We start from the raw sequence: 121,896 nt of genomic DNA, 5'->3' as shown, positions 1-121,896 counted from the left end.
CGCTCAACCGTCCACACCAGGAAGCCATTTAATTCGAACTAGAGGGCTCTTTAGTTCGAATTTGGTACTCCACCCCGACAGGTGGAGTAGCGCTAAATTCGACATGGCTAGCTTGAATTAGGCTAGGTGTGGATGCTAATCGAACTTAGTAGCTCCGGGAGCTATCCCACACTGCACCACTCTGTTGACGCTCTGGACAGCAGTCCGAGCTTGGATGCTCTGACCAGCCACACAGGAAACGACCTGGGAAAATTTGAATTCCTTTTCCTGTCTGGGCACTTTGAATCTGACGTCCTGGTTGGACATCGGGGCGAGCTTCGCAGCACCTGCAACGATGCAGAGCTCTCCAGCAGAGGAGTCCGGGCAATCCAAGAATAGAAAGAGGTCCCCAGCATGGACTGACCGGGAAGTCATGGATCTGATCGCTGTGTGGGGCGAGGAGTCTGTGCTCTCGGAGCTGCGCTCCAACAAGCGGAATGCAAAGACCTTCGAGAAGGTCTCCAAAGCCATGATAGACAAAGGATACAGCCGGGATGCGATGCAGTGCCGCGTGAAAGTCAAGGACCTGAGACAAGGTTACCAAAAAGTCAGAGCGGCAAACGGACGCTCCGGAGCACAGCCCCAGACATGCCGCTTCTACGAGGCACTGCATGCCATTCTCGGTGGGTCTGCCACCACTGCCCCACCAGTGACCGTGGACTCTGAGGATGGCATAGTGTACCTGGACAGTTCCTCGGCGATGTTCGCCGATGGGGAAGATGAGGAAGGGTTTGTGGAGGACGGCGCAGGCGACAGCGAACACAATACCGCTTGCCCTGACAGCCAGGATCTCTTCATCACCCTCACAGAGATCCCTTACCAACCGTCCCCGCCCGTTAACCCGGACTCAGAATCAGGGTAAGGATCAGGCGGTAAGTGCTATAAACATGGAAACATTTATTTTTTAAAAAACAGGTATAGAAAAAATAGAAATACTATATAAAAATTGTAAATGTCAAACTATATAAATAGTAGGTCCACACATATAGGGATTGAACAATAATCCTCTTGGGACAGTTCAACAAAGCTCTCAGAGAGCTGCTCGAAAAGCCTCCGCAGGAGGTTCCTGGGGAGAGGTGCCTTATTGGGTGCTCCGTGGAAGCACACTCTTCCGCGCCAGGACATCCTAATGTAGAGAGGAATCATCGCCTCCACCAGCATTGCTGCATATGGTCCTGGTCTGTGCAGGGCTTCCCTTAGCATCCGCTCTCTCTGACTCCGAGTGACCCGCCTCAGGGTGATGTCGTTCTGGACAGGCTGCATCTAAGTAGGGCAATTAGTGTATTGTTACTATTGTTAATGGTTTTAAATTAGGTTGCATAACAACGACCCTCGCTTAACAGCCACGTGCTGGAGGCCACAGAGAACAAGCATACATTGATCGTTCCCGTGCACTGGCGGGAGGGGCTGGAAAAGGCTCAGCCTTTCTGCTTTCCAGATTGCCTTTAGCAGGAGAGCACAGCTATCCACTAACTGATAAGCATTATCTACTTTAAGGATTACCAGGACTGTCTGCAAGACGGATTCAGCTGTCTCTCCCCGCTTGTCCGCTCTCCTGTGCAATGGCGCCGCCAATGAGAGCGTATTCCGAAATCTCGAACTTGTCCTGAGATCTCGTGGAACTTGGTGCCCTGTATGGTCTTGTTCAGAGAAACTGACTACACTGTGTTCACTGTTCGCAAACATGTATCTGTTCAAGGAAATCACTTACTGTTTCCCATCACACAGCTTCTGCTCTTTCCCGGACTGCCCGGCATCCCCTCGCAGAGGCTGGCTCAGATTAGGCGGCGAAAGAGAAAGACTAGGACGAGATGTTCAAGGAACTGATGGCCTGCTCCAGAGCCGAGGCGGCCCAGCAGAGCCAGTGGAGGGAGACCCTCTCTCAGCAGCAGCGCTCACAGCGAACGGGAGGACAGGTGGCGGCAGGAAGACCAGCAGGCGACTCAAACGCTGCTTGGGCTAATGAGGAGCAAACGGACACGCTCCGGCGCCTTGTTGATGTTCTGCAGGACCGCAGGCAGGAGGAGAGAGCCCCCCTGCACTGTATCTGCAACCACCCTCCAACACCAAGAAGTCCTGTCCCCCCCTCACCAAAAATTACAAGACGGAGGGGCGGTAGGGGCCGTGAGAACTGTCACTGCACCACAGCTGAGCGCTAATGTACCACACACCTCTGACGCTATAACTGTGTAGAAGCGCTTCCCTTACAGGATCACCCAGTCCCAAATCCAAGTTTCATCACCCCACTATGTAGTAGATTAATAAAAGCTGTTTACTGTTGTTCACTCTTTCCGTCACGTCTTTCGTGTCAGAAGACTGTGTATGTGGGGGGGTGGCAGGGGATTTATAATTGCACGGGATAGCCTACATTAGCAGGGTACAGACTATCGGGGGCAGGATCAACTGCAGGGCACACACAGACTGCAGTCAGTAGTCACCAGGGTCACTCTGTGTGGTGTATGCTGCCCCGGGTCATTCTGTGATGTGTACGCTTGTCCACGGTCCTAGCGCCTGCCACCCCCTAATGTTAAGGCATGCTGCCCTTACCATGCACTTCCACCGTAGGCGCGATCCTCTCCGCTGCCCTGAGCCCCAACAAGAGCCCTCATCCACGGACAGATACTCACCCTTCCCCCACACCCCTCACCCCTTCCTACGCCCAAACCCACAGCCCAGAGCCTGCATCCAAATCCCTATCCAAAGACGGCACCACTCGCCCCTTCCTGCAAACCCACCCCTACATGCACAACCACTTGAAACCGTCCCCCACCCCAGAGACCTATGTAGGAGCAGGAGGCTGTCCGTCCTGTATTGTACAAGCGGTCTGTACATCAGTGCACACCGTTCCCAGCACAGTATGCGTCCATGTTTCAAACCCTGAACAGAAATGCAAAGTAAAAGAAAGATTTATTAACAATAACTGTTCCGTTTAATTTGTTTTAAAACGTGTTTTGGAAGTGGGGGAAACTTGGAGAACGGGGTATGTAACCGCAGATCTCACTCAACACATAGAGACACAGGCCCAGGATCAGCTTCTCTTAAAATCAAGTGGAGAGTCATAGGTTACCCTGCTCTCCGAGGAAACTTGCTTTCAAAGCCTCCCGGATACACAGCGCTTCCCGCTGGGATATTTTTTCAGCACGGGTGTCTGGCTGAGCGTAAACAGCAGCCAGGCGATTTGCCTCAACCTCCCATCCGGCCAAAAAGGTCTCGCCCTTGCTCTCACAGACATTGTGGAGCACACAGCAAGCAGCAATAACTACAGGGATATTCTTTTCGCTGATGTCCGAGCGAGTCAGTAAGTTCCGCCACCTCCCCTTAAGACGTCCGAAAGCACACTCCACGACCATTCTGCACTTGCTCAGCCGGTAGTTGAAGAGTTCCTTCTCACTGTCCAAGGCGCCTGTATAGGGCTTCATGAGCCAGGGCATTAGCGGGTAAGCTGGGTCCCCGAGGATCACTGTAGGCATCTGCACATCCCCAACCGTTATTTTGTGGTCCGGGAAGAAAGTTCCTGCCTGGAGGCGTCTAAACAGACCAGAGTTCCTGAACACACGCGCGTCATGAACCTTGCCCGCCCACCCGACGAAGATGTTGGTAAAACGTCCCCTATGGTCCACCAGTGCTTGCAGCACCATTGAAAAGTAGCCCTTTCGGTTAATATACTGGCTGGCCTGGTGGGCTGGTGCCAGGATAGGGATGTGAGTCCCATCTATAGCCCCACCGCAGTTTGGGAATCCCATCGCGGCGAAGCCATCGATGACGACCTGGACGTTTCCTAGAGTCACTACCTTTGAGAGCAGTTGCTCAACGATTGCGTGGGCTACTTGAATCACAGCAACCCCCATGGTAGATTTGCCCACGCCAAAGTGGTTCGCTACTGACCGGTAGCTGTCTGGCGTTGCAAGTTTCCAGAGGGCTATGGCCACTCGCTTCTGCACACTCAGGGCTGCTCGCATCCGTGTGTCCTGGTGCTTCAGGGCAGGGGCCAGCAAGTCACAGAGTTCAAGGAAAGTGCCCTTACGCATCCTGAAGTTTCGCAGCCACTCTGTTTCATCCCAGACCTGCAGCACTATGCGGTCCCACCAGTCCGTGCTTGTTTCCCGGGCCCAGAATCACCGTTCCAGAGCATGAACGTGACCCATTGCCACCATGATCTCCACTGCCCGGCGTACCCTGCTTTCTGAGAGGTCTGCGCCACTCTCCTCACCGCGCTGCCGGAGCCTCCTCGCCCGATTTCTCAGCAGCTGACTGTGGAAGAGGTGAACGATAAGGTGCGAGGAGTTGACAACGGCCATAAGTGCAGCGATGATCGCAGCGGGCTCCATGCTCGCAGTGCTGTGGCGTCCGCGCTGTAACCGACCAGAAAAGTGCGCGAACAGATTTCCCGTCGGCGCTTTCATGGAGGGAGGGCGTGATTGACGGTTCGATGACGACAGTTACCCAAAACCACCCTCGACACATTTTTTCCCCCAGCAGGCATTGGGAGCTCTACCCAGCATTCCAATGGGCAGCGGGGACTGCGGGAACTGTGGGATAGTTTCCCACAGTGCACCGCTTCGAAAGTCGATGCCGGCCCTGTTAATGTGGACTCAGAAATTCGAATTAGTGTATTTACTGTGGATACACAAATTCGACTTCATAAGGTCGAATCCACAAATTCGACTTAAGTAGATTCGAAATAGTCTTGTAGTGTAGACAAGGCCTCAGAGTAGTCTGTGTGTCTGTCTGTCTGTTTAGCTGTGTGTGTGTCTCTCACTGCAGTTGTGTGTCTAATTGTGTATCTGTGTATCTCAGTGTGTCTGTCTCTCTCAGAGAAGGGGTGATTGTCTCTCTGGTTGTGTGTCTGTCTGTCTCAGGGTAGTTGTATGGGTGTCTGTCTAGTTGTGTGTGTTTGTCTCAGGGTAGGTGTGTTCGCCATATTTTCCCCAAGAATTGAAATTAGAGGGGTGTTTGAATTTACAAAGGGCACTGGGGGATGGACAATGACATCACATGTAACTAGTTGACCACTGACGGGAGCGGAGAAGAAGGGTATGGGGGAGTTCAGGGTGTACGTGGTTGGTCTTTTTTGTTTTTTCATCTGTCTCCATGTAGCTGTGTGTGTGTCTGACTAGTTGGGTGTCTCAGTGTTCTTGACTTTTTCTTTTCTCCATTCTGCTCCCTCCCTATAACACCCTGAGTCCCCGCCTCCACCCCCACCAGTGTTTCTTTCTTTTCAAGTTATCACTTCTCTTTCCTCTGCACTCAGCTGCCTCCTCTCCAGGCAGCGTCCTTGAACCTCTCACTCCCTGCTCCCCACACACCCCTCACTCAGCACAGGATGGACCCCCTGCCTCTGCTCCTCTACCTGTGCGCAGGTAAGTGCCAGCCAGAGGGACTGGGAAACGCTGGGCTCCTCCACATGGGTGCCCAGCGAGTACCCCTCTGGCAGGGGAATGGGAGCAGCTGGATGGTCGGGACTCCTGGGTCCAATCCCTGGTTCGCTCTGGGGTGGGGGGAGTGGGGTCTAGTGGGTTACAGCAGGGGACCTCTCCATCAGGAGTCCTAGATTCTCTCCCCAGATTTGGGAGGGGAATGGGGCTCTAGGGGCTTAGACAAGGGATGGGGGCATAGGCGGCAGGTTATATCTGTGTGCGGTGCCCGGGCTCCAGGAATATTCAGGGCTGGGTGCCCTGTTCCAGCAATAGTTGGAGCTGGGTCTCTCCCCCGGCCCTGCCTGGATCGGGCCCCGGCCCCGCAGGTCTCCTCTCGCCGCGACCCTGCCTGAGAGAAAGCAGCGCGGGCCTCTCCCCTGGCTGCTCTGTGCTGCTGCAGGGCTCCCAGCAGAACTGCTGTCTGCTGCCGCAGGGTCCTAGTGCCTGCCACTCAATATTGGCAAGGCAGGCTGCCCTTACCCTGAGCCTCTCCAATGCCCCAAACCCTCATCCCCAGCCAGAGCCCTCATCCCCCTGCACCCTAATCCTCAGCCCCAGCCCTGAGCGCCCCCACATCATGAACCCTTCATCCCCCAGCCCGAGCCAGAGCCCTCATCCCCCTGCACCCTAATCCTCAGCCCCAGCCCTGAGCGCCCCCACATCATGAACCCCTCATCCCCCAGCCCGAGCCAGAGCCCTCATCCCCTCGCACCTTAATCCTCTGCCCCAGCACTGAGCCCCCCCACACAGCATGAACCCCTCATCCCCCTGCGCCCTAATCCTCAGCACCAGCCCTGAGCCCCCCCCCCGCATCATGAACCCTTCATCCCGCAGCCCCAGCCAGAACCCTCATCCCCTCGCACCTTAATCCTCTGCCCCCACAGCATGAACCCCTCATCCCTCTGCACCCTAATCCTCAGCCCCAGCCAGAGCCCTCATCCCCCCACACCCTAATCCTCAGCCCCAGCCCGGAGCGCCCCACATCATGAACCCCTCATCCCCTGTGCCCTAATCCTCAGCCCCAGCCCTGAGCCCCTGCTGCATGAACCCCTCATCCTCAGCCCCAACCCGCAGCCCGCTGCACCCTAATCCTCTGCCCCAGCCCTGAGCCCCACATCATGAACCCCTCATCCCCAGCCCCACAGCCCTCACCCTACATCCCAACCCTCTGCCCTAGCTCTGAGCCCCTGCATCATGAACCCCTCATCCACAGCCCCACAGCCCTCACCCCACAGCCCAACCTCTTCCATAGCCCTGAGCACCCCTGTACCATGAACCCCTCATCCACAGCCGTCACCCCAAGGCCAACCCTCTTCCCTAGCCCTGAGCCCCCCCCGCATCATGAACCCCTCCATTCTCAGCCCCACAGCCCTCACCCTGCACTCCATCCTATCCCCAAACTTCCTCTCCAGAAGGTGCACCCCCTCCCCCTTCCCACACACCCCTTCCCAACCCCAAACTCCATCCCAAAGCCTGCACCCTTCACCCCCTCCTGCACACCCACCCCCTGCCCCATCCCAGAGCCTGCACCCAGCACCCAAACTCCATCCCAAAGCCTGCACCCTGCACCTCTCCTGCACCCTAATCCCCTGCCCAGGATCTGCACCCCAGACCTCCCCCGCCGAGCCCCCTCCCAGAGCCTTAGGCAGGTGGGGGCGGAGTTGGGGGGCGGGTTCTGGGCACCACCAAAATTTTTACAAACTTGCCACCCATCACCGGGGGGCTGATAATCAGGACTCCTGGGTTCAGTTCCCTCTGTGTTCTATTCCCCCAGGCTCTCTGGGATGGGAGTGGGTCACAGGTGCGACTCTCCTTCTCTGTGGGACGTGTGTCCTCATTGTGAAGGGGGAGGGAAGGTCCGACAGGTGTGAAGTGGATGTAGTGTTTGCAACTCTGCAATCCTGCTGTAAAACCACAGCCGCTTCAACATCACGTCTCTTTTGTCTGTGAGGCCTGGACCCATCAGGGAATGGAGGGGGGCCGACTTTGGGGTGGCTGAGAGTGAGGGAGATGGGCTGGGAATGGGGGACAGACTGGAAGATGGGATCTGAAAAGAGATGAAGGGAAGAATGGAAGAGGCCACCTCAGCTCCTCCCCCAACCTCAGCTCCTTCATCCACAGGAACCACCCACCCAGCTCCACAATTCTGCACCCTGCTTTGCCCCATATTTGCTCCTCCTACAGCTCTGGGGCGGGGGGTATTTACTACCTCCCAGGCCTGGAGGGGGCAGCTCCCAGGGGATTCTTGGGGAGAGATGGCCACGGTGTGTGTCAGGGATTCACTGTTACCACTGATGGGCTATTTGGTATTTCTTGTGTGACATGGGTTTTGTGGGTCTCAGCTCTTGCTCCCCCGGCACAAGCTTACCAGGCGACCCTGCATTGACTGATAGACTCGGCAGAGAGACCGAGAACTGCCTGGGCCAAGGAGCTCCCAGTGAGATGCTGCGGCCAACCCTTGGATGCATAAAAAGGGTGAACTTGAGTAGGATCAGAGAGGTTATTTTACCTCTGTATTTGCCAGTGGTGCGAGAGCTGCTGGACTCCTGGGGCCAGTTCTGGTGCCCACAGTTGAAGAAGGAGGTTGATAAATTGGAGAGGGCTCGGAGAACAGCCATGGGAATGATCAAAGCATTAGAAAACCTGCCTGATAGATTGAGCTCCTTGAATCTATCACTATTTAGATTCACGAAGTGAAGGCCAAGGGGTGATGATCTCAGTCTATAAGTACCTGCGCGGGGAACAAATATTTAATAGTGGGCTCTTCAGTCTAGCAGAGGGAGGTCTAACAGGATCCAATGACTGGAAGCTGAAACTAGGCACATTCAGACGGGAAATGAGGTGTAACATTTCTAACAGTGACAGTAATTAACCACTGGAACAATTTACCAGGGGTCACGGTAGATTCCCCGTCACTGGCAATTTTACATCAAGATTGGATCTTTTTCTAAATGTTCCAGTCTAGTTCAAACAGAGATTACTTCAGAGAAGCTCTCTGGCTCGTGTTACACAGGAAGTCAGGCTAGATGAACACAGCAGTTCCTTCTGGCATTCTATTCTGTCATTCAGTGAAGGCTGATCTGCCCCTGTGACCCAACACAAGGTCCCTCTCCCCACATGAATCCCGGTCAGCAAGAGAGAAATCAAGGGCTTCATTCACCAGTGCTAAATGCACTCATTATATTTATTCTTCATGTGGAAATTTCTGCTCCTATGCAAATGAATGCATGGAATGATTTGTATAAAATGGTCATCCAGGGCTAGATACAAGGGAAACTTGAATGAGCTGTTGGGGAGGGGCTGGGAGTCAGGACTCCTGGGTTCTATCCCCAGCTTTGGGAAGGGAGTGGGGTCTGGTGCTCAGTCTCAGAAAGGTTTTGAACATAAGAACATAAGAACGGCCATACTGGGTCACACCAAAGGTCCATCCAGCCCAGTATCCTGTCTGCCGACAGTGGCCAATGCCAGATGCCCCAGAGGTAGTGAACCTAACAAGTAATGATTAAGTGATCTCTCTCCTGCCATCCATCTCCACCCTCTCACAAACAGAGGCTAGGAACACCATTCCTTACCCATCCTGGCTAATAGCCATTCATGGACTTAACCTTCATGAATTTACCCAGTTCTCTTTTAAACCCTGTGATAGTCCCAACCTTCACAACCTCCTCAGGCAAGGAGTTCCACAGGTTAACTGTGCGCTGAGTGAAGAAGAACTTCCTTTTATTTGTTTTAAATCTGCTGCCGATTATTTTCATTTGGTGGCCCCTAGTTTTTATATTATGGGAACAAGTAAATAACTTTTCCTTATTCACTTTCTCCACACCACTCATGATTTTATAGACCTCTATCATATCCCCCTTTGGCCTGGTCTACACCTAAGATACGCAACTTCAGCTATGAGAATAGCATAGCTGAAGTCGATGTATCTTAGTTCAACTTACCTCACGTCCTCATGGTGCGGGGTCGATTGCCGCGGCTCCCCCGTCGACTTTGCTTCAACGTCTCACCGAGCTGGAGTTCAGCAGTCAACAGGAGAGCGATCGTGGATCGATTTATCATGTCTACACTACACGCAATAAATCGATCACCGAGAGATCAATCACTACCTGCTGATCCTGCGGGTAGTGTTGACATACCCTTAGTCTCCTCTTTTCCAAGCTGAAAAGTCCTAGCCTCTTTAATCTCTCCTCATATGGGACCCGTTCCAAACCCCTAATCATTTTAGTTGTCCTTTTCTGAACCTTTTCTAATGCCAGTATATCTTTTTGGAGATGAGGAGAACACATCTGTATGCAGTATTCAAGATGTGGGTGTACCATGGGTTTATATAAGGGCAATAAGATATTCTCTGTCTTATTCTCTATCCCTTTTTGGATGATTCCTAACATCCTGTTTGCTTTTTTGACCGCCTCTGCACACTGCGTGGATGTCTTCAGAGAACTATCCACGATGACTCCAAGATCTCTTTCTTGATTAGTTGCAATGAACTTGCTCAGACTAAAGCTAATGATGAGACTTTACGGAGGGTAATTAAGGCTATTACTGTTGGGTTGTCATAGAATCATAGAATATTAGGGTTGGAAGGGACCTCAGGAGGTCATCTAGTCCAATCCCCTGCTCAAAGCAGGACCTAATCCGCAACTAAATCATCCCAGCCAGGGCTTTGTCAAGCCTGACCTTAAAAACCTCTAAGGAAGGAGATTCCACCACCTCCCTAGGTAACCCATTCCAGTGCTTCACCATCCTCCTTGTGAAAAAGTTGTTCCTAATATCCAACCTAAACCTCCCCCACTGTAACTTGAGACCATTACTCCTTGTTCTATCATCTGGTACCACTGAGAACAGCCTAGCTCCATCCTCTTTGGAGCCCCACTTCAGGTAGTTGAAAGCAGCTATCAAATAGCCCCTCATTTTTCTCTTCTGCAGACTAAACAATTCCAGTTCCCTCAGCCTCTCCTCATAAGTCATGTGCTCCAGCCCCCTAATAATTTCTGCTGCCCTCCGCTGGACTCTTTCCAATTTTTCCACATCCTCATTGTAGTGTTGAGCGCAAAACTGGGCACAGTACTCCAGATGAGGCCTCACCAATGCTGAATAGAGGGGAATGATCACGTCCCTCAATCTGCTGGCAATGCTCCTACTTATATAGCCCAAAATGCCATTAGCCTTCTCAGCAACAAAGGCACACTGTTGACTCATATCCAGCTTCTCTTCCACCATAACTGCTAGGCAGGGCCGGCGCTTCCATTAGGTGACCCTAGGCGGTCACCTAGGGCTCCAGGATTCAGGGGGCAGCATTTTGTGCGCTCCCCATGGGGCACACGGGAGCTTCCGATTCCGCGCCCGTCACGCCGCTAAAGAAGGACCTTCTGCCGAAAACAGCAGCAGGCAATTGAGCAGCTTAATGACTGCTGCTGTCGCCTGCGCAATTTCGGCAGAGGGTCCTTCTTCGGCGGCGCGATGGGAGTGGAACAGGAAGCTCCTGCGCGCCCCATGGGGAGCGCACAAAATGCCACCCCCTGAATTCTGCCTAGGGCACCAGAAACCCTGGTGTTGCTCCTGACCCAGGTCCTTTTCTACAGAACTGCTGCCTAGTCATTCGGTCCCTAGTCTGTAGCAGTGCATGGGATTCTTCCGTCCTAAGTGCAGGACTCTGCACTTGTCCTTGTTGAACCTCATCAGGTTTCTTTTGGCCCAGTCCTCTAATTTTTCTAGGTCCCTCTATATCCCTCTATATCCTATCTCTACCACTCCTCCCAGTTTAGTGTCATCTGCAAACTTGCTGAGAGTGCAGTCCACGCCAACCTCCAGATCATTAATGAAGATATTGAACAAAACCATCCCCAGGACCGACCCTTGGGGCACTCCACTTGATACTGGCTGCCAACTAGCCATGGAGCCATTGATCATTACCCATTGAGCCCGATGATTTAGCCAGCTTTCTATCCACCTGTAGCAGGGTGAACCCCTGCTCCAGCCCTGGGAAGGGGCCGAGGCTGGAAGACAGCCTTTAGGCTGGGCTGATTGGGAAGTGGCTGCAGGTGAGGCCACGCCCCAAGCTGAGCCACAGGGCCTTATAAGAAGGCCAGGGAAGCAGACAGTCTCTCTCTGCCTTCAGAGAGAGAAGGGCCTGGCTGCAGGGAGCTTGAGACTGGATACCTGAGTGAAGCAGGCCTGGGGAAAGGCTGAGGAGCTGGGGAGCTCCAGCCTGGAAAGCCCCAGGCTGCGGCCTAGCGTTGGGCTAACAGGTACTGGGGGTTGCAGAGGGCAGCCCAGGGGTAGGCCAAGGCAGCAGGTCCAAACCCCTTTGCCTGTGATGAGTAGGCTGATACTGCAGTCTGCCCCAGAGTGTGGGGCTAGACAATGACTGGCAGTAGCCAATACTGAGGCAAGGTGGGGCTAGAGGGTAGGAGTTCCCCAAGGAGGGGAGACCCAGAGAGAAAGGGGTTACTGCCAGGGGCAGCACCCCATGTGAAAGGGCACCGGGTCCAGGGAGGGACACGGGGGCCAGAGGACAGGTGGATCACCGGCCTGCAGAGGGCGCTCCTGCGCTGGACAGAGCTGATTCCCCAGAGTCACCAGCAGGAGGCGCCGCAGGGGTGAGTCAACCCGTCTACACCACCTTATAGTCCAATCTTCCAGCCCATACTTCTTTAACTTGCTGGCAAGAATACAGTGGGAGACCATATCAAAAGCTTTGCTAAAGTCAAGGAATAACACGGCCACTGCTTTTTCCTCATTCACAGAGCCAGTTATCTCATCATAGAAGTCAATTAGGTTAGTCAGGCATGCCTTGCACTTGGTGAATCCATGCTGACTGTTCCTGATCACTTTCCTCTCCTCTAAGTGCTTCAAAATTGATTCCTTGAGGACCTGCTCCATGATTTTTCCAGGGACTGAGGTGAGGCTGACTGGCCTGTAGTTCCCCAGATCCTCTTCCTTCCCTTTTTTAAAGATGGGCACAACATTAGCCTTTTTCCAGTCATCCGGGACCGTGCCAGGTCGCCATGAGTTTTCAAAGATAATGGCCAATTGCTCTGCAATCACATCCGCCAGCTCCTTTAGCACCCTCAGATGCAGCACATCCGGCCCCATGGACTTGTGCTCGTCCAGCTTTTCTAAATAGTCCTGAACCACTTCTTTCTCCACAGAGGGATGGTCACCTCCTCCCCATACTGTGCTGCCCAGTGCAGCAGTCTGGGAGCTGATCTTGTTCATGAAGACAGAGACGAACAAACATTGAGTACATTAGCTTTTTCCACACCCTCTGTCACTGGGTTGCCTCCCCCATTCAGTAAGGGGCCCACACTTTCCCTGACCTTCTTGTTGTTAACATACCTGTAGAAACCCTTCTTGATACTCTTAACATCCCTTGCTAGCTGCAACTCCAAGTGTGATTTGGCCTTCCTGATTTCACTCCTGCATGCCTGAGCAATATTTGTATACTCCTCCCTGGTCATTTGTCCAAGCTTCCATTTCTTGTAAGCTGCTTTTTTGTGTTTAAGATCAGCAAGGATTTCACTGTTAAGCCAAGCTGGTCGCCTGCCCTATTTACTATTCTTTCTACACCTTGGAATGGTTTGTTCCTGCAACCTCAACAAGGATTCTTTAAAATACAGCCAGTTCTCCTGGACTCCTTTCCCCTTCATGTTATTCTCCCAGGAGATCCTGCCCATCAGTTCCCCGAGGGAGCCAAAGTCTGCTTTTCTTAAGTCCATGGTCTGTATTCTGCTGCTCTCCTTTCTTCCTTGTGTCAGGATCCTGAACTCAACCATCTCATGGTCACTGCCTCCCAGGTTCCCATCCACTTTTGCTTCCCCTTTAAATTCTTCCCTGTTTGTGAGCAACAGGTCGAGAACAGCTCTGCTTGGTTGGTTCCTTCAGCACTTACACCAGGAAATTGTCCCCTACATTTTCCAAAAACTTCCTGGATTGTCTGTGCACTTCTGTATTGCTCTCCCAGCAGATATCAGGGTGATTGAAGTCCCCCATGAGAACCAGGGCCTGTGATCTAGTAACTTCTGTTAGTTGCCTGAAGAAAGCCTCATCCACCTCATCCTCCTGGTCTGGTGGTCTATAGCAGATTCCCACCACATCAGCACCTTTGTTGCTCACACTTCTAAACTTAATCCAGAGACTCTCAGGTTTTTCTGTAGTTTCATACCAGAGCTCTGAGCAGTCATACTGCTCTCTTACATACAATGCAACTCCCCCACCTTCTATGCCCTGCCTGTCCTTCCTGAACAGTTTATATCCATCCATGACAGTACTCCAGTCATGTGAGTTATCCCACCAAGTCTCTGTTATTCCAATCACACCATAGTTCCTTGACTGTATGAGGACTTCCAGTTCTCCCTGCTTGTTTCCCAGGCTTCTTGCATTTGTGTATAGGCACTTAAGATAACTCGCTGATTGTCCTACTTTCTCAGTATGAGGCAGGAGTCCTTCCCTCTTGCGCTCTTCTGCTCGTGCCTCCTCCTGGTATCCCACTTCCCCACTTGCCTCAGGGCTTTGGTCTCCTTCCCCCAGTGAACCTAGTTTAAAGCCCTCCTCACTAGGTTAGCCAGCCTGCTTGCGAAGATGCTCTTCCCTCTCTTTGTTAGGTGAAGCCCATCTCTGCCTAGCAATGGTCAGGACATACCAGATCAACTCCATATTTTCAGTTCAAAGCAGAACTGTCTGTTAGTGATGGTGTATTGTTTAGAGGAAATAGAACAGTAGCGCCGAAGATGTTACAAGCTGACATGCTCACAGGGGGACATGAAGGGCGCTTGGACCTGGAGAAATGTCATTGCAGAGCCAGAGAGAGACTGTAGTAGCCACAAATGAGCAATGAGATAGCAAAATTGTTAAAATGTGTGAAACAGGCTCCCAGTGCCAACCTGAACAGAGTAAAAGAGGCTGTTAGTCAGCAATGAACAGTTAAGGGCATGATCTAAAGTTGGTGTGGATCTATTTGCATACACAGGTGAGGGCTCGGTTTTTACACTGGATTATAATTATCATTCTCTGGATGTTGTTTTATTTGAAAATACCACACCAAAAACATGGTATAATGCCCATGAAATCCATATTTTGCAGGCATGGAATCCCTGAAGTTATTTGCCCAGCGCTGAGATGCAGCCACCTATGGGATGGGGCCTGGGGGCTGTTTGTACAGAGATTCACTCACCCGGCACTGAGATGTGGCCACTTGTTGGGTGTCTCAGGGAAGGGATGGGGGGGAGGTGTGATTCTCCCTCTCCATGGGGCTTGGTAAGATGTGGGCTCGGGCTGCGGTTGGTGGGCAGGAAGTGGACATGGTTGGCATGGCCCTGCTGTAAAGCCGCCACAGCTTCTTCCTGATTCAAAATCACATCTCCGCTGCCTGTGAAGCCGGGACCTCTCAGGGCACGGGGGGAGGTCACATGTTGTCATGGCTGAGAATGAGGATGACAGACTTGAGTCTGGGACTGGGGAGTTTGAGGCATATTGGGAGACGGGTCCTAAAAAGGGATGAAGGGAAGATCGGGGGAGCCTGCCCCTGCCCTCTCATCACCCCCTTTGTCCAGCCAACCCACAATTTTCCAACCTCACCCCCCAACCCCACAATTCTACACCCCATCTTGCCCCACACCTGCTCCTCCTGCAAATCTGGAGGGTCTTTACCTCCTCCCAGCCTGGAGGGGGCCGCTCCAAGGGGACTCTCCATCCCAGGTCTGGGCTTGCAGGGATGGAGAGGGCAGAAGGGCTGAGGGAGAGGAGAGCAGAGCCACCCTGAGAGGTTATTACACTCCCTACTGCTCTCCCACAATTCCTCTCAGCCCTGCTTGCCTCCTGCGGCGGCCCTGATTGGCTACCCTTCCCCAGGAGGTTAAAGATCAGCCAATTAGAGAGGGGTTTCCCCACTCACTCACTTCCCAGCCACTCCCACGGGCGGAGGTGGGGAGTTAGTTAGCTACCCAATGCATTAGGGATTCAGTGTTGCCATCCACTGCCTGTTTCTTGTGTGACATGAGTTTAGGGAATCTCGAGCAGGAATCGCGAGGTTACAGTTGAACCTCAGAGTTATGAACTGACCAGTTAACTACACACCTCATTGAAACCGGAAGTACGCACCCAGGCAGCAGCAGAGACCGAAAGAAAAAAAAAGCAACTATTGTACAGTGCTGTGTTAAAAGTAAACTACTAAACATATAAAGGGGAAGCTGCATTTTTCTTCTGCACAGTGTAACAGATGCAGACCAGTGGGGTACAGGAGTCTGGTAGAGGGCAAATATACTGGTCACTGGATGAGTAGTTTTCTGTTCCCTGAGTGACCAGAGCAAGGGATGCGCTAGAGCAATCAGGAACCTGCTTGAACCAATTAAGACAGGCAGGCTAATTAAGACACCTGGAGCCAATTAAGAACATACTAGAATCAATTATGGCAGGCAGGCTAATCAGGACACCCAGTTTAAAAAGGACCTCCCCTCAGTTAGTGGAGAGTGTGCAAGGAGCAGGGAGTGAGGTGATGTGCTGCTGGAGGACTAAGGAGTATAAGCGTGATCAGGCTTCAGGAGGAAGGTCCTGAGGTGAGGATAAAGAAGGTGTTTGGAGGAGGCCATGGGGAAGTAGCCCAGGGAGGTGTAGCTGTCACACAGCTGATACAGGAGACATTGTAGACAGCTGCTATCCACAGGGCCCTGGGCTGGAACCTGGTGTAGAGGGCGGGTCCGGGTTCCCCACATCCTCCCAACTCCCTATCTGACACAAGAAAAGTTGACCTGATCTGTGAGACACACCAGAGGGGAAGGTCTAATTTGGAAAGTGATCTGGCCTGTCCCCAGCCCACTAGGTGGGACAACAGAGACTGCGGAGATTGTTCTCCATTTCCCCCATGCTGGCCAGTGCCGAGGTTAGCTGAGTGAACGGCAGGTTTGAGCCTCTAGCAGAACTGGCCAAACTGAGGGCTGCCATCAACCTATGAGGCGAGCAAATCCGCTAAAAAGCACAGGACCCACCAAGGCAGAGGAGGAACTTTGTCACAATAGTAAAGTTTCAAAGCTGGATTATGTCAATGTTCAGTTGTAAATGTTTGAAAGAACAACTATGATGTTTTGTTTGAGTTACGAACATTTCAGAGTTACGAACAACCTCCATTCCCGGGGTGTTGATAACTCTGAGGTTCTATTGCATTTTACCTCTGTATTTGGCCCTGGTGCGACCCCTGCTGCAATAGTGAGTCCAGTTCTGGTGCCCACAATTCATGAAGGATGTTGATAAATTGGAGAGGGGTCAGAGAAGAGCCATGAGACGAATGAAAGGATTGGAAAACCTGCCTCATAGTGATAGACTCAAGGAGATCAATCTAATTAAGGGAAGGTTAAGGGGTGACTTGACCCCAGTCTATGAGTACCTATGAGGAGGACAAATATTTAATAATGGTCTCTTCAATCTAGCAGATAAAGGGCTAACACGATGCAATGGCTGAAAGTTGATGATAGACAAACAAAGGCCGTGTCTACACTAGGGAGCGTACAGCGGCACAGCTTTACCGATGCAGCTGCACCAATGTAAGATCAGTCGTGTAGCTACTCTATGCTGACAGGGAAGAGCTCTCCAGGCAACGTAATTAAACAACCTCAATGAGTGGTGGTAGCTCTGTCAGTGGAAGAAGCTCTTCTGCCACCATCGCGTTCTGCACACTACCACTCATGCTAGCAAAACTTATGTCGCTCAGGGGGGTGGTTTTTTCACACCCCTGAATGACATACGTTTTTCTGTCATAAGTGGTAGTGCAGACATGGCCTGTGACTGCAAATAAAGCTGACATTTTTAACAGGAAGCGTAATTCACCATTGGCACAGTTTGCCAAGAGTTGTGGTGGATTCTCCATCACTGGAATTTTTAAATCGTGATTGGACGTTTTTCTGAAAGCGCTGCCATAGTTCAATGAGGAATTAATGCAGGGAAGTTCTCTGGCCTGTGTTAACCAGGAGGTCAGACTAGATGATCACAATGATCCCTTCTGGCCTTGGAATCTATCAGTCTATGAAGTCTGATCTGCCCCTTCTACCCCTACAGGAAGTGCACCCGCTATGGATCAGCATCAGGAAAGCTGATGGAGATAAATCTAGCGATTTGTTCACCAGCGCTAGCTCCACTCATGATATTTATTTTTAAGTGGGAGTGTCTGGTGCTATGCAAATGAATGTGGGGAATGATTTGCATAATATAACCCTTGAGGGATAGGGAGCAGGTGGTGAGGAGCATGGAGGCAGGACACCTGGGTTCTATCCCTGGCTTTGGGAGAGGAGTGGGATTTGGTGGGTTAGAGTGGGGGGATGGAGGTGGAATTCAGTCCTATAGCCAGAAGGAGCTGGCCCCTCAGCCCCAATCACTGGCCCGTTCTCCATAGGGAAAGTTCTAACTGGTGACTATTTAACCCCTGCAGTGCTGGCACCAAGCCATGGATTCAGTGTGGATGTGGAGGGACCCATCACTTTCCAAGAGGCAGCAGCAGGGTTTGGGCAGAGCGTGGTGCAGTTCGGGAGAGCCAGCGCTGGGGGGTAAGGGCCAAATGTGGGCTCAGGGCCCCACATGACTCATGCCCAATGCTGAGGGGCTTGTCTGGCTGGGCTGCCCTCATGGGACCCACTGCACTGGGTGTAATGGGGCATCTCCTTAGCCTCCCTCTGTTCTCTCCCTGCAGGGTGATTGTCGGGGCCCCGCTGCAGATGGGAGGTGTGAATGAAACCGGCAAAGTCTACAAGTGCAACCCAAGCTCCAGACGCTGCCAGGAGATCCCCATCCAGAGTAGGGGCATCCTGTGGTGCGGGGTGCAGCAATAGGATTCGGGTGGGAGTCAGGACTCCTGGGATCTGTCCCCAGCTCTGGGAGGGAGTGGGGTGTGTTGTGTTGGGGTGGGGTCTAGTGGTTAGAGTTGGGAGTCAGAAATCCTCTGTTCTATCCTCCGCTCTGGGATGGGAGTGGAGTTTATTTTCTCACCCTGGTGTGCTTCTCTCCCCTGTCAGGGCCCCGCGATGCCATGAACATGTCCCTCGGTTTGTCTTTGGCTGCCCGAGGCTCCCAGTTCCTGGTAGGTACCACACCCAGGGGAAATGGGAGCTGGGACTGGGGTCTGACATTTGCTCCTTCATCATTCCAGGGGACAGCTCCCCCCACAAACCCCGCTACTCATTGATGGTAGTAACTGGGCAGTGTCAGTGTGACTGGAGCAATGGTTCAGAGATGACAATTGGGTGATGTCACTATGACTATAGGATAACTGTGTGAGGGCTGTTGGTGACTCCCGTAACTGGAGGGGGGGCACAAGGATGCAGTGGGGAATGGTGGTAGCCAGGTATCCTCACTTTGGCAACAGTGACCGTGAGAAGATGTTGTGAGGGATGAAGGCAACTGGCTGATGTTGCCATGGTGACAGTGACTGGAAGGAAGCAGGAAGCTGATCATTGTGACTGGGTTGTTGCCATGGTGAAAGTGACTGTGTGTGAACTTAGCAGGGAGCGTGGCAAAGGGTTAACATTGACATGGCATCATTGACTGGCTGCTGCCATAGCAGGGAGTGTGGGAACCACGTGATGCCCCCGTGGGGGTCCCTCTGCCCTAAGGGGGTCGCCTGCCCTGGCAGGGGCTTTCACTGCATATCCATGGCGGGGAGCAGACCAGGGCCGCCCAGAGGGGGGGGCAAGAGGGGCAATTTGCCCCAGGCCCCGCGTCCTGCAGGGGCCCCCAGGAGTGTTTTCTGGGGCCCCTGCGGTTCCGGTTGAGCTCCCGCAGGCATGACTGCGGCAGGTCAAGCGGAGCCCGGGACGAGTGGACCTGCTGCAGGCATGACTGCGGAGGGGGCGCTCGTCCCGCGGCTCGGCTGGACCTCCCGCAGCCATGACTGCGGCAGGTCAAGCGGAGCCGCGGGACCACGGCACCCGCCGCAGTCACTCGTCCCGGGCTCCGGTCAACCTGCCGCAGGCATGCCCCTGCGGGAGCTCAACCGGAGCCAAATGCCGCCCCCCAGGTCTTCGGCGCGCTGGGGCCTAGAGCCGCCCCTGAGCGGGGGCCCCCCGCCGCCAAAGACCCCGGGCCCCCGGAATTCTCTGGGCGGCCCTGGAGCAGACCCCTGGATCTATCCCCCACCCTCAGTGCTCTGTTCAGAGGGGCACCTACTGACCCCGTGCCTTCTCATGCCCCAGGTGTGCGGCCCCACGGTGCACCGGGCCTGTGGGGAGAACATGTATGTGAATGGCTACTGCTTCCTCCTGGACCAGCAGCTCCGGCACATCCCAGACACCCTGGCAGGTGAGGGGTGACACAGGGTTGGGGCGGGGGCTATACCATGGGGTCACTGGTGGGTATATGGGACATGGGTAGGTGGAGGGGAGATGGGTCTAGATGGGTCCATGGGTCTCATATGGGTTGGGATAGCAGGCTAGGTGGGTCCATTGGTTTGATTCAGGGTGTGAGTGGAAACTAGGTGCCAGGACTCCTGGGTTCTGTCCCAGCGCTGGGAGGGGGCTGGGGTGTATTTTTTTCATCCCAGTGCATGTCATGCTCTACGCTCAGGACCCCTCAATGGCAAGGATGGCATCATATTGCGACAGAGGGGCCCATTGTCCCGGGGTTGCAGGGAGGGGACATGATGTCAGGTTAGATGGACCCATTGGTCTGGTCTAGCAATTTTTACTGAGTTTTCTCCATGTTTGTGGAGTTGAGTCAGGAATCGGATGTATTTTTCCTGTCCCTGTCAGAGTGCCCCAAACATGTCACAGACATAGTGCTCCTCATAGACGGCTCGGGCAGCATCTCACCTGAGGACTTTGAAAAGATGAAGACGTTTCTCTCTGAGATCATGAAGCGTTTCCACAGCACTGACACACAGGTAACGGGCAGAGGCTGAAACCTGACTACTTACCCTGCCCCTCGCAGTCTGTGCTGGCCCCAGTGCCCTAGTGCAGCACTAGGGGGCGCTGTGCTGCATAGAGCAGCGATAGGTTTTGTATACAAAACCAGGAAAATATTCCCACAAAAAAAGCTACATCCCGACCGCCTACCCCAGCTGTTAACTGAGTCTGATTCCTGCTTTTCTGACCCTCCATTCCTGGGATTATTTTTTTCTCTTCTCCCCTGTCTCCTGCAGTTCGCCCTCATGCAGTATTCGCACATATTTAGAGACCACTTCGACTTCTCACAGTACAGGAGCAGTCGTGACCCTGATCAACTTCTCCAGAGGGTTAAGCAGCTTCAGGGATTGACATACACGGCCAGCGCCATCCAGAAAGTGGTGTAGGTATTGCCCTGCTCCCGGTACTGACGCCACAGGAAATGGGCTGCAAGGACATGGGAGCTAAGGGACAGGGGCTTGGGACTCCTGGGTTCTATCCCCAGCTGTGGGAGGGGAGTGGGGACTAGTAGGTTAAAGCGGGGTGGGGATGCTGTGAGCAAGGACTCCAGAGTTCTATTGCCAGCTCTGAGCCTCTGTTGTGTTGTGACTTTAAGCAAGTCACATCCCCACCCTGTGCCTCAGTTTCCCCTTCAGTAAAATGGGGACATGACAGTGGCCTCCTTTGTAAAGGACTTTGAGATCTGCAATGCCAAAGTAGTGGACGAGTCCTAGGTGTTATTACGTATCAATAACCCTCCCATGCATTCCCCACCCCCACTTTTCCAGGCAGGAGCTGTTCACCTCTGGGAGAGGCGCTCGGGATGAGGCCACCAAGGTTCTCATTGTGATCACAGATGGGGAGAAATACAAAGACCCGCTTTCTTATTCAGACGCCGTCCCCGAGGCTGAGAGAGCTGGAATTATCCGCTATGCCATTGGGGTGAGCCGCGGCTGTGCGGAGAACTAGTATGGATCTGAGCCCATGTCCAGGTTCCCATCCGATAAAGGAGAAGAACTGACCCTGGGCTGTAACTGGATCAATGCGTGACATTGTAGGAGAGCTGGAGCTCCTCTGGTTGTTCAGGTTGAGCAGAGCTTTCTAGTTAAAGGCTGGGTTTTCTGCCTACCCTACGGTCCACGTGCTGGCTCAGATTGCCATGTAATTTGGTATTCCTCATGGGAATGCAGGTTAGGATTAGTGGTCCAAATTTGGGATCAATTGAACAACGGGTCCTGAGAAACAGCCCCCCAGTTAAACAGCAAAATCACCTGGTTCTAATAAAGTTTTTGCTGCACACACCTGGGGCTCAAACAACGGCTCTGATCCTCCCCAAACTGATCTCAGTCACTTGACATTTATCTCCATGAAACTGCTGAGCCAAAGAGATTGAAATGAGCATCAGCAGCAACATAAAGGGCAAGTCTAGGTGACAAAATTAAGTTGGCTTAAGTTACATTGTCACACAGTCACTGCAGTAATTCAATCATTTTTTCATGTCCACACTATCCTCTTTCTGTCAGCAGTGCGAATCCTCACCAGGGGCGCTTGTACCAACTTAACTGTCAGTGTGGGGCATGGTGTGGCACCGACAGCTGAAGCCCCAAGGCTATATAAGCAACGCAGTGTCTATATGGACACTGCAGTGACCTGACCACATTGAGCTAAGCACATCGGCTCTGGCGGACGTGGAGTTATGAACTCGGTGTGGTGGACGAGTTACATGGGTAGGAGCTACATTTCAGCGAGGCAGCTTACAGAGTTAGGTCAACGTAAGCTGCCTTATAGCAACAAACTTGGGTTTAGAGTCATAGATTCCCAGGCCAGAAGGGACTTTTGCGATGATCTAGTCTGAGCTCCCATGCAGCACAGGACAGAGAACTGCCCCAAATAATCCCTGCTGGAACCAGAGAAAATATTTTAGAAAACCAGCCACTCTTGAGCTCAAAATTGCCAGGGATGGAGAATCCACCACGGCCCGTGGTGAGCTGCTCCAATGGTTAATTCCCCTCATGTTTAAACCTGACACCTTCTTTCCAATCTGAATGGGTGTAAATTCTGCTTCCAGCCATTGGACCTTGTTCGACCTTTGTCTGCCACTTCTGTCAGGTCCAGCGACCGGGAGGTGCCTGACTCCACTGCTGAGCCAACAGCACGCAACCCACCTGGACCAGCGCAGTGGTCCCAGCCCTTCACCCCTTGCCCTGAGGCGTCCCCCAGAGACATTGCAGCACTCACCCCTCACTATGCCCTGGATGAGTCATGCAGGGCCCCAGACTGCTGACAATCCCCATGGCAAGAAGCTCCCTGTGCCCCGCTCCTGATAAAACTGACACAACTTGGTGCTGAAATGAGGCAGGCTCCATAACTCCAGGCATGAGGACTCCTCTCCTCACATCACAGTGACACTTGTGCCAACCTGCTCCAGCAGCCCCCCCACCCCCACCCGCCACTCACCAGGGCAGGACATGGCGCTGGCTGAGCTGTGCCTCTCTAGGGCCCAGCAGGGTTCAGGGCAGGTAGGTATTTGTTCAGGGGTCTTGGCTGTGACTGACGCCGATGCCCTGGTCTCCCCTGTACCTCTCTCTACTCCGTGAAGGTCGGCAGGGCCTTCTCCAGCACTGCTGCCCAAGAGGAGCTTCAGGATATTGCCTCTAAGCCCACCAATGAGCACGTCTTCCGAGTGGACAATTTCGACGCCCTCCAGGGCATCCAGAACCAGCTGCAGGAGAAGATCTTCGCCATCGAAGGTACCAGAGCTGGGGGAGGGGCCGCACTGGCCCTGGGGCTCTAGAAATGGGTTTTCAAGGCCGAGATGGGACAGGGAGCAGCTGGGAATCCAGAGCTCAACTAGGCCCCAAATAGTCTCTCTTTCCCCATCCAACATCTCTCTACTGATCTATCTCCATAGATCCCCGTAATGCCTTTCTCATCCGGGGCCCCCAGGCAGGGGACTGGCTGGCTCAAGGGGTGGAGGAATGGGATACAGGGACTTCTCCCTAGGGGGCGCTGGATCCAATCCAGCCTCGAGGTGGGGAGAAGGGCTGGCTCAGGGAATGGGACATGGGGCCTTTACCGTCTGTGATGGTCTCTCCCGTGTCTGTCTGTCTGTCTCTCCCCGCAGGCACCCAGTCCCAGAGCGGCAGCTCCTTCCAGCTGGAGATGGCTCAGGAAGGATTCAGCTCCCTGCTGTCCCCTGTGAGTGACGCCTGGCCCCGGGGCATGTCCCACACTGCCCTGCGCTGGGGCCCTGACAGCGCTTTCAAGCTACACAGGAGCTGGTTGCCTTAGTGCAGTGGTTCCTAACCTTTTCGACGAAGGACCGTGGCGGCGATGGAGCACTCGCCGAAATGCCGCTGAATTTCCGCGGCATTTCAGTGGCGACGTCTCTCGATGCCTCTTGCCGCCGACAAGCGGCCTCATCGAGAGGCATCGCCGCCAAAATGCTGCAGAAATTTGGCGGCATTTCGGCGGATGCTCCACCAGGGGTCAGGACGCGGGCGCATTTAGATGCTCCCGCGGGCGCCATGGCACCCGTGGGCACCGCATTGGGGACTCCTGCCTTAGTGCTTGCAGGGGAGACAACCCTTTACTAGCCCAGACCGCTGCGGAAGCTCTGCAAAGGGCACCCTCCCTCCCACTCAGGGCAGTCAGTAGCAAGTGGTGTGGGGACCCAGTACGGGGTGCTCACTCCCCTGGCTGTCAGCACCGACCCCAGTGTCCCAGCACGTTGCTAGGGGGCGCTGTGCTGCAGGTTCTGGCCTTGTCTAGTAAATACATTCTGCGCTGTCTGTTTCCTGTAATCAATCCCCTTTGCTGTGAGTGTCGGTTTAGGACGGGCCTGTGCTGGGAGCGGTGGGAGCCTATGACTGGTCCGGTGGGATATACCTGTACGGGAGCAGTGGAAAGCCCAGGTTCATCAATGTATCCAAAACCTCCACTGACATGAATGATGCTTACCTCGGTAAGAACAAACCCACCGAGCTTCCCTTACCTATTTAAACAGCCCCCGCGCCCCACCCCAGAGGTGGCTGCATCTCAGTTCTGGACAAGTTCTGTGCAGCACTGTTGTACGGCTGTTTCCCATCTCACCTCCCGACGTCCCTTCTCCCTTTGAGGTTATTCGTCTCAGGTCATCACAGCCAATGGGCAGAGCAGCTACGTGGTTGGGGCCCCTCGCTACCAACACACCGGCAAAGTCTTCCTGTTCAGCCGAGATACCAAGGGCGGGGAATGGACACCCAGATCGGAGGTGTTGGGAAAGCAGGTATGGGGAGCGGTACAGGTAATGTGGAGTGTGGGTGTGTGAGAGAGAGAGAGAGAGGGATGGAGGAAGCCTGTAAGATTTTGACATCGTGTAATATTTGTGTTTGGCTTCAGCTTCAGGAACCATTCCATCAGAGAGCCTCAGGCAGGGGATAAACTTGACTGGTTTAGGGAATTGCACCGCAGCTGACACTCAGCATCTCTCCAATATCCCACTGCTGTTACCTTCACTTAGGGTCTAGACAGATCTCATGAGATGGATACAGACAGAAGCCCAGACCCACCAAGGGACTTAGGCGTTGTGATGCTGCAGGGAGGCACCTACCCCTGCCAGCGATCCATGAAGCAGGGGAAGACTGGTGCTCTTCCACCTAGCCCACATGTCGGGCCTCATCCAGTAGGTATGCTCAGAGCCACCAAGATCATCACAAACCAGATGGAGGAGATGAGGGAGAGCCTTGTTTGAGTCCCTGCTTTGCCTGATAAGGAAGAAAGCGTTAACCAGGGCTCTGCCATCTCTCAGGGAGTTTTCTGACCCCTGGGTTGTAGGGTGGTTGTGATTTGCACATATTAAAGTGGAACAACTTTAACTGCCGACTCCAGGCACCAGCCTACCAAGCACGTGCTTGGGGCAGCACCTTGGGAGGGGGCGGCGATCTGGGTTTGGTCTTCTTGTTTTTGGTTTGGGTGGCGTGCCGCGCCTCTCGGGGGGTGGGGGGACTAGGGCGGTGCTCCATGCTGCTCGGGGGCGGGGACTAGGAGGCGCTCCGCACCGCTCGGGGCGGGGACTTGGGCGGCGCTCTGCGCCACTCGGGGGCGGGACTTGGGCGGTGTGATGCGCTGCTCGGGGGGGGGGGGACTAGGGCTGCGGGCCGCGCCGCTTGGGGGTGTGGGGACTTGGGCGGTGTGATGTGCCGCTCGGGGGGGACAGGGACTTGGGTCGCGGGCCGCGCCGCTCGGGGGGGCGGGGCGGCGCTCTTCTTTTCTGCTTGGGGCAGCAGAAATGTTAGAGCCGGCCCTGAACAGGAGAGACTGAGGGAGCCCACAGCTGAGGGGTTAAGGCACTGACCTAAGAAATAGCAGCCCCCTGTTCAACTCCTTCTCCTCTGACCACACATACCAGATGGCGCCCTGCAGGTGGAGCAGCCCCCATCTTCCCCCAGTTTGTGGATCATGCTGGGGTGCGGTGTGAAATGGGCAACTGGCTGCTTAGAGTAAGACAGCAGTGCACATGCCCTGCCCTTGAGGCAGCAACATAAGGTGCTTCTGCTGCAAAAACTTAGGCACCAACTCAGATTAGGCACCTATAGGGGTCAGCAGCAGCCAGGCAGAGGTTTTGTGGATCACAGTGGCACCTAAGTCTGGGGGTTTGGCACATAAGTCCCTTTGTGGATCTGGGATAGAGAGACTCAGACAAGGAAAATAACATTGCTAGTGATATTAACAGTGTCTGGAAAGGATCACACTACACTAACAAAGTGAATTTCTCTAAGGGTACGTCTTCACTACCCGCCGATTCAGCGGGTAGCAATCGATTTCTCGGGGATCGATATATCGCGTCTCATCTAGACGCGATATATCGATCGCCGAACACACTCCTATCGACTCCGGAACACCACCAACCCGAACGGCGGTAGCGGAGTCGACATGGGGAGCTGCGGACATCGATCCCGCGCCATGAGGACGGTAGGTAATTCGATATAAGATACTTTGACTTCAGCTACGTTATTCACGTAGCTGAAGTTGTGTATCTTAGATCGATTTTGCCCCGTAGTGTAGACCAGCCCTAAGCTCCAACTGCCTATACATTCCAGCTGAACAGAACTTATAACAGTGGCTCGGTCAGTGAATAAACTTTACTTGTGCTAGCACAACCTCTAAAAAGAATTGCACCACAACTAGCATTCAGCATCTCTCCAAGATCTAACTGCCTATACATTCAAGAACACTTACAGTGGTAGCATCACCTGCTGTGCAGCAGGAGGGTGAGTCTAAGGATGGAATGAGCATTGGGACAGAATCCTTAGTCCCATAGGATGAGAAGGGTTCCAGTGGGAGAAGAAGCAAGCGGTGACTAAATTGAAGGGGTGACTTATCTGCCTCTCCAGATTGGCTCGTATTTCGGGGGTACACTGTGTGCTGTGGACCTCGACAGAGATGGGAACACGGACCTGGTTCTAATTGGAGCCCCCATGTACTATACACCTCTGAATGGAGGGCAGGTCTCTATCTGCCTGATTGACTGGTCGGTAAGAAAGAGGATGCAGCCAGGGGGAAGATGGATGGCCTGGGGTTCTTCTTGCCTGCACTGCCATGGGGTTGTGATACTGGGAAAATTAGCATGGCAGTAGCAGGTGTGGTGCTCCAGGGAGCAGGGTGGGGGGATCATTAGAGAACGCTCTTCCCTGCCAGTCAGTGATGGCCCCAATGCCCCAGAGTGGCACCAAGGGGCGCTGTGCTGCAGAGAGAGGGAAAAGGGGGTCAGTAGGGGGCACTCTCTGCTGGCTGTCAGTGTTGACCCTTTCCCCATGTGTCTCTTTGGATGGGGCCTGCAGAGGATGACACTGACCTGCAGGAAGACACTGCAAGGGCAGACGGAGCAGGCGTTTGGGCGCTTTGGGGCCAGCATGTCTGAAATCGGGGACATCAGTGGGGACGGACAGACGGACGTGGCCATTGGGGCCCCCCTGGAGAACGACAATCGTGGGGCCTTGTACATCTTCCATGGGGAAAAGGAAGGCCTCAGTCCCCAGTACAGACAGGTGAGCCCAGCTCCTGCATGGAGGGGTCACCATAGATCCTGAAAGAGACATCATGGGGCCCCACGGCCCCCTAGTGCCTATTAGCCTGTAGCAGCTGCTTTCCCATCCCTCACCCTCTGCTGCCCCCTGGTGCCCATTATACAGTACAGCCGCCCCTTCCCCACCCCTCACCCTCCGCTGCTCCCTAGTGCCCATTATACAGCACAGCCGCCCCTTCCCCACCCCTCACCCTCTGCTGCCCCCTAGTGCCCATTATACAGCACAGCCGCCCCTTCCCCACCCCTCATCCTCCGCTGCACCCTAGTGCCCATTATACAGTACAGCCGCCCCTTCCCCACCCCTCACCCTCTGCTGCCCCCTAGTGCCCATTATACAGCACAGCCGCCCCTTCCCCACCCCTCATCCTCCGCTGCACCCTAGTGCCCATTATACAGTACAGCCGCTCCTTCCCCGCCCCTTACTGCTCTCTCTGCCCCACAGCGCATCGAGGGGTCACTGTTCTCCAGCAGGCTGCAGTACTTTGGCCAGGCCGTCAGTGGTGGGACAGACCTGACAGGGGACGGACTCCCAGACATCGCGGTGGGAGCACAAGGGCAGGTCCTGCTGCTGAGGTGAGTTACTCTGTTGTTGCACTGCTCCACATTACAGTCTCAGGCCTTGTCTACACTACAGAGTTGTTTTGATAGAAGTTATGTCAATGATCAAGAAGCGCTATAATTTCATCGCTATTCCATGTTCACACTATGCTCCTAGTGTCGGCAGAGCACCTCCACACTTGGTGCTCTAGGACTGAGAGTGAGAGCAGTGCACTGTGTGGGTATCTATTCAAGTATGTGACTCGCCACATACTGCAACTAGAAGTTATGGAAAGGTGGAGTGGATCACAGCACCTCATGTGTGCTAGCTCAATGTCCCATGATGCTTTATTTTCTGTCCCAGCATTCCATGGTCTTCTGACCACTTTTAGTGGCATTTTTAACACCCCTTGTTGATTGTGTGCCTGCCATCTCTGTGTGAAAGGATGGATCCTGCAATGCTCTCTACTGTTGTGGTCACTGTTGTGAACACATCGCGGCTGGTTGTGGAGTATATCATGGGCACCCAATCTGAACAGGAATCAGTGTTGCCTGACCTGCTGTGTGCCATGGAAAGAAGCAACACCAGGTTACTTTTGGCATTCATGGAGCAGCTGAACAAGGTGGACCATCACTTTGGGGCTCAGGAAAGAAGCACTGAGTGGTGGGATCACATCGTAATACAGATCTGGGTTGACAAGCAGTGGCTGCAGAACTTCCGGATGCAGAAAGCCGCCTTCTTGGAACTGTGCGCAGAGCTTGCCCAAGCACTGCGGTGCAAGGACACCAAACTGAGAGCAGCCCTCTCAGTGGAGAAGCGCGTGGCGATTGCTGTGTGGAAACTGACGACTCTAGGCTGCTACCAGTCACTCGCGAATCAGTATGGAGTCAGGAAGTCAGCCATGGGTGCTGTGTTAACACAAGAGTGCAGGGTCATTAATCGCATCCTGCTATGAAGGACCATCACTCTTGGCCACATGCGTGAAATAGTGGATGGCTTTGCGGATGTGGGATTCCCAAACTGCAGCGAGGTGCATATTCCAATTTTGGCCCCGGACCATCTTGCGATGGAGTACATCAATAGAAAAGGGTACTTCTCCGTAGTATTGCAGGCACTTGTTGATCACTGTAGACATTTCACTGACATAAGCACGGATGGTTCAGGAACGTGCATGATGCACGCATCTTGAAGAACACTCGCCTGTACAGAAAGCTGCAAGCAGGGACTTCCTTTCCACACCAGAAGATTCCAGTGGGGGATGTTGAAATGCCCATAGTGATCCTGGGAGACCCTGCTTACCCCTTACTCCCATGGCTCAGGAAGCCTTACTTGGGAAACCTGGACGGCAACAAGGAGTGCTTCAACAATAGGCTGAGTAGATGGAGAATGACCCTGGAATGTGCTTTGGCAGATTAAAAGCGTGCTGGCGATGCCTTTATGGCAGGTTAGATCTAAGTGATATGACCATTTCAATGGTCATAGCTGACTGCTGCACACTCCATAATCTTTGTGAGGCTAAGGGTGAAAAGATTCTCCTGGGGTGGAGTGCTGAAGCAGATCAGCTGGCTGCTGATTTTGAGCAGCCTGGTACCAGGGCTATTAGAGGGGCACTATGAGGTGAGGGGGGGGGGGCAATTTGAATCAGGGAGGCTTTGAAGCAAGATTTTGAGATTGCAAACCAGTAATGTATATTTCTATACAGCAAGATGCCATGCTTCATTTAACTCAGTTATCGTATTTGGCCTCGCACTTGTGATTCCTGACTGGGACTTGTAGTAAGCCAATGATTAGAATGCACCTATACATTACTAGCAGCAACAATCACTATGTGTAGGCATGGGCGGTTGGTGAACCGCAGGCTTGGGGAGGCTAGCCCCTGCCCAGTCTGCCCCATCTGCTCGGGCCCTACCCCTCCCATCTCCCACTTCCCCAACAGAGCCGCCCTCATCCCCTCAAGCCCTGGTCTTCCTGACTGTATCCAGTCCTGGAGCACCGGGTGGAGCCCCCACAACCTCAGAGCACTGGATGGGTGGGCAGTGCACCCCTTGGAGCGCTGGGCAGGTGGACAGCACATCCCTCCCCACTAGCCCAGGAGTGGCAGACGAGCAGTCAGCATGTCCTCTCCCCAGACCAGGAGTAATAGGCGAATGAGCACCCCCAGGCCTGGAGCAGCAGGTGAATGGGTAGAGAGCCCCCCTGGAGTGCCGTGTGGGCAGGCAGTGGGTTCCCCCCATCCCAGAGCACCTGGCAGGCAGTGCAGACCCCAGACCCTGAGCGCTGGGCGGGTGATATAAGCACCCGCTCCAGCTGCCTGGAGTCTCTGGCCGCAGGCTGGCCCCCACTTGCCCCAGCCCCAGGCTGGAACCGAGCCAAGGGGGAAGAGCCACAGCAGAGTGCGGCAGGAAGCAAGAGGGGACCTGGGGGTGAAGTGTGTGCAGGGCCATGCAGGGCAGCTTGGGGAGGCTCAGCCTTCCCTGGCCTTTGATACCTGCTGCCCATGCGTGTAGGACACAAAGAATGATTGTTTATCTTTCAGAGAGTTTGTTTTTATTAAATGTCAATTAACACACACAAAAGGAAGGGAGATAAGAGTGCAGGGCAGGGGAGGCTCTCATAGCTGTGCGTATGTCCAGCTATTAATTTGGAAGCTGTCTGAAGAGTTGGAGTGAATGGGATCCTGAGACATTCCGGGAAGTTGCAAGGAATGATTGGGAGGAATGTGGGGAGGGCATGGAAAGCAGTTTTCCCAAATTTCTATTTCCCTCAGCACCATGTGTTATTTTTTTTTCTGACTCAGAGGATTGGAGCACCTCTCTGAACATGTCCTCCTTGCTCCACCTTGGTTGCTTCCTTATCTGGCGTAGGTGCTCCGCTGGTGTGTAGTGGGGTCCCCAGAATGCCACAGCTGCAGATGCACAAGAAATAATGCACAGAAGCATGATTGTTAGTTCATGCACAGCATTGAATCATTACAGTAAAATACACCTCTTGTAACTTACCAATCACTTTCTCAATGTCCCTTGGCAAGCACACATCTCAACGAACACCCTAAACATGGTGAGTCTGGCCTAGGTGAGGGGTGGACATTCAAAATGGAGCAAAGGGTGTTGATGCTTTCAGAGGATCGGTGAAGGGGACTGGGGACAATATTGTGAGCCGTGCCACCATTTTGCACAGTCAGAGGTCATTGAAGCTGATATCTCACTCCTGAGAGGAAGCAAAGGTGCATCTACTGCCTGCATCTAGGTTCAGACCCTGTCCCTATGCTGCTCACCTGTGTGCCTCTTTGGTCCCTACACTAGTGATTGCCAAGTGTTGCAGGAAAGTTTCCTACAATGGGGAAGGGACAAAGCAGCTCAGCCAAGGAACCTTTGGCAGAGGATTGGCGAGTACCTCCAGGTAGTTTGCTAGAGATCTCTCTGGAGAATTCCCATGAAATCTGGGGGTGCATCAACACCCTGTTCTGCTGCACTGCTAAGCTGCACAGGGGAAAGCGCGGCACACAGGAACACAGCAAGTCTTGCACATTTCTATCTCTTTCTTCGCCCACTACTACAGTGTTCAGAGCAAAGGACAGCTGTCAGCCATGTAATCGAGCAGTATCTGCTCAAAAAGATCACTAACCAGGGGTCTCCTCTCCTACATTGTTCTCACCAGAGACGGACTGCTGGGACTGGTTACACCCCTCCAGAGTGGAAAAGAGCTCCTGACTCACTGTGATACCAGACGTAGGGTTCATAACGTCCTCCAACTTGACCTCCTCGTCCACGACTTCATCGTCAGGGTTAGGTCCACTTTCCATTCCCAGCAAAATGTCCAAGGGGCTCTTTGCAGTGCAGATGGGGTCATCACAGAGGATGGTGTCCAACTCCTTGTAGAAGCAGCAGCTCTTGGGCGCAACACTGGAGTGAGGGTTTGCCTCCCTTGCCTTCTGGTACACCTGCCTCAGCTCCTTTATCTTCACTCTGCACTGCACCATGTCCTGATTTGTAGCCCTTCTCACATAAGCCATGAGAAATCCACCTGTAAATCTTGAAGTTCCTATGGCTGGAGCGGAGCTAGGACGGGTCAGACTCCTCTCACAATATACTCAGCAGATCCAACAGCTCCACAGTGGCCCAAGCGGGAGAGCGTTTGCCGCATGGAGCCGCCATGGTCAGCTGGGGAGATGCCACGTGAGCTCACCACACTGAGCAAACAGGAAGTGGAACTTCAAAAATTCCTGGGCCTTTAAAGGAGGAGGGCGGATGCTTGTTTACATGGCTGCAGAGCAGCTGGGTTTGAACTGCTGATTAGAGCAGTCAGGACGTAGATTTACCAAATTTCTAGTCGCACAGAACCGAACACCTGCCCCTTCCCGGTGGCCCTGCCTCCGCTCACTACATTCCCCCTCCCTCGGTGTCTCACTCTCCTCCACCCTCACTGACTTTCACTGGGCTGGGGCAGAGGGTTGGGGTGCGGGAGGGGGTGAGGGCTCTTACTGGGAGTGCAAGCTCCAGAGTGGGGCCAGAAATGAGGGGTTCAGGATGCAGAAGGGGGCTCTGGGCTGAGCCAGGGCGTAGGGGTGCATGAGGGGGTGAGGGCTCTGGCTCAGGTATAGGCTCTGGGGTGGGGCTAAAGATGAGGAGTTTGGGGTGCAGGAAGGGGCTCCAGGCTGGGGGATGGGGTCGAGGGATTTGGAGTGAGTGAGGGAGCTGTGGGATGAGGCAGAGGGTTGGCATGCAGGACGGGATGAGGGCTCTGGACTGGGTTTGCTAGCTCTGGGGTGAGGCTGGGAATGAGGGGTCAGCACGTGGGAGGGAACTCTGGGCTGGGGCAGGGGGTTTGTTAGCTCTGGGGTTGAGCTGGGGATGAGGGGTTTGGGGTCCATGAGGTGGCTCCAGGTTTGGGGGGTGCCCAGGCTGGGGCATGGACTTACCTTGGGCATCTCCTGCTCAGAAGTAGGAAGCAGGTCCGGTTCCTAGGCGAAGGGGGCTAGCAGGCTCTCCGTGCCACTCTCACCCACAGGCACTGCCCCCTCAGCGGTGCTGGAGCTGGTGCTCAGGGAGGGGCATTGCGCAGAACCCCATGGCCCCCCCACCTAGGACAAGTAGGGACTAGCCTGCCTTAGAGCCGCTGCACTGCCGACCGACTTTTAACGGCCCGGTCAGCAGTGCTGACTGAAGCTGCCAGGGTCCCTTTTCCACCAGTTGTTCCAGTCAAAAACTGGACACCTGGTCACCCTGTCAGGAAGGGCATTGTGGGAAACCTCCTGGAGGCAAATTATAGCGACATAACCAAGCCCAGGCTTTAAACTGGCACTTTGTCAACAAAACTTTGTCGCGAAAAGCTCCATTCCTCTCATCGAGATGGTTTTACGTTGTTGGCAAAACAGGAGAGTTTTGTCGCCAAAAGTCGCATTGTCATGTGTAAACCTTCACTGTTTTGTGACCAAAAGCTGCCTTTTGTATAGTGTAGACAAGACCTGGCCGAGACCCTGAGAGGCCAGGGCTACAAAGTCCAGGTACACACCCTGATCGTGGGAGCCTTGGGCTCATGGGACCCCCGCAACGAGCCGGTTCTGAGAGCGTACGGGGTCAGTCGATGCTACGCTCGGCTCATGAGACAGCTCATGGTGTCCGACGCCATCAGATGGTCAAGAGACATTTATACCGAATGCATCACCGGACACCACCAATACCACACCAAGTAACCGAGACAGCCGACCAGGGAAATCACCCACTCCCTTCCCTGACGGACCAAGGGACGCACCCCACCCATGTACTTATCCGCTACACCAATACCGACTTGGACTCCTTATTCATTCCATGGGTGGCGTACCCGAGCCAACTTATCCACTGACACTTTAAAAACTCTTGCACCCCAATCTGGGTCTATGCCGGTTATGCGATATGTATGTATCTTTTCATCCTTGCAAACGATATCTGTAACCCCCCATAACCCAAGCCTGACTCCAGATGTACAGTACCTTCCTCTCAAGCTGTGTATATTTCATTTCAAAGATTCACTTTAATAAAATTTTTACTCTGTGTGTGTGTGTGTGTGTCTGTGTGTGTGTGTGTGTGAGAGAGACAGAGGGAGAGAGACTGCTGCCCCCTGCTGGAGAATGGCACAACGGCAGCTCTTCTGCTCCCTTCTCTGCCCCCCAGCGTCTTCTCTAGGAGAACTGTGTGTCCATAACTCATCTCCCTGGGGTGCTGTGAGCACATCTAGGCTGGGTGGGAGGCTCTGGGAAGGGACGGGGCCTGGCCCCATTGCAGGGAGCAGCTGGGTGATGGTTCTGTTCCCCCCATGGCAGGTCCCGGCCAGTGCTCAGAGTCAGGGTCTCCATCAGCTTCCAGCCCCCAACCATCCCCACCTCGGCCTTCGACTGCCAGGGGCAGGAGCAGCTCAACACGGAGGCCAGCAGGGCAGAGATCTGCTTCACCGTCACTAAGAGCACCATGGACAGCCTAGGTCAGACCAAACCCACCCCCGCTCCCCTCCCCACTGAGCCAGCCAGTCCCCTGCCCTGGGGTTGGATTGGAACCAGCACCCTCTGGGGGGAAAGGCCCCATGTCCCATTTCTCCTTGAGGTTTCCACTCTCTGGGTCTCTCTGTCCCTCGTTTTCTCCTCCCCCGTAGGCGACAGGATCTCCAGCACCATCCAGTACAGCCTGGCCCTGGACCCCGGACGGACGAAGATCCGAGCCGCCTTCGACTCCACTAGCCCCGTCTTGAGCAGGGAGCTGCGGCTCGGCATCGAGAAGAAATGTGAGGCGTACCGGATAAAGTTACCTGTGAGTGTGGGGGGTCCTAACACCTACCCCTCCCTCTGTGTCTGGTCCTCCAACCCTGCCCCAAATGACACAAAGAACAAACCTCTCTCTGGGTCCCACACAGCCCCCAGTTCCCCTTTTCCTTCAGGGGCCTGACGTGTCTCTCTGTCTCCCCAGCTCTGCCCAGAGGACACTGTGACCCCAATCACCCTGCGCCTCAACTACACCCTGACAGGGGAGCCCATCGCTGCTGCTGGTGGCCTCAGACCCATACTGAGCGAGGACTCCGTGCCAGTGTCTTCAGTCTCGGTAAGGTGCCAGATCCGGGCCCCATGGTGGGTCTGCTGCAGGGATCGAACCAGTGACATGGGGTTTGAAAGCAAGAGTCTGGAAAATTAAGAGGCAGCAGCAGCCTCCTAAACCTGTTTATACAGCGCAGCCACTAGAAGATGACAGAGATGGATGCTGAGTTTGCCTTGGTGACGGACCCATCTCCCCTCCGTGGGAACATTCCAACCTTTTGCTGCACAATTTTCAATATTTATTTTGGCCAGGGCCCCCTAGCGGGGAAAGGCCCCATGCCCTGTTCCCCATCCCCCTGAGCCAGCCAGTCCTCCAGCCGTAGAGCCACTAGAAGTGTGAAACTGCTGCTGGGCAGAGGATGAGGAGGAATGGTGGGGGGGGGGGGCGGAGCTGAGGATGGGTTTAGCTGTCCCCCTGTGCAGGGCACTGTGAGGTACTGGGGTAATGGGAGGGTCCCTGGGTCCCTGCAGTGTCGCTCTGGCAGATGGTGCTGCAGCCCCCTCCCCACCCACTCTGATCCTGCTCTCCTGGGTCTCCCCCCAGCTCCCGTTTCAGAAGGACTGTGGCCCGGATGGCCGCTGCGATGACCAGTTAGAAATCTCCTTCAATTTCTCTGGGTAAGTCACTGAATCCTCCCTCAAAACACCTACCTTGGTGGGATGCATCCGGCTTGATCACAACTTGGATTTTCAGCATCCAGCTGGAGATCTTGCCAGATTTTCAGGGCTGATGGATCCTGGGTGCTGGGTGTGAAGGGTTGTCCCCCGTGCTCTGGGCTGTCCCCTGATGTACTGGGGTACCACTGAGCCCACCGGTTCTACCAGCCTGGGCTTCCTTACACTGTTCTGCTGAGCCAGGCCCTCCAGCCTCCAGCACACACCCAGCTAGGGACACACCCAGCTGCAGAAAGACACAGACACAGACACTGAGATCGGCTCTGCATCGACTCAGCTCGGGAACTGCCCAGCACTCAAGTACCCTCAGGAGTGTAAACCCAAAATTGTATTGTCTTGAACTGCACAGAAAACTGTACAGCGTAAGCTCATGAAAATCGCCCCCTCCCTCAATGTGGAGGAAGATCTGCACAGCTTTTTGCCCCCCAGGTATGAATTGCACAAACTGGTTTAGAAAAAACAAGCACAATTTTAATAACTACAAAGGACAGATTTTAAGTGATTATAAGGGATAGCAAACAGATCAAAGCAGATTACTGAGCAAATAAAACAAACTCACAAACTAAGCTTAATACACAAAAGAAACTGGCTACAAGCAGTAATTTCTCACCCTAAACGTTGTTTTAAGCAGGTTGCAGAGTTTCCTGTAGACAAACTGCTCTTGCTTGTAGCTTAGAACCCCAGATATTCCTGTCACAGGCCAGACACCTTCTAGCCCGGGTCCAGTCCTTTCTTCCCCAGATCAGTCTTAGGTATTTTCATCTTGGGCAGGGATTCAGTGGAGATCCGGCCCTGATTAACTCACTTCCCTGCCTTATATAGGACTTACCTGTGGTGGGAATCCTTTGTTTCCCTGTTTGAACCCCATCCCCTATTTGTGGAAAAATACTAGCAGTCCAAGATAGAGTCCAGTACTAGGAGACATGATCACATGACCCTGCAGGGTCAAAGCAGCCATAAATCCTCCAGAAGACTTCACAGGAAGGTGGGAGATTAGCAACATCAGAGTCTGATTGCTCTCCCTAATGACAGATTGGCGAACCAGCCAGACTGATGGCATTTTCGCTGGTGGGCATTCCCCAGGTGCAAACCCACTTGTAATTGTTACATAGTCAATATTCCTAACTTCAGATACAGAAAGGACACACGCATACAAATAGGACAATCACATTCAGTAAATCATCACCTTTCCAATGATACTGCAGATGACCCATCTTGCATAAAATACAACTTAGTTTTGCCATATTCATATCACAACAACATCTCTATGAAGAATATGAGGCGTAGTGTCACAGGATGCACTGCTGTGGGGAAGATGCACTGCCGGAAGCTCACAGCACTGGGGTCCCTGGCTGGGCACTGCTAGAAGAAGTTCACAGAGAGGACAGGATGCTGCCTTGAGGAAGCTCACCCCTTTCTCCCCCCTTAGCTTGAGCACCCTGGTGGTGGGGGTCACCCCAGAACTCAACACCGCTGTCTCCATCCAGAACCGTGGGGAGAATTCCTACAGCACCACGGTGCAGTTCTTCTACCCGGCTGCGCTGTCCTACCGCCGCGTCCTGCTGCTCCAGGTACCCGAACGTACACCAGGCATGAGGGGCAGACTCTGCAGGAGGTGCTGTGCTATAGGGAGCGGGTAGGGGGCTCGTCAGGAGGGCTGATCTTTAGAGAGCGGGTGGAGGGCTTGGTGGGGGCGCCGAGCTGCAGAGAGCAGGTGGGGTGCTCGCCAGGGGTGCTGAGTTGCAGGGAGTGGGTGTGGGGGCTCAGCAGCGGTGCTGAGCTGCAGGGTGCAGGTGTGCTAAGCTGTGGTGAACGGATGTGAGGACTTGGCAGGGGTGCTGTGAGCTGCGTGTCTCACTAGCTGGTCCCCTGTACTCAGTCTAACAGGAGGGCCTTGGCCGTTAAGTGCAGCTCGGCCGTGGGCTCCGAGGAACAGACTCAAAGGAACAGCACCTGCCAGATCAACCATCCCATCTTCTGGAGTGGAGCTGAGGTAGGGACAGGCCCTGAACATCCTCCCACAACCCAAGACCATGCCCCAGCCCTGAGCCCCCTCCTCCCACACCCTGAACTCCTCTTTTCTGGCCCCATCCCAGAGCCCACATCCCCAGCTTGTATCCTCACCCAACCCCCTGCCCCAGCCCAGTGAAACTGAGTGAGGCTGGGGGAAAGTGAGTCACTGAGGGAGAGGGGATGGAGTGAGTGGCAGCGGGGCCTCAGAGAAGGGGCAGGATAGGGGAGGGGTCTCGGAGGTGGGGAGGGTCAAAGGTATTCGGTTTTGTGGAATTGGAAAGTTGGCAACCCTAGTGTGAGCCCAGCTGGGAGCAGAGAGGGGAAGTTCCCTGGGGTCAGCCCAGCCCGTGACAAGAGATGTGCTGGGGAAAGCGCCCCGGGGAGCCTGGTGAGTCAGTGCAAACAGAGCCCTGAGGTCACTCCGGGGCTGGAGTCAGGTCCTAAAAAGGATGGTTAATGGGGTGTTGGCATGGCACAGAGCGGGTTGAGGTCTCTGGATCCCAAACCGGATTAGCACTGTCTGTGGCCAGGGGCAGGGTCATGTTAACACCTTCGCCTCCCTGGATTCCATCTAAGTTCATACAACAGACCCCCTGATCCCCTGTGCCTGCTCCACCCCTGCAGTCTCTGGCAGTTCCCCAGGCCCTGACGCTCACCCCCCCCCACCCCCTGTGTTTTCCAGGCCGTCTTCATGGCTACCTTTGACGTCTCCTCTGAGGCCGATCTGGGGGACAGGCTGCAGATCACGGCCAAGGCCAGCAGGTGAGGGGGCTGGGCAGGGCCAGGGGGTGGGATGGGTAGGGGGTGGATTAGGGTTTTGTGGGGCCCCTGGGCCAGAGCAACTGGGGGCCACACCACACCTCTTCTGCCTGCATTCCCTCCCCCGCCCCCTGTTCTCCCGGCACTCCGCCCAGGGAGTGGGGTCGGGGTGCGTGGAGTGGCAGGAGTGCCGGGCAGGCAGAGCGGGTTGGGATGCAGGGGCTCCCATTTTTCTGGGGGCCCCCAATTGGCTGGGGCCTCTGGGCATGGGCCCCATTGGCTAATCCACCACAGGAGTGGAGAGCAGTGGGAGGGGGCCATGCACAGAGCAGGACAATGTAGTGGCCTGTGGTGCAGCCTCCCTGCACAGTTACCTGCCTGTGTCTCCTCACATCTCTCTCCTTTGCCCTCCCCTCCCCCCAGTGACAATGGCGTCCCCATCACCGAGCGCATGATTCACCGGGCGGAGCTGCCAGTCAAGTACGGCATCTTCATCATCCTCACCAGGTAGGTCAGTGCAGAGACAGAGGGGAGAGCGCCCCCTACTGGGCCCCCATCCCCACTCCTTGCACCACAATGCCCCCACCCACTGCCACTCTCCAGCCCCATCCATCACACTCCCGTCTCTCTCCTTCCTTCCATCCTTTTCCTTCCCCAGCCTCGAGGAGTCGACCAAGTACGTCAACTTCTCCGAGGAGGCAGGAACAAGTGTGCCAGTGACACATCAGTACGAGGTGAGGCCGGCAGTGCACAGTGTGTGTGGGGGGAGACGGGGCAAGGAGGGGTCTCAGAGCAGCTTCCAATGGGTCTCCCAGGTACAAGAGCCCCCTAGGATTGTCAATTTCTACTTGCACAAAAGTGAACACCTCTGCCCTGCCCCTGACCTGAGGTCCTGCCCTTACTCACTCCATCCCCTTTCCCTCCATCGCTCCCTCTCCCCGACCCTCACTCTCTTTCACTGGGCTGGGGCAGGGGGTTGGGGTGTGGGAGGGGGTGAGGGCTCCAGCTGGAGGGTGCAGGATCTGGGGTAGAGCTGGGGATGAGGTGTTTGGGATACTGGAGGGGGCTCAGGGATGGCGGAGAGGGTTGAGTTGTGTAGAGGGGTTCAGAATCCCAACGGCCTTCTCAGAAGCGGCCACCAGGTCCCTGCAGCCCCTAGATGAATGGGCAGCCAGGGAAACTCCATGTGCGGCCGTTGTGCCTACAGATGCCACCCCTGGAGCTCCCATTGGTCACAGTTCCCAGCCAATGGGAGCTCTGGAGCTGGATCTCGGTGCGGGGGCAATGCAGGGAGCCTCCCTGGCCACCCATGTGTCATGGGACTGTAGGGATCTGACGCGCGGAACTAGGGCAGGCAGCCAGGGAGCCTCCTTAGCCCCAGTCCCCTGCTGCACCGCCGAACCACCAGGGTCTCTTTTTGACTGGGTGTTTAAGCAAAAAAACGGAAGCCTGGCAACCCTAGAGCCACCCAACACCAGGCGAGATCCCTGTGTGTACATCACGAGAGCCTCTCCCCAGAGGCAGAACTTCCTGAATGGGATCTAGTGCGTTAGAGCACAGAGGGGTGGGGGAGGGCAGGGAGCCAGGACTCCTGGGTTCTATCCCCAGATCTAGCAGGGCAGTGGGGTCTGAGGGTTAGAGCGGGGACTGGGGATCAGAGCACCTGGATTCTCTTCCTGCAGTGCCCTATGGAGAGTCTGTTTCTTTCAGGTCAAGAACCTGCGGCAGCGAAGCATCCCCATCTCGGTCACGTTCCAGTTCCCTGTGGAGCTGAGCGGCGTCCGGGTGTGGGACGCCTCTGAGGTCGTCCCCTCCAAGGTACCTGCCTCTCCCTGCCCTTGTGTGTGTGTGTGAGATGGGCCCAGTGACGCCTGCTCTGCCCTACAGTGCCCCCTGCTGGGACAGGCTGCCTAGGGGGGGATAGGCCACATGTTCCCCCACCTCCCCACAGCCAGCCATGCCCCTGCCCTGGGGCTGGATTGTAGCTGGCGCCCCCTAGAGGGGAAAGTCCCCATGTCCCTTTCCCTCCCCTCTTAAAACCATGTCTCTCTCCCTCCCCAGCCACAGCTGGCTCAGTGCACCAGTGAGTCTGAAACGCCTGGTCCGAAGGACTTTGTGAAGCAGATGAACGAGCGCCCCGTGCTGGTGAGTACAGGCTGATGCGGGTCCCAGCAGCCCCTTCCCCTCTGCACTAACACAGACAGTGAGTGGGGGGCTGGGCTGGGGTCGGGACGCCTGCTATAGACAGACCCAGACCCTCCTAGAATATCAGGGCTGGAAGGGACCTCAGGAGGTTCTAGTCCAACCCCCTGCTCAAAGCAGGACCAATTCCCAACTAAATCATCCCAGCCAGGGCTTTGTCAAGCCTCATGGTCATGCTGAGACCCTGCACGCCCCCTGCCTCACATGGCGATATCCTTCCACCCCCAGGACTGCTCCGTGGCCACCTGTAAGAAGATCCGGTGCAGAATCACCTCCCTGGAAATGCAGCAGCCGCTGGAGTTCATGATCAAAGGGAATGTCAGCTTCCAGTGGGTCTCCCAGGTATGACAGAGCCCCCCATGTGAACTGCCCCCATGCCTCACCCCAGAGGTGGCTGCATCTCAGTGCTGGGCAAGGGATTGCCAATGTGTGAACAGCCTGTAAATTGCTCTGGGTCCCCCTGGGACGATGCTCTGGGCTGGTTTGTGTCATTTCTGGTCAGGGACGGTGAATTTCTGTGTTCCAGACTCAGCAGCAGAAAGTGAGTCTGGTGAGTGAGGCCCGGATTGAATACGAGGAGGAGAAATACACCCAGACGGAGGGATTCGTCCAGCGCCAGGTACCAGAGTGACTGTGCCCGGGATAGAGAGCATTGGCCAGTGGTTAGAGCTGGGAGCCAGGACGCCTGGGTCCTGTCCCTGCTCTGGGAGGAAGTGGAGTCTGGTGTGTTAGAGGAGGGGTGGGTGATGGTGCCAGGACTCCTGGGTCCCAATCTCACAGCCCCTCTCCCCCAGGTGCAGACGGTGGTGGAGCGCTCCGAGGTCTATAACTACCTGCCCATCGTTGTGGGCAGCAGCGTGGGGGGCCTGGTCCTGCTGGCTCTCATCACCGCAGCCCTCTACAAGGTGAGTGGGGCAGGGTAATGGACCCCTCCTCCACAACTTATCACCTTGGGGGTGGGGCCAGTGGCTCTCCCAGCTCATATGGGAGGAACCAGGGTTTTTCCTTCAGAGGTTCCCACAGCCCATCCCCTCCTGCTCCTCCATGAGCCTGTCTATGTCTGGATCTCACCATCTCGCCTCTCTGTCTCCTTCCAGTTTGGCTTCTTCAAGCGCCAGTACAAGCAGAGGATGGAGGATGCTGTGGAGGGCGAGGGTCCTGGCTCAACCCAGAGCACAACTGCTGGAAACCCCCCTGCTTCCGATGCCCCCAAACAATAGCCCCCCATGCACCAACGCCCCCAGCTTCACCTCCATCTGGGCAGCTTCACCCCCGTCATGTTGTCACCTCCAAGATGCATAAAAATTGATCACTGGCCACCCTCCCACCAACAAAATGCATCCTAGTGCCAACTAGAGCCAATCGTTACTCAAATTAGGCTTGGAAGAATTCTCTTGATATTTTTATAATTTTTATGGAAAACGAAGTTAATTTTAGGCATTTTTTTAAAGTTCCATTCGTTGGGATATGTTAGGGTTAACTAACAGACATGGGAAGCTGCTAATTTGCTGACATGGCATTAGGGGACAAAGGCATATGTAGGCTGTCGTTTTTTGTTTAATAAATAAGTCGTCATTTTTTTTTCCTGTTGCTGATAAGAATTTAGAAGAATGCAGCTGCATGAGAAATGTAGCTGTCGAATAATGCCCTTTGGGTAAAAGAAAGTAAAAGAAATGTTATTTCCCCGTCCCTTCCTTTTCCAGCTATATAAACCAGCCCTGGCTTATGGCCCCTTCCTCCCTCCCCTGAGAATTGCTGACCAGGGAGATTTGTGGCAACAAGTTGTTGCAAAGAAATGTATTTTCAAGGTAAAAATGTCTGTGTGATATGCGTAATGCTGTGCACAATAGATAGTGTGAGTTTACTAACAGAATGGGTGTTATTATTACGTAATAAGAGGTTTTGGGATGTTGTAACAGATGTAGGCGTGTACATACTCACTTAGACAAAAAGAATGTGTTGTAACTAATTCGGTGCTTACTCGACAATTGAATCGAGGGGAACAAGTATTGCAGTAAAGAAGCTCATACTCAAATCCGCCTTTCGGGTCAATCTGCTTTTTTCTCTTAACATCTGGCGTCACAAACAGGATCCCAGGGGAGAGATGTGCCTGATCACCACGTCTCGCCATGGATTCGATGAGTAAGTTGAACTTGAGCGGGCCCTTTACTGCAACCCTGGTTAAAAAGTTTATTAATAAACTGGTGGGGAGATGGAGGGTCCTCATGCGGCTCCCTCTGGGGATTGTCAGGATTGGCCAGTCATCCAGGGGTGGATGGAAGCTTCCCTGGTGTCCAAGTGCTCCCAGGATAAGAAAAAGGCTGTTTTGCTGCAGGCTCTGTGTGAGGGTCTGTCAGGTTTAGGGGAGGAGGTTACAAGTCTTAAAAGCAAAGTGGAAACTCTGCAGCAAATTGCTGAAGAGCAGAGCACAGGAAATCATCACAACGTGCTGGCAGTCAGAATGGCTGAAAAACTATGGACGATTTTAATTATCCTAAGTCAAAGAACCTGACCCTCAGGGGTCAAGTAGATGCCTTAAAGCAAACTTCTTGTTCCCTGGCCCACATTTCTCTCCCTCTCTGCCCCCACTCCTGCCCATCCCCTCTCTCACACTTTTGGTTTTCTGAAGTTTTAATGGATGGTACTTTGGATACTTAGTGAAAAGTTTGTTTGGACAAAGCATGACAGAAGTCTGCTGCATTTCATTAAAAAAATTAAGTAAAATGTCCGTGGGTGACCATAGAGACAAATGTTTTACTGCCTTTTTAAAGAATCCCAAGGTAAAGGAGGCACAAGGTAGGGCAGCTGTGTTGCACGGATTTACTAGGTGGCTATGTCATTACAGGCAAAATGTACCTCTTAAAGAATTGAATGCAGAAGTAAGTAATTTAAAGTGAATGAAGAGTTACAAGTAGCCTTTATAAAAATGAATACTATAAAGTTTGGAAGGAAGTAAATGGTTGGGAGTTGTAAAAATGCTAAAAGGTAACATTTGTTGTGTTATAAACGTGTAACCCCCATGGAAATTACCTAGATTGCTGGGGCTCTGTCTCCTGGCAGCTCAGGGAGGGGGAGCCAAGGCAACCAATAGGGAGTGAGATACTCCCTTCCAGGGAGCTCAGGAAAGGGGAGAAGCCATTTCAGAGAGGCTGGAGTCAGCCAGGGCAAGGGCAGGACTGGCTGTGTGGGGAGCTGGTGAGTCCCAGGCCTGCAGGCAGGGTCCCCCCTGGGAACTGGCCTCTAGAGACCTGACAGCAGATCCGTCAGCTGGGCTTTTCCCTCTCCACTGATGATTCCCAGTTTGTAGAGTTTTGCTGGGAAACTTCCCCAGCCAGGCTGAGTTCGGCCCCCAGCTCCCTCAGTGAGACCAGTCACCACATGGTCAGCTCTGCTCTGGCTGCTAGTCCAGGGCTGCTGCCTGCTGGGAGTATGTCTGGACACCGGGCTAGGAGATGACAATTTGGATTTTAGTGTAATTGTGTAACCTGCACCTTGAGCCCTGCACCCCTTTGGGGTGAGGGGAAATCCTGGGACTGACGCAGCCTGACGAGGATCCCGGCCCGCAGAAATCAGCCCCTCTGCAGTGACCCAGGAGTCCAGAGTCATCTCTGAACCTGAGGAGCATTGGTGGAGTTTGTGAGGGCACCATCTTTTAGTTAGTCAGGCAGGGAATTTGTTTTGGGGACCCCCTACTCCCTGAACTGTGTCCTCAAGCCAGGGAGAGAGGGTCTGGGGATTTTACAACCTGCTGCATATTAAACCTATGGAGGGATTTACCATCTTCTCCCACTTGTGAGTCCATTGGGCTGTAATAGGTAAGGGGATTCTGTACCTCTGGCCAGGAGAGATTATATGTTACTGCATACATAACGGCTGTTACCCTTCTCTTTATATTTATGACACCATATTTATAAATTCGGTGGCTAACCCATTTATGAACTGCCTTCTCTTTCTCCTCATAGCATGATCCATGGATCATGCTATCAGGCTAGCTGGAGCCAGGGCCTCCAGCCTGAATGCCTCTCCGTTCACTGTGCGAGAAGGAGGAGTGCCTGGGCCCTGCTTTGAAGAGAGTGGGGGAGTGTTGGTATATTTTAGGGTTAACAAACAGACATGGGAAGCTGCTAACGTTCTGACATGGCATTGGGGGACAAAGGCGTAAGAAGGCTGTAGTTCTTTGTTTAATAAATAAGTTGCCATATTTTCCCTTCCCCGTTGCTTGTACAAATGAATACAAATGCAGCTGCATGAGAAATGTAGCTGTCGAATAATTCCCTTCGTGTGAAAGAAGGTAAAAGAAATGTTATGTCCTTCTCCCTTCCTTTCCCACTTGCATAAACAAGCCCTGGCTTATGACCCCTTCCCCCCTCCCCTGAGAATTGCCGGGAGATTTGTCAGGGCTATTTGTGGCAACAGATTGTTGCAAAGAAATATATTTTCAAGGTCAAAATGTCTGTGTGATATGTGTAATGCTGTGCACAATAGATAGTGTGGGTTTACTAACAGAATGGACTGTTTTTATTACTTAATAAGGGTTTTTGGGGTGTTCTAACACATGTAGGTGTGTACATACTAATTTAAACAAAAAGAATGTGCTGTAACTAATTCAGTGCTTACTCGACAATTCAGTCGTTTATAATCTGGCCAGTAAAATGAGTACCACAATCACTGTTGATAGCAGGGGTGGAGTAGACAAACAGTTGAGTACATAGGCCCAGGCCCTTACGCCTGAGCACTGGGATGAGGGGGAGACTGACACCCGTGAGTGGGGTGGCAGGGGGGAGGCCGGGCCACCCACTCCACTGCGTCCCAGCCCGGGGCCCTAGCAGCGGCTATCACCGCTGCTCGGTCAGTGGGGGTCCTGACCGAAACACACTGACATAGGTTCGGGTATGTCTGCAGCCTGACTGGGGTTGGCTACCCCCGGTCTCCCCTTTAGGGCCTACCTGGTCCGTGGCGTCAGTTCCCGGCCAGTCCACCAGCATGGGCTCCTCTCGGCCAGGGCTTGGAGGCAGGTCCGGCAGTTCCTCGGGGAAGTCCCGCCAGGCGTGCTCCGGCAGCTCCTCTGGGTAGCAGCAGGGGCGAGGAGGCTCCGGTGGCTCCTCCAGATAGAAGGCACGGGGAAGCTCCAGGGGCTCCTCCAGGTAATGGGCGCGGGGAAGCTCCAGCCAGTCTGGGTGGCTGCCCTGGGTCCCGGAGGTTTCCCAGTCTCGAGCTCCCTGCGGCACGTCTGCTCCCTGCGGTGGCTGGCTCCTGACTGAGCTCTGGCGGCCGGCTTTTATATTTCCTGTCCCACCCCTTGACTTCCGGGGGGCGGAAACAGGCAGCGGTGGCTCCGCCCACTTTGGTGTCTGCAAGGGCACTCCCTCTGCTGGGCAGGTGGGGAGCCACACCGACTCACTACACACCACAAGGACACAGAACACAGTTTCTATTGTGCCAGTAAATGCATAGTATGTTGGATTGCTCTTCCGCTGGCATTAGCTTTCTCTAATTTTCTAAAAGACAAAAACATATTTCTACCCCTTCTGGGGCGATCGGTCCTTGTTTAAAATATTTCTTTCTTATACAAATATCCTTGCTGATTGCAGGCAAAACAGAGGTATTACCCGCATATTTTTCTGTGTTTGTTTCATAGGCAGGCCACGTTTCAGTGGCTTCTATCTTATCAATTAGGTAATTTGCATTAGCACACAGATGCTTTCTGGCTCGCTTTTAGATCCAGAGCCATTCACAGGTTAAAACCTTTTACTTAAAAGGGACACAATTAACTTTTACCAGAGTTCTGATTGCCTGTTACCTTTAACTCCTATTTTCAAAAACACACAGTAATCCAAAAAGGAAAACAGCATCTGTCATAGGTTTATTCCCCACTTTGAACCTTAGTGTCCACAAGATGGGGACCTGCATGGACTCCTCTAAACTAAAATCCTAGTTTAGATCTGGTTCGCTGCCACCAGCCAGGTTTCAGTGTCTGGCACACTCTCTGTTCCCCCAAACCTCTCCCTGGGGACACAGACCCAAACTTCCTTGGATCTTAACACAAAGGGAAATAATCCATTCCCCCCCACCTTCTTCCCCCTCCCCTAGTCCTTGGGAGAGATACCTTGATTCAAACTCCTTGAATCAAAACAACGAGGGATTCACTTTTCCCCCCTCCCCTTCCCCTGAAAATCCAAACAAGGGAAGAAATCAATCAGTTTCTAAAAAGAAAAGATTTTATTAAAAGAAAGAAAGAAAGTACACTATCTCTGTAACACCAGGATGAAAAATTTACAGGGTCTAGCTTATAAACCTGGAAAGGCTCCCCCTCCTTTCTCAGAATAATCAAAGTAACAGCAAACAGAAATAAAGATATTTCTCCAGCAAACACACAATTGTGCAGAAATTAATTATAAGACTAGGCCACCTTTCTAATACTCACTATACTGAATAGAAGAAAATACTTCAGCAAACTTGGAGAGCTTGAAATTACACCTGGCCTCTCTTAGATCCAAAAAGAGAACGGCAACCCAAACAAAGAACACAGACAAAGACTTCCCTCCACAGAGATTTGAAATTATCTTGTCCTTTGATTGGTCCTCTGGTCAGGTGTCCGTCAGGTTACTGAGCTTGTTAACCCTTTACAGGTAAAAGAGATCTTAACCCTTAACTATCTGTTTATGACACGCCCCCCAAATTGCAGACAGTGGGGGAATCACACTGGCGGTGATTTCTTCCTAGAACTTTAAAAATAAACAGATTAATAAAACACATGCACCGTTACATATACTACTAATTATGTAACCAACAAGATTTTTCACATTTTAAGAACACTGTTTAACCATTTGATTCTGGGAAACTTTCATGAGAGAGTGCATCAGCTACTTTGTTGGAAGCTCCTGAAATGTGTTGAATTTCAAAATCAGAATCTTGGAAAGCTAAACTCCATTGGAGAAGTTTTTTGTTGTTTCCCTTGGCAGTATGAAGCCACTTTAGCGCAGCATGGTCGGTTTGTAGCTGGAACCGCCGTCCCCAAACATATGGGCATAGCTTTTCCAGGGCATACACAATGGCATAGCATTCTTTTTCACTGATGGACCAGTGGCTTTCCCTCTCAGACAGCTTCTTGCTGAGAAACACGACAGGATGGAAGTTGTGATCCGGTCCTTCCTGCATTAGAACTGCTCCTACACCATGCTCAGATGCATCGGTGGTTACTAGGAAGGGTTTGTCAAAGTCCGGGGCCCTTAGCACAGGGTCAGACATGAGCGTCCCCTTAAGCTGGGTAAAGGCTTTCTGACACTCATTAGTCCACTTAACTGCATTTGGCTGGGTCTTTTTGGTTAGGTCAGTTAGTGGGGCAGCGATTTGGCTGTAGTGTGGTACAAATCGCCTGTAATACCCGGCCAAGCCTAAGAAGGATTGGACCTGTTTCTTTGACCTTGGGACAGGCCACTTTTGGATAGCCTCCACCTTGGCCTGTAGGGGGTTTATTGTTCCTTGACCCACCTGGTGCCCTAGGTAAGTCACTCTGTTTTGGCCTATTTGACACTTTTTGGCCTTAACAGTGAGTCCTGCCTGCCTGATGCACTCAAAGACCTTTTCCAGGTTTTCTAGGTGTTCGGGCCATGAATCAGAAAAAATGGCCACATCATCAAGGTAGGTAACTGCATATTCTCCCAATCCTGCTAGTAGACCATCTACCAGCCTTTGGAAGGTAGCGGGTGCATTTCGCAGCCCGAAAGGAAGCACATTAAATTCATACACCCCTGCATGGGTGATGAAGGCTGACTTTTCTTTGGCGGGTTCATCTAGCGGTACTTGCCAGTACCCCTTGGTTAAATCTAATGTAGAGATGAACTGGGCACGTCCCAATTTCTCCAATAGCTCATCGGTGCGTGGCATTGGATAGTTGTCGGGACGAGTTACAGCATTTAGCTTATGGTAGTCCATGCAAAAGCGTATTTCCCCATCTGGTTTGGGAACTAGAACCACTGGAGATGCCCATGCACTGGTAGAGGGGCAGATTATACCCATCTGTAGCATGTTTTGGATCTCCTGTTCTATAGCAACTTGGGCATGAGGAGACACCCGGTAGGGTGGGGTCAGTGGTGAGCTGGAGCCAGTTCCCACAGGTTCTCAAGAACCGGTTGCTAAAATTAGACCCCTGTGGAGAACCGGTTGTTAAAGGGCCAGGGAGTGGGCAAAGAACTCCGGTCCACGGGCCGTACCATCCTGTTGCTACCAGGATTCCTAGCTGGGGAAGCTGAGGCTCCCCCGGCCCTTCCCCTGCTTCTCCCCAGCTGCAGCATGGCCAGCTGCCGGCATCAGCTGGGCAGCTCAGCTGAGCTCCGGAGTCATCCTGCTGCTTTGAGCTACCAGCAAGGTAAGGGGGGAGGGGGCAGCAAGCTCTAGGGCTGCCGAGGGGGCAAGTGGGGCAATTTGCCCCAGGCCCTGCAGGGGCCCCCAGCCCCACGAGTATATCTCCCCCTGCCCCTCCCCCACTACCCCCCTTAAATCAGAACTTTTTATAGGGAACCGGTTGTTAAGATTTTGGCAGCTCATCACTGAGTGGGGTTCTAATTAGGTGAGCATTACCTGTGTCAATGGAGTGGTATGCTCGTTCAGTCCATCCTGGGGTGGCTGAGAACAAGGGGGCGAAGTGAGTGCACAGCTCCTTGATCTGTTGCCACTGCAGACGTTCCAGGGTTGTGGAGAGGTTCACCTCTTCCACGCCACCATTACTTTTTCCTTCGTAGTAGACACCTTCAGGCCACTCAGCGTCATCTCCTCCATGGGCTGTAAACTGACAAACCTATAATTCTCTGAAATAAAAGGGCTTTAGAGAGTTAACATGGTATACTTTAGGCTTTAGGGAGGAATTGGGAAATGCTATGAGGTAGTTAACAGCTCCCAGGCGCTCTTGGACCGTGAATGGCCCTTGCCATGACACTTCCATCTTATGGGCCTGTTGCGCCTTCAAGACCATAACCTGGTCTCCTACCTTGAAGGAACGCTCTCTGGTATGTCTATCATATCAGGCCTTTTGCTCTTTTTGAGCATCTTTTAGGTTTTCTTTAGCAAGGGCTAAAGAGTGTTGTAGGGTGCTTTGTAGGTTGCTTACAAAGTCCAGAATGTTAGTTCCTGGAGAAGGCATAAACCCCTCCCATTGCTGCTTCACCAACTGTAATGGCCCCTTAACCTCGTGGCCATACACAAGCTTGAATGGTGAGAACCCTAAACTGGGATGTTGTACAGCCCTGTAGGCAAAAAGCAACTGCTGCAACACTAGATCCCAATCATTGGAGTGTTCATTCACGAATTTACGTATCATGGCCCCCAAAGTTCCATTAAACCTCTCCACCAGGCCATTGGTTTGGTGGTGGTGGCAACCAAGTGATTCACCCCATGAGCTTCCCACAGGTTTTTCATGGTCCCTGACAGGAAATTAGTTCCCGAATCTGTAAGGATGTCGGAGGGCCAACCTACCCTGGCAAAAATGTCTAAGGCCCGGCACACAGTGTTAGCCCTGGTGTTGCTTAGAGCTACTGCTTCCGGCCATCTGGTAGCAAAGTCCACGAAAGTCAGTATGTACTGCTTTCCTCTGGGGGTCTTTTTTGGGAAAAGACCCATAATATCCACAGCTACTCGCTGAAATGGGACCTCAATTATGGGGAGTGGCTGGAGAGCCTTGACCTGGTCTTGGGGCTTTCCCACTCTTTGGCACACCTCACAAGACGGGATATAATTGGCAGCGTCCTTGCCCATCCCCTCCCAGTGGAAGGACTTCCCCAACATGTCTTTGGTTCTGTTCACCCCAGAATGGCCACTGGGATGATCATGGGCTAAGCTTAAGAGCTTCCCCTGGTACTTAGTTGGAACTACCAACTGTTTTTGAGGATGCCAGTCTTCCTGGTGTCCACCAGAAAGAGTCTCCTTGTATAAAAGTCCTTGTTCCACAACAAACCGGGATCGGTTAGAAGAGCTGAGAGGTGGTGGGGTGCTCCGTGCTGCCGCCCAAGCTTTCTTAAGGCTGTCATCTGCTTCCTGCTCAGTCTGGAACTCTTCCCTTGAGGCTGGAGATGCCAGTTTCTCCTTAGACTGTGGACTTGGGCTTGGTCCGTCTGGAAGCGATGTAGGTGATGGGGTTGTTTTGGTTGCTGGTGAACCGCTCTCTGCTGGTGCACTAGGTGATATTTCAGGCTCTGGCTGAGCCTCTTGGGTAGGGTTGTCTGCTGCTTCTGCCAGTTCAGGCCCGCTGGCGCCCTCTGGCGTTGGAGTTGGAGACGGATTTGCAAGCGCTGGCGTCAGTGCTGGCAACGGTTCTGGTGCTGGTTGCTGTTCCAGTTCCGGTTCTGGGACTGGATGCACTATGGCTGTTTCAGTTGTTGGCATGGGATCCGGTTCCACCACCTCTGTCTGGGTCTCTGGTAACACAGACGGAGCCCTGGTGGACGGCTCAGGAACAGGGATGGGTGTGGAAGCTTACTTGGCCTGGCTGCGGGTGACCACTCCCACCCTCTTGGCCAGCTTCACATGGTTGGCCAAGTCTTCCCCCACTAGCATGGGGATGGAATAATTGTCATAGACGGCAAAAGTCCACCTTCCTGACCAGCCCTTGTACTGGACAGGTAATTCAGCTGTAGGCAAGGTTACAGATTTTGACATGAATGGATAAATTGTTACTTGGGCCTCTGGGTTGATGAATCTGGGGTCCACTAAGGATTGGTGGATAACTGACACTTGTGCCCCGGTGTCTCTCCATGCGATAACCTTCTTTCCACCCACTGTCAAGGTTTCCTTTGCTTCAGGGGTATTTGAGAGGTAACTGGGCCTGGGGATCTTTGGTGTGATGGTGGTGTAATGAACTGCACTCGATTGGGGTTCTTGGGGCAGTTGGCCTTTATATGTCCCAGTTCATTACATTTAAAACATCGCCCAGCTGACTGGTCACTGGGCCGAGGTGGGTTGCTGGAGACTGGTGAGGTGGGACAATAGGTAGTCTGGGGCTTCCCTTGGGTTGTAGGTGGAGTCTTGGGTGGCCCCCGGTGGTAGGGTTTATTTTCGGTTTGCCCCCTCTGATATTCGCTCCCCTTGTTAGTAGCTTTTTTCTTTTCTGCTACTTCCACCCATTTGGCTCCGATCTCCCCAGCCTCGGTTACAGTTTTGGGTTTCCGATCTAGGATGTACCTTTCTATTTCCTCAGGAACACCCTCTAAGAACTGTTCCATTTGCATCAGGAGGGACAGCTCTTCTAGAGTTTGAACCTTTGTTCCTGATATCCATGCATCCCAATTTTTTCCAATGTAGTAGGCATGTCTGGGGAATGACACATCTGGTTTCCACCTTAGGGCTCTGAACCGCCGACGGACATGCTCAGGTGTTAACCCCATTCTGATTCTGGCCTTTGTTTCAAACAGTTTATAATCGTTCATGTTTTCCTTAGGCATTTCAGCCGCCACCTCTGCTAAGAGTCCACTGAGCTGTGGCCTCAGCTCTATCATGTACTGGTCTGCAGAGATATTGTACCCATGGCAGGGTCTTTCAAAATTTTCTAAGAAGGCCTCAGTGTCATCACCTGCCTTGTAGGTGGGAAATTTCCTGGGATGGGAAACAGTACCTGGAGAAGGGTTGTTAGGGGTGGCTGGAACATCTGGCTGAGCCTTTGCTAATTCCAGGGCCTGCCTCTGGATTTCCAGCTCTTTTTCTTTTATTTCTAGTTCTTTTTGTTGCTTCTCCACCTCTCTCCTGTGGTCAGCCTCCTGCTTCTCCATCTCTCTCCTGTGGGCAGCTTCTTCCCTGGCTATTTCTGCATTAATTAGTTCTATCCGTCTCCTATGTTCGTTGTCTTTCTCTGCTGCTTCCAGCCTAGCCAGTTCTAGTTTAATGCTCCCTTGGTACTCATGTTTCTGCTTTCTTGTGTTGGCTGCGCCCTCTGCAGCTTACCTAGAATGCTGCAGCTCAGGGTTGCTTGTTACAGAGACTTTCTAACACCTTCTATGCCTGAATGAGTTAGAAAAAAAAACACTTCACTTGCAAATGCCCTTTGCTGGTGTTTGCTGACTCACAGCTTTTAACTGGACTTCTCTGACTGAGAAGAGACCAGAAAAACTGTTTGTAACTTGTCTTCTGCAAACTGTAATTACCCTCCAGCTAAGCCCAGCTGGAAATCCCTTCTAACAAAGCCTTGTTAGAAAATTTAACACCTCTGCCCTCAGGCTGCTTCCAAGCCTTAGAAGGAGAGAACAAAAAAAATCTCACTGGCTTTTGGTTCTTAAAAAATCCCACCGCTACCACCACGTCATAGGTTTGTTCCCCACTCTGAACTTTAGCGTCCAAAAGGTGGGGACCTGCATGTACCCTTCTAAGCTTAAATCCTAGCTTAGATCTGATAGCGCTGCCACCAACCAAAAATATAGTGTTTTGGTACACTTTCCATCCCCCCCAAACCTTTCCCTGGGGAACACAGATCCAAACTCCTTGGATCTTAACACAAGGAGAAATTAACCATCCCGCCTCCTTCCCCACCCCCATCCCTGGTGAGTCCAGACCCTATTTCCTGGATCTTAAAACAAAGGAAAAAAATCAATCAGGTTCTTAAAAAGAAAGCTTTTAATTAAAGAAAAAGAAAAGGTAAAAATTATCTCTGTAAAATCAGGATGGAAATGCTTACAGGGTATTCAGCTTATATAGACTAGAGGGACTCCCTCCCCCCTAGCATAAGTACAAGTTACAGCAAACAGAGGTAACATATCCTTCCAGCAAAATACACATTTGCAATAAAGAAAACAAACAAAAGACTAATCCGCCTTCTAGCTAGTACTTACTATCTGGCACATGAGAAACTGTTTCAGAAAGATTGGAGAAACCTGGTTGCACGTCTGACCCCTCTTAGATCCAAGAGAGAACAACAACCAAACAAAGAACACAAAACAAAGACTTCCCTCCACCGAGATTTGAAAGTATCTTGTCCCCTTATTGGTCCTCTGGTCAGGTGTCAGCCAGGTTTACTGAGCTTCTTAACCCTTTACAGGTAAAAGAGACATTAACCCTTAACTATCTGTTTATGACACCGCTATACTTACCAACATGCCTCCAGCTTTCATCCAGACCACATCACACGATCCATTGTCTACAGTCAAGCTCTAAGGCCCCGTCTACACTGGCAAGTTTGTGAGTTTGTAAAGCAGCTTTGAGCACTGTAACTCTCAAGGTGTACACACCGCCAAGCCACTTAGTGCGCAGAAACTGTGCAGATGCAGTGCTCTAAAAAAACACCTTGACGAGAGGTGTAGTGTTTTCTGCGCCGGGGCTACAGCACTGCGGTGCCAGTGTAGACACCATGGTGATTACAGCACTGCGATTGGCCTCCGGGAGGTGTCCCACTATGCCTGTTCTCACCTCTCTGGCCATCGGTTTGAACTCTACTGCCCTGCCCTCAGGTGACCAACCGTCAGCCCCACCCCGTACATTCCTTTGCAAATTTGAAAGTCCCTTTCTTGTTTGCTCAGTGATACATGCAGTGGTCTCAGCTCATCTTTCCAGGTGAGCGTGCCTGCTCCACGCACCAGGCAATCCCCTGCTTGGAGCAATGCCGAGCTGCTGGACCTCATCGGTATTTGGGGAGAGGATGCAGTGCAGTCACAGCTGTGCTCCAGCCATCGGAATTATGATACCTATGGACAGATTTCTAGATGCATGATAGAAAAGGGCCATGATCGAGACACACTGCAGTGCAGGGTCAAAGTGAAGGAGCTGCGAAATGCCTATCACAAGGCACCGGAGGCAAACCGCCACACCGGTGCTGTGCCAACGAGCTGCCGGTTCTACAAAGAGCTGGTAGCGATACTTGGTGGTGACCCCACCTCCACTGTGAAGTCCCCTGTGGATACTTTGTTGGCTTCATTGCCAGTAGAGAGTGGACCGAGCCAGGAGACGGCAATCTTGAATGAAGAGGGGGAGATGGAACAGAGGCAGAGGTTGACTCGGAGATCGGAGATGCATGCAGTCAGGAGCCCTTTTCTACCCTGGAGGAGCCTAGTCAGACACAGCAGGTGAATATTGGTGAAGTGCAAACAGGAGAGGAGGCCCCTGGTAAGTGGATCTGATTTGGGGAATTTCTGAATTGACTTGTTGGGGCAGAAGTGTTGCAGAAAGCAGGTTTGTCTCCCACTTCATGCCTAGTTTGAGCAGTGGAACAGGCTGTTGATACACTCCCTCACTTCATGTGAATCTCCCTCAGAGATCTCCAGGAAACTCTCATGGAGATACTGGGCAATCCGCTGCTACAGGTTCCTCGGCAGACCTGCTTTGTTTCTTGTCCCATTAACGGTAACTTTCCAGCGCCACTCTGCCGTCAAGGGTGGGGGGACCATAGCTGCACACAGGCTAGTCACATGCTGTGTCTGGGCCCGCAGCCCCCGGGCCTGGTGGCCGCCGCTCAGGCCATGTGGACCGCCTGGATGAACGTGTCGTGGCGGGAGCCCGGCGGCGGCGGGAACCGCAGTGGCTGGAACGCGAGCGAGAGCGGCCTCTTCGGGCAGGACTCGCCGCTGCAGCGGGCGGCCGGGCTGCTGGTGCAGCCCGATGGGCCCGACGGCCTCAACGCCTGCAGCCCGCGCACCAACTTCAGCGAGGCGGGCGCTGGCCAGGCTTGGCTCGTCCTCATCCAGCGCGGCGGCGGCTGCACCTTCGCTGACAAGATCCACCTGGCGGCCGAGCGCGGCGTGGCGGGGGCCGTGATCTACAACAACTGGGGCACGGGCAACGAGGTGCTGCCGATGTCGCACCCGGGGTCAGGCGACATTGTTGCAATTATGATCAGCAATCTGAATGGCCTGGACATCCTACGTCGGATTGAGAAGGGCCTTCAAGTGACTATGGTTATTGAAGTAGGGAAAAAGCATGCACCCTGGACGAATCACTATTCAATCTTCTTTGTCTCAGTGTCGTTTTTCATTGTCACAGCAGCAACTGTGGGCTACTTCATTTTTTATTCTGCTCGAAGATTCAGGGTTGCAAGAGCTCAGAACAGGAGAGAGAGACAATTAAAAGCAGATGCCAAAAAAGCTATTGGATAGCTACAACTGCGCACGTTAAAACAGGGGGATAAGGAAATTGATCCTGATGGCGATAGCTGTGAAGTGTGCATTGAAGTATACAAACCAAATGATGTAGTGCGTATTTTAACTTGCAACCATCTCTTCCACAAGACTTGTATTGATCCCTGGTTGTTAGAACACAGGACGTGTCCTATGTGCAAATTGGACATACTTAAAGCTTTGGGAATTGAGGTGGATATAGAAGATGGAGCAGAGTCTTTCCAGACCATGGTGTCCAATGAAGCATCGAATAGAGCTTCACTTAATGAAGAGGATAATCGTAGTGAGACTGCATCATCTGGATATGCTTCAGTGCAAGGAACAGATGAGCCGACTCTAGAGGAACATGCATCTTCAGAGCATGACAATCTGCATCTTGTAAACAATGACTCCCAGTCTCCAGAAGTGGAGGTCCTTCCTCACCTTGACAACCCAAGCTTTGAAGCAGATGAAACGCGTGTTCAAGAAATCAAATCCTAAAAATCTGTCAAGCAGTGCGGAATCTGAACCCTTTGTAGCAAACTGCCAGTTGTGGTCATTATGTACGTCAAACAGTATAACAAATGAACTACTCTGTAGCAGCAGTGATGCATTGGAAATATTGGGATGAAATGAAATTTTTTAATAGATCACAATTACATGGTTTGAAAACTTAACCTTCTTCTAATTACCTTTAGGGGCCAAGGCTGAAGCCACAGGCTTGGAGAAGACCCTCCCTTGATTCCCTGCTCACCCTCAGCAGCAAGATATCTTCCAAAATGATCACCTCCTCTGGAAAGTGTGGGGACAGGAATGATTATCAGGCCCCCCTATAGTGCTGGCTCTCCCCAAGGTCCAAGAGCCACGTGCCCAGTGTACGGCAGGGTCCGGGAACAGTGATTTACCCTGCCCCTGCAGCTACTCACCATTTTGGGGGTCTTGTGGTTTATGTGTGCTTGCCTGGGATCAGCCAGTTAGTGTCAGGTGTGAGAGTACAGGCAGTGTTTTAAAGCACTGAAACAGTGTTGTCTGTGTTGAAAACAACACTGCTTCTATAAAATGTTGCATTTAAACTTCACAGAGATGACCTCGGGAGGCCAGCCTCCCTTACTGGTGGCAGAACGATTGTGAAGAATTAGAAAGTGTCCAAGAAGAACTAAGGAGAACTTTATATGTGAGGTTATGCGCCACTGAGAAAAAGGAACTGAAAGAGTGGAGGGACACCGAGAAGAGGGAACGAAAGAAGAATGTGGCACACTAGAAAGAAGCCACACAGCGGCTCTTAACAGTTATGGAGGGCCAAGCGGACATGCTCCAGGCAATACTAGCTCTTCAAACTGAGCAGCTCCGTGCCCACCCTCCCCTGTAGCCGCTGTCACAAAACTCTTTCCCGTGCGCCTCCCCCACACTGCCAACACACTGTTATCAACCTCCTGGCTCCACTGTCTACCTGCAGCATTCCACTCCTCCCTCCTTGCAGTCCAGCAGTGTGGACTCCCAATACCCACTGCACTCAACACCCATCCCGCTGCAGTTTGACCCTGCTTAAGTAAAGCACCCGCTGCATCGTACTCCAAAGGAGAAGGTTGGGTATGATCCCTGGACATACACAAATCTGTAGCCATTCCTGGACCACTCCTTCTCTTGAGACCTTCCATTCCCCCATTCCCCTCCCTGCTGATGAATTTTTTCATTTGACTCACTCCTCTGGTTGTTGTCTTTCAATAAAAGAATAGTGTTTGTTCGAAAGCAATCTTTATTCTATTAAGTGAAAGCAAAAAGGGCCCTGCAAAGCAACATACAGTTATGTTAAGGCCCCTTCTTGCATCATGAGCACCAATCACCACCTAGCATTACAAACACTGCAGTCCTGAGCATAGCAACAAATATTAGTGGCTTTCAGCTTCAAATTGCTGCCTCAAAGCATCCCTGATCCATATGGCCCCACGCTGTGCCCCTCTAATTTCCCTAGTCTCCGGCTGTTCAAACTCAGCCTCCAGGTGGTGAGCCTGTGTGGTCCAGCCCTGAGTGAAGCTTTTACCCTTCCCTTCACAAATATTATGGAGCGTGCAGCATGTGGCTATAAGCACATGAATATTGTCATCGGCCATGTCCAGCTTCCCATACAGGCATCGCCAGTGGACTTTTCAATGGCCAAATGCACACTCACCAGTCATTCAGCACTTCTCAGCCTGTTGTTGAACCACTCCTTCCTGCTGTCAAGTTGCCCCGTGTATGGCTTCATGGGGTAGGCAGGGTCTCCCAGGATCACAATGGGCATTTCTACTTCCCCTACAGTCATCTTCCGGTCCGGGGAGAAAGTCTCTGTGTGCAGCTTCTTGAACAAGTAGGTGTCTGAAAGATGTGTGTGTCATGCACCTTTCCAGACAAGCCTGTATTAATGCTTGTGAAATGCCCATGGTGATCCACAGGCGCTGGAGAATCATTGAGAAATACCCCTAGCGATTAATTATTTTTTAAGTTTTTTTGTTGAAGAATTGCCACTTTTAACTCTGTTATTGAGTGTCCAGGGAGATTGAAGTGTTCTCCTACTGGTTTTTGAATGTTAGAATTCTTGATGTCTGATTTGTGTCCATTTATTCTTTTGCGTAGAGACTGTCTGGTTTGGCCAATGTACATGGCAGAGGGAGATTGCTGGCACATGATGGCATATATCACATTGGTAGATGTGCAGGTGAACAAGCTCCTGATTGTGTGGCTGATGTGGTTAGGTCCCGTGATGGTGTCCCTTGAATAAATATGCAGGCAGAGTTGGCAACGGGGTTTGTTGCAGGGATTGGTTACTGGGTTAATGTTTTTGTTGTGTGGTGTATAGTTGCTGGTGAGTATTTGCTCCAGGTTAGGGGGCTGTCTGTAAGCAAGGACTGGCCTGTCTCCCAAGGTCTGTGAGAGTGAGGGATCGTCCTTCAGGATAGGTTGTAGATCCTTGATGATGCGCTGGAGAGGTTTTAGTTGGAGGCTGTAGGTGATAGCTAGTGGTATTCTGTTACTTTCTTTGTTGGGTTTTAAAGTGCTTGTACACAAATGCTAGAAGTCTAAATAATAAGATGGGTGAACTAGAGTGCCTTGTGTAAGCTCTCACGAGAAAGAGATTGTACTACAGTACATGTATGAGGTGAATTGAAAAATACTATTTCTTTTGTTTATCATTTTACAGTGCAAATATTTGTAATAAATAGTATAAAGTGAGCAGTGTACACTTTGTATTCTGTGATGTAATTGAAATCAATATATCTGAACATGTAGAAAAACATCCAAAATATTTAATACATTTCAATGGTATCCTATTGTTTAACAGTGCAATTAAAACTGTGATTAATCACGATTATTTTTTTAAATCATGATTAATATTTTGAGGTAATCATATGAGTTAACTGCAATTAATTGACAGCCCTACTTGAAAATAAACATTGATATTATCCGTCAAAATTATTTTAAAAAAAAACAAATTCTGAAAAGCTCTTTCCCTCTCCTCTCATAAACTAGGTACTCCATTCCTCTTGTTGTTAGCTGTGTGTATGTGTTCTCCCTGTGTGCTGCCCCAGGTCTGTGCAGACAGCCAACACAGCAGACCTTGAGTGAACCGCCTAATGACCACAAGATCCATTAAGGTACAAAGACCAGGTTTATTGTTGACAAAGCATGGTAATAGCACCGGGCAGACTATACGAGGATACTAAGACACGTATGCCCATGACAATGTATGCAACTCTAATACAAGGGCTTATATCTCAGGCTCTTTTCCTACTACACCTCTGATCATCCTAACTGCCTTCTCTACACCTGTCCCAGTTTGAATTAATCTTTCTGGACCATGTGACCAGAATTGGACACAGTATTCCAGATGTTATAATAATTTTTGTTATAGTAATGTTATAGGTTGTAATTTCATGTATATAGTTATGAGGCTGAAAATGTGTCCTCATGGCTTAAAGCAAGCCCAGGCAAGAACTCCCCAAGAGCAGAGAGGCAGTTCACACCTCATCAGGGCATGTATGGGACAAACCCAGCCCAGCCTCACAGGAACAAAGGACACTGGCCTAGGCAAGAACAAAGGATCTGTTGGAGTCTCGAGTGAGTCACCCCCCTTCCTTTGGTCAGTTTGGGACTGCGATGATGTAATGCTCACCTGACTCTGAAGGGGGCGGGGCAAAATCAAGAGGGAAGAAAGAACGTGATAAAAGGGAAAGACATTTGATATGCTCTTCCTTCTCCATCTACAGACATCACCACCAAGAGACTGGAGTGCTGATCAAAGGGGAGAGCCTGGCTGAAGGGCAACCAGCCAGCCTGTGGTGAGAAGCATCTAAGTTTGTAAGGGCACTGAAAGTGTAAAGATGAGCTTAGAATGCGTTTTGCTTTTATTTCATTCCATCAAAACCAACTTGTTATGCTTTGACTTATAATCACTTAAAATCTATCTTTATAGTTAATAAATCTGTTTGTTTATTCTACCTGAAGCAGTGCATTTGAATTGAAACGTGTTAGAGATGCCCCTTGGGATAACAAGTCCTGTACATACCAATTTCTTTGTTAAATTGACAAACTCATATAAGCTTGCAGCGTCCAGATGGCATAACTGGACACTACAAGACAGAGGCTCCTAGGGTTGTGTCTGGGACCAGAGATATTGGCTAGTCTCGTTCGGTTGCACAATCCAAGCAGCTTACATGCCAGAGGCTGTGAGTGGACAGCCCAGGAGTTGGGGTTCTCACAGCAGAGCAGTGTAAGGCTGGCTCCCAGAGTCAAGGATTGGAGTGACCTAGCAGATTAGTGGTCTAGATAACACCAGGGGAACATCACAGTGTCATTTTACCGATGGGCAATAGAGAACCAGGGATCACAGATTTAAGGAGAGAAATCCAGTTATGATCCAGTGTCGTGAAACTTCATGAACAGGTGTAGCATGGCGCACACTCACCCCTGTGGCGCCTCCTGCTGGTCGTCCTCGGGAATTAGTTCTTCGACCCAGGAGCACCCTCTGCAGGCTGGTGATCCGCCTGTCCTCTGGCCCCCATGTCCCTCCCTGGACCCCGGTGCCCCTTTAATTGGGGTGCTGCCATCTGCAGTACCCCACAGTCTTACTGGGTCTCCTCTCCCTGGGGAACCCCCAATCCACTGTCCCCACATCGCCTCAGTTGTGGCTACTGCCAGTCTCTGTTTAGCCCCTACGCCCTGGGGCAGACTGCAGTCTATCAGCCGCTCATCACAGGCAACAAAGGGTTTGGACTGGCTGCCTTTACCCACCCTCTGGCTGCCCCTCTGCAAGCTCAATGCCTAGGTGGGCCTAGAACTAAGCCCTGCAGCCTGGGGAGTTGCTAGTCTAGGGCTTCCCAGCTCCTAAGGCCTTTCCCCAGCCCTGCCTCACTCTAGGTCCCCCGGGTGAGGTCTCCAGCAGCCAGGCCTGTCTCCCTCTACAGTCAGAGAGAGCCTGCTCCCTCTGGCTTTCCTGACCTTCTTATAAGGCCCTGTTGCTCAGTTTGGGGCATGGCCCCAGCTGCAGGCACTTCCCCCAATCAGCCAGGGTTTTACCTTGCCCAGCCCCAGCCCTCTGCAGGGCTTTTCCAACCCCTCCAGAGCTGAAGCGGGGCTCACCCCACTATACAAGGGAACTGGGAATTTCCTTTGTTCTTGAAGCAAGAGAGGCAAAGGCCCCCAGACTGGGATTCAAACCCTTGGATCCCAGCACCACCCCTTTTTGCAGATCCCCCACTCGGCCCCTGCTGAACTGGCTCCTTTATTCTCCTCTTGTAAAGTGGTCCCTGCAGCCTCTGATCATGTCTGTTGCTCTGCCCTAGGCTCCCTGCATCTGTCTATATCTCTCCAGGACTGAGGGATCCAGAGATGAGCCAAAAGGAGCCTCCCTGGTTTTATATAGACAGGAACTATCCCCTCTGTTCTCAGGCCTGGGAATGGGACGTGCAGCCTTTCCCCTCTAGAGATGCCCAGCAGCCTTAGGGCAGAGGAGTGGGTCGCTCAAGGGGGCGGGGAATGGTATACAGGCCAGGACCTTAGTGTGTGACTCTCATTTGCTGTGTTCATTAGGCCTAGTGTGAAATGAGTTGGGTCCCAGCCCAAGGTATGCCCTTGACCACAGTCTCCACAAAATTGTGAGCTCAGTGACAGCAGTGACAGCTCAGTGAATCCTTGAGACATTTCTGCCTCATCAGCTACCTCCAGGGTCAGTGACTGAGGTATTTACCTCACGCCTGTGACCCCCTGTCCACCTCAGGCCCCAGCCTCCCACCCAACTGCCACAGAGCTGCCAAACCACAACATGCCCAACTGCCATGGAACCTCCAGAGCCCAACATTCCACCCAACTGCCACAGAACCTCCAGATTCCAGCACCCCCACCCACCTGCTACAGAACCTCCAGATCCCAGCACCCCCACCCACCTGCTACAGAACCTCCAGGCCCCAACATTCTGCCCAATTGCCATGGTACCTCCAGATCCCAACTGACATGGACTCTTCAGATCCCAACATTCCAGCCAATTGCCATGGAACCCTCAGACCCCAATAGTCCATTTAAATGGGCTGTGTAGCAAAGTAGCTGGACCTTTAAGTCTTGTTCCAGTCCAGGTGCATCCTCCTTTGGTGTAATGAGAAGGGTGGGACTGGCCTGGGAGCTATAACTGAGAGCCCAAAACCAAGTGACAATCCAGAGAGGGAGGTAGAGTCATGAATGCAGAGCTCAGGAGCAGAGCAGAGCATGGCTGGGCTGGGCGCCTCAGGGAGGCGATGTCTGGAAGGAGGGAGAGGTGAGAGTTCCCCAGTGAGCAGTGGAGCCAAATCAGGCTGGAGAAAGCAGAGGGGCTTCAGGGGAGTCACCTCCAAACTCCCCCAGACTGGACATCCATGGTCAGAGAGGGCTGAAGGCTGAGAGCAGCAGCAGGATGCTCAGGACAGGTGAAGCCAGAGAGGCTTGAACTCTGGGGAAGGATGGAAGGTTGAGTTCGCTGATGTCTCCAGCTGGAAACATACCTGGGAATGAAACAAGGTGGAGAAGCACCCCAGCTAGGAGGGTGCTGGAGCTGTACTGAAGAGCCGGGGCATGGTGAGAGATGCCGGAGCTGTGCAGGAGAGCCAGGGCATGGTGAGAAACAGCAGAGCCATACTGGAGAGCTGGGGAATGGTGGTGATAGATGCTGGAGCTGTACTGCAGAGACGTGGTTTTGTTCATAGATCCCTAGATTCCGAGGCCAGAAGAGACAATTGTGATCATCCAGCCTGACCTCCTGTGTAACACAGGCCATAGAACTTCCTTGAAATAATTCCTAGTGCAGAGCTTTTAGAAAAGCGTCCAATTCTGATTTAAAAATGGTCAGTGATAAAGAATTCAGTATGACCCTTGTTAAGTTGGTCTACCGTAATTCCTCTTTTCTCCTTGTTAAAAATGTATGTCTTATTTCCAGTCTGAATTTGTCTAGATTCAACTTCCAGCCACTGGATGATGTTATACCTTTGTCTGCTAGATTGAGGAGCCCATTATTAAATATTTCTTCCCCATTTGGATACTTACAGACTGGGATCAATTCACCCCTGAACCTTCTCTTTGTTAAACTGAATAGATTGAGCTTCTTGAGTATCATTTCAATTATTCTTGTGGCTTTTTTCTGTCTGCTCTGCAATTGATCAATATCCTTCTTGAATTTTGGGCTCTAGAACTAGACACAGGATTCCAGTAGAGGTCGCAACAGTGCCAAATATAGGAGAAAATAACCTCTCTACTCCTACTTGAGGTTTTCCTCTTTATACAGTGACAAATTGGCATATTTTCCACCCCCAGAGCCATCCCATGCAGTCTGATAAGAGTCTAGATGATATGTGTGATGAGCAGGAACCTTCAGCTTGCCACAGCCCAGAGGGACTCTATGGGGCTCACCAGATCATTCATTAAGCAGTTCCAGATGTTCAGCCCATGCAACACTCCTCAGCCCTCTCCAGATGTTCTGCAGGTGACATCAATCCTCAGCCCTCTCCAGATGTTCAGAACATGTAATTGTTACCCAAAATTGGGTCAGCTAGTAAGTTTATGGAGGACTAATGACCCACCAGAGTTTGGCAGAAAGCAGCACGTTTATTATACTGATAGCTAAGCTCAAAGGGGGGTCACACTCACACTCGCATATTCACGCTCCCAGGACAGGCACGGCACTGGAGATGTCAGGATCCTTCAAGGTAAGTGTCCCACAGCGCAGCAATGGATGGTGCGATGAAGATGAGTCTTCTGAAGGCACGATGGAATGCAACATGGCAAACCACTGGCCAGGCAGTCCAGGAGAAGGGTCTTCATGGGAGGTATAAGCTTGTGAGTGCACTCCTGAACAAATGGCCCCTTCCCCTTTTAAGGACCTGCTCCCCATGGCCTGCAACTAGAGATGACTTGGCCACATCTGGTTGGTCACACTTCACCTCAGATAGTGCCCGTGCACTGGGTGTGTGAGCGCTGCCTAATTAGAGTCAGACACCTTGTTTACCTGGGAGCTCTTCTGATCTTCCAGCTGTTCAAGCAGCCCATGCATTCCAGGAGTAAGCAGGAGTGGGAAAGCTATTTCACAGGTATTCAAAGAGGGAGAGGAGACAAAAGGGGCAGGGAGAGTGTAAGAGACCATTTGAACATACATGTTATACAGAACATACAGGTCACTGCTGCTCCTACAACAGTAATAATATCTCTTCCCCTCCCCCAGTCCCTTCAGGACATGTGCATTATTCCTGAGCCATCCCCTCTTCCTACTTCTCTGGCCATTTTGGGGAATCTTTTCCTTTGCTTTTAACAAAAGCCTGACATTGAATGATTTTGAGAGGGCTCTGTACAGAGAACACCCCCTGATTTTAGCCCCTGGCCCTGTTCTCTGCTGGGGCGACATGGGAAATGTTCCTGGGGACCTTTTGGGGGGATATGGGCTGCAGACCCTGCAAGGGGAGGGGGTCAGAGATGCCAACACACAGGAGGCCTGGATGGTTCACAGCACAATATGAAGCCACTTGTCTGTTTTTAACCCTGCAAAAGAAGACAAGTACTGGAACTGTCTAGCTCAACCCTCCACCTCCTCTTGTATCAGGAGAGCTGCATCTGGCCTGGATGGCTGCTATGAGTCCCCCATAAACCTTCTCTTCTGAAATACTGTCCCAGTATTGCCAGCAAGATTGGAATCAGCAGAAACAGAAGCCCACTATTTCCTTGATAATTTACATTCCTCTAATCTCCCAGCAGAGGGCGCCCTGCCCCAAGATTGGAACAGTAAAGGACCACTTGTCATTCTGCAGCCACCGCAGGGACTTCCCTGTGCTGCCTCGGAGCTGTCTGGGTTGGGGGCTGGGGGAAGAACCCAGTTGCACAGACCCTCTCCTTCGCCCCACGGTGCATCAGAGTTAGGAGAGATCAGATCAAATGTATCCAATATAGGCTCCCCCACCAGTGGGATGTGGGCTGGGGTGGGGTGGTGGAATATAGCCCCTCCCTGGGGACATGGCATTATGTTCTCTAGGCCTTGTCGTTTAAAGGCAGGTCTCTCAGAAGCAGCCTCCCTTGAGACACTTCTCCAGCCGGGAGGTGGGAGACACTTATTGCTAGGCCCTACCAAATTCATGGGCCATTTTCATCAATTTTGTGGCCAGAGGGTTTTTAAATTGGTCAGTTTCAGGTTTTCAGATGTTTACATCTGAAATTTTACAGTGTTGCAGCCGTGGCAGTCCTAACCCAAAAGGTACCCAGAGATGGGTGTGATCTCCTTCCCTGCCCCGGGCAGCCGTGCAGGTGAAGAGGAAGTCCCGTCCCTTCCCAGCCCAGCGGGGACTCCCGACTCAGCGCTCTCGGCTGGGGCACTCCCAGTACGGGGAGATCTCATGGAAGGAGGGTCTCAGCCATGCTGGGGGAGGGCTTGGGGGGCAGCAGTACCTTGTTAGCCAAGAGTTTGTGTGCTGAACTCTGGACCAGGTTAGGATTTTAGGGCACCTGTCACCCATGTGTCCTGTAGTCCTGTTTGCTGCCTGTGACTCTGCCCTTAGAACAGCTTTCTCTAGGTGCTGTGTGTTGTGCGGAGCTGTGCACAGGGTGTAATCGGTGCACTGGGGTGTACTGTTGCTATGGGAACAGCAGGCTTTGCCAGGGTCCATGGAAGCTCCCTAAAAGTTCCGGGGGGCACCAGACTCAACTACCGCCCCCTCCAGTATGGGTCCGAGGACATAATGAATACAAGGTGCATGAGATACTGGACTCAAAAATCAGGCACGGCTCTGGAAGAGAAATCCTGGGGCCATGCGCCCAACTTCACTGCAGCCTTCCATGACTGGGGGCCCACACTTTGTGTTGTGGTTTTGGCACAGAATCTTACAAACCTGCCAAACTGAGGCCAGAAGGAGGCACCCTAGTTTGGAGGGGGGCAGTAAATGTAAGGATGTGGGGTCTAGAACCCAGGCTCATTGTGCTACCAGCCAACCAGCCGCTACCCAGGAGCAACTAACACTAGCCTCTGCTCCACCTCCCATGACCTGCTGTGGACACAGACAAATGGCTGGTCCACCTCAAGAGTTTGGCAGGCAGCAGCCCCAAGGCTCCTGATTGGCTCCCTGCCCAATATAAACCCAAGGGGCACTTCAGGATGTGCCCAGGCAACTGAGTGGGTCTTCTGTAGCTGCCATGACCAGGGGCGGCTCCAGGCCCCAGCACGCCAAGCGTGTGCTTGGGGCGGCATGCCGCAGGGGGCGCTCTGCCGTTTTCCAGGAGGGCGGCAGGCGGCTCCGGTGGACCTCCCACAGGTATGCCTGCAGAGGGTCCGCTGGTCCCCTGGCTCCAGTGGACCTCCCGCAGGCGTCCCTGCAGAGGGTATGCTGGTCCTGCGGCTTCGGTGGAGCATCCGCCTGCGGGAGGTCCACCGGAGCCGTGGGACCGGTGACCGGCAGAGTGCCACCCACAGCCTGCCACCGTGCTTGGGGCGGCAAAATGGCTAGAGCCGCCCCTGGCCATGACTGGCCCTGGCTTGATTTGGACTTTGCCTCCTGACTCAGATCCTGAATCCTGACTTGAAGCCTGACCCTCCATATTGGCCCTGGTCTGGACCTGTCTATGGACTCCTCAGCTACTCTTAGCCTCGGGTGATACCAGTCAGCTCTGTGTTCTTGGGGAACCAGGGCGTAGTATCCAGCCTGTCTGACTCATGAAAGACACCTCTCACCACCACCAGTCTCTGCTTGAACCGGGACCGATCAGAGAAATGACTTGCAGAGAGCAGTGAAGGGTGTTGGGAGACACACCTAAACCCCTCCTGACAAGGGTAACAAGGTTAAGGCATCTCCATTAGCATACAGAATGGAGAACAGAGAACTGCACTGAACTCTGGGACCTGAAAAGCAGGGAAGCACTGCATCATGGGGGATCTCTGCTCCAGATGTTAATGAACCTACACCTGCCCACACCCAGCTCAGCAGTTATCAGACCAATTCTAGTAATGAATCCTTGATTGGTATCCAAAATACAGAAGCAGCCTAATTGCATTGTGAGCTCCCTGGAAGAAAACACCAGCCATAGCCAAGAGTGATCAGCTCCTATTGTCTAGCCTAAAGAAAAACCCTGAGTCATCAGTCTACCCCCCAAAAAATCTAGTGTTTTCTCTTGAATCATTGTATTTTCTCTACAAAAACCCCTATCTATGCTCAAGTAAGTGTTCTGATGCTTGGATCCAAACTGTACATCAGTTCCACTGGGACTCCATCTTCTCCTGACTGATCATGCTGGGGGCTCTGCCTGTCTCCAGCACTCAGGATCCTGAGCTACCACCATCACCTGGGAACACTGACCAGTTCAAGCTTCATGGAGTGGGTGAGATCCCCCTCTTTCTCTATCTCTCTGTTTTCCTTTCTACCTCAGATATTAACCTTTAATAAAGTAACTGTTATGTTGGTTTAGGTTCTCCTTGTGTAGCTATCACTTACTATCCGATAAATAACTTTTATGGTTAAGCTGGTTGCTTCCCCCACCCCCGCCCCCAACTTTACTCTTTTGTGGTTGCTAGGTGCTACCGTAATACACCTAATAAATGTACAGTACCTAAAACAGTAGGGTCCTGGTCCATGGGCAGGTAGCCTACATGCTACCGTAATTCACCCAGTAAATAATGTTCAGTGCTTAGCACAATTGAATCCTGGTCAACAACTGGGGCTCCTAGGTGCTATCGTAATACACCTAATAAATACTATACGGTGCCCAGTGCAGTGGGGGTCTGGGCCATGCCTGGGGCTGTCCTAATTGCTACTATCATTCTCCTAATAAATAATAATACAATAGAGGTAGCTCATCTGTGCTGGAGACAGAACTTTCTCAGGGGCTGGCCCCAGGCGGGAACAAACTCCCCAGTGACTACAGACCATTCCAAAGCTCTCTACCCTTCATTCCAAGCATCAGGGGCATTTCTCTGATCTTGCCTTGTCAAGCATACAGCTCTCTGTGTGTGTGTACTCACATACAAGAGGAGGGTCTCACACCTTTGTTGTTTCTGCAGACAGACCTCACAGCACATGCCATGGGTTCCTTGCATCTGTTCATTCCCTACCCCACAAGCTCCCTGTGTATCTGTCCCATCCCTCTCAGTCCCATTGCAGCATGCATGAGTGGAAGGCGCTCAGATACGCCCGTGATGAGTGCTGTCCAAGACCCTGTATTGGACAGGGAGCACTTCACCCTCAGATGCCACACCTCGGCATTTCTTCGGGGCAAGTCATCTGCAAGGAGTGAACTTTAGCGTAAAGCCTCTCTCTGCTTTCTGAGCTAAAAGGCCGGATTGCGGGTGTTTAAATGGCCCATTGTAGGGCTCTGCTCCTATTGCAGAAGATTTGGCTGTGGCTGTGCCAGTGTTGCAAACCCATTGTGTAGGCTGAGTGAGACGTTCCAGTGGCCAGCAGAATGTGATGTAGCCTTCTCAGAGTTGGAAAAAGACTCCTGTGACTGCTCCTGTCTGGGCTGACCCAGGTTCCAAACCCCCTTTCGTATTGGACTCAGGTGGCTCGAGGGCAGCATTGACGCAAAGCACTGGGGAGGGCTGGAGCTTATTACAGCCAAAGTCCAAGTCTGCCAGAGAGAAATGATGGCACCAGCCCAAGGCAGCTCCTGGCAGTGGTAAAATCTATAGAACCTTTTCAGCCCGGTTTGGATGGGAGGGTGTTTCCGATCAGGACAGATCATGCGTCTCTGAAACAGCTCTTTAGACTCAGGAATCCTGAGAGGCGACTTGCATGGTTAGCAGCACTGCAGAGCTATGATTTCACAGTCCCGTGCAGGGCTGGGCGTGTGTTTAGAGGGCCTCACTGAGATGTGAACGGCAAGTACTGCCCTACGCAGAGAGCAAGGAACTGGTGCTAGAGGCGGATGAGTGACATTAGGAAGAAACAGCTGTCTCCTCTCTCTCTCTCTATAACTTGCAGAAATGCAAATGTTCCTGACTCACCCCTTGGACCCGTGAAGGGGGGTGTGGGGGGTTGCAGGAGTGGACTCCAGAGCAACAGAAAGATTCCCAAATAGAAGACCCTGATATCAGCGTAGACTGGAAAATAATTTGGCAAACACAGCCACTGTGAAAGATAGTTTTTACTGTGGTAAGGCGAGGGGATGCTGTCTGTACACAGCAGGAACACTCCCATCTCCAATGCAATATTTTGTAAGATCAAATCTGAGTTGGTGTGAAAAACATCTTGACAGAAAGTTGCTGTGTCAATATAGAAATACTTAAGACTGTATCATTGGTAATTTGCTAAATTATGGCTTTTCTGAGAGGGGACGGTTTGTTCTGGGTTGGATAAACCCTAATTCAAACTGCCCTTCATTCAGGGTACAAGTAAGAAATGAACATCAATCTCCTTTATGAAATAGCTAGCTGAAACCATAGGAGCCACTGCTCAAAATGCAGGTCATGAAAGAAAGGCCGGCCAGAAAATGAGCTGTGAGCGGGGGAGGGGTTTTGGGTGTTCTGTGTGTGAACAGAAGGAAACAGAAGTCAGCAAGGAAACACTAGCCACAGAAGCACTGAAAGCCTGACCCTGACTAAAAGGTGAGAGAGGTTTTGGGCAGAGTGCTAGCTAGAAAAGGGGGTGGGGTGAGGGTTGGTTGAAGTGGGGGTTGGGAGCAAGGAATCTGTCTCCTGCTGTTTGATTCCTGCTGTGTTCAGGGAAACAGGATTGTGTATGTTCTTTGTAAACAAACAGGATTGCATCAAAGGAATATCTGACTCCATCATCAATGTAACCTCAGAGAAAAAACCCACAAGACCCTGAATATTGACTAGCCACTCAATTCAAAGGAGACGCTATTTACAAACATGCCCTAAGAAAGGGCTAATAGCTGCCATCAAGTGGGTCTTTCATTTATTGGAAAAGCTGATAGGAGTGTTAAGCACCTTTCTTTCAGACTAAATTAAATGTCCCTTTATGTAGTGAGAGCTAGAAATGGGAAGCCACTGCCCAAGCCAGTAGGCAACAAGGGAAGGCCACTCAGAAGTTTAAATCATGAGGACTGAGGGACTTTGATACCCAGAAAGATATTGGAGACCCACAAGGATCAACTCGGTCCAGTCCTTTTCAATATCTACATGCAACTGCTATAGTATCAGAGGGGTAGCCGGGTTAGTCTGGATCTGTAAAAGCAGCAAAGAGTCCTGTGGCACCTTAGAGACTAACAGACGTATTGGAGCATGAGCTTTCGTGGGTGAATACCCACTTCGTCGGATGCATGTAGTGGAAATTTCCAGGGGCAGGTATATATATGCAAGCAAGAAGCAGGCTAGAGATAACGAGGTTAGTTCAATCAGGGAGGATGGGGCCCTCTTCTAGCAGTTGAGGTGTGAAAACCAAGGGAGGAGAAACTGCTTTTGTAGTTGGCAAACCATTCACAGTCTTTGTTTAATCCTGCAACTGCTATGTGAACTGGTTAGATGGGCTCAAGTGTAAGCAATATGCAGATGAGACACAGCTCTACAAATCCTTGGGCACACACCAACACACCACTACCATAAAAAATGGCCTGTGCTTGGACGAGATGGTTAAGAACAGCTGGCTGAAGCTGAACCCAAGCAAGACAAGGGGTGTTGCTGGTGGGCAAAGGAAAGTACTTTGAAGAGTTCACAGCCCTGGCACAGTCTCCTCCAGTTGGACAAGTGCACTCACAATTGGTCAGTTCAGTCCATAGTCTAGGAGAACTCTTGGGTTCCCTGTTGATGCTGATCTCTCACATAGCAGCATCTGCAGGTCACCTTTTCCACCACTGCTGGTTGGCTAGAACACTCCATCCCACCCTGGTGGACAAAGACCTGGCCTCAGTTATACACCTATTCACCACCTCTCAGATGCACTACAGTAATGTGATGGACCGTCACCTGGGCATGAAGCCATAGGTGTTTAGGAAAACCCAACTAGTCCAGAACACTGCAGAACATCACTTCCCCGGTATGGGATACTACGTCTGAATGTAACGCGCCCTGTGCTCTCTACACTGGCTTCCCTGAGAATAGACTCAAGTTTGAGACCTCAGGTTTTTATCTTCAGGATGCTCCATTGCCTAGGTCAAGGATATCCATGAGATCCAGGTGCGATCGCAGTCAAGTGGCCATTCATGAGCATATCTGAGGCTGCAGGAATGGATCAATCCACTTTGCATTGTGGAAAGCACCCGCAGGGAAGAGACCAGGATGGAAAGTTCTCCATCAGACTCCCTGGCACCTGCCCCCACAGCTGAGGCATCGGTCTCTCAGGAAGATACATCTCAAAACTGCCCTAGACTATAAAGGAGAGGGGCAAAGTCCTCCAAGGGATTTTTCACCTAAGATGCCAAAGGAGCTGAGCATGTTGGACTTTGTGGGAGATCTTGACTAGTGGGTGCGCAGCCGTCTAGCTGGAAGGACGCGTGGTAAGAATCTTACTTTGAACCAAGACTGTAGTTTTGTTAAACCTGAGTCACTAGAAAGGGGTTTTCACTTCATTTGCTTGTAACCATTTCTGACTTTATCCCTGACCCCTGAACTCACTTAAAACCTTGCTCATTTTGATGAAATAAACTTGTTTTGCTTTTAGTCTAAATCAGCCGCCAATTAAATAAACATACTGCTGGGCTTTTATCTCTTTAAAGGAGCCAGGGCCTGTATCATAGGTGCTGACTCCACGGGTGCTTAAAAAAAAAGTGGGTGCTCAGAAGTGGGGTGGGGTGGGGCACCCACCTGGAAAGAAGAATTTGGGGCTGGGGGTATGTTGGGGTCACTTGGCTAGCAGTAACCCAGGCTGGTGGAGACCAGAGTATGGCTGTATTGTAACACGCAGGGGGCTGGAGTCAGAGTTGCTGGCTGGGAGCATCCAGACCGGGAGCTACGGCAGTCAAGCATTTTAAGGCTCTCAAGGTTACAGGACAAGCGATGACACAACTTCTCGCTGGTCTGAATTGCAGCCCAGAAGGTGACAACATCTTGTGCTTATTGACAAGTTACTTTCCCACCGATTAAGGTAGCTCTTGTCCTCTGGTTAGATCTTGCAGCTGTTGTCCGGTTCAAAAAGCTGGGATCCAACTGTCCTGAGACTGATGGAGTCTCTCCTCCATATTGGATAACCATTTGGACCATTTCATCTGCTTTTAGGCAGTCTCAGTCTCTAAGCTGGGTGGGGGAGGGGCTCTCTTCTGAGTGCTCTCCCGGGGTGTGTGTGTTTGTCTTTGGAATTCTCCAGCTTGCGTCTAGTCCAGATAGCAAACATCATCTGTTGCCACAGGTGTCCATTGTTCTCATGTTGCTTTTGGGTCCGCTCTCAGCCTCCCCCATCTCCAGTGGTGGGTTTTGCTCCCGGTAGATTGGGGACACAATAGCCGAGTTGTCCCATAGCTCTAAAATTGCTTCCTATACAAACATCTCACAACAATTGGTGAGTTCTTACCTTTCAGCAGAGACCCCCGCGACTCCTTTCGGTGAGATGTTCTTACATGGGACATCAGGGGCTTTGTCATATATATGCAACTATACCCCCCCACCACCACCACCACCAAAAAAAAAATGTGTCCTGATTTTTCACACTTGCTATCTGGTCACCCTAGGAGTAATATAGGTGCCTGGGTGTCTCTGTGTTACAGCTGTTCCAGAACCCCTGTCAGTCCCAGGCCAGGTGTCTCCTTTCCCTTCCTGGCTACAGAGTGTCCTCTGGGTCGGGCAGGGTCTCCTCTGAGGCCACTGCAGGTGGAACCATGCACGGAAATTCGGGGGCCAGAGCCACCAGGAACCATTTTCCTCCCAGCCCCCCAATACCCTAGCTCCTTTCCCGGGGCCTCCCACACCTGGTGTTCCAGCACTTCTTTCTTTGGGACTCCAGCACTGGGTAAATGGACCTCAGGGTGCTCCGGTCTGGGGAGTCCTGTGTTCCTACCTCTTTCTATGGCACTGTGATCCCTTAACCTGAAAACCCTGAAAACCCTCTGTAAAGCCTGCCCCTACTTTACAGAGCTGTCTCACCCAAACACCGGCTTTGTGTAAACGGGGCACTGTGTACATATAGATTTTAAGATCTGTCATGGTGTAGGGGAGGGGGGAATTGATCTCAGAAAGGTGTCGGTCCTGCACATCTTGCAAATCTACAGCCTAAAAAGGATGTGAAATTAATGTGTGAATTTCTCAGCTCAGCCCCCTCACTCTGACTCAAAGGCTGGGCATGAGGAAGCTGGGTTTTTAATGAGACTGAGGATGGATATGACTCGTGTGTGAGAGAGAGATGGGGAGAGCTAGAGAGACCCCAGTTAGCAATAGGTGTCTGTGGGTCCTCACTATAAACCTTATTTATCGTCCCCCATCCCTCTCCAAGCTGTCTCCTGCCCTGTCTTGAAACCACTTTGTGCCTCTCTCCCAGGTGAAAGTGGCTCCCTGTCATGCCGGGTGCTGCACGGAGCCTGGCTGAGAGCCGGGGACCCCCGTGGGGCTGGGATGCTGCATGGAGCCCGACTAAGGTCCAGGTCCAAACTATGTGGGTGCTGCGCAGACGCACAGAAAGAGACGACCCTTACCCTAAAGAACTCAGTCTAAGTAGACAGAGGAAGGCTTTTTATCCTTAGCTGGGGAAAACTGAGCCCCAGAGAGATTCAGTAACTTGTGCAATCTCATACAGGGAGTCTGTAGCAGAGCCAGGAGCAGGACCTAGGTTCCTGAGCAGGGCTGCCCAGAGCGGGGGATGGGGGGGGGCAAATGGGGCAATTTGCTCCAGGCCCCGGGCCCCACAGGGGCCCCCATGACAATATAGTATTCTATAGTATTGCAACTTTTTTTTATGGAAGCCCCCCCCCAAAAATTGCTTTGCCCCAGACCCCTGAATCCTCTGGGCGGCCCTGTTCCTGAGTTCAGTTTAATTCCTGAACCACAAGCAGCCTGTCTCTGTAGTGGGCTCGCTGGTCTGTCAAATTTAATTGAGACACAAGCATCAGAAATATGCAGCCTACAGTGGTCAGTAGAGGGTGGTGCTGTTTTTATAGGGGTATCAGGAAACACCATATAGGATTCTGGTGCAGGAAGAGAATTCTCTGTTGCTCTAGGATGGACCCCAAAACGCCCACAGGACAGTGACCCTTCCCCATTCAGGCTGGCAGGATCTGTGTCCTGCTCTTCAGACACCATGTGCCCAGGTTAGGATTGTATCTTTGATGGATGCTCTGAGACAATGTAGACAGCCCCATGCACAGGAAAAGATGGGTTTGAATAGTGCCTGAGCCAGATGTTTTCCCTGCACATTTCCTGCTTTGGGGGATTTCCCCCAATACTGTGTCCCACCCCAAAGGTGGCTGAACGAGCTCCAGGGGAGGGATCCCTGTACAAATGCTCAGCCTGGAAAGCACATTGTTGTTGTTGTTGTTGTTGTGCGGGTTTAGGGGCACTAGGAAATGCATGCGGGTCCCATTGTGTGTTTTTTGAATGGGGAACAGGGTCCTTGCTCTGTGTGTGGTTTTTCCACTTCCCCTTCTGCCATGGCTGGTGCTGGATCACATGTCACAGTATTTTCCCCAAGAATTAAAATTAGAGGGGTGTTTCAATTTACAAAGGATGGGGATGGGAAATGACTAAATTAACAACACCGCATATAATGCATTGACTACTGATGGGGGTGGGGCAGGCCATGGGGAGTTCAGGGTGTATGTGGTTGGTCTTTTTTATCTGCTTTTTCATCTGTCTCCACGTAGCTGCCTACATGTCTGACTAGCTGGGTGTCTCGGTGTAGTTGACTTTTTGTTTTCTCCATTCTGCTCCCTCCCTATAACATCCCTGAGTCCCCTCTCCACCCCCATCAGTGTTTCCTCTCTTTTCAGGTATCACTTCTCTTTCCTCCGCATTCTGTTGCCTCCTCTCCAGGCAGCGTCCTTGAACCTCTCACTCCCTGCTCCACACACACCCCTCACCCAGCACAGGATGGACCCCCTGCCTCTGCTCCTCTACCTGTGCGCAGGTAAGTGCCAGCCAGAGGGACTGGGAAATGCTGGGCTCCTCCACATGGGTGCCCAGCGAGTACCCCTCTGGCAGGGGGATGGGAGCAGCTGGATGGTCAGGACTCCTGGGTCCTATTTCTGGCTGGCTCTGGGGGAGGGGGTGGAGTGGGGTATGGTGGGTTACAACGGGGCACCTGTGCATCAGGACTCCTCCTGGGTTCTCTCCCCAGATCTGGGAGGGGAATGGGGCTCTTGTGGCTTAGAGGAGGGACTGGGGGGGGCTGATCATCAGGACTCCTGGGTTCGGTTCCTTCTGTGTTCTATTCCCCCAGGCTCTCTGGGATGGGAGAAGGTCACAGATGTGACTCCCTTTCTCTGTGGGATATGTGTGCCCGGTAGGATGTGGGGGAGGGTCCGGCAGGTGTGATGTGGATGCAGTGTTTGCAATTGCTCAGTTCTGCTGTAAAACCACAGCCGCTTCCCCCTGCTTCAATGCTACATCTCTTTTGTCTGGGAGGCCTGGACCCATCAGGAAATGAAGAGGGGCTGACTTTGGGGTGGGAGGGGGAAGGGCTGGGCCTGGGAAGGGGGGACAGACTGGAAGATTGGGTCTGAAAAGGGATGAAGGGAAGAATGGGGGAGGCCACCTCAGCTCCTCACCCACCTTCAGCTCCTTTGTCCCCAAGCCCCACCCACCCAGCTCCACAATTCTGCACCCCACTTTGCCCCATATTTCCTCCTCCTACAGCTCTGGGGGAGGGGCCTTTACTACCTCCCAGGCCTGGAGGGGGCAGCTCCCAGGGGATTCTTGGGGAGAGATGGCCACGGTGTGCGTCAGGGATTCACTGTTGCCACTGATGGGCTGTTTGGTGTTTCTTTTATGACATGAGTTTCATGGGTCTCAGTTCTGGCTCCCCCGGCACAAGCTTACCAGGCGACCCTGCATTAACTGATAGACTCAGCAGAGAGACCGAGAACTGCCTGGGCCAAGGAGCTCCCAGGGAGATGCTGCAGCCAATCCTTGGGTGCATAAGAAGGGGAAACTCGAGTAGGATCAGAGAGGTTATTTTACCTCTGTATTTGCCAGTGGTGCAAGTGCTGCTGGACTCCTGGGGCCAGTTCTGGTGCCCACAGTTGAAGAACGAGGTTGATAAATTGGAGAGGGCTCGGAGAACAGCCATGGGAATGATCAAAGCATTAGAAAACCTGCCTGATAGATTGAGCTCCTTGAATCTATCACTATGTAGATTAACAAAGCGATGGCCAAGGGGTGGTGATCTCAGTCTATAAGTACCTGCGTGGGGAACAAATATTTAATAGTGGGCTCTTCCGTCTAGCAGAGGAAGGTCTAACATGAGCCAATGGCTGGAAGCTGAAGCTAGGCAAATTCAGACTGGAAATGAGGTGTAACATTTCTAACACTGAGAATAATTAACCACTGGAACAATTTACCAGGGGTCATGGTGGATTCCCCGTCACGGGCAATTTTATATTAAGATTGGATCTTTTTCTAAATGTTCCAGTCTAGTTCAACCAGGAATTAATTCAGAGAAGCTCTCTGGCTTGAGTTACACAGGAAGTCAGGCTAGATGAACATAGCGGTTTCTTCTGGCGTTCTATTCTGTGAAGGCTGATCTGCCCCTGTGACCTTACAGAAACTCCCCCTTCCCCCGTGAATCTGGGTCAGCAAGAGAGAAATCAAGGGCTTCATTCACCAGTGCTAAGCCCACTCCTTATATTTATTCTTCACATGAAAGTTTCTGCTGCTATGCAAATGAACGATTTGCATAAAATGGCCATCCAGAGCTAGACACAAGGGAAACTTGAATGAGCAGGTGGGTAGGGGCTCATTGTCAGGACTCCTGGGTTCTAGCCCCAGCTCTGGGAGGGGAGTGGGGTCTTGCGCTCACTCTCAGAAAGGTTTTGCAATGAACTTGCTGAGGCTACAGCTAATGATGAGAGGGTAATTAAGACTATTACCGTAGTGTGGTCAGGACATTCCAGATCAACTCCACATTTTCAGTGTGTCAGGGCTGGTGCAACCCATTAGGTGGTCACCCAGGGCGCTAACATTTGGGGGGCATCAACTGCGGCGGCTGGATCTTCGGCCGCCCCAGTCATCGGAGGTATTTCGGGGGCGGGACCTTCTGCCGCCTAGGGCACCAAAAAAGCTGGCGGCGTTCCTGGGTGGCGTATTGTTTAGAGGAAATAGAACAGTAGCGCTGGTTGTGACAAGCTGACATGCTCACAAGAGGACATGAAGGACACTTGGACCTGGAGAAATGTCAATGCAGAACCGGAGAGACACTGTACTGGCCACAAATGAGCAATGAGCTAGCGAAATTGTTAAAATGTGTGAAACAGGCCACCAATGCCAACCTAAACAGCGTAAAAGAGGCTATGTTAGTCAGCAATGAACAGTTAAGGGCCTGATCTAAAGTTGGTGTGGATCTATTTGCATACGCAGGTAAGGTCTCTGTTTTGACACTGGATTATAATTCTCATTCTCTGGAGGTTGTTTTATTAGCAAATACTACATGAAAAACCATGGTATAATGCTCATGAAATCCATATTTTGCAGGCATGGAATCTCTGAAGTTATTTGCCCAGCGCTGAGATGCAGCCACCTATGGGGTGGGGCCTGGGGGCTGTTTGTACAGGGATTCCCTCACCCGGCACTGAGATGTGGCCACTTGTTGGGTGTCTCAGGGAGGGGATGGGGGGAGGTGTGACTCTCTCTCCAGCGGGCACGTGGGCTTGGTAAGATGTGGGCTGGGGCTGCGGTTCGTGGGCAGGAAGTGGGCATGGTTGGCACGGTCCTGCTGTAAAGCTGCCACAGCTTCTTCCTGATTCAAAGTCACATCTCCGCTGCCTGTGAAGCTGGGACCTCTCAGGGCACGGGGGAGGTCACACGTTTTGGGGTCTGAGGAAAAGGATGAAAGATCTGAGGCTGGAATTGGGGAGTTTGAGGCACATTGGGAGACAGGTCCGAAAAAGGGATGAAGGAAAGATTGGGGGAGCCTGCCCCTTCCCTCTCAGCACCCGCTTTGTCCAGCCAGCCCCACAATTTTCCAACCTCACCCTCCAGCCCCACAATTCTATAACCCATCTTGCCCCACATCTGCTCCTTCTGCAAATCTGGAGGGTCTTTACCTCCTCCCAGCCTGGAGGAGGCCGCTCCAAGGGGACCCTCCATCCCAGGTCTGGGCTTGCAGGGTTGGAGAGAGGAGAAGGGCCAGGGCAGAGGAGAGCAGAGCCACCCTGAGAGGTTATTACATTCCCTACTGCTCTCCCACAATTCCTCTCAGACCTGCTTGCCCCCTGATTGGCTACCCTTCCCCAGGAGGTTAAAGATCAGAGAGGGGTTTCCCCACTCTCCCACTTCTCCCAGCCAGTCCCACGGATGGAGGTGGGGAGTTAGTTAGCTACCCAATGCATTAGGGATTCAGTGTTGCTATCCACTGCCTGTTTCTTGTGTGACATGAATTTGGTGGGTCTCAGCTTCGGTTCCCACAACACAAATTTTACCAATGTGATGCTGTGGCCAAAAGGGCTATTGAGATCCCTGTATGCATGAACAGGGGAATCTCGAGCAGGAATTGAGAGGTTACAGTAGAACATCAGAGTTACAAACTGACCAGTTAACCACACACTTCATTTGAACCAGAAGTACGCACCCAGGCAGCAGCAGAGATAAAAAAAAATCATGCAGTACGGTGCTGTGCTAAAAGTAAACTTCTAAAAATATAAAGAGGAAGCTGCATTTTTCTTCTGCATAGTAAAGTTTCAAAGTTATACTAAGTCAATGTTCAGTTGTAAACTTTTGAAAGAACAACTATGATGTTTTGTTTGAGTTACGAACATTTCAGAGTTACAAACAACCTCCATTCCAGGGGTGTTCATAACTCTGAGGTTCTATTGCATTTTACCTCTGTATTTGGCTCTGCTGTAACAGCTGCTGCAATAGTGAGTCCAGTTCTGGTAACCACAGTTCATGAAGGATGTTGATAAATTGGAGAGGGGTCAGAGAAGAACCACAAGATTAAGGAAAGTGTTGCCGGCTCAAACGGCCCGAGGAGGAGCAACAGCGGGGGTTCATTGCCCGGTGTGCGTCGCACTAATTAACACACCAGGGTGGAGAAGCAAACCAAGTTTATTTGAGCCCAAATAAGGTGCCAGGGAGAAAAAGCATTCTCAAATCCTGCACACCCGCGCGCAGGCGGGGTCCCAGCATTTATACCCTAAGCTATTTGTGTAAGCCTTTTGTTTGGTTTTCCCCCTCACCCCTCCCTTCCCAACAGCAGTTACTTTAAACATTACATTTCAGCGTGTTAGAAAAGTTCCCATTCGCATATTTATCTATGGCCTTCACAGCACAGACGCATGCAGATTTTCCTCCCCCTTCTCCCCCTCCTCCCCGCCGCTTTTTGCTGTTTCAAACTGTCCTGCAGCTGTAAGCTAAGACAGCTGACAGTTACACATTTTGCTTGCTGTTTGTTTAGCATCTTAGGCTGGTTAAAGTTCACAGCATGGAAGAACTTTGGTTCACTCAGGCCCAAAGTCACAACTTTGGTTTATTTAGGCCTAGGGACACCAACAATTGGATTGGAAAACCTGCACAAGGAGCTCAATCTAGTTAAGGGGTGGCTTGACCCAAGTCTATGAGCACTTATGAGGAGGACAAATATTTAATAATGGTCTCTTCAATCTAGCAGATAAAGGGCTAACACGATCCAATGGCTGAAAGTTGATGCTAGACAAACAAAGGCCGTGTCTACACTAGTGAGCGTACATCAGCACAGCCGTACCAATGCAGCTGCACCGATGTAAGATCACTCGTGTAGCTACTCTATACCTACAGGGACGAGCTCTCCGGTCAATGTAATTAAACAACCTCAATGAGTGGTGGTTGTTCTGTCGGTGGGAGAAGCTCTTCTGACGACATAGCGTTCTGCACATTGCCACTTGTGCCAGAAAAACTTATGTCACTCAGGAGGGTGGTTTTTTCACACCCCTGAGTGACATAAGTTTTGCCACCGTAAGTGGTAGTGCGGACCTGGCCTGTGACTGCAAATAAAGCCAAAATTTTTAACAGGAAGCTGTGACAAAGTTCCTCCTCTACTTTGGTGGGTCCTGCACTTATTGGCAGATTTGCTCACCTCAGTGATCTTCCTCACAGTCTAGGTCAACTCCTCCTGTGTCTGATCAGGAGTTGGGAGGTTTGGGGGGAACCCGGGCCCGCCCTCTACTCCAGGTTCCAGCCCAGGGCCCTGTGGATTACAGCTGTCTATAGTGCCTCCTGTAACAGCTGCATGACAGCTAAAACTCCCTGGGCTACTTCCCCATGGCCTCCTCCAAACACCTTCTTTATCCTCACCACAGGATCTTCCTCCTGGTGTCTGATAACACTTGTACTCCTTAGTCCTCCAGCAGCTACACCCTCTCACTCTCAGCTCCTTGTGCCTCTTTCTCACAGCTCCTCACACACACTTCCTCTCCTCTGGCTCCCCGCTCCCTGACTGGAGTGAGCTCCTTTTTAAATCCAGGTGCCCTGATTAGCCTGCCTTGATTGGCTGCAGGTGATCTAATCAGCCTCTCTGCCTTAATTGGTCTAGCAGGTTCCTGATTACTCTAGTGCAGCCCCTGCTCTGGTCACTCAGGGAACAGAAAACTACTCATCCAGTGACCAGTGTTTTTGTCCTCTACCAGACTCCTGTACCCCACTGGTTTGGGTCTGTCACAAAGCGTAATTCACCATTGGCACAGTTTGCCAAGAGTTGTGGTGGATTCTCCATCACTGGAAATTTTAAATCATGACTGGACATTTTTCTGGAAGATCTGCCATAGTTCAATCAGGAATTAATACAGGGAAGTTCTCTGGCCTGTGTTAACCAGGAGGTCAGACTAGTTGATCACAATGGTCCCTCCTGGCCTTGGTATCTTTGAGTCCATGAAGTCTGATCTACCCCTTCTCCCCCTACAGGAAGTGCACCCGCTACGGATCAGCGTCAGGAAAGCTGATGGAGATAAATCTAGGGCAGGGGTGGCCAACCTGTGTCTCTAGAGCCACATGTGGCTCTTCAGAAATTAATATGCAGCAACTTGTATAGGCACCGACTCCGGGGCTGGAGCTACAGGTGCCAAACTTACAATGTGCTGGGAGGTGCTCACTGCTCAACCCCTGGCTCTGCCACAGTCCCTGCCCCCTCCCCTGAGCCTGCTGTGCCCTCGTTCCCCCTCCCCGTCCCCCTAGAGCCTCCTGCATGCCACGAAACAGCTGATCGGGAGGTGCTGGGTGGGAGAGGGAAACACTGATCGGTGGGGCTGCTGGTTGGTGGGAGGTGCTGGGAGTGGGCGGGGGAACTGATGTGGGGGTGCTGATGTATTACTGTGGCTCTTTGGCAATGTACATTGGTAAATTCTGGCTTCTTCTCCGGCTCAGGTTGGCCACCCCTGATCTAGGGCTTCATTCACAAATGCTAGCTCCACTCATATTTATTTTTAAGTGGGAGTGTCTGGCACTATGCAAATGAATGTGGGGAATGATTTGCATAATACAGCCCTTGAGGGCTAGGGAGCAGGTGGTGAGGAGCTGGGAGTCAGGACACCTGGGTTCTATCCCTGGACTTGGGAGAGAATTGGGATTTATAGAGTTAGAGTGGGCGAGGTGTGTGTGTGTGTGTGTGTGGAATTCAGTCATGTAGCCAGAAGGAGCTGGCCCCTCGGCCCCAGCCACTGGCCCGTTCTCCATAGGGGAAGCACTAACTGGTGACTGTTTAACCCCTGCAGTGCTGGCACCGAGCCGTGGATTCAGTGTGGATGTGGAGGGACCCATCACCTTCCATGAGGCAGCAGCAGGGTTCGGGCAGAGCGTGGTGCAGTTCGGGAGAGCCAGTGCTGGGGGGTAAGGGCCGAACATGGGCTCAGGGTCCCACATGACTTGTGCCCAGTGCTGAGGGCCTTGTCTGGCTGGGCTGCCCCTCGTAGGACCCACTCCCCTGGGTGTGACGGGGCATCCCCTGAGCCCCTCTCCTCTCTCCCCGCAGGCTGATCGTTGGGGCCCCGCTGCAGATGGGAGGCGTGAATGAAACCGGCAAAGTCTACAAGTGTGACCTGGGCTCCAGCCGCTGCCAGGAGATCCCCATCCAGAGTAGGGGCACCCTGGGTTGTGGGGCGCTGCAATAGGATTGGGGTGGGAGCCAGGACTCCTGGGCTCTGTCCCCATCTGTGGGATGGAGTGGAGTCCAGTGGGGAGGGGTCTAGTGGTTATATAGGGGGGAGCTGGGAACCAGGAATCCTTGGTTCTATCCTCTGCTCTGGGATGGGAATGGAGTTTATTTGCTCACCCTGGTCTGCATCTCTCCCCTCTCAGGGCCCCCCGATGCCATGAACATGTCCCTTGGTTTGTCTCTGGCTGCCCGAGGCTCCCAGTTCCTGGTAGGTACCACACCCAGGGGAGATGGGTGCTGGGACTGGGGTCTGACATTGGCTCCCTCATCATTCCAAGGGACAGCTCCCCCCCCCAAATCCCACTACTCATGGATGGTAGTAACTTGGCAGTGTCAGTGTGGCTGGTGGAATGGTGCAGAGGAGACAATTGGGTGATGTCCCCATGAATACACGATAACTGTGCAAGGGCTGTTGGTAACTCCTGTAACTGGGGGGGTGGGCACAAGGATGCATTGGGGAATGGTGGTAGCCAGGTATCCTCACTTTGGCTACAGTGACTGTGAGATGATGTTGTGAGGGACGGAGGCAACTGGCTGATGTTGCCATGGTGACAATGACTGGAAGGAAGCAGGAAGCTGAGCACTGTAACTGGGTTGTCGCCATGGTGACAGTGACTGTGTGTGAATGTAGCATGGTGTATGTCAACCGGGTGACATTGACATGGCATCAGTGACTGGGTGCTGCCATAGCAGAGAGCGTGGGAACCAGATGATGGCCCCATGTGGGTCCCGTCTGCCACAAGTGGGTCCCCTTCCCTGGCAGGGTCTTTCTCTGCATATCCATGGGGGGGCGGGCAGACCCTCGCTCTATCCCCCACCCTCAGTGCTCTGTTCAGAGGGGCACCTACTGACCCCATGCCTTCTCGTGCCCCAGGCATGTGGCCCCACAGTGCACCGGGCCTGCGGGAAGAACATGTACGTCAATGGCTACTGCTTCCTTCTGGACCAGAGCCTCCGGCAGCTCCAGTGCATCCCAGACACCCAACCAGGTGAGGTGTGACACAGGGGTGGGGTGGGGGACCTATTCTCTGGGGTCATGGATGAATACAAGGGCCATGGGTAGGTGGAGGGGAGATGGGTCTAGATGGGCCAATGGGTCTGATATGGGTTGGGATAGCAGTCTACGAGGGCCCATTGGTTTGATTCAGGATGTCAGTAGGAGCTGGGAGTCAGGACTCCTGGGTTCTGCCTCAGCTCTGGGATAGGGGTGGGGTGTCTTTTTTCCATTCCAGTGCATGTCATGCTCTACTCTCAGGACCCCTCAATGACAGGGATGGGATGATATTGCGACAGAGGGGCCCATTGGTCTGATCCAGGGTTGCAGGGAGCGGGCAGGATATCAGGTTAGATGGACCCATTGGTCTGGTCTAGCTCTTTCTACTGGGTTTTCTCCATGATTGTGGAGTTGAGTCAGGGGTCACACGTATTTCTTTCCTGTCCCCACCAGAGTGTCCCAAACATGTCACGGACATAGTGCTCCTCATTGACGGCTCGGGCAGCATCAGATCTCATGACTTTTCAAAGATGAAGACGTTTCTCTCTGAGATCATGAAGCGTTTCCTCAGCACCGACACGCAGGTAACAGGAAGAGGCTGAACCCTGGCTACTTACCCTGCCCCTCGCAGTCAGTGCTGATCCCAATGCCCCAGTGTGGCGCTAGGGGGCACTGTGCTGCAGGGGGAACAGTAAAAGATTTTGCATCCAAAACCAGGAAAAAATTCCAACAGAACCAGCTACATCCCAACTGCCTCAACCCTTAACTGAGTCTGATTCTTGCTTTTCTTACCCTGCACCCCTTAGGTTCTTTTTCTCTCTTCTCCCCTGCCTCCCCTTGCAGTTCGCCCTCATGCAGTACTCCAATAAATTTGAATTGCACTTTGACTTCACGGAGTACAGGAGAAGTCGCGACCCCGATCGCCTTGTCCAGGGGGTTGAGCAGCTTCATGGAACGACGCGCACGGCCAGCGCCATCCGGAAAGTGGTGTAGGTGTTGCCTTTGTCCCGGTGCTGACTCCACAGGGAATGGGCTTCAAGGATATGGGAGCTAAGGGATAGGGACTCAGGACTCCTGGGTTCTATCCCGAGCTGTGGGAAGGGACTGGGGACTAGTGGTTAGAGCAGGGGGCTGGGTATCAGGACTCCTGGGCTCTGTCTCCACTCTGGGAGGTGGGTGGGCACCAGTAGGTTAGAGCGAGGAGGGAGATGCTGGGAGCAAGGACTCCTGGGGTTTATTGCCAGCTTTGAACTTCTGTTGCTGCGTGACTTTAAGCAAGTCACAGCCTTGCCGTGTGCCTCAGTTTCCTCACTGGTAAAATGCAGGCAATGACAATGACCTCCTTTGTAAAGGACTGTGAGATCTGTAATGCCAAAGCAGTGGACAAGCACTAGGTGTTATTGTGTATCAATAACCCTCCCATGCATTCCTCACTCCCCCTTTTCCAGGCAGGAGCTGTTCACCTCTGGGAGAGGTGCTCGGGATGAAGCCACCAAGGTTCTCATTGTGATCACAGATGGGGAGAAATACAAAGACCCGCTTTCTTATTCAGACGCCGTCCCCGAGGCTGAGAAAGCTGGAATCATCCGCTATGCCATTGGGGTGAGCCGTGGCTGTGTGGAGAACTAGTGTGGATCTGAGCCCATGTCCAGGTTCCCATCAGATAAAGGAGAAGAACTGACCCTGGGTTGTAGCTGGGTCAATCCGTGACATTGTAGGAGAGCTGGAGCTCCTCTGTTGTTCAGGTTGAGCAGAGCTTTCTAGTTAAAGGTTGGATTTTCTGCCTGCCCTAAGGTCCATGTGCTGACTCAGATTGCCATGAAATTTGGTATTCCTCGTGGGGACGCAGGTTAGGATTAGTGGTCCAAATTTGGGGTCACTTGAACAAGGGGTTCCTGAGATGCAGCCCCCCAGTTAAACAGCAAAATCACCCAATTCTAGTAGTTTTTTCTGCACACTCAAACAATGGTTCTGATGCTCCCCAAGCTGGTGTCAGTCACGTGACACGTATCTCCATGAAACTGCTGAGCCAAAGAGATTGAAATGAGCATCAGCAGGAAGATAAAAGGCAAATCTATGCAACAAACTTAAGTTGACTTAAGTTACATTGTGTCACAGCCATCACAGTAATTAAGAACATAACAACGGCCATACTGGGTCTGACCAAAGGTCCATCCAGCCCAGTATCCTGTCTGCCAACAGTGGCCAATGCCAGGTGCCCCAGAGGGAGTGAACCTAACAGGTAATGATCAAGTGATCTCTCTTCTGCCATCCATCTCCACCCTCTGACAAACAGAGGCTAGGGACACCATTCCTTACCCATCCTGGCTAATAGCCATTAATGGATTTAACCTCCATGAATTTATCCAGTTCTCTTTTAAACGCTGTTATAGTCCTGGCCTTCACAACGTCCTCAGGCAAGGAGTTCCACAGGATGACTGTGCGCTGTGTGAAGAATCATTTTTTCATGTCCACACTATCCTCCTCCCGTCAGCAATGCGTGTCCTCACCAGGAGCACTTGTACCGACTTAACTGTCAGTGTGGGTCATGGTGGGGCACTGAAAGCCAGCGCCCCCCAGGCGATATAAACAACACAGTGCCTATACAGACACTGCACCTACCTGTCTCCATTCAGCTAAGCACACCGGTGCTTACGGAAGTGGAGTTATGAAGTCGGTGTGGTGGACATGTTACATGGGTGGGAGCTACATTTTAGCAAGGCTGCTTACAGAGTTAGGTTGATGTAAGCCTTATATCAACAAACTTGTGTTTAGAGTCATAGATTCCCAGACCAGAAGGGACTTTTGCGTTGATCTAGTCTGAGCTCCCATGTAGCACAGGCCAGAGAACTGCCCCACATAATCCCTGTTAGAACCAGACCAGATCTTTTAGAAAACCAGCCAGTCTTGAGATAAAAATTGCCAGGGATCGAGAATCCACCACAGCCCGCGGGGAGCTGCTCCAATGGTTAATTACCCTCATGGTTAAACCTGACACCTTCTTTCCAGTCTGAATGGGTGTAAATTCTGCTTCCAGCCATTGGACCTTGTTTGACCTTTGTCTGCTGCTTACTCTGGGCCCAGCAACCAGGAGGTGCCTGACTCCACCGCTGAACCGACTGCACGCAACCCACCCAGACTAGCGCGGTGGTCCCAGCCCTTCACCCCTTGCCCTGAGGCGTCCCCCAGAGACAGTGCAGCACTCACCCCTCACTATGCCCTGGAGATTGAGTCATGCAGGGCCCCAGAGCGCTGACAATCCCCATGGCAAGGAGACCCTTGTCCCCACTGCTGATACAACTGACACAACTCGGTGTGGAAATGAGGCAGGCTCCATAACTCTAGGCTCCAGAGGCCCCCCACTCACCGGAGCGGCACATAGTGCTGGCTGAGCCGTGTCTCTCTTGGACCCAGCAGGGCTCAGGGCGGATAGATGTTGGTCCAGGGCTCTTGGCTGTGAGTGATGCCGATGCCCTGGTCTCCCCTGTACCTCCCTCTTCTCCATGAAGGTCGGACAGGCCTTCTCCAGTGATACTGCCCAACAGGAGCTCCATGTGATCGCCTCTGAGCCCACCAACGAGCACGTCTTCCGGGTGGACAGTTTCGACGCCCTCCAGGGCATCCAGAGCCAGCTGCAGGAGAAGATCTTTGCCATCGAAGGTACCAGGGCTGCCCTGGGGCTCTTGAAATGGGTTTTCAGGGCCGAGATGGGACAGGGAGCTGCAGGGAATCCAGAGCTCAGATAGGTCCCAAATATTCTCTTTCCCCATCTAACATGTATCCAAGAGTGCCGCCAGCTTTTTTGGTGCCCTAGGCAGCGGAAGGTCCCGCCCCCGAAATACTGACAACGACCGGGGCAGCCGAAGATCCGGCCGCTGCGGTCACTGCCCCCCAAATGTTAGCGCCCTAGGTCACCTAATGGGTTGCGCCGGCCCTGCATGTATCCATTAATCTATCTCCATAAATGCTCCTGATGCTTTTCTCATCTGGGGGCAGGGGACTGGCTGGCTCAAGGGGTTGAGAAATGGGATATGGGGCCTTTTCTCTAGAGGGTGCTGGATCCAATCCAGCCTCGAGGTGGGGAGAAGCGCTGGCTTAGGGAATGGGACATGAGGCCTTTACCATCTATGATGATCTCTCCCATGTCTGTCTGTCTGTCTCTGCCCCTAGGCACCCAGTCCCAGAGCGGCAGCTCCTTCCAGCTGGAGATGTCTCAGGAAGGATTCAGCTCCCTGCTGTCCCCTGTGAGTGAAGCCTGGCCCCAGTGTTTGTCCCACACTGCCATGCACTGGGCCCTTGACAGCACTTTCAAGCTAAGAAGGAGCTGGTTGGCTTAGTGCTTGCAGGGGGGACAACCCTTTACTATCCCACAGGGTGGAAACTAGGGGGGGGCTCTATGCTGCAGCTGGGGCCAGTAGGGGCCCAGTAGGGGGTGCTCACTCCCCTGGCTGTCAGCACCGACCCCAGTGTCACAGCACGTTGCTAGGGGGCGCTGTGCTGCAGGTTCTGGCCTTGTTTAGTAAATACAATCTGTGCTGTCTGTTTCCTGTAATCAGTCCCCTTTGCCGTGCGTGTCGGTTTAGGACGGGCCTGTGCTGGGAGCGGTGGGAGCCTATGACTGGTCCGGTGGGATATACCTGTACGGGAGCAGCAGGAAGCCGAGCTTCATCAACGTATCCAGAACCTCCACTGACATGAATGATGCTTACCTCGGTAAGAACAAACCCACCGAGCTTCCCTTACCTATTTAAATAGCCCCCGTGCCCCACCCCATAGGTGGCTGCATCTCAGTTCTGGGAAAGTTCTGTGCAGCACTGTTGTACGGCTGTTTCCCATCTCACCTCCCCACGTCTCTCTCTTCCTTTGAGGTTATTCGTCTCAGGTCATCACAGCCAATGGGCAGAGCAGCTACGTGGTCGGGGCCCCTCGCTACCAACACACCGGCAAAGTCTTCCTGTTCAGCCGAGATACCAAGGGCGGGGAATGGACACCCAGATCGGAGGTGTTGGGAGAGCAGGTATGGGGAGCACTACTGCTAATATGGAGTGTGGGTGTGTGTGAGAGAAGGAGAGGGCTGGAGGAAGCCTGTAAGATTTTGACATCATGTAATATTTGTGTTTGGCTTCACCTTCAGGAACGATTCCGTCAAAAAACCTCAGGCAGGGGATAAACTTGACTGGCTTAGAGAACTGCACCGCAGCTGACATTCAGCATCTCTCCAATATCCCCCTGCTGTTACCTTCGATTAGGGTCTAGATAGATCTCATGAGACGGATACAGACAGCTGCCCTGACTCACCAAGGGACTTAGATGTTGTGATGCTGCAGGGAGGCACCTACCCCTGCCAGCGATCCATGAAGAAGGGGAAAATAGGTGCTCTTCCACCTAGCCCACATGTCGGGCCTTATCCAGTAGGCATGCTCAGAGCCACCAAGATCATCACAAACCAGATGGAGGAGACGAGGGAGAGCCTTGTTTGAGTCCCTGCTTTGCCTGATGAGGAAAAAGGCTTTAACCAGGGCTCTGCCATCTCTCAGGGAGTGCCCTGACCATGGGGCCAAAGGGTGGTGGTTGTGATTTGCACACATTCTGCAGCCCAACTGATATTTAATTAATCAATCAAAGTGGAACAACTTTAACAAGAGAGACTGAGGGAGCCCACAGCTGAGGGGTTGGAGCACTGACCTTAGAAATAGCAGACCCCCTGTTCAACCCCTTCTCTGACCACACATACCAGATGGTGCCCTGCAGGTGGAGCAGCGCCTGTCTTCCCCCAGTTTGTGGATCATGCTGGGGTGTGATGTGCAATGGGCAACTGGCTGCTTAGAGTAAGACAGCAGTGCACATTCCCTGCCCTTGAGGCAGCAACATAAGATGCTTCTACTCCAAAAACTTACTCACCAAGTCAGGTTAGGCACCTATAGGGATGAGCAGCAGCAATGCAGAGGTCTTGTGGATCATAGTGTCACCTAAGTCTGGGGGTTAGGCACATAAGTACCTTTATGGATCTGGGCTAGAGAGACTTGGGAAAGGAAAATAACATCACTAGTGATATTAACAGTGTCTGAAAAGGATCACACTACACTAACAAAGTGAATTTCTCCAAGATCTAACTGCCTGTACATTCCAGCTGAACAGAGCTTATAACAGTGGCTCAGCCTGTGAATAAACTTTATTTGTGCTAGCACAACCTCTAAAAAGAATTGCATCACAACTAGCATTCAGCATCTCTCCAAGATCTAACTGCCTAAATGTTCAAGAATGCTTACAGCGATAGCGCCACCTGCTGTGCAGCAGGAGGCTAAGTCTAAGGATGGAATGTGCATTGGGACTGAATCCTTATCCCCATAGGGTGAGAAGGGTCCCAGTGGGAGAAAGAAGGAGGAAATGACTAAACTGAGGGGGTGACTTATCTGCCCCTCCAGGTCGGCTCGTATTTCGGGGGTACGCTGTGCACTGTGGACCTCGACAGAGATGGGAACACGGACCTGGTTCTAATTGGAGCCCCCATGTACTATACACCTCTGAATGGAGGACGGGTCTATATCTGCCTGATTAACTGGCCGGTAAGAAAGATGATGGAGCCAGGGGGAAGATGGATGGCCTGGGGTATCTTTTTTGCCTGCACTGCCATGGGGTTGTGATGCTGGGACTATTAGCATGGCAGTAGCAGGTGTGGTGTTCCAGGGAGCAGAGTGGGAGGATCATGAGGGGACGCTCCTCCCTGCTGGCCCCAATGCCCCAGAGCGGCACCAAGGGGCGCTGTGCTGCAGAGAGAGGGAAAAGGGGGTTAGTAGGGGGCACTCTCTGCTGGCTGTCAGTGCTAATCCTTTCCCCACGTGTCTCTTTGGATGGGGCCTTCAGGGGGCGATGTTGATGTGCACCAAGACACTGCAAGGACAGACGGGTCAGGCATTCGGGCACTTCGGGGCCAGCATGTCCGAAATCGGGGACATCAGCGGGGACGGATGGACGGACGTGGCCATCGGGGCCCCAATGGAGAATAACAATAGAGGGGCCTTGTACATCTTCCATGGGGAAAAGGGAGGCCTCAGTCCCCAGTACAGACAGGTGAGCCCAGCCCCAGTGTGGAGTGGTCACCACAGAGCCCTGAAGAGACATTGTGGGGCCCCACGGCCTCCTAGCGCCTATTAGCCTGGAGCTGCCACTTTCCCATTTCTTATCCTCCCCCATCCTTCACCTTCCGATGCCCCCTAGTGTCCATTATACAGTACAGCCTCCCCTTCCACACCCCTTACTGCTCTCTTTGCCCCACAGCACATCGAGGGGTCGCTGTTTCCCAGCAGGCTGCACTACTTTGGCCAGGCTGTCAGTGGCGGGACAGATCTGACAGGGGATGGGCTGCCAGACATCGCGGTGGGGGCACAAGGGCAGGTCCTGCTGCTGAGGTGAGTTACTCTGTCGTTGCACTGCTCCACATGGAAATCTCAGGCCTTGTCTACACTACAGAGCTTTTTTTAATAGAAGTTATGTCAGCGATCAAGAGACACTATAATTACTTCGCTATTGCATGTTCACACTACGCTCCTTATGTCAGCAGAGCACGTCCACACTTGGTGCTCTAGCATTGACAGTGAGAGTAGTGCACTGTGTGGGTACCTATCCCAGTGTGCATCTCACCACAGCCCCTCATGGATGCTAGCTCAGTGTCCCATGATACGTTATCTCCTGTCCCGGCATTCCATGGTATTCCGACCACTTTTAGTAGCATTTTTAACACTACCTGTTTACTCTGCACCCACCATCTCTGTGTGAAAGGATGGATCCCGCAATGCTTTCCACTGTTGTGAACACATCGCGGCTGGTCGTGCAATATATCATGAGCACCCAATCTGAACAGGAACCAGAGTTGCCTGACCTGCTGTGTGCCATGGAAAGAAGCAACACCAGATTACTTTTGGCATTCATGGAGCTGAACACGGTGAACCATCACTTTTGGGCTCAGGAAACAAGCACTGAATGGTAAGATCGCATCATTGTACAGGTCTGGGATGACGATCAGTGGCTGCAGAACTTTCAGATGCAGAAAGCCCCTTCTTGGAACTGTGTGTGGAGCTCATCCGAGCACTGTGGTGCAAGGAAACCAAAATGAGAGCAGCCCTCTCAGTGGAGAAGCGTGTGGCGATTGTTGTGTGAAAACTGGTGACTCCACACTGCTACCAGTCAGTCACAAATCAGTTTGGAGTTGGGAAGTTGATGTGGGTGCTGTGTTAACACAAGTGTGCAAGGTCATTAATCGCATCCTGCTATGAAGGACCGTCACTCTTGGCAATGTGTGTGAAATAATGGATGGCTTTGTGGACATGGGATTCGCAAAATTCAGCGGAGTACATATTTCAATTTTGGCCCTGGACCATCTTACGATGGAGTACATCAATAGAAAAGGGTACTTCTTCATGGTATTGCAGGCACTTGTTGATCACTGCAGGCATTTCACTGACATCGGGACAGGGTGGTCCAGGAAGGTGCATGACGCACGCATCTTGAGGAACACTGGTCTGTACAGAAAGCTGCAAGGAAGGACTTTCTTTCCACATCAGAAGATTCCAGCGGGGGATGTTGAAATGCCCATAGTGAAACCTAGGAGACCCTGCCTACCCATTAAAACCATGGCTCATGAAGCCTGACCCAGGAAAGCTAGACAGCAGCAAGGAGCACTTCAACAATAGTCTGAGCAGGTGTAGAATGACCCTGGAATGTGCTATGGCAGATTAAAAGTGCACTGGCGATGCCTTTATGGAAGGTTAGATCTTAGTAAGAAAAAGATTTCAATGGTCATAGCTGACTGCTGCACACTCCATAATCTTTGTGAGGCTAAGGGTTGGGATGGGCTCTCCTCACTCACGGAAGATGTGCTGTGACATTAGAGCAACCTTAGCAGCAAGACGCATTGTGTGCCCCTGAGGCTGCATTTCTCAATTAAGACTTAAAATATGCTGTTGCCCAAACAGGAGCATGGCCCTGTTGTGTGTGTGTGTGGGGGGGGGGGGGGTTGTGCGTGCATGTGAGTGCGCACCTCCTGCCCCAGGGACCTTACAGGCTAAGAAAGCAAGTGTCCCACAATGCCCTTCCTGATAGGGTGACCAGGTGTCTGATTTTTTTACCAGAACAATCGGTGGAAAAGGGACCTTGGAGGTTACAGTCAGCACCGCTGACCAGGCTGTTAAAAGTGCAGTCAGCAGTGCTGTGGCTCTAAGGCAGGCTAGTTCCTACCTCTCCTGGCTCGCACCAGAATTGGTCAGAAGATGTGGCCTCTAGGTGTGTGTGTGTGGGGGGGGGGTATTCTCCGAGTGCTGACTCTGCACTCCCCGGCCAATGGGAGCTGGGGGGGCAGTGCCTGTGGGCAAGAGCGGTGTGTGAAGCCTTCTGCCCCACCCATCTAGGGCCCGGACCTGCTGGCTGTTTCTGGGACGAGCATGGCAGTAGGACAGGCAGGAAGCCTGTCTTATCTCCCCCGCCCCACCACCACTACTGCACTAGGGCTGTATGTTCCATGGTTGTATGTTGTCAGCAAAAAAGGAGAGTTTTGTTGCCAAAAGTCACACTATAGTGTGTAAACCTCCACTGTTATGTGGACAAAAGCTGCTTTTTGTAGGAAAAAAACTCTATAGTGTAGACAAGGCCTGTGTGTGTGTGTGAGAGAGAGAGAGAGAGAGAGAGAGAGAGAGCGCGAGAGAGAGAGAGAGACTGCTGCCCCCTGCTGGAGAATGGCACAATGACAGCTCTGCTGCTCCCTTCTCTACCCCCCAGCATCTCCTCTAGCAGAGCTGCGTGTCCATAACCCATCTCCCTGGGGTGCTGTGAGCACATCCAGGCTGGGTGGGAGACTCTGGGGAGGGAGGGGGCCTGGCCCCATTGCAGGGAGCAGCTGGGTGATGGTTCTGTTCCCCCCATGGCAGGTCCCGGCCGGTGCTCAGAGTCAGGGTCTCCATCAACTTCCAGCCCCCCACGATCCCCACCTCGGCCTTCAACTGCCAGGGGAAGGAGCAGCTCAACATGGAGGCCAGCAGGGCAGAGGTCTGCTTCACCGTCACTAAGAGCACCATGGACAGCCTAGGTCAGACCAAACCCACCCCCTGCTCCCTTCCCCCCTGAGCCAGCTAGTCCCCTGCCCTGGGGATGGATTGGAGCCAGCGCCCCCTAGAGGGGAAAGGCCCCATGTCCCATTTCCCCTTGGGGTTCCCGCTCTCAGTCTCTCTCTGTCCCTTGTTTCCCCTCCCCCGTAGGCAACAGGATCTCCAGCACCATCCAGTACAGCCTGGCCCTGGACCCCGGGCGGACGAAGATCCGAGCCACCTTCTACTCCACCGGCCCCGTCCTGAGCAGGGAGCTGCAATTTGGCATCGAGACAAGATGTGAGACGTACCAGATAACGTTACCTGTGAGTGTGTGTGGGGGGTCCCAGCTCCTTCCTCTCCCACTGTGTCTGCCCCTCCGACCCTGCCCCTTACTCCCAAATCATCCAGAGAACAAACCAGTCTCTGGGTCCCACCCAGCGCCCACCCTCCTTACCCTTCAGGGGCCCAATGTGTCACTCTGTCTCCCCAGCTCTGCCCAGAGGACACCCTGACCCCCATCACCCTGCGTCTCAACTACACCCTGACGGGGGAGCCCATCGCTGCCACCAGCCGCCTCAGACCCATCCTGAGTGAGGACTCTGTGCCAGTGTCTGCAGGCTCGGTAAGGTGCCAGAGCCAGGCCCTGAGGTGGGTCTGCTGCAGGGATTGAACCAGTGACTGTGGGGGTTGAAAGCAAGAGTCTGGAAAATTCAGAATCAGCAGCAGCCTCCTAAACCCCTTTACACAGTGCAGTGACTAGAAGGCAACAGAAATGGATGCTGAGTTTGCCTTGACATCTCCCCTCCATGGGAACATTCCAACTTCTCCTCAAAGCTCCCAAAATTTTGGTCCAAAAAAAACAAATATTTTGGAGTAAGTGATTTTTTCTGAACAATTTTCAATATTTATTTTGGTCAGGGCCCCCTAGAGGGGAAAGGCCCCATGCCCTGTTCCCCATCCCCCAGTGAGCCAGCCAGTCCTCCAGCCATGGTACCACTAGATGTGTGAAACTGCTGCTGGGCAGAGGGTGAAGAGAAAGGGGGGGTGTATGTGTGGGGCAGGGCTGATGATGGGTTTAGCTGTGACCCAGTGCAGGGGACTGGGAAGTGCTGGGCTAACGGGAGGGTCCCTGAGTCCCTGCAGTATCACTCCAGCAGCTGGTGCTGCAGCCCCCTCCCCACCCACTCTGATTCTGCTCTCCTGCCTCTCCCCCCAGCTCCCGTTTCAGAAGGACTGTGGCACGGATGGCCGTTGCGATGACCAGTTAGAAATCTCCTTCAATTTCTCTGGGTAAATCACTGAGTCCTCCCCGCAAAACACCTACCATGGTGGGACGCATTCGGCTTGATGATGCCTCGGATCTTGAAGATCCAGCAGGAGACCTTGCCAGATTTCCAGTAGTGATGGATCCTGGGTGGGGGTGTGAAGGGTTGCCCCTCCCCACTCCAGGGTGCCACCTGATGTACTGGGGTACCACTGAGCCTGCCGGTTCCACCAGCCTGGGCTCCCTAGCACTGTTCTGCTGAGCCAGGCCCTCAAGCCTCCTCCAGCACACACCCAGGTAGGGACACACCCAGCTGCAGAAAGACACAGACACTGAAATCAGCTCTGCATGGAAAGACTCAGCTCGGGAATTGCCCAGCACTCAAGTACCCTCAGGAGTGTAAACCCAAAATTATATTGTCTTGCACTGCACAGAAAACTGCACAGCGTAAGCTCATGAAAATCGCCCCCTCCCTCAACGGGGAGGAAGATCTGCACAGCTTTTTGCCCCCCAGTTATGAATTGTACAAACTGGTTTAAAGAAAACAAACACAAGCTTAATAACTATAAAGGATAGATTTTAAGTGATTATAAGGGATAGAAAACAGATCAAAGCAGATTACTGAGCAAATAAAACAACCATGTAAACTAAGCTTAATACACTAAAGAAACTGGCTACAAGTGGTAATTGCTCACCCTAAATGTCATTTTAAGCAGGTTGCAGAGGTTTTTTTAGACAAACCGCTCTTGCTTGCAGCTTAGAACCCCAGATATTCCTTTCACACGCCAGACACCTTCTAGCCTGGGCCCAGTTCTTTCTTCCCCAGATCAGTCTTAGGTATTTTCAGCAGTCATCCTGGGCGAGGATTCAGTGAAGAACCGGCCCTGATAAACTCACTTCCCTGCCTTATGTAGCATTTACATGTGGTGGGAATCCTTTGTTTCCCTGTTTGATCCCCATCCCCAAACAAATAGGACAATCACATGCAGTAAATCATCACCTTTCTAATGATACCGCACGTGACCCATCCTGCATAAAATACAACTTAGTTATGCCATATTCATATCACAACAATATCTCTGTGAAGAATATGGGGAGTAGTGTGACAGGCTGCACTGCTGTGGGGAAGATGCACCACTGGAAGCTCACAGCACTGGGGTCCCTGGCTGGGCACTGCTAGAAAAAGTTCACAGAGCAGCCAGGGCACTGCCCTGAGGAAGCTCACCCCTTTCTCCCCCCTTAGCTTGGGCACCCTGGTGGTGGGGGTCACCCCAGAACTCAACACCACCATCTCCATCCAGAATCACGGGGAGAATTCCTACAGCACCAGGGTGCAGTTCTTCTACCCGGCTGCGCTGTCCTACCGCCGGGTCCTGCTACTCCAGGTACCCCAACGTACACCAGGCATGAGGGGCAGGCACTGCAGGGGGTGCTGTGCTGCAGAGGGTGGGCAGGGAGCTCAGCATGGGGCGTTGTGCTACCGGGAGCAGTTGGGGGGGGCTCCTCAGGTTTCTGAGCTGTAGAGGGTGGGCGGAGTGCTCAGTAGGGGGTGCTGAGCTGCAGGGAGTGGGCAGGGGGCTGGATAGGGGAGCAGAGTTGTGGGGAGCAGGTGGGGGGGATCGGCAGGGGTGCTGAGTTGCTGGGAGTGGGCAGGGGGCTTGGCAGGGGCGCTGTGGTCTACATCTCTGACTGGCTAGTCTCTCATGGTCAGTCTAACAGGAGGGCCGTGGCTGTTAAGTGCAGCTCGGCTGTGGGCTCCGAGGAGCAGACTCAGAGGAACAGCACCTGCCACATCAACCACCCCATCTTCTGGAGCGGGGCCGAGGTAGGGACGGGCCCTGGCCTGTGAACTCCCCAGGTGTGAGCTAGGGATGCCAGACATCCGGTTTTCAACTCAAACGACCGGTCGAAAAGTGACCCTGTCAGCTCCGATAAGCACTGCTGATCGGGCTGTTAAAAGTCCGGTTGGCGGTGCATTGAGCCTAAGCCAGGCTCCCTGGCTCCATGGGGCTCCCGGAAGTGGCCGGCATGTGTCTGCAGCCCCTCGATGCAGGGGAGATCAGGGAAGCTCCATGCGCTGCCCCCCATCCCCACCAGTGCCAGATCCGCAGCTCCCATTGGCCAGGAACTGCAGTGAATGGGAGCTCTGGGGGCGGTGCCTGTGGGCTTTCACAGCATGCACTGCACAGAGCTGCCTGCCCGTGCCTCTGCCTAGGGGCCCGGACCTTCCGGGAGCAGCATGGAGCCAGGGCAGGCAAGGAGCCTGCCTTAATGCGCTGCGCTGGGTAACCAGGAGCTGCCTGAGGTTAGTGCCACCTCGCCAGAGCCTACACCTCAAACCCCCTCCAGCTCCTTACTCCAGGTCAGAACCCCCTCCCACACTCCAACTCCAGAACCCCCTCCCACACCCCAACTCCAGCTGCACCCCAACCTCCTGCCCCAGCCCTGAGACCCCCTTCAGCACCCAAGCTCCCTCCAAGAGCCCATCTCCCGAACCTTCTCCCACACCCCAACATCCTGCCACAGCCCTGAGCCCTCTCCCACACCCTGAACTCCTCATTTCTGGTGTTCAATTTTGTGCAATTAGCAAGCTGGTAACCCTAGTGTGAGCCCAGCTGTGGGCAGAAAGGGGCAGTTCCCTGGGATCAGCCCAGCCCGTGACAAGGGATGTGCTGGGGAAAGCGCCTGGGGAGCCTGGCGAGTCAATGCAAACAGAGCCCTGAGGTCACTCCGGGGCTGGGGTCAGGCCCTGCCGGGGCTGCAAACCAAGGGCCAGACCTGGGGGGCTGGAAATCAGTCCTCACTGGGGGAGAAAAGAACAAAGGGAGGTGCTGTCCCCTCCCCCATTTGGGGTCCTTAAAATGATGGTTAATGGGGTGTTGCCATGGCATAGAGCAGGTTGAGGTCTCTGGACCCCAAACTGGATTAACACCTTTGCCTCCCTGGACCCATTTATTCCATCTAAGTTCATACAACAGACCCCCTGATCCCCTGTGTCTGCCCCGCCCACACAGTCTCTGGCAGTTCCCCAGGCCCTGACACTCATCCCACGGGTGTTTTCCAGGCCGTTTTCGTCGCCACCTTCGACGTCTCCTCTGAGGCCGACCTGGGGGACAGGCTGCAGATCACGGCCAAGGCCAGCAGGTGAGGGGGCTGGGCAGGGCCGGGGGGCAGGGTGGGGAGCAGTGGGAGGGGGCCGTGCATGGAGCAGGGCAGGGCAGTGGCCTGTGGTGCAGCCTCCCTGCACAGTTACCTGCCTGTGTCTCCTCACGTCTCTCTCCTTTGCCCTCCCCTCCCCCCAGTGACAATGGCGGCCCCATCACCGAGCGCATGATGCACCGGGCGGAGCTGCCAGTCAAGTACGGCATCTTTATCATCCTCACCAGGTAGGTCAGTGTGAAGACAGGGGGAGAGCGCCCCCTGCTGGGCCCCCATCCCCACTCCTTGCACCACAATGCCCCCACCCACCGCCACTCTCCAGCCCCATCCATCACATTCCCGTCTCTCTCCTTCCTTCCATCCTTTTCCTCCCCCAGCCTCGAGGAGTCGACCAAGTACGTCAACTTCTCCTCCAAGGAGGCAGGTACAAGTGTGCCAGTGACACATCGGTACGAGGTGAGGCCGGCAGCACAGGGAGTGAGGGGGGAAATGGGGCAAGAGGGAGGGATTGGAAGTGGTGGAATGGGATCTAGTGGGTTAGTCATGGAGGGGGAAGGGTTCAGGTGGGAGATGGCAGGGAGCCAGGACTCCTGGGTTCTATCCCCAGATCTAGCAGGGCAGTGGGGTCTGAGGGTCAGAGCGGGGACTGGGGATCAGAGCTCCTGGGTTCTCTTCCTGCAGTGCCCTATGGTGAGTCTATTTCTTTCAGGTCAAGAACCTGCGGGAGCGAAGCGTCCCCATCTCGGTCACGTTCCAGTTCCCCGTGGAGCTGAGCGGGGTCCGGGTGTGGGACGCCTCTGAGGTCGTCCCCTCCAAGGTACCTGCCTCTCCCTGCCCTTGTGTGTGTGTGAAATGGGCCCAGTGACACCTGCTCTGCCCTACTGCGCCCCCTGCTGGGACAGGCTGCCTAGGGGGGGATAGGCCACATGTTCCCCCCCACCCTCCCACAGCCAGCGAGTCCCCTGTCCTGGGGCTGGATTGTAGCCAGCACCCCATAGAGGGGAAAGGCCCCATGTCCCCTTCCCACCCCCGTTAACACCGTGTGTCTCTCCCTCCCCAGCCCCAGCTGGCCCAGTGCACCAGTGAGGTGGGAACGACCAATTCAAAGGACTTTGTGAAGCACCTGAGCGAGCGCCCCCTGCTGGTGAGTACAGGTCAGTGCGGGTCCCAGCAGCCCCTTCCCTTGGCACTAGTACAGACAGTGAGTGGGGATCGAGATCCTCGTGGCCATGCTGAGTCCCTGACAGAGGTGAAAGTAAGCCGGTACTGGTAAAAAAAAATGGTGCAGCAGCGTACTGGCAAATAAGTGAAGCATTCAGTACTGGCTTTACTTTCACCTCTTTTGGCTGCATAAACAGACAGTTTAAACTCAAAGCTAATAAAAGCCAGTGGAAAGGGAAAACTCACTGTCACATCTGTTTCTCTCCTCCCTCCCCCTCCAGCCAGGCTGCCCTACGGGGCTAGGCTCCCCCGTTCCTCCGACCCCCACACTCAGCAGGGGCGGCAGCGGCTCCCCTCTAGCTTGTAGCAGGGAGCAGAGGGACTGACTGAGGGAGAAGCCTCCCCAGGAACAGTTTAAACTGAGCTGTTCACTCTGCAGTTCAGACAGCAGATTAGGGGCTATTTCTGGCATCCTTGTTAATTTCACCCACAGTTGTTGGGGGGCGGGGGTGAGACCAAGGCAGGGGCAGAATAGAATAAGCATTTGGCTGCACAGCTTAAATCCCAAGCTAATAAAAGCCAGGTGGAAGGGGAAAAGTCACTGTCACATCCGTTTCTCTCCTCCCTCCTCCTCCAGCCCCAACAACTGTGAGTGAAATTAACAAGGATGCCAGAAATGGCCCCTAATCCCACTGGTTGAACCAGGGAGTGAACAACTGAGTTTAAGCTGTTCCTATGCAGGCAGCAGGCATCCTGGGTAGGCTTCTCCCTCAGCCAGTCCCCCTGCTGCAAGCTAGAGGGAAGCCGCTGCAGCCCTTGCTGAGTTGGGGGGTCGGGGGAATGGGGAACCTAGCCGCGTCGGCAGCCTGGCTGGAGGGGGAGGGAGGAGAGAAACAGATGTGACAGTGAGTTTTCCCCTTCCACTGGCTTTTATTAGCTCTGGATTTAAGATGTGCAGCCAAATGCCTATTGTATTCTGCCCCTGCCTTGGTCTCACCTCCCCTCCCCACCAACAACCCTGAGTGAAATTAACAAGGATGTCATAAATGGTCCCTAATCCAGCCGGAGTGAACAGCTAAATTTAAACTGTTCCTATGCAGGCAGCAGGCGTCCTGGGAAGGCTTCTCCCTCAGCCAGTCCCCCTGCTCCCTGCTGCAAGCTAGAGGGGAGCTGCTGCAGCCCTGCTGAGTGTGAGGGGCTGGGGGAACAGGGAGCCTAGCCGTGTCGGGCAGCCTGGCTGGAGGAGGGAGGACAAGGAGAAAAATGTGACAGTGAGTTTTCACTTTTTCAGGCTTATTCCAGTATTAAAGTTCTATTACAGATAGTACTGGTAGTAGTAGTAGTAGCTTTATTTTCTGTATTGAAGTCATGCAATGGGAGGTAGGAAATATGTAGGAGAGGTGGGTTGCTTGCGTTTGGATTGTACCAGTAAGAAATGTAACTTACTTTCACTCTGGCCCTGCCCCTTCTGCCTGAGGCCCCACCCCTTCTGGGGTGGGCGGGGCAGAGTGGGCCCCATACTGGTAAGAGCTGTATTTTACTTTCACCCCTGGTCCCTGCACACCCCCTGCCTCACCCGGCGATATCCTTCCACCCCCAGGACTGCTCCGTGGCCACCTGTAAGAAGATCCGGTGCAGAATCGCCACCCTGGAAATGCAGCAGCCGCTGGAGTTCATGATCAAAGGGAACGTCAGCTTCCAGTGGGTCTCCCAGGTACGAGAGCTGCCACTGCCTCCTGGCAGCAGGCGAGAGATCCCTCCATGTGAACAGACCCTGAGCCCCTCCCCAGAGGTGACTGCAGCTCAGTGCCGGGCAAGGGATCCCCGTGTGAACGGCCTTTAAATTGCTCTGGGTCCCTCCAGGCTGATGCTCTGGGCTGGTTTGTGTCATTTCCGGTCAGGGACGGTGAATTTCTCTGTTCCAGACTCAGCAGCAGAAAGTGAGTCTGGTGAGCGAGGCCCGGATTGAATACGAGGAGGAGAAATACACCCAGAAGGAGGGATTCGTCCAGCGCCAGGTACCAGAGTGACTGCGCCCGGGATAGAGAGAGCATCGGCTAGTGGTTAGAGCTGGGAGCCAGGACTCCTGGGTCCTGTCCCTGCTTTGGGGGGAGAATGAGATCCAGTGGCTTAGAAGAGGGAGGGTGGATGGTGCCAGGACTCCTGTGTTCTCTCCCTGACTCTGGTGGGGAGTGAGACCGAGTGGATACAATGGGGGTGGCTGGGTGCTAGGACTCCTGGGTCCCCATCTCACAGCCACTCTCCCCCAGGTGCACACGGTGGTGGAGCGCTCCGAGGTCTATAACTACCTGCCCATCGTCGTGGGCAGCAGCGTGGGGGGCCTGGTCCTGCTGGCTCTCATTACCGCAGCCCTCTACAAGGTGAGTGGGGCTGGGCTCTAACCCCTCCCTCACAGCCCATCACCCTGGGGGTGGGGCCTGTGACTTTCCCAGCTGCTGGCAGAGATACAAAGGTTTTTCCTTTGGAGGTTCCCACAGCCCATCCCTCCTGCTCCTCTACTGTGAGCCTGTGTCTGTCTGGCTCTCACCGTCTCCCCTCTCTGTCTCCTTCCAGCTTGGCTTCTTCCAGCGCCAGTACAAGCAGATGATGGAGGATGCTGTGGAGAGTGAGGGGCCCAGCCTGACCCAGAGTGCCACTGCTGGAAACCCTTCTGCTTCCGATGCCCCCGAACAATAGCCCCCAATACACCAACGACCCCGGCTTTGCCTCTCTCTGAGCGGCTCCATATTCATCCCCGTCCTCTTATGTTGCCACCTCCAAGATGCAGAAAAATTGGTCACTGGCCACCCTCCCATGTCCTTTTATAATTTTGATGGAGAACGCTGACGTTTAAAAAAATGCCTAAAATAAAGTTCCATCAGTTTAAATTTTGATGTGGAAAATTATGGGTTTTAAGCAACTTTTTTTTTCTCTTTTTACCAATTTAAATTATCCAGTTGTGGAAATTTGTGGGAGAGGGGAGGGAAGTCAGGCCATACGTGGAGGTCAGACATTATTTAATGGCAGTTGAGGTTGAGATTCAAAAAGTTAAAGCTTTATAACTATGCTGGGAAGGACTGGATTTTTATCAGGAAATGTTGTATTCTCCACGCACACCAACTGCTCGCAAAATATTTCCCTTGCTACTAATCGAAATTTGCAGATCAGGAAAGTAAGAATAATGCTACTTGAGAGTTGGATTTGAGGAAGTTGACTTTGTATATTTTGACATATGATGTTAATAATTTGTGTTTGAATAGTTATAAAGCTTCACCTTTTTAAAATCAACAGCTGTTGTCATTACAGAATTACAGTTTGATCCCCACAGGAATTTTCCACAACTGAAAATTTAAATCAATAAAAATTGAAAAAAAATGATTAGAAATAAACATCAATACTGCCTGTGGAAGTTATTTAAAAAAATAGCATTCTGCCAAGACTATTTATAACCTTTTTAAAACCACAAATTGTCAACATCACATGTGAAAATGTACAAAGTAATTATCCTGAAAGCAGCCCCATTGACACCAGCATCGCCACAAGTTTTCTCCACAGTAAGCTTGCCAGGACCATTGTTCATTCTTTGTCTAGCTGCACATTTGGATTGTTATCGATGGAAACGTTTTGCCATCAGTTTGTATGTGTGTGCGGTGAAAGTGATGGTTGCTGACAATTACTGCTAAAAATCTCATTGTCCCAAGCCTACTTAAAACGCGGTCTAAGTGGACAACAAAAATGACCACCCAAACCCCCAGCCCCTCTCTGTGTGTTTCTATGTTGTTAGGAAATGACAGATCCTCAGAGCTGCTTGTTCTCCTACCCCGGTGAGCAACAAACAAATACATACAAAGGAAGCTCAAACAGGTGAGGAAAAGCCAGCAGAAAATGTCCTTCCACATAGACTCTGTGTGCCCTGGTGCCCAGCTGGAAATGTTTTTCAAGCATGGGCCTGAAACTATAAAAAGGAGGGACAAACACCCCAAACCCCTCCCTGCCCATGGCATTCACTACACCTGAAGAGAGAAAGGAAGTATTCAGTGGATGCAGAGGAAGGGAGCCTGACCTGCACAGTGTGGTCAGGAAGGCTGCTGAGCGCATGTGGTGAGAAACTTTGCTTGAATAGGATATCGTTTAAGTTAGGCACTAGTAAATGTTTCATCTTTATTTTCTTTGTAACTATTCCTGACTTTTATGCCTCATTTCTTGGACTCCCTTAAAATCTCTCTCTTTGTAGTTAATAAACTTTTTTTATCTAACCCAATGTGTTGGAATTGAAGTGTCTGTTTGATAACTCTGGGGTGACAAGGTGTGTGCATAGTATAATCTTTAAGAAATAATGGATTTAATATGATTTGTAGTGTCCAGGAAAGGGCTGGGCAGTACAGGACATACATTTCTGGGGTGAAATCTAAGACTGGGGGTGTGTTGGGGGTCACCCTGCTGTCTAACTCAGGCTGGTGAGAGCCTGACGTAACCCAGGTGTGGCTGGCAGGCTGCAGTTACAGAGACACTCAGGGTGTGACTTGCATGTTCCTAGGCTGTTTGTGAGCTGCCCAGGTGGGAGCTATTTCAGCAAGGCTTTGTGAGGCACCCAAGGCTGGAGGGCAGGGGTGACACAGGGGCATTAGCCTGGATTGTACCATGGTTTGTCACAGATGCATAAACAGGAATCTCAAGCAGGAGTGAAGGGGTCTATTTCCTCTGTGTTTGGCACTGGTGCGACTGCTGTTGGAATGCTGTGTCCAGTTCTGGTGCCTAAAGGTCAAGAAAGATGTTGCTAACTTGGAGATGGTTCAAAGAAGAGCCACGAGAATGATTAGAAAATATGCCTAATACCAATCAACTCAAACTGATCAATATATTTAGCTTAACAAAGAGAAAATTAAATGGCCACTTCGTTACAGTCTATGAGTATCTACTTAGGGAACAAATATTTAATAATGGGCTCTTCAGCCTAGCAGAGAAAAGTCTAAGACAGGCCTGCACAACTCGTAAAGCGGTGAGGGCCACATTACTCCAAAGAAAACAGCCAAGGGCCGAAACCTCCCGGCCCCGCAGAACACCGCAACCCAGGGCCGTCCAGCCCTGCAGAAACAAACCCTCCTTCCCCAGTGCCGCCCCACCAAAACAGCTGTGGGCCAAAAAGGAAGGTTGGGGGTGGGGAGGTGATACTTTATTTTAAATCAACCGGGGGCTCCCAGCTGAAGAGGTGGCTGGGAGCCCTCAGGGTCAAATTAAAGGGCCCGGGGCTCCGGCGGCTGGGGGAACCCGGCAGGGCCGGCTCTAGGTTTTTTGCTGCCCCAAGCAAAAAAATTTGGCTGCCCCCTGTCCCAGCCCTGGGCTCCCCCCTGTACCCTCCTGCTGCCCCAATCCTGGGCTCTCCCCCCACTGACCCACACCCCCTGCCGCCCCAGCGCTGGGCTTCCCCCTTTCCTCCCCATCAGTGCCCTCCCCACACCCTGCTGCTGCCCCAGCCCTGGGCTCCCCCCCACCAGTGCCTCCCCCGCCCACACACCTCCTGCCTCCCCAGCCCTGGGTCTCTGGTAATGCTCCCAGGGCAGGTCATTCAGCAGGAATTTTGGATGTGCACAAAACACAGACAGGATCGGTTCCCATATGGTTACAGAGCTGCAGTAAAGTGGAACAATTTTCAGCTTGTGTGATTGGAGGATATCTGGATGCATATTATAAGACTGTCCTCCATAAATGAGGAAAAGTTGAGGTGCCTTTATTATTCTTTTGTTCCACTCTTTCTTTCTATGGGGAATTTGCCAATGCAATATCACTGTCTTCCTTTTAAACAAACAAAAAGGCAATGGCTGTTGAAAATAGCAATTCCAGTGCTAATAAGCATTTCTTGCTCAATTTTATCCTGCTTTTTCTACAGCAAGTTACAGTGGATCAGTATATTTGATTTGGGAGAAATGAAGTAACAGCTGCCAAAAATGAGCTTGAGTACTCCTGAATTTTGCGGTGTTCAACTCTGGAAGGCCGGTGCTGGGGGGGGGGCTGTGGGCTCCACGGGGGAGCATGGCAGCAACTGTCTGGAGCTGCATGGAGCCAGACACGCTGGTCTGAGTGGCACGGTCAGGGGGCGGGGGGTTGGAGAAGGGGTCGGGAGTTCCAGGGGGCAGTCAAGGGACAAGGGAGCAGGGGTGGTTGGATGGGGCAGAGGTTCAGGGGGGCAGTCAGGGGACAGGCAGCAGTAGAATAGGCATGAGTGTCCCAGGGTTTTATCCGGGGACATGCAGGGGGGGATCTCAGGAGGGGGCAGTTGGGGACAAGGAGATGGGAGGCTTAGATAGGGGCTGGGGTCCCAAGGGGCAGTTGGGGCAGGGGTCTTGGGAGGGGGCAATCGGGGACAAGGAGCAGCATTTAGATAGGGGTGGGGTTCTGGGGGCAGTTAGGGGCAGAGTCCCGGGAGAGGGGTATCAGGGGACAAGGACCAGCGGTGTTAGACAGGGGGTGGGGGTCCTGGGAGGCAGTTGGGGCAGGGGTCCGGGGAGGGGGCAAACAGCGGCCGCGTGCCGTGATTCAAACGGCTCTGGGCTGCCTGCAGCCGCAGGGAGCCCTGAGCCCTTTAAATCCCAGCCGCGGCTGGGAATCTCTGCGGGCAACCCAGAGCCCTTTGACTACCCGCGGCTGGGATTTAAAGGGCTCTGGGCTCCCCTCCGCTGCGGGCAGCACAGAGCCCTCTGACTCCGGGCCCCGGCTGAGATTTAAAGAGCTCTGGGCTCCCCGTGACTGCAGGTAGCCCAGAGCCCTCTGACTCCCAGCCGCAGCTGGGATTTAAAGGGCTCTGCGCTTCCTGCGGCTGCGGGCAACCCAGAGCCTTTTGATTCCCGGCCGCGGCTGGGATTTAAAGGGCTCTGCGCTCCCCGCAGCTGCGGGCAACCCAGAGCCTTTTGATTCCCTGCCACGGCTGGGATTTAAAGGGCTCTGCGCTCCCCGCAGCTGCGGGCAACCCAGAGCCCTCTGACTCCCGGCCGTGGCTGGGATTTAAATGGCTCAGGGCTCCCCGCGGCTGCTGGCCGCCCAGAGCCCTCTGACTCCCTGCCACGGCTGGGATTTAAAGGGCTCTGGGCTCCCCGCAGCTGTGGGCAACCCAGAGCCTTTTGATTTCCGGCTGCGGCTGGGATTTAAAGGGCTCTGGGCTCCCCGCGGTTGCCAGCAGCCCAGAGCTCTTTGCTTCCCGGCCACGGTCGGGATTCAAAGGGCTTTGGGGTGCCCACAGAGCGCCGTGTGCGGGGCATTTAGAATCCCCTCGCGGGCCGCACAGTGAGGGTCCGCGGGCCGCATGCGGGCCGTATGTTGTGCAGGCCTGGTCTAACAGGATCCAATAGCTGTAAGTTGAAGCTAGACAAATTCAGACCGTAAATAAGGAGTAAATATTGATAGTGTGAGAACATAAGAACGGCCATACTGGGTCAGATCAAAGGCCCATCTAACCCAGTATCCTGTCTTCTGACAGTGGCCAGTGCCAGGTGCCTGAGAGGCAGGGCCGGCTCTACTGTTTTTGCCACTCCAAGCAGCGGGCCAAATTGCCGCCGCAGACGGTGGGGTCAATCCATGTGCCGTTAGGGCGGCATGCGTGTTTCCGTGGCGATGGCAGTTCAGTGTCAGCTTCTGTCTTCAGCCAGAAGACAGAAGCCGCCGAATTGCCTCCGTGGGCAGCTGAACATAGAAACTACCGCCACAGAAACGCACGTGCCGCCCTAACAGCACATGGGCTGCCCCCGCCATCCACGGCGGCAATTCGGCGCGTTGCTTGGGGGCAAAAACACACAGACTGCCGCCCCTTGCAGATTGCCGCCCCAAGCACCTGCTTGGAATGCTGGTGCCTGGAGCTGCCCCTGCCCAAAGGGAATGAACAGAACAGGGAATCATCAAGTGATCCATTCCCTGTCACCCATTCCCACCAACTGGTAAACACAGATTAGGGGTACCAGGTCTGCCCATCCTAATAGCCATTGATGGACCCATCCTCCATGAATTTATCTAATTCTTTTATGAACCCTGTTATAGTCTTGGCCTTCACAACATCCTCTGGCAGAGTTCCACAGATTGACTGTGCATTGTGTGAAAAAATACTTCCTTTTGTTTGTTTTAAACCTGCTGCCTACTAATTTCCTTTGGTGATTCCTGAGTTCTAGTGTTATGAGAAGGAGTAAATAACACTTCCTTATCTTCTTTCTCTACAGCAGTCATGATTTTATAGACCTCTATCATATCTCCCCTTAGTCATCTCTTTTCCAAGATGAAAAGGCCCAATCTTACTAATCTCTCCTCATATGAAGCAGCAAAGAATCCTGTGGCACCTTATAGACTAACAGACGTTTTGCAGCATGAGCTTTCATGGGTGAATACCCACTTCTTCGGATGCAAGTGGTGGAAATTTCCAGGGGCAGGTATATATAAGCAAGCAAGAAGCAAGCTAGAGATAACGAGGTTAGATCAATCAGGGTGGATGAGGCCCTGTTCTAGCAGTTGAGGTGTGAAAACCAAGGGAGGAAGTACCCCTAATAATTTTTGTTTCCAGTTTCTGTACCTTTTTGCAATTCCAATATATCTTTTTGAGATAGGGTGACCACATCTGCATGCAGTATTCAAGATGTGGGCATACGCTCAATTTATATAGAGACAATATGATATTTTCTGCCTAATTATCTATCTCTTTCTTAATGATTTCCAACATTGTTAGCTTTTTTTGACTATGGCTGCACATTGAGTGGTTATTTTCAGAGAACTCCACACAATGACTCCAAGATCTCTTTCTTGAGTGATAACAGCTAATTTAGACCCCATCCTTTTATATGTATAGTTGGGATTATGTTTTCCAATGTAGAGGAAGTTCAAGAAAGATGTTTCAAAATTGGAAAAAGTTCAGAGAAGAGCCATGTGAATGATTAGAAAACATGCCTAGTAGTGACAGACTCAAAGAGCTCAATATATTTAGCTTAGCAAAGAGAAGATCAAGTTGTGACTTGATTACAGTCTATAAATATCTACCTAGGGAACAAATACTTAATAATGAGCTTTCAGTCTAGCAGAGAAAAGTCTAACAGGATCCAATAGCTGGCAGTTGAAGCTGGACAAATTGAGACTGGAAATAAAGGTGTAAATTTTAACAGTGTGAGTAATTAAGCATTGGAACAATTTGCCAAGGGTTGTGGTGGATTCTCCATTACTGAGAATTAGTAATTAAGGTTGGATATTTGTCTAAAAGTTCTGCTCTAGGAATGAGTGGGGGGCAGGTCTCTGGCCTGTGTTATCCAGGTCGTCAGATTAGATTATCACAATGGTCCATTCTGACCTTGGAATCTGTCAGTCATTGAAAAGTGGTAACCAAATTGCTGCCCATATTGACTCGGGAGCATAGCGTGAGTCACAAAGAATCAGCTGTTTTTCAGCAGAATGGTGACGTCACTCTCACACTTGCTCAAAAAGAAGTGGCCCTATGAGCAGAGGATGAGAGTGAAAAGTTGCTCCGAAGGGGAAACTATTTTGTGACCCTTGATTTACTTCATCTGTATGACGGAACCTTCTGCAACAGAAAAACCCCGTATGCTGCAAAAATGATCCCAAAGGAGATGCTAGGGGTGGCTGCATCTTGTGTCAGTGACATAAAAGAAGACGACTCTTGGATAAGCAAGTTTGCTCTGATGGCTGACAAAGCTAAGGACATCTCAGATATTGAGCAGCTTTTCCTCTGTGTGCACTATATAGACACTGATTCAGGACATGCTGGATGAAATCGAGAAGGCCAGGCTCTCAGTCCAAAATCACATAGTACAATGTTACAATGAGACCAGACTCAGGTCTGGTACAATGAATGGGCATCCCAACTATTATAAAAGCAGCCAACCAGCATTCACTGCATGGCACATCGGTGGAATCTGATTGTTTCTAACCTAGCTCAAGGGATCCCTCAGATCAGCAAAATGTTTAGACTTATGGAGAAGGTTCACTCCTTTTTCAGCATTGCTGCAAAGCAGTATAATATATTGATGAGGGTCCAGGAACTCCATGGAGTACGCCAGCGGGAGAGTCCAGCTTTGTGTGACGCATGCTGGATCTTCCTATGTGCCTCATTAGATCTGTTTGTGAACCAATTCATTTGCTTCCTAGACACGCTGGAGAGACTGCTCAAGTGTGAGGAATGCTGGCTGGTTCAAGTACTAGGCAAGATGCAGATGGGTTGCTAGCAGAGATTTCATCCTTTAAATCCATTGCACTGATAACAATCCTGTTAAGCATCTTGCAGGAAACTTAACCACTCTGAGAGCCCACAGAAGAAGGACTTGGTAGAACATTGGCACATATGAGCAGTGTCATGGTGAATCTGGTAGACTTGTTATCACCTGTAGGGCTTGTTAAGCCTTACCAATATGGCACATAGGGCTAATGTAGGGATAGAAGCCCTGGAATTATGGAGGCAAGTGTCCAGAGTATCGAGTCAACTAAATTCCAGCTATGTAATGTCTGAATCAGGGTCGGCCTTAGGGAAAATGGTGCCCGCAGTAAACATGTATTTTCGTTCCCCTGGTCCATGTGGGTGCTGTGCCCTCCACATTGCCCCTGACCCCTGTGGCCTCCCCAGGCTCCCCACCTCTCCTCACCCCCAACCCCTGCACCCTTCTCATGCATCCCTAACCCCTGCATGGCTCCCCCTTGACAATGGCACCCCTGGGCAGTCGCCCAGATGGCTCACCCCTAAGGCCGGCAAGATGTGCATAGTTGTGCCTTTAATATTAGGTCCTTGAGAAACTGCCAGCTGTCCTGAACTCCTTTCCCCCTTAGATTTCTCCCTGTGGGACCTTATCTACCATTATGGTCAATGTGGGGTTTAAAACAGCCAAAGGCTGCCCTCTCTCACCCAAAGACAAATGGTTTGGTTGGAAAGTTCAGTGGGACACTGAAATCCATGCTGGGAATGTCTGCAAACAAGAGGGCCAGTGACTGGGATGAAAAGGTACCTTTAATGCAGAAGCCACATTTCAGAAGCCTGTCAACGGTAAGCAGATTGCAAGACTTTGCCTGATCTTCCATCGACGATACAGCAACATCCAGCAGCTCTCATGATCTGCTCTCATGGTTAACTTAGGGGTCGTGTTATCGAAACTTGGAGATGCAAGTCTTGCTGTGGGAGGCATCAAAATGTAAAACAGGAGCAGCAAAGGTTCCTTGTTTGGGACACTGGGCAGGGAGCAGCCAAATCTCTCCTAGTCCCTTGGAAGTAGAAGGTCTTGTGAACTGGCCAGGACCCCAGACGAAGACGCAGGCAATCAGAGTGGTGGGGACAAAGGCTTCTCAAGAGGATTTGGACGAGGTAAAGAAAATCTTGTCAGAAAAGCCTGTTGTGGCCAGTCCAGGTTTCCACTCAACATGCACAGATGCCTCAGACACTGGTTTAGGTGCAGTTTTGATGCAGTCAGGGGAAAGTACCGAGAAGCAACCCCCTGGTTCTTTGAGTAAAAAACAGCCCCCCACCCAACAGACTGACTCTGGCATAGAAAAATAGTGTTCTGCCATTGTGCGGGCAATCAAGCGGTTAAGGCCTTATCTCTTTAATAGCATATTCAGGGTGCTAGCTCATCACTCCCCATTGAGCTGGTTACACACAACCGAAGGCACCGTTTCCAATCTGCTGCAGTGGAGCCTGATGTGCAAAGAATATGTCATGTAAATTGCACCTATTAAGGAAAATATGGTAGCAGATGTCATGTCCTGGAATAAGGGTTCTGAGCCAATGCCTACGGATCAGCCTTGCAAGAGAGGACGGGTGACCTTGGGAGCCCCTCGGTGCCACCTGGCACAGGGCCCCCCATATCATAACTCATACCAGGCCTGATGCACTCACTGCCCCCAACACACTGTCATAATACGGACCTAAAATGTGTCATGTAAGGTATCAGATGCAAACTAGTGATGTGCTGGGCACAAAAATCCATTGTGTGATGTACGTAGCGGTTGTGTTCAGAGTTATAGATGTGTGCTGGAAATATGTTCTTGGAATGTGCTTGGGAGGAAGTGCCGCCCCAAGCCCGCCCTAGCAGGGGCGGCTCTAGGCACCAGCAAAGCAAGCACCTACTTGGGACAGTCCATTTGCAGGAGCAGCAGGGGAGCTGAGAACCAACAGGGGGCTCTGGGAGCTGTAGTTCCTTGGTTAGCTTCCTGCCTATAGAGCCAGCCCTGGGGCAGGGAAAGAACTACATTTCCCAGCAGTCCCTTGGCCACTACCAACTGGAAAGGAGGGGGGGGGACCTCATGCAGCACCCCGCTGTGAGTGCTGTGAATGGTAGGGAGACCATATGTTAATATTAAAAAAACAGGACACTCCACGGGGAGGGAAGCCCCACCCTGCCACTATCCACTCCCTCTGACTGCCCCCCACAGAAACCCCAACTCATCCAACCCCGCCCCCGCTCCCTGTCCCCTGCTCACCCCCTCCTGGGACCCCTGCCCCCAGGACCCCTGCCCCTATCTAAGCGCCGCTGCTCCTTGTCCCCTGATCGCCCCCTCCCAGGACCCTGCCCCTAACTGCCCCCCGGGACCCCACCGCCTATCTAAGTGCCACTGGTCCTTGTCCCCTGATTGCCCCCTCCCGGGACCCCTGCCCCTAACTGCCCCTTGGGACCCCACCCGCTATCTAAGCCTCCCTTCTCCTTGTCCCCAACGGCCCCCTCCTGAGACCCCCAACTTCCCCCAGGACTCCTACCTGTCCCCTGACAAACCCCTGGGACTCCCACATCTATCCAACCGTTGCCTGTCCCCTGACTGCTCCCCACCGAACCTATCTGCCTGTCCCCGACCCATCTAAACCCCCTTCTCCTGGCCCCTGACTGCCCTCCCAAACCTCCACCCCATCCAACCCCCCCTGCTCCCTGTCCCTTGACTGCCCCCCCGGAATCCCCTACCCCTTCTCCAACCCGCCAGCCCCCTTACTGTGCCACTCAGACCAGCGTGTCGGGCTTCGCGCAGCACCAGACACGCTTCTGCATACATGCTGCCGTACTCCCCCACGGAGCCCACAGCCCCCCCCCACACACACACACACACCCAGCACCGGCCTTCCAGATTTGAACACCTCAAAATTCAAGAGTGCTCAAGCTCAGTTTGGGCAGCTGTTATTTCATTTCTCCCAAATCAAATATACTGATCCACTGTAACTTGCTGTAGAAAAAGTAGGTTAAAATTGAGCAAGAAATGCTTCCCAGTGGTTATTAGGACTGGAATTGCTATTTTCAACAGCCATTGCCTTTTTTGTTTGTTTGTTTGTTTGTTTGTTTGTTTGTTTGTTTGTTTGTTTAAAAGGAAGACAGTGATATTGCATTGGCAAATTCCCCATAGAAAGAAAAAGTAGAACAAAAGAATAATAAAGGCACCTCAACTTTTCCTCATTTATGGAGGACAGTCTTATAATATGCATCCAGATATCCTCCAATCACACAAGCTGAAAGTTGTTCCACTTACTGCAGTTCTGTAACCGTATGGGAACCAGTCCTGTCTGTGTTTTGTGCACATCCAAAATTCCTGCTGAATGACCCGTCCTGGGACCGAGTTACCAGTGACCCAGGGCTGCGGCAGAAGGAGGGTGCAGGTGCGGGGTGGGGAAAGCCCAGGGCCGGGGCGGCAGGAGGTGTGTGTGTGGGGCACTGGTGGGGGGGAAGAAGGGAGCCCAGGGCTGGGGTGGCAGGGGGGTGGGGGGAGGGCACTGGTGGGGGGGGAGGGGGAAGCCCAGCGCGGGGGCGGGAGGGGTGTGGATGGGGAGGGAGAGCCCAGGGCTAGGACAGCAGGGGGTGCGGGGAGGAGCCCAGGGCTGGGATGGGGGGCAGCCAAAAATTTTTTTTGCTTGGGGCGGCAACAAACCTAGAGCAGGCCCTGCGCCCTAGACAAAGGAACGTGGATTTATGTGCCTCACTGGCAGGCTGAGAACAATGAAAATACATTGACATAGACGTTAAGTGAAGCAATTGAGCTAACGAGCAATGGAGGGAAGAGCTTAGTGAGCTGATGGTGGGACAGACTCTGGCACTCCTGGGAACCTTACTGGTTCTGGAGGCAGACACAATGGGCTTTGGGGAAGTATAAGGGGACCCCAAAGACATTCTAGTTTCCAGCACATTGGGCGGAGCACCCTCTGATTCTGTGACCACTGGGACCCTGGGGAGAGCTAGAGATGCTGGTAACTGGGCATAAGTGAGAAAACTACTCAAGCAAAGATTGTAACTCACTAAGATTAAGTTTTAGGCCCTTGAAAGTGTGTTTGGTTCATAGCCAGACCTGTCCCTTTTTCTCTTGCTTAGTATCACGTAAATCTCTGTTCTTTCTTAAATAACTTAGTTTAACTATAAACCATCTCCGTGCAGGACTGGCGCTGGTCTTTTTCGCGTCCTAGGCACACGGCCATTTCGCTGCCCCGTGCGCCGCTCCCGCGGCTCTGGTCGACCTGCCGCAGCCATTCCTGCGGAGGGTCCGTTGGTCCGTGGCTCCAGTGGAGCTGCCTCAGCCGTGCCTGCGGGAGGTCCACTGGAGCCACACGGGACCAGCGGACCGTCCGCAGGCATGACTGCGGCAGCTCCACCGGAGCCGCCTGCCGCCCCCCCGGCAAAATGTCACCCCCCGAAAATCCTGGCTCCCTAGGCGATTGCCTAGGTCGCCTCAATGGAAGCGCCGGCCCTGTCTCCGTGCTGTTGCATTGACATATGAAGAGAGTCCTCAGCTAAGCTAACAGGCTGGTGTGCGCACTCTGTCTCTTCAGAGGCAGAAAAGAAAAATTTCTGTGAGTGTCCAGGGAGAGGGACTGGACACTGAAGAGAAATGTGTCTGGGGAACTCGGGAACTGGGGTCGCTGACCGTTACCGGCAAGGCAAGGTAAAGACTGGCAGAGCCTTGAGGAGTTGGCTGGAGAGGTGGACAGATGGGTGGCAGGGAGCTGCCATGCAGTCTAATCTCCAGTAAAGCTCACTCCTAAGACAGAGGGGTGACACAGTTGCACACAGTTGTGGGTGTCCTGTAAAGAAAGTCACACTCTGTGCCCCCCCCACCGGGCAGCGGCTACATCTCAGTGCTGGGCAAGGCATCCCTGTATAAATGCTCAGCCTGGAAAGCCCATTGTTGTTGTGCAGGTTTGAAGGCACAAGGAGATGAACGAGGGTCCCGCTGTCTATTTTTGAATGAGGAACAGGGTTGTGGCTCTCGGTGTGGTTTTGCCACTTCCCCTTTTGTGGTGCAATCAGATGCCAAAGGCTGGTTCTGGATAAGAATTGGGGAAATTAGAAGCCACTCTACTCGGTGCTGATTAGGCTTCAGCTGGAGAACTGTGTCCAGTTTTGGTCACGGATGTATAGAATGGATACAGAGAAATTGGCAAGGATCCAGAGACTACCAAGAAAGATGATATATGTGGTGGAATGCAAGTCATATGAGCAAATCCTGAAGGAACTGGGTATCTTTAAGCTTGGAAAAGAGGAGATTAAGGGGAGACATGATAGTGGTCTTCAAAGACTTGAAAGGCTGCCCCTAAAAAAAGTGGAGAAAAGTTGCTCTCTTGCCACAGAGGGCAGGACAAGATGCAGTGGGTTGAAACTACTGCATAGCAGATTTAGATTAAATCTCAGGAAAAGCATCCTAACCTTAAGAGCAGCAGGACAATGGAACAGGCCTGCCTAGAGTTACCAGATTTACCCCTTACTTCGAGGTACGCTCATTTATTAGGGTTACTCTTTTGGTGGGATGGGTTCTATAATTCTATCAATGTTCTGCTTGTGTCACTTGTGTTCTCATATGGAGCTCTGCTTCTCCCTGCTACAAGTCCCCTCCCAATGGAGCTATCCTGCAGGACCTAGGCTCCCCAGGGCTGGGTTCCTCCAGCCCCAGAATCAGACAAACACACACAACACCAGAGCATGTCTGAGAGGACCGGGTTAATCAGCACTCCCAAGCTGACCCCTTATATGCCCCTGCACTTAGCAGACTGAGTCAAACAGCACTTCCAAGCTGCCACCCTTATACGTCCCAGGTTCAGCACGTCCCTGTCCCCACTTTCGCATTACAATTGTTCTGGTAGTAGCTGTAATGTTCCCCTTTGGAGTTATCTGGACCAGTAATCTGCTAGGTCACTCCAGTCCTTGACTCTGGGAGCCAGCCTTACCCTGCTCTGCTGTGAGAACCCCCACTCCTGGGATGTTCACACACATCCTCCAGCTTGTAAGCTGCTGCCAGCTACGTGAGTGAGCACTTTTGGCCAGACGCTGCTTAGATTGTGCAACCGAATGACACTAGCCAATATCTCCAGTCCCAGACATACTCCTAGGCACCTCCATCTTGCAGTGCCCAGTTATACCCGCTGGACACTGCAAGCTTATATGAGTTCATCAGTTTAACAAAGAAATTCATATGTACCAGGCTTGTTATCCCAAGGGGAACCTCTGACACACTTCAAACCAAACACACTGCTTCAGGTAGAATAAACAAACAGGTTTATTAACTATAAAGACAGATTTTAAATGATTTCAGATTTCAGATTTCAAAGCACAACAAGTCAGATTTAGTCAAATGAAAGAAAAGCAAAACACATTCTAAGCTGATCTTAACACTTGCAATGTCCTTTCAAACTTAGATGCTTCTCACCACACGCTGGCTGGTTGCCCTTCAGCCAGGCTCTCCCCTTTGATCAGCGCTTTAGTCACTTGGTGGTGGTGGTGTCTGTAGATGGAGGTGGAAGAGAGAGGAAGATTATGGCAAACGCCTCTCCCTTTTATCATGTCCTTTCCTCCCTCTTGGCTTTGTTCCCCACCCCCCTCCGCTTCAGAGTCAGGTGAGCATTACTGAGTCTCTCCAAGCATAGTTTAGCAATTCCTCTGGTGCGGCCTCATGCACATTAGCCATTGCATTGTAGCTCCCTTGCTGGACAATGGCTGTGGATGGGTTGATTGACACCCCGCCCGGGCGTTGGTTACTTTCCTTGCTGTTGCCTCTGGGGAGCTAATATCTGGCTGATTCCCCCAACTTAGAGCATGTTTTAGTGACAACTATACTACACCATTCGCATAACTTCATATGCATTAATGATATGTATATATATGGATAGAGAATTGACTTTCAACAGATCATACGCTTTCCCTTCATACCTTAGAAGGCACGCTTTATACATAAGATCACGATTATATGAAAATGAGGAACATGGGGGTTACAGCATGCTCCCCCAAGGTATAGAATGTCACAGTAATCCACTTGATGAGCAAATCCCACAGGATTTTTGGGCGCTGCAGGGATCTTTAGCTTAGGTACGAGGAGCTTTGCTGCAGAGAGAATGAGGAAGCCAGAAAACACCCACAAAGGGAGAGAGAGAAGCAACCAGCTTAACCACAGAAGTTATTTATTGCCAGGTAATAACCACATGAGGGGAGCCAAACAGACAAAACAGTGATAATATTAAATCTAACTTAAATGTGATTATAAAAGTCAAGTTTAGCAAACTATAACTGATCACGCACGTCATGGTCAGAAGGCTACACCTAGAGAGAGAGGGGTGGGTTCTCACCATTCTGTGAAGCTTGACCCGATTGGGGGTCCCAGGTGGTGGTGGTAGCTGAGGGTCCGGCATGTTGGATACAGGCAGAGCCACCAGCATGATCAGTCAGGAAAAGATGAAGTCCCAATGGAACCGATGCAGATTTTGGATCTAGGCATCAGAGCAGTTACTTGAGTGTGGGTGGGTGGGGGGGGGGGGGTTGTAGGTAAACAACAATGGTTCAAGGGAGAACACTACATTTGTTTGTGGGTAAACTGATGGCTCAAAGGAGTATACCAAAGTTGTTTTGTTCAGGCTAGACCATAGGAACTGTTCATTCCTGGCTATGGGCAGTGTTCCTTGGAGAGAGCTCACCATGCAATTAGGCAGCTTCAGTAGTTTGGATACTAATAAAAGATTTATTACTAGAATTGATCTGATAACTACTGAGCTGGGTGTGTGCAGGTGTGAGTTCATTAACATCTGGAGCAGAGATCCCCATCATGCCGTGCTTCCCTGCTTTTCTGGTCCCAGAGTTCAGTGAGGTTCTTGCCTTGGAATCTCTGGTCTCCATTCTGTAGCTAACGGAGATACCTCCCTGTCCCATCTTCAATGCAAATGAGGCTAGGGGAGTTGCCTTAATCCTGTCACCCTTATCCCAGGGGTTTACATATGTCTTCCATGGCCTTTTCATTGTTTTTGTAAGTTTTTCTCCTGATTGGTTTTGATTCGAGCAGAGACTGGGGGTGGGGGCAGGAAGGTCTTTCGTGAGTCAGACAGGCTGGGTACTGCGTCCTGGTTCCCCAAGAACACAGAGCTGATAGGTAACAAATGGCAACAAAAATTATTAGAGGTATTGAACAGCTTCCATATCATAAATCATAGAATAATAGAAGTTTAGGTTTGCAAGGGACCTCAGGAGGTATCTAGTCCAACCCCCTGCTCAAAGCAGAACCAATCCCCAACTAAATCATCCCAGCCAGGGCTTTGTCAAGTCAGGCCTTACAAACCTCTAAGGAAGGAGATTCCACCACCTCCCTAGATAACCCATTCTAGTGCTTCACCACCCTCCTAGTGAAATAGCGTTTCCTAATATCCAACCTAAACCTCCCCAACTGCAACTTGAGACCATGGCTCCTTGGTCTGTCGAAAGCAGCTATCAAATCCCCCCTTACTCCTCTCTTCTGCAGACTAAACAAACAAACAAACCCTTGCATCCGACGAAGTGGGTATTCACCCACGAAAGCTCATGCTCCAATACATCTGTTAGTCTATAAGGTGCCACAGGACTCTTTGCCGCTTAAATAAACCCAGTTCCCTCAGCCTCTCCTCATAAGTCATGTGCCCCAGCCCCATAATCATTTTAGTTGCCCTCTGCTGGACTCTCTCCAATTTATCCACATCCTTTCTGTAGAGGGGGGCCCAAAACTGGATGCAGTACTCCAGACGTGGCCTTACTAGTGCCGAATAGAGGGGAATAATTACTTCCCTCGATCTGCTGGCAATGATCCTACTAATGCAGTCCAATACGCCGTTAGCCTTTTTGGCAACAAGGGCACACTGCTGACTCATATCCATCTTCTCATCTACTTAATCTCCAGGTACTTTTCTGCAGAACTGCTGTTTAGCTAGTCGGTCCCCAGCCTGTAGCAGTGCATGGGATTCTTCCATCCTAAGTGCAGGACTCAGCACTTGTCCTTGTTGACCCTCATCAGATTTCTTTTGGCCCAATCCTACAATTTTTCTAGGTCACTCTGGACCCTATCCCTACCCTCCAGCATATCTACCTCTCCCCCCAGTTTACTGTCATCTATAAACTTGCTGAGGGTGCAATCCACCCCATCATCCAGATCATTAATAAAGATGTTGAACAATACTGGCCCCAGGAACGACCCCTGGGGCACTCCACTTGATACCGGCTGCCAACTAGACATGGAGCCATTGATCACTACCCATTGAGCCCAACAATCTAGCTAGTTTTCTATCCACCTTATAGTCCATTCCTCCAGCCCATACTTTTTTAACTTGCTGACAAGAATACTATCAGAGACCGTACTAAAAGCATTGCTAAAATCAAGATATATCACATCCACTGCTTTCCCCATATCCACAGAGCCAGTTATCTCATCATAGAAGGCAATTAGGTTGGTCAGGCATGACTTGCCTTTGGTGAATCCATGCTGACTGTTCCTGATCACCTTCCTCTCCTCCAAGTGCTTCAAAATGGTTTCCTTGAGGACCTGCTCCATGATTTTTCCAGGGACTGAGGTCAGGCTGACCTGTCTGTAGTTCCCCAGGTTCTCCTTCTTCCCTTTTTTAAAGATGGGCACAACATTAGCCTTTTTCCAATTGTCCAGGACCTCCCCCACTCACCACGAGTTTTCAGAGATAATGGTCAGTGGCTCTGCAACCAAATCAGCCAATTCCCTCAGCATCCTCTGATGGATTAGATTTGGACCCATGGACTTGTGCATGTCCAGCTTTTCTAAATAGTCCTTAGCCTGTTCTTTCACCGCTGAGAACTGCTCATCTCCTCCCCATACTGTGTTGCCCAGGACAGCAGTGTGGGAGCTGACCTTGTCAGTGAAGACCGAGGCAAAGAAAGCATTGAGTATTTCAGCTTTTTCCACATCATCTGGCACTAGGTTGCCTCCCCCATTCACTAAGGGTCCCACTTTCCCTGACCTTTTTCTTGTTGCTAACATACCTGTAGAAACCCTTCTTGTTACCCTGCACATCCCTTGCTAGCTGCCACTCCAGTTGTGTTTTGGCCTTCCTGGTTACCTCTCCCTCCCCCACCACCCACGCATGCTCGAGCAATATTTTTATACTCCTCCCTAGTCATCTGTCCAAATTTCCACTTCTTGTAAGCTTCCTTTTTGTATTTAAACTCACCAAAGATTTCAGTGTTAAGCCAAGCTGGTCACCTGCCCTATTTACTATTCTTTCTGCACATTGGGATGGTTTGTTCCTGCAACCTCAATAAGGCTTCTTTAAAATACAGCCAGCTTTCCTGGACTCCTTTCCTCCTCATATTAGCCTCCCAGGGGATTCTGCCCATCAGTTCCCTAAGGGAACCAAAGTCTGTTTTTCTGAAATCAAGGGTCCGTATTTTGCTACTCTCCTTTCTTCCTTTTGTGAGGATCCTGAACTTAACCATCTCATGGTCACTGCTGCCTAGGTTGCCACCCACTTCTACTTCCCCTGCCAATTGTTCCCTATTTGTAAGCAGCAGGTCAAGAGGAAAATAGCCCCTGGTTCGTTCCTCCAGTAAGAGAGGAGAGATATGAGGAGAGATTAATAAGACCGGGACTTTTCAGCTTGGAAAGGAGACAAATATGATAGAGGTCTATAAAATCATGACTGGTGTAGAGAAAGTAGATAAGAAAGTGTTATTTACTCCTTCTCATAACACAAGAACTAGGGGTCACCAAATGAATTTAACAGGCAGCAGGTTTAAAACAAACAAAAGGAAGTATTTCTTCACACAACACACAGCCAACCTGTGGAACTCCTTGCCAGAGGATGTTGTGAAGGCCAAGACAATAACAGGGTTAAAAAAAGAACTAGATAAGTTCATGGAGGATATGTCCATCAATGGCCATTAGCCAGGATGGGCAGAGATGGTGTCCCTAGCCTCTGTTTGCCAGAAGCTGAGAATGGGTGACAGGATGGATCACTTGATGATTATCTGTTCTGTTTATTCCCTCTGCGGCATCTGGCATTGGCCACTGTCGGAAGACAGGATACTGGGCTAGATGGGCCTTCGATCTGACCCAGTATGGCCATTCTTATGTTCTCACGCTGTTAAAATTTACTCCTTAATAACAATCTGAATTTGTCTAGCTTCAACTTATAGCTATTGGATCCTATTAGACTTTTCCCTGCTACGCTGAAGAGTCCATTATTAAATATTTGTTCCCTAAGTAGATACTCATAGACTGTAACGAAGTGGCCATTTAATTTTCACTTTGTTAAGCTAAATATATTGATCAGTTTGAGTCAATCAGTATTAGGCATGTTTTCTATTCATTCTCATGACTCTTGTCTGAACCCTCTCCAAAATAGAAACATCTTTCTTGAACTTTAGGCACTAGAACTGGACACAGCATTCCAACAGCAGTCGCACCAGTGCCAAACGCAGAGGGAATAGACCCCTTCACTCCTGCTTGAGATTCCTGTTTATGCATCTGTGACAAACCATGGTACAATCCAGGCTAATGAGCAGCTGTGTCACCCCTGCCCTGCAGCCTTGGGTGCCTCACAAAGCCTTGCTGAAACAGCTCCCACCTGGGCCGCTCACAAATAACCTAAGGGCATGCAAGTCACATCCTGAGTGTCTGTGTGTAACTGCAGCCTGCTAACCACACCTGGGTTACACCAGGCTCTCACCAGCCTGGGTTATACAGCAGGGTGACCCCAACACACCCCCAGTCTTAGATTCTCCCCCAAAAATGTATGTCCTGTACTGCCCAGCCCTCTCCTGGACACTACAAATCATATTAAATCCATTATTTCTTAAAGATTATACTATGCACACACCTTGTCATCCCAAACATAGTTACCAAACAAGCACTTCAATTCAAACACACTGGATTAGATAAAACAAGTTTATTAACTATAAATAGAGAGATTTTAAGGGAGTCCAAGAAATGAGGCATAAAAGTCAGGAATAGTTACAAAGAAAATAAAAGATGAATTTTACCAGTGTCTAACTTAACAAACTGTATCAGATTCAAGCAAAGTGTCTCATCACATGCTTTCAGCAGCCTTCCCGACCAAACTGTGTAGGTCAGGCTCCCTTCCTCTGTGTCCAGTGCATACTTCCTTTCTCTCTTCAGGTGTAGTGAATGCCATGGGCAGGGAGGGTTTGGGGGTGTTTGTACCTCCTTTTTATAGTTTCAGGCCCATGCTTGAAAAACATTTCCAGCTGAGGACCGCGGCACACAGAGTATGTGGAAGGATGTTCCCTGCTGGCTTTTCCTTACTTGTTTGAGCATCCTTTGTTTCCCTCCTGTTGTAGCTGGCATTGCAAGATATTTATGCAACAGATGCACTAAAGAGTCATATGTTCCTTCATCTTCAACCACCATTCCAAAGGGCATTCACCCATGCTGATGATGGGTTCTGCTCGATAATGATTCATAGCAGTGTGTACCGATGCATGTTCACTTTCATCATCATGAGTCAGATGCCACCAGCAGAAGGTTGATTTTCTTTTTTGATGGTTTGGGTTCTGTAGTTTCCGCATCAGGGTGTTGCTCTTTTAAGACTTCTGAAAGCATGCGCCACACCTCGTCCCTTTCAGATTTTGGAAGGCACTTCACATTCTTAAACATTGGGTCGAGTGCTGAAGC

The 121,896-nt window shown here is 52.1% G+C and overlaps 2 protein-coding genes and 1 pseudogene across 2 annotated transcripts; all 3 read left to right on the top strand.

Annotated features, from left to right (window-relative positions):
- Positions 1-5,253: 5,253 nt before the first annotated feature.
- LOC120403215 (integrin alpha-D-like) lies at positions 5,254-59,972 on the top strand. Its single transcript, XM_039534074.1, has 32 exons — positions 5,254-5,399; positions 17,872-17,986; positions 18,130-18,233; positions 18,452-18,516; positions 19,628-19,733; positions 20,183-20,313; positions 20,572-20,717; positions 21,103-21,256; positions 22,914-23,064; positions 23,439-23,512; positions 24,149-24,278; positions 24,433-24,581; positions 26,689-26,829; positions 27,136-27,342; positions 27,823-27,953; positions 34,217-34,374; positions 34,543-34,697; positions 34,854-34,985; positions 35,523-35,596; positions 37,083-37,224; positions 37,533-37,646; positions 38,349-38,428; positions 38,849-38,932; positions 39,084-39,159; positions 40,136-40,243; positions 40,487-40,570; positions 40,856-40,969; positions 41,154-41,246; positions 41,422-41,532; positions 41,725-42,769; positions 59,197-59,321; positions 59,934-59,972. Exons 1-30 carry the CDS (start codon positions 5,363-5,365, stop codon positions 41,845-41,847), a joined length of 3,489 nt encoding a protein of 1,162 aa, XP_039390008.1. The 5' UTR covers positions 5,254-5,362; the 3' UTR covers positions 41,848-42,769; positions 59,197-59,321; positions 59,934-59,972.
- LOC120404074 lies at positions 42,757-56,345 on the top strand (annotated as a pseudogene).
- Positions 59,973-62,451: 2,479 nt separating the features above from the next.
- LOC120403219 (integrin alpha-D-like) lies at positions 62,452-103,280 on the top strand. Its single transcript, XM_039534078.1, has 31 exons — positions 62,452-62,473; positions 75,022-75,158; positions 81,928-82,042; positions 82,185-82,288; positions 82,511-82,575; positions 83,242-83,356; positions 83,815-83,945; positions 84,205-84,350; positions 84,810-84,963; positions 86,871-87,021; positions 87,532-87,605; positions 87,945-88,074; positions 88,230-88,378; positions 89,787-89,927; positions 90,226-90,432; positions 90,640-90,770; positions 93,282-93,439; positions 93,609-93,763; positions 93,931-94,062; positions 94,657-94,730; positions 95,948-96,089; positions 96,416-96,529; positions 97,769-97,848; positions 98,007-98,090; positions 98,241-98,319; positions 98,573-98,680; positions 98,924-99,007; positions 100,625-100,738; positions 100,950-101,042; positions 101,295-101,405; positions 101,599-103,280. The coding sequence occupies exons 1-31, from the start codon at positions 62,454-62,456 to the stop codon at positions 101,719-101,721; spliced, it is 3,621 nt and encodes a 1,206-aa protein (XP_039390012.1). The 5' UTR covers positions 62,452-62,453; the 3' UTR covers positions 101,722-103,280.
- The last annotated feature ends 18,616 nt before the right edge of the window (positions 103,281-121,896 follow it).

Source organism: Mauremys reevesii, linkage group 4, assembly GCF_016161935.1.
Source record: "Mauremys reevesii isolate NIE-2019 linkage group 4, ASM1616193v1, whole genome shotgun sequence".
Taxonomy (NCBI): Eukaryota; Metazoa; Chordata; order Testudines; family Geoemydidae; genus Mauremys; species Mauremys reevesii.
Note: the sequence above shows the minus strand (reverse complement) of the source record. Positions and strands in the feature narration are given on the sequence as shown.

Excerpts from the sequence above, each read along its gene's own strand:
- LOC120403219 (XM_039534078.1), top strand. The coding sequence starts at position 62,454 with ATGTCTGGAAGGAGGGAGAG. Across the intron at positions 88,379-89,786 it reads CGGAGGTGTTGGGAGAGCAG|GTCGGCTCGTATTTCGGGGG; the intron begins GTATGGGGAGCA and ends CTGCCCCTCCAG. Across the intron at positions 94,063-94,656 it reads TGCCAGTGTCTGCAGGCTCG|CTCCCGTTTCAGAAGGACTG; the intron begins GTAAGGTGCCAG and ends CTCTCCCCCCAG.
- LOC120403215 (XM_039534074.1), top strand. The coding sequence starts at position 5,363 with ATGGACCCCCTGCCTCTGCTCCTCTACCTGTGCGCAG. Across the intron at positions 34,375-34,542 it reads GAGCACCATGGACAGCCTAG|GCGACAGGATCTCCAGCACC; the intron begins GTCAGACCAAAC and ends CCTCCCCCGTAG. Across the intron at positions 40,970-41,153 it reads GCTTCCAGTGGGTCTCCCAG|ACTCAGCAGCAGAAAGTGAG; the intron begins GTATGACAGAGC and ends TCTGTGTTCCAG.